A 143,493-nucleotide genomic window follows, 5' to 3' on the forward strand; every position below is an offset into this window, starting at 1 on the left:
CATGTTTTCAACAAAGTGAAAGGAAGACTCATAAAAACTTTGCTTGGTGTTGACCAAAACATCTCCTTTTTTCAGCATCTAATCCTAGTTATTTTCACCATGAACACGTTTAAAAACGAAAAATTCCCAAGGGTTTCCTTAAAAAGAAATGAAATGATAGGAAAACAAAACGAAAGGAAAATGAAAAATGTCACCCCCTCCTAGTACTTGACTCGGCCAAACGTATTTGCCAAATCTAATCTATAATCCTTGTTTCCTGAAAGTGTATTTCTTTGAGTTTATAAATAATCCACCAGATTAAAATAATATTAATGCATCCAGTGGTAGTATTTAAATATATTCTTACCGTAGTTTCTTTTCAAGTTTCACGCCACAGTAAAGATCTTCACGATTTTGACAAATATTGAGGCACAGGCTTCTCAGGTCAATGGGAACTTTTCATCAGAAGCTGTGGGTTTTGCTGTGGCCCGGACATACTCGTCCCCTGGGGATGTCCTGGGTGCAGTTAACCCCAGCGCTGCAGTATCTTTCCAGATAGGTACTGAAGAGCAGCCCCCGCATCAGTACAGAGTTTCTGAGATGACAGGGAGGTATCCCCTAACCCTGCTGATGCCAGCTAAGATCTTAGCATGGAAGGATCTTTGAGGCACTTGGAGGTATTTCATTTGACCTGCAGCCATTGCAATAAATTTTAATTAGAGTCCCAGGCAGTTTAAAGGTACAGTCATGGATGTGTGTATCCATACTCATGCAAAATCCATCTCTGAGGTGCAGTGTTTCCATCACATGCCATAAATCCATCCGCAGGACACATTTCAGTCCTGTATCAAAACTTCATGTGATAATAACGATAACAGAATGTTTCTCCGAGGCCCCTCTTGTAATGAATTTTCTAGTAGCATAGAGAGGAACTGGAAAGCATTAGCCAACAGCATCCTAGATACGTAAGTCAAAGCTGTCACATCTGATCTGCTTTTGCTGAATCTAGAGCAGCCTTGCTTTGGGTAACCTGTGGCTTTTCAGGAGGATGAGCAAGCGTGTGTATATACGTATACACACATACATATATATTATAATATCTTTGTAATTGGTTTTGTTGCTTTTTGGAAAACTGTGAAGTCAGGTTTGGGAAAATATATGTTCATTCCAGTTTCCTCACTGATACCAGGTATGACTCTAAGGTTCTGGCATTTCGGTGTTAACAGCCCTCCCCACAGCAGAGCACAGCCCAGATACAATGAAGGTATTCATCATGACGCCAGAAATCCCCACAGACCAGAAGCACACCAGAGCTGCAGTTGCCCTGTATGCCATCACGTCTTTAGAGCTGTCAGGTCTGCGACTCCCAGGAGTGTTAGTGCTTTGAGGAAAACAAAAGCCATGATATAGGAGGGCAAAACTGCTTCTTGTACTCTTTAATTTATACTCTCAGCACGGGGTGTGCAGGATGTCAGTATGAAGCCGTATTACCTGTAAGTCTTTATTCTGCAGTGGCTGGAAGTTTCTAAAGAAGTCCTCCACCTTTTAGGGCTGGGGAAGTGGGAGCACAGTTGAGTCAAAGACCAGCTCTTGGCACTGAGGTCTGCGTGGTGTGTGAAGGATGTCTGGGTGGCTGTACATGCTCGGCTCATGAAAAGGCAGCGGGAGGGCTGGGATCTGTCCGAGCAGCCAGGGGTTCCCGAGTGCCTTTCTTCACACAAACCGAGCAGCTCCCCGCTGCCGATGGCGATGGGACAAAACCCAGCTCCACACAAAACAAACACCACAGCGGAAGCTGTGATTTTACAGAATACCTCCCGCTGCCAAGATCTCGCAGGAGATTGCTCGCCGTTTACTCAGTAGACAGAGCTTGTCTTTGCCCGCTTGGTCTTCTGCCAGGCACGCTCAGGCACTGGCTGCTGCCCGTTGCTCCGACATGCTGACTGTCTTCCGAGACGTAACAAGAACCCAGCTTGCATGGGGCCGGCTCCTTCCTCCCTAATTTGCCTTCTGCTTTGATCCAGAAAACACTGAGCAGGCAGGACCTCTCGTGTTCTCCTCTTGTCTGTATTGGTATTGGAAGGGCTGGGCAGTAAGGGCCCATGCACAGGCCACGCGAATGACATTGTCTTCAGGCCGCAACTGCAAGGTGGTCCCCATTTCTCTCCCCATTGAGGTGGCTTTTCCATCACACCAGCAATCCTCTGTCTCTTGTTCTCTCTTGTTCTTTTGACAAAGAACAGAGAGATGAAGGGTTGAAACTGTTTTGCCCTGTGCTTACCTGCATCCGAGGGAACTGGACATAAGGGGCCGCTGTGGAAAGCATACACGTGGCACATGCATGGTTTGAGACCTTTTAAGAGAGAGGCCATTTGAAACGGGGATTTCCTTCCCTCTGATTCTTTCCTGAGGAGTCTAGGACTCAAGTGTTTCTTTGGGGCCTAGGCGGATGCAAGACATACACAGAGACCTGGAAATCTGCCTGGAAAACCACAGAGATGCAGGGAGAAACAGCATGGGCTTCATGCTGCAAGAGCACTCTTCCCTCTGAGCTTGCTCCTTCCTTCCTGGCAGCACCACAGCCTCCGGCAGGTATGGGTCACAGGCACTATATGTCAGCAGACAGCTGAGGCAGGCCCCAGAGCTTCAGTCAGCTCGTGCACGTTGCTGAATGCTGGGCACAACGAGCACTTAGAAGCACATCTTTGCCAGCATCCTCCAAGGAAAGGGGTACTGCTTTCCCCTGCTGGCAGAGAGGACTCGGTGTAAGGAGTGGCTTTGGCAGAAAGCAGGGATCCTTTGTGCAGTTCCTGTTCTCATGTTGACTTACAGCTGCTCTCAGTCCTGTCATCTTCTCAGAGATGGAAAGATGTGCTACATCATCAATCCTGTTGCCCTGAGATTTCATTTGGGAGATTCTTCAGGTAAATACAGCAGCAAATCTGCAAGTAATAGGTATTTGTAGATAGGTCATTCCTGAAACAGCAGGTACCTGGAAGCAACTGTTTTGACTAATGTCCTGTTGCATACCGTGAAGCAACAGGGAAGAAAGAATAACAGTCACGTTATCTGCTCAATCAGAAGTCGGCACAAACCTCTGATGAGGAGCTGGGAGCGTCACCAGGAACGTTCAAACAGGAGTTGAAGGCTGAAGAAAAATACCGTATAGCCAGCCCCATTGTAAAAGCTACACTTCAAGGATAAAAGCAGAAATGGCGGGGGAATTTCTCACTTGGTCTTTTCTGCTGTCTGCTGAGGTCAGAGCAGGAGATTTCCAGAGCAGAGGGCAGACGTGACTCAAGCATATGTGAAACTTCACCAGGAAATTGTCTCAAGTCCCACAGTAATCACATCAGAGCACTTCCCCCACAGCGCTGGGCCCAGCTCAGACACTCGCACGCTCTCTGTGCGCATAGGAGGAGCACTCGTCTTTAGACGGCCCAGTCAGTGATTTGTACGGATGATGCAACCAGCCTAGGAGTGCAGATCTAGAGCATGGCTTTGGATAAACGGCATTTTTTTGAAGTTGTCATTTGTCTGACATAGCTGGTCCAAGTCCAGCTGCTTCTGTGGACTTGCAAAGCAGACAATATACAAGTGCAAATTGTGACGCTTCTTGTCGTTGGGATAGCCCTTCAAGGCCACCGACTCAGCCGTAGCCAGAAAAACGTAGCACGGCTGGCAGGACCGCTCGGTAGCAGCCGTCATTCAGGGAGCAGTAATGCAGAGTCCCCGAGGCTGCACAGAAGCAAGAAGCAAGGCCACACGCGCAGTGGCACAGCCACATCTTTGAGCCCACTCGGTTGGCCGGCACAGGCAGGACAACCTGCAGAAATGGGACCTCGCTGCCACAACAGCACAGTGGTGGCATGTGGCCGTAGCTGACGTAAGCTGGCTTCGGCAGCGCACGGCACAGGAGGGTCAGGCTGAGGGGTGGCACATGGTAGCATCAGTGGTATGTCATTCTTCAGCATCCCGGCTTTATTTTAAAAGCAAGCCAAACAAACAGATGTCTATACTGTATCCAGCTACAGCGGTTGTGGTGGAAACACCACCAACGCAACACACAGGTGACCAGGGCAAAGCATGAGCTGCCAAGATCTGGGAACAACAGTCCTGAGGGGCCTCGTTTACCCCATTCCTCTTTGGACGTGCACTCACACGTGTGGGAACTAGGCAGCCACATGGGCTGGAAATCCCAGAGAAAAGATGCCTCTAGGTCTGGTCTTGGATTAAGAATAAGGTGTTGAAAGTATTGTTGGGAACAAAGGTATAATCTCCCTGCTGAAAGCTTCTAGCCTCTGGATGAAAAGTACTTGTTATTCTTCTGGTACAACAGAGCGCAAAAATGGGGGAGAGAAGCAGCAGTTGCTCTCAGTCCATAGCGGTTGCAGGAGGAAGGCAGACCTGCTCAGGCTGCCCAAAAGGTGGCAAAACTCCCAGCGATTCAAGCCCCTCAGACCTCAGTCCAAGCCCCATTAGTTCTGGCACGGCAGCCGGTCCTGTGGCCTGCAGCTACGCAAATGTTTAGAAATACTTTGAAAAGCAGGTAGACGTAGAGTGGGCCCTGCCAGGAAGAAGAGTGAGTAATCAGCTACCTGCAGCTGAGGTTGCTCAGAGTGGAAGCTTTGTATCAGTTGCCCAACCATCACCCCCTTCCTTCCCATTGAAGTGCATAGCGTGCAAGATAAAATCAGCTCCAGACAGCTTATGACAAAAAGTTGAGTGTAGGTGTCTGAGAGATTTTGAAAAAATAATAGAGAAAGTTTGTTCTTATCCAAGCGGATTTCCTGGAGTGATGAGTGAGTCTGGCATGTTTCTACTCTACCTTTGGCATGTGCCTGTACCTCTGGGCGGGCTGACACAGCCTCATCCATTTCTGCCGTGAAGGGAGCAGTAGGTTACCCTTACAAGTGTTCTGTTAGAGCCTACTCTGTCCTCGCCTCTGCTGCACCAGCCACAGCACCAGCCCCTGTGCGCGTTCGCTGCGCACCCTCTGGGGCGGCTACGCTGCAGGGAGTAGGGGAGAACTAAACTGCATGGAGAGCATCTTGCTGCTGTCGCCTTGGGGTGCCATACCTGCCGTCTTTGCTTGCTGCTCTGGGCCAAACCCGACTGCTTCCTACCACAGGCAAGTCCGGTAAATCAGTCCCTTGGCAGCCTCCCATATTCCTGTACTCACTCGTGGCCGTGACAGGACAGAGAAGCCCTTTGCTCATTCACCAGGCATCCTAACAGATGCTCTCTTCTCTAGCCACCTGGGAGAATGTTTTTCCCACCAACAGATGTTTGGAAAAACAGCTCCCCCGAAAAGAAACCGAAAAACAACCCTCCCAACAAATAAATTACTTCCTGCATTTAAACCTTTCAGGCAGTCCATTCTGGTTCCTAGTGTTTGTGTGAGCAGAGAGAGACATTGACACATTTTGCACTGAAAAATGTGGACGAGTTAGCACTGGTTTTATTTCCATATTTTTTTTGGCCATTTTTTTGCTTTAAAACAGCTCAGAAACCTTGAACAAGGTATCTCAAACACTTTCACCTGCCACTCACACCCTGTGTGATCTCAAGCATGCTGGTATTTCCGGTCAGATAAAGCTTTTCATTCAACCTGGGTGATTTTTTACTAACTACTTCATTTACTGAGACGTAAGTAAACAAGCAGCCCTGTAGTCACCTTGCAGTGAACTCAGGAGCAGCAGTTTAACAAAAATGAGCCAGTGAGAGGGGAGGGGAGATGATGGGAGGGCAGCACAACCCCTGAGCTCGTCCTCAGCCTGGGAGCTAGCTGCACCTGCCTTCTCGCTAGCATTTCCCGGGAGCCCCACAGTCAGAGATGTTGGCTCCATATCCACATACAGCACAACATGCATCACCGAAGTTTGCAAAAGCCCAGGAAAGGAACTTGTGTAGAGGTTGAGGCAAATCAAGCTGCTCATCTACAGAGGTCGCACAGTGGATCAGAGGCAAAACAGGTCTTTTAACTCGGTCCAGCACTCTCCTTCTTAGACAGTTGCTTCTCCATTGAGGAGTGCGAAAGACAGGCCTTCGGGTTTCCATATGTCACCACAATGCTGAATGTGAGTCTGGAAGGTTAAACCCAAGTCGACACGGCGCTGGCTTCAGCCTGACAGCTGGAGCATAAACAGGTTTCTTTCTGTTCTGCCTAAGGAGCAGGGACAAGGGGACCGACCACCTCGAAACCGCCAGGCTTGTCCATCTTTACTGGGGAATTCCACAGAAGAGCCTTGTTTGCTGCTTAACAAGTGCACAACAGAAACCCCAGGATTTCAGAGGATACAGGCCTTCCTGCAGGTGCAGGCTCCCCACGTGTGTCCCCAGAGCCGGCACAGCTCTTGCCGCAGAGCCCGATCCCAGCTACGGGAAGCCCAGCCCACGCCGCTGTGCGGGACGGCCCCACTGGCTGCTCTGTCTCAGGAGGGCAACGCGCTCTCTGCAGCTAAAGCCCAAGCCCAAGTTCCATTACAAGCTCTCGTTTCAGATAAACTTCCGTCCTCAAACTGTGCTGGCTGCTAAAACTATTTTAGGTTGAGAATTACTAGACTTTAGGTAGCAGGAGAGGAAGTTACATCATAGCTGTTTGCCCTACGGCTCTGTTTAAAACCCAGAGCAACCGTCTAGCTAACGTGGCAACCCTTCCACTCGTGTAACCTCCGTGGGATGCCACGCTTGGATTTCCAGCCGGCAGCTCAGGGCTGCTCTGGCTGGGTTTCCGTGCCGTGCGTGTGAACACCGTGACCTCTGGTGGCCACGCTGGAGCTCGGCAAGCAGCAGGACGCCTGGTAGCAAAGCGTTCCCCAGGATCACTGTGGTAGGCCCAGATGGCTAGCGAGACATGCCTAAGGATAAACAAGGTCTAACTAATTACCTCGGCAGCTTTCTCCCTCCCAGCCACACACACACCCTGCCGAGCCACCAGGAGAGGAATGCAGCCTGCAGCAAATCCGCTGTCCCTTGCATCATCATTTTTGGGGCCGAAAACATGTGCATGAGAGTCAGGGGTCCCCCAGGAGAGCAGGTGGAGACACCGCTTGCAACTTTGTGCTGTCATCACCTAACTTGCTTGTGTCGTGGGAGATGACATGAAGACAACATTTGGCTGTACTTTGGTCTCAGTTTAGACTGAATCTCATTGTGAGTATTCAGCAGCAAGAATCTGTCACCAAATGAGGTGCAGGAAGGCTTTTACTGATAGCTTAAACTAGTACATGCCTCAGGATTCCCCTAGTCAGTGGGGAAGCCCCATTTCTCCTTTGCCTTAGGACCGTATGTATATCTGGGAGCTAAGCTCTTTACCCAGTGAAATGTCCACATCCCTGACAGATTTACTGGCGTAAGTACACACCACAGAGGGAGCCTGTAGAGTTAGAGTTGTGAGCATGCGGCAACCTGGCCTTTCCTCCACCGAGGCGGCAGAGATCCTACCATTTCACACCTGTTTCGTGTCTTAAGTTGCAAATAGCAGCTATGCAGACGCTTCGTTCCACTCTGCACTTTATTCTGAAAGAGGAGGTATGAATAGAGGGGACAGGCTAAAACTTGGGGTAAATCAGATAATACAGCATGAATAAGAAAGGTCTTTCAGGTAACATCCCTGGAAATATGTTAAGATACAGGCAACAAATCTGTCTGCAGGAGGAGGAGCAGGTGATTGGGAGTTCAAGGAGCAAATTTAGAATCATGCAAGTGCCAGCAAAGCTTCTCCTTAGACTTGTGTGCTTCCGCAAGTTGGCTCCTGCTCTGTTGGAAAGCGGGGGCCAGCACAACTGAGAAGTGCATAGGTACCGGCTCTGTTTTTGGCCCCAACTTGGCCCAGAGGGAGAGCCAAGAAGCTGAAGAGCAAGCTGGTTTTGTATTGTGGATGCAGAACTTGCCTTCCTCGGGCTTACCACATGGCTCCTTGGTGTAAGACAGGGTGTTCAGAAATCCCTGCCCTGCCAAGAGCCTTGGCTGCACCAGACAACTCAGCAGCCATCAAGAAAGCTCCGGGAACCCCTCATTGGTGGTGAAACTTAGATGAGAGCCTTCTCGCTCTCAGGATGTGGGGCGTAGTCCTCCCGCGCTGACTGTATTAGATGCGGGCAGAGCACATCTCCATACTGCCCTGTTGATTTTCTTGGTGACACTTCCAGGCACAGCCAGGGACTGGCATAAAAGTCAGACGGTTCTTCCCTTGCCTAAATGGAGACGCAGCAATAGAAGAGTCAGAAATGGTTCATTCCTGTAGTTTGGGTCTGATTTTGTGACCTGCGTGCTTGGTGTCAGCCTTGTGAGCTGGGAAGCACCTCTCTCACCCAGTCGGTCACGTAGCCTCAACACCCCGGGTCAGTACGGAGATATGGATCTGGCTGCAACGGCTGTGTCTGCTGACGTGGCTGGGGGGGTCTCAGCTGTCCTGCACCTCAGGTCTCACTGACGATGGGGGCTAATTAATTTTCCTTGGTGCTGAGCTCATCTGTCGCTTGCTGTCACCGGGGTTGGTCTGAGGCCCCTCTGTAACAGTAACCCCAGAGCACATGCTTTCTCAAGGATCTTCCTGTGTGTAAACGCACCAGACTGAAGAGCAATGGCTCTTCTTGACTGGCACTAGTATCTCCCTCCAATCAAGCAGGCTGTCTGCCCTATGATTTATTATACTGCTTCTAGTGAAACACGTGCTGCCTGCAAGCAACCGTTAACGACCACTGACTGTCTCCTCTTTGCCCAGCAGTGAATTTTTCAGCTTCAAGGTGCAACACTACGCACCAATGGTATTTTCAGGCTTGGCCTGACCTTCACATCAGCCTCAGGATCCGAGTCCATTGCATCACCGTTTGCTCCCAGTAGGATGTCCTTTATGAAGAACAGTGTCATAAGGTTATTGGTTTCTTATATAAGTGGTAGAAAGTGATCACAGGCTTGTCCAGACCCATTTCTTGTTTCTGAAATGTCATTGCAAATAAACGTCATGTTCTGCGCCTGCTTCATGGAGCAAAGGAGTCAGATATATATGGAAAAACCTACAGGCTTCACAACAGGGCTATAAAATCAGCAGAGAGCAGTTTGTAAGTGCCACAATTACCTATTTAGTGACATAGATTCACCACTTGCCTCCACAGAGAGAGCCTGTGGTTTTTCAAAAATCAGTTTAGTGGGATTGGCATGCCAGGTGAGCTAAAACATGTGGCCTGGTGGGGACTTGAGCTGTAGATGTCACTTCCCAACACCCATTTCTGCAAAGGGTCAGTGGCGAGACTGTTTCATACAGACTGCAAATGCACACACACAACAGTGCCATGCAGGTAGAAGATGTGATTTAGAAATGTGCCAAGTGGTGCAACAGAGAGAAATAAGTAGTATGACAGAGTCCCACCCTAAATAGCAATTGAGAGGGACAGTGAGCAAATAAAAAGTGTCTTTCACTTCTCTTTTCACAATGGAGTTGTGCTAGAGAAGAAAAGTGCACAACTCGGCCAACCCCGGGGACTTCTGTCTTGTTTGATGGCAATTGTCATTTGCAACTGCTGTCCCTTTGCTCATGAATGCACGAGGGTGGGGTAACCCAGTCAGCAATTTATTTAAAGCAGAGATGCTGTTTGGCAAACACTTGGGCACTCAGAAGGAACAGGAGAAAAGGTCCTGGTTCTCCTCCAGTGTCTCTTGGGGGCTGAAGGAGGAACCACCCTGTGGGACAATGGCAAACCTTGCTCAAGGGATGGATCAGTTCAATGAGCAAGGTGGCCAGGGGAGTGCAAAATGGTTAAAAATCCTCTTGATGGAAGGGAGAACGATGCTGCAGGTGGTATGGGGGCACCAGACCTACCCCGCAAGGTGTCAGGTTTGCCAGCATCAAGTCCCACTCCCACCACTGAACACGGACCGCACTGACAACTGGCAGAAGGGCTTTAGTGAGCAGCTGTGTTTCACAGACACCCACACCCATCTTACCTGAACACTGCACAGGCTGGGGAATCTCTTAAGCCTGTATGCGCTGCTGAACACTTTGTTTTGATTTTATTTTCTAGGAAGAACTTCAAACAAATGAAGAGGGTTTGGCAATTTTTGAGCTCGCAGAAGACCAGCGGCAGGCAGAGGCTGTGTAACACAGGTAAGGCTGCTTTTGCTTCCCTGAAGTCCGTACTTTGCAAACAACTGATCCAGAAAATGGTGTAGCAGCCGTCTTAAAGAAATTACGAAGACTTCCCATGTTCAGACCAGGCAGCGCTGGGCCTTTACTGAAAACTCTTGCACTGAAAAGGGTGTATATGAAGAGATCCACACTGCCTGGTCTGGCCCTGGCACATAACCACCAGCTCTGGACTCCAAGTGGGTTATGGTATTCTACTGTTAGCATACAGTAATCAGAATTACTTGCTTCTGCTCTTCACTCCTGGTATCTGTTTGGCCTGTTTATCTGTATCAATGTCAGTATGTGCAACAAGCAACCTAGAAATCTATGATGTTATTTACCTTCTCACTATCACCAGTTGCTTGCTTTGATTATAAAGAAACTATGTGGAAAGGATCCAAACGCTGTGCCGAGTGAGGAAAAACACCCTGCATTCATGATGGGACAACAAAAGATTCCAAAAAATTAAGAATAAATCTGATTTTTCATGACACAGTCAAGAACGCACAGTCAAGTGAATACGTTCGGGGCAAAGGCCACCCATTTGACAATAATACTGTTATAATCCAGACCCGTCTACTACCAGCAGGAAGATATACTACTAGGATGGTGCAATAAAATAATCAACAAAACAGGTTTTCTAATTGGGAAAAGCACTTTGAACACGCTTCTTTAAAACCTGTTTGTAACCGGTTTGTCTGTCTCCTGAACTTCCTACCCATGTAGTTATCTCTTCCTTCATTTTTTGCGACTTCAAACATTTTGAAGTTGCATCCAAAAGGAAAAACTTCCCAAGCATAACACTGCAGAGAACGGCAAGAAAAAAATGCTGTGGCATACCACCTTTTGGGAGTGGCACCAATGTCCAGGTAAGGTTGCTAGATTAACGGCTCCTCCTCGAGATCCGGCCAGACCATCCATCACGTGCCTTGTGCTTTCACATACTGAGTCTGTGTTAATGCTTATTTTTCAGGTGATTCCATCTCGTCAGCGTAAGGAAAAGGTTCGTTTATTTTCCCCTATTTTCCTTTCTCTGTTCCCCTTCCCTTTACTCTAGAGAGGCATGCTTGCCTCCTAGGGCATGATCGTATACTGAAGAACCACTTACATAAATATCTGTTTATTTCTGCCCACAGCATTTTTACAGACCTCGCAGAAGGGCACTCAGAAGACAATAAAGTAAAAACATCTGGGGCAATGTAACAGGTGCGTAGAATAGACAAAGAGACTGCAAGGTCATAGATCACCTAGCAGGACATGGGGAGGGAAGAGCAGATTTCCCCGCTGGGCCAGCGCTACAGGCCACATCAGCTTTCCAGGCTCTCCATACATGACAAAGCCATGAGGCTTCGCGACACCACTCCTTCTCCATTGCCACCTTTGTTTGCTACTGAAAGATCCAACACTTCCAAATAAAAGCGCTGCTTCACAGGACAGCTGACAGTGATGGGGGAAGAGGTTCAAGCAAATAGAAATAAGTAGGTCTGTCTTGTCTAAATAGGGTAGGACAAACTGTCACCAATTCCTTGGGGGCGGTACTGCTGACAGCAGCAAATGGCAATGCCAACGCTCGCAGGACATCTGGGTACTGAAGCTGTCACCTCTAACAGGGTTCATAAAAAATGGCATTTTTAAGACTGACTTTCCCAAGACATACAGAAAGGAGCTCCCATTTCTTCAGGTGATAACACTAGTGCCTGAATCAGTGCAAACATACACTCCTTAAAAAGTGAGCATGCCCTTCCTTTCCATGGGTACAGTTACATGTCTAGCAAGCCCAGCTGTAGCCCTGGTTACATCAAAAGACCTCTCACTGACTTCTAGGAACCGCCACATTAGGTTCTGGGTTGGAGTAAAAAAATCTCACTGCGATTCTTACCAACACCATTTATGTCAGAGATATTGAAACTAGCAGGACAGCTCCAGCCCCAGTCTGATTACCAACTTATTTAATTGTATGTTTCAATCAGACTGCCATAAAATCTAGTGGGAATAGTTAAAAGGCCTTGAATCTGGTCAGGTGAGACAGCATAGGGTAGCAAGCAACTACAACAGTAAATGAGACCAGAACTACCTAAAGCTTAAATGCACTGAAAGGAAAAACTGAAAGGTACACATAGCTTCCAACACTCACAAGTAGTTTAGGTTAAGGCTTGCAGAAGACACTGTGATGACAAAATGCAATTAGGCAAGTCTAACCTAACATGCGTGTTAGAGGACCCCACAACTAAAATGTTCTACATCATTTTATAAAACCCCTACCATAAAGTCCAGATTTAAATTAATTTTTTTTCTTTTAACAAATTACAGGCACCATGCTTAAAGACCCCCATTGCATTGTGCCTGAAGGAGAACCCTAGTCACAGAGTCTTCAAGGGATAAAAAATACCAGCCTATATCCATGCACACAGAGGGAGCAGGGTACTTAAATTTTTCAGCTATTTGTAAAAAAAATCCCATCTTGTGACTGTAATATCTGTAAGGATTGTAGCATACCCCTTCAACTTTGTACCAGCTCCCAACACTGAAAGCTTGGGCATTACGTTACGCTAATTATGATTAGTTCCCCTACTAACTTTAAAAGTCACATATCACTCAATCACGTTTGACACAAGAGGTCCAGCACCCCCTTAACAAAGCAAATAACCTTCACTTCCTCTCTTAGCACTGAAAACTTAAAAAAAACCCAAAAACCCATTTAACTGTCACTGCTGCTATTGTACCACCTTCCACTTGAACAATGGCCACAAGTTATCATCTTTATTCTGTTTCTTATGAAGAAGAGGATATAGTCATACTAGGAAGAGAAACTTGTCCAAGTGACTAAAGGGGGCTAAAGTCATGCCATGCGTTTTTGACAAGGGTTTGCAAGCAGGAAAGCTGTCGATTCTTTCAGCACTTGTTCACATCACTGAAGAAGCAGAAAGAGCACTTCAGGCCTTCCATGCTGGTTTTTCTAGTTGTTGTAGTTTAGGCATCTCCTGCCTTAGGGAAAAAAAAAGAGCAAGTACTGCCTCAGAATCAAAGTGCCCTTATCACTAAATGTATGTGTCACACTTGCTACATCTGTAAACATGGCAAAGACATCTCCAATAGCTTTCTGGGGCCTGCAAGCTTCTGCCCTCATTCTTAGATTTTGCATAGAAAAAGAGAAGGTAGGCAGGTAACACCTGTGAGCTGCTTGGTCCCAGCTCTTTATTGATGTGCGATGTTCAGCAGAAAGCATATCACATAGAAGGTAAGAACCAGCCGTTGTTGTATAGAAGTAAGCTCACACACAGCAACTTTCAGCTCCTACTCTAACCTTGCTTCTCATCCTTGGCTCTTTTCCCTCCCAATTCCAAAAATCTGCTCAAGGATGGTGTGCGGGACTGGAGATTATTTAAACTACTCCTTCCAAACATTTCATGTTAAGCAGCCACTTAATGTACGAGAACACTTCCAAGAAGTCTTTCTTTAATAAAAGTAAAAAAGTCTTAAGGCAGTTAAGCGGCTACCTAAGTCTATATTGTTGGAAAATGCAAAAACTGAACCAGCACCCCCATACGCTCGTTTAAGAGCCCCAGCACTTGGTATATTAATTGCATCTGCCACCCTAGACTGGTTTTAGACAATTTTACATGCGTATTAGAATACATTTTATTAAAACAGGACAAGAAAATTAAATGAATGAGTACTAAATGGACATACCTATTTTTATTACCAAAAAATGAAATTAAATCATGTACTGTATTCAGTTTTTTCTTTTAAAATTTTATCTTTTATTCACTCATCAAGAACCAATAAGTTATATAAATCATAATAGTTCTCATTTCCTTACTGAAGTAGTCAACAAGATTTTTACTTATTTTTATGCTGACTGGGTAGCACATTAGATCTTTAGAAAGAGTGTATTGGTCTTTGTTTTTCCCTAGAGATTCTTCTTAAAAACGCTACCTTTCTAGCACAGGTTTCTGCGAAACCTCTTCCATATTATTCGCATAGCGTTGCCGTTCCCCCCGGGAGGTTCTGAATGCAGCCGTATCAGGTGTCAAGGCACTCGACGCTGTGCAGGTCCATTCACACCTCGAGAACCAGCCCACGAGGCTGGCAGCGTGGCCACCATAGACTGCCACCACCCCCACCCTTCCAACTCACCCCTGCTCTTTGAATGAAGCCACGAATTACACTAAAGCTCCATGTTGAAGGCAGGGGCAATGACTCCATTTGACAGATGTTAAACCAAATACTTTTGTATTTAATTATGTTAAGAGTTCAAGAAGGTTAAAACCATAGACAAATGCACAGAACTTCTGTCCATGACAATGAACTGAGGCAGCAACATTGTCATCCCCATGCTTTAAACAGAGTCTAAAGCAACTTCTAAACAAGCACAATTTGGGATACTCATGTAGAACTTAAACAGTGATTTTTGTTTGCTTTACCTAGTGTGAAGGGTTTTCAAACACTTCAGTAACTTTTAACTAGTCCCACAGTTGACATTTTCCCATCTGCTTCTCGTAAGCAGATGTTTTGCTCTGTATACCAATAATACTTTTTCTTTCCCAATGCAATCTAGTTTTCATGGTAACACGCAAAAGCATTCTAGTCTTGCTCTTCTTCATCCCCATCCTCCTCTTCATCCCCTTGATCTCCAGATTCAATATCATCTTCATCTTCAACCTGAAATGAAGAAAGGTCTGTTGTGAGCAGTTATCATCCCTTACTCTAATCCAACCTTTTGAAGGCAAGACAAACACTGAGGGAATGAAAGTAAGCTTTAAGGTAACCTAAAATTACCATGCTGTATCAATTAGCACTGAATAAAGGCAATTGTCATCTTGTAATGTCACACAGTTTAAGTTCTACGCTAAGGATGGCTGACTAGTGGGAACAACAGCCTCCATTCAGCACCATCAGTTCTGCCCCACACATTCAAATAAGCAACTTCATACACACTTCAGTTCCCCATACAGCTGCATCAACTAAAACCTGCATTCTTCCCCAGATAGGCTGAGGAGGAAAACATGTCCGTCCAGTGCTTTGCAATGCCACAAGTGAAGCTGCTAATGTCTTCCGGGGTACTTCCTCCCTATTGAGTCATTTAAAAGTCAGACTCAAAACATTCCTCAGCTACACTTAGAGACTATACACTTGCTACAAATACTTGTCAAAACAAATAATGCCTTTGCACACCGCACTCTTTAAAACCCTATTCCTGCAGGTGAAGCTAAACCAGATGACTTAACTACCTAAACGTAATCCTTCCTTTAAGGACTGCATAAAAGACAAAACAGTTGTCTCCCAGCAGGAAACCCAGGCTCGCGCCCCCGTGTTCAGCCACAGTAACTGCAGCACAACAGCTTGTTGTCCACCTTCCAGTCACACATCCAGCTGCGAGTCACAAGGATTCTTCCAAGAAACCACCCAGAAGACAAGGCTCCCAGAAACTGCCCTGACATTTCACAGTGCTGCTTAAGAAGCAGACTAAAGCCTTCCAGTTATCACTTGTCTTATCTGTGGAACAATCCCTTAGGATTGTAACGAGGCCATCACCTGCTTTGTAGTTGGCAGCCAGGATAAACCATAGCAAGGCCGGGCACGTGGTCAGGTATCATTCCAGACACATACATGACACTTTCTTTTCCTCACAGGTGTTCGTTTGGCAGGTACCCCTCAACATACCCAAGCTGAAGACTTCTTTCAAGAGGCAGCCATCATATTTTATTGGTGGCTGCCAATATAAGTTGAGAAATCAACCGTGGTAGATTTAACAGCCCTCCATTTATAGGAAGATGCCTCACCAGACTTAGTGGATCAAGTATTGCCATACCCAGACTGCTCAGACCTTCCTTGGACCTGAGAACTCATTTAACCCATTGTTTTGCTTACCGGTACACCAAGATCCTTCAATTTGATCTTCAGTGCAGATAGCTTCTGATCCTGGTCAGCCAAAAGCACTAGAAGATCATCCTGTTCTTTCTTTGATTCTGCAACTTCTTGCTGAAGTTTATTTTTCTCATCTTGCAAGATAGCAACTGTACTACTAGATGAATCCAAGTGCTGTTTTAATGATTCTTTCTCCTCAGAAAGGGCTTTGACTTCACTCTGGCAACAGGAAAAATCCCCCACCAAGTTAGACCGTAAGCATAGGAACAGCTGAAGCCTTGTTTCCTACAAACACATTCCATACATTACCTGTAACAGCTCCAACCCCATGAAGTGCCCTGTGGCCTTGCTCCCACGCACTTCCTTACCCAAACTCCCCTTACTACCCACCAGGAATAAGGTAGGTAGATGTCTTAACAGTGACTATCTTCCTCCCAGCCCAATTGGACTGTCCATGTCACAGTAAAGCTATTTCGTAGACTGTCCTTACAAAATCTTTTAAAGCAGACAAGGCCTACGTTTCCCAAGTGAAAAATGGAAGAGATAGACCCAGCTTCCCCTACATAGCCTGAAACACTTCAGATGCTGAGGAAACAAACCACTTCCACCCAAAGCCTTTCCTATTGTAAAAGTCACCCTAACTGATGGCTGAGTATCAAGTGCCTTCGTTTGGTGTTCACCCACTACCAACCTTCAGTTCTTTTATTTCTTGCTCAAGGCGTCCCTCCAATTCAGAGTTGTTTGCTGCTCTTGCACTGCTGTCTCCTAACACAGGATCTGCAGTTGTATTCTGTGGACAAGAAATTCAGTATCAGAGCACCGACTGTCTCGCATATAAAGACAACAAGCTATGACATTATACAATCAGCTGTCGAATTTAAAGGCATATTTTCTTCTTACAGCATATCCAAGGTGTGGTAGTTACATACATCCTGCACTGCAAGGCATGAGGAAATAGATCTGTGATTCCTGGGGTCTCAATAAATACATAAGGCACATGCACACAGAAAGGAGAACACAAGGTGCAACCCTTATTTCATAGAAGTTGCACTCTAAATAGAGACTGTTAGGTTTTTTTTGTCTAGGCAGACCCTATTACAGACCACTAGCCTTCATTCAGATGCTTCTTAAGTGCCAAAGATATGGTTTTTTTTGATTAGGCTAAGTATCTGAATCTTTGTATGTGACTACTAAAAACAGCAATAGTTTAGTTGCAGCCAGCCCTACCCAAAGTTACTATTTTCAAAACACAGCAACTGTCTTACAGCTGAAACTGCAACACGGCACACATTCAAGACAATTTCTTCTCCAGTTGTACTACATTTAAGACAAAGCTCTAGGAAAGGTAGGCAGTCTGTAGGGTGGCAACGAGGTTGTCTCGACAACTGGTGGCAGCACGGAACACTTAAATGCGCCTCTGCCTTATGGCCACACAGGGCCAACACACATGCAATGGCACTTTGTATCAGAGCAGCTAAGACTTTGACAGCAGAAGTGTTAAAAAAAAAAGCCTTCCTCTCTCAAATGATCTGTACATTGAATTTAACACTTGATATTCTGCCCAGCGTAAGCAGGAAAGCAAATCTTCAAGATTTAGTTGCCAAAGAGAAAATAAGGGACTTGTTCACTGGTACCATTACTTGTAGCTTTTGATTCTCCATCTGAAGCTTAGAGATTTCTGCAGACTGTAGTTGTATCTGACTCCTGAGCACTTCTAATTCCTTTGGGAAACAGAGACAAGACATATTTATAAGTTAATTTGATAAAACAAGGTAGTTATTCACATTAAATTCTTCGTAAGTTAAACGCTACCAGACTAACTGCTTCATACTAGCATACATGAGAGGAAAAGTGCATCTCTGTCTCAATGAGCACAGCAACCATCTCTCAAGATGACAAAACTAGTTCAGCAACATGCACCATTTCCCACCCTGCTCTTACAAACTCTTTTCTCTGGAATGCCCAACCAAGGCACCTGTCTGAGCCACAGTCATGTTTATGAAGGTGTTTCACACCACTAGCACTCCCATTTGCATCCTCTATACATTACCATTCTTGGTGCAGAAACCTATCATGACTTAACCAATCTAGGCATTATTAGTTGTCTCATCAGAGCAACTCTGCTAGGTATTTTTTGAGCACGAGCTACCTTACTTTACTCAATCTGCACATACTTAAACACTTACTCTATGCTACACATCTAATACCTGGAAGCTGTCCTATCAACATTTGAAGGTATGTTTTGCAATGAATAAACAGATAGATTTTGCAAGTCTGAAGAGTCAGCTGCAGTGTCTTCTGCCGGCTCAATCTTGCTTAGCGAAAACAAGTGATTCATTTTTGGATGCATAATCCTGATGCTCCAAGATTACTACCATCATCACATGAAGGTACACCATTAAAAACATCAACATGCTCAGGAATCCATGCTCCTCCCTTAAGTTTGGCAAAGCCCCCTTCCCATCCCAAGCTACCACTGTTCACTGCAGCTTTGCTCAAATACCACAACTTCACCTTTTGTAGTTCATTATTGTGCTCCAAGCCACCAGATTTGCTGGTCTGTGAAGATTGCTCTGTTGTTCCTATTTCCAACTGTGAAGACTTCTGTAATAGCAACAGGAAAATCAGCCATAGAACCAGACAGACTAAATATAGTCATGCTATCCGAACACAAAGCAAACTGTGTGCTTGCATGATTGAAGTTCCCACTAGAGAAGGTGCAAACAGGCTAAGAAATGGCACATCATGAAGCTCTCCAGTTACACAAGAGCAGCTGGATGGTCTCCTCTAAGGTGGATGCAAAAGCATCTTTCACTAATTAAAATGCAGAAGACATGCACAAAATAAAAGCAGCATGCATCACCCTGCATTTTGACAAGCAGGCCACCATAAATATCTTAGGCATCACCACCACTAAGCTCCTAGGAGACACCTACCTTTTTTTCCCCACCCAAAACATGCTAAAAACCACTGATTCTACATTACAAGAAGTCAGTTGCACAAATTACTCTTGGGAACCCCATGAAACAGAAAAAGCTCTGCTCAAGCCACCTCCCACCATGTTTCCTATTACTAGCATGCAATCAGTTATGATTGCTTGCTTGCCATTATGAGGACTTCACAGCTTAAGGCAGACTACATTTGAAAACAGGAATTGGAAGCTGCATCAAGTTCTGTTGAGACAGTTAGAGCGCTTACCAGTTTTTCAATCACAGAATCCTTTTCCCTTAACTGCCCTTGCAGCAGTTCATGCTTGTTTTTCCATTCTTCCAACTCCTCTTTCAATTTGCTCACTTCTTCCGTCTGAATGCCATTCATCTGAAATGTATCACTGTGGGAATTGTGATGCTGAGTGTCCTTTCCTAAAGGACAGAGTTTATAACTAAGGTCACAAACACCAACGTCATTTTGAAGTTAGCTTCAAACAGATCAGTTAAAGTACTATTGCCCATCCTTCTCCCACTCTGCAGGGCAATACAAGCCATTCTAAATTGAGAACCAAAGCAAAGTATTTTAAGAACTCTCCATCAAAAAGCTAAATAAAGAGCTCTAACTTGCCATACCTTCAAGTATATATTTGTAGTTGCACCTGCATGCTGCTCTAGTCATTCAGTTCATCCAAGTTAAGTTCACAGACAAATCGTTCTGAAGGACAATTGTTTCCTACTATATTTTTAATCCTAAATAACCCTGAAGGCAGAATTACTTTTTGAAATCATGTCATACCCAGCTTATCAGGCATCCTGACCTCGGAATAACTTGAATATACTGTCCTGATGTAAGCATTCAGTTAGCAATCTCTCTAGTGGCAGTAACAGGCCCCATCTTGCACATCTGCCATACGGCAGTTCTTCCCTAAATAGTTTCTTCCTTCACAGACCCAAACTTCAGCACATACCATGGCCCATCCTTTCATGTTCTAACTATGAACAGGCAACAACTCTTTCGGACTAACTTCAGAAAAGAAAGGTGTAGAAAGCCTCTACCAGCAGCTCTCTAGTAGCCAACAGTTCATACTGCAAGCTTCAGCTCTAACCCCTCAGCAGGCACACCTGCAGGAAAGCAGCTAGGGTGGCAAGGAAGGGCTTTGCTTCTCATCATAGGCAACCAAAGTGATACCAGATCAGGTCAGACGCTATTGCTAATCCCAATATTTCTATGTGTCCATGTAAGTAAACTGTCTGGTCTACAGCGGCCTTCTTCAGGTGCTTGTTTTCCCCATGAACAGACCTACATGGCAGATAGGCCCTAGCTCAAGTTGTCAAACAGATCTTGCAGAAAACACCAATGTTATTTCAAGAGACCCAAGAGTTAAGCACAAAGCAAGAACAAATTATACCTCATTCACATTTTCAAGATGTCCTCTTGGTTCTCACTGTGCTTTATTCTGTAAGTTTGAAGGCACTTAAAGCAAAACCTAGTATTTTTAGTAAGGGAGCAAATCTGATGCTTAAAGCAAATTGTTTGCAATGCTCAATACCAACTTGAAAAAAAGTGTATTTTATCTCTATGGGAAGTTTTCATAAGCTGCAGAACGTAAAACAGCATGCCTGAAGTGATATAAGGTTGTCTGCTTGAGTTTTTCCATAGCTTGCCACAGATCACAAAAGATGTCTGCACTAGCAAGATTTTTTTTATTATTCTTTCTAAAGCCTACCTAGTTGTACTTTCAGGAGATTATATTGGTCCTTATGCTGTTGGATCTGTGACACTTGCTGCGTAACTGTCACTTGGAGCTGTTCATTTTGAGACGTTAAAGTGTTAATTCGTTGTTTCAATTCTTCAAGCTCCTGGTCCTGTGGCAGGAGAAGAAAAAAAACACTTAGGAGTAATAACACTTTGAATACAATATTGTCAGGAAGGCAAATAAAGACAAAAAAAACCCCTAACTCCATCATTACATGTTACTGGTTTGTGATACTGTCAATGCTACCTGTGACAGGTTAGCAGAAAAGCCTCACACAAACCTAAATAGCTATTCCTACAAAAAAAGCCCGGGGAAGACAGAAGAGGCCTGTCACACCAGACCAATGCCTTCTGAATCTTTTGGAGACCTCCAGCATCCCCACACCAGGGACAGCAGAAGAGAGAAAAAGGAAATATATGGAAGCTGATGACGCTAGTTTTTCTCCATCACACTGAAGCCTGCATGCATTTGGTCCACTTCAATAGTCTTTAAAGAAGTCGTGGTAATTACAGTCATCACATGTTCAATAAAGCCTCACTGGCAGTTCCGAAGTGCCCCTTAATTCCACATGTACCACTATACTCTGTGTCCATTCCAGATCCCTAAACTAAAAACACCTGCTTCAGTTCCCCAGTAGCAATTTAAGTTAATTAGCTTTGCTCCTCTACTCAGTCTAAGCTGTGGCAACAAGTGAACTACCATCAGAAAAAAATTTGAGAGTCCAGCCACAGCAGGTATACCGAAACTTCACTGACAAACTTCATTTCTTCATTCAGCCACATTTCATCTGTCATCTTTTCAAAGGTAAGAGCACAGAACTAAGAATTACATCCCTTTGCAAAGGGCTGCAAGTTCTCTAGTTACTCATTTGAAAAGAAACACTTGAACACAGGAAAGAGCAGATGTACCCCAAGAAAAAAACTAAACTTCATCAGCATTCTAAACACTGACATTTCAGTTGAACCAGAACTTGGCTTAAGTGTTTTTAGAGGTGTTTCTGCATTGCTAGATTCCTTATTACTTCTTTTGGAACATCGGGTATTGAGCTGCACTGCAGTGCCTCCGAAAGCCAGAACAAACACCTTCTGGAGACAGATGTACAGCATAACTCCCTCTTACCTGCTCTCTAATGACTTTTTTGTAGTGAGTCACAATGTTGTCATGCTGTTCCAATGTCTTCTTGACCTCCTCCTCCTTTTTATCTTCCTCACTAGACTTGTAAATAGCTTTACTTATGACACCTGTCAAAAACAGTTTCTGTCAACTTAAACCCAGTTCCCATATCTTTTTTGCCCTCACAACAGTCTCACAGCCTCACCTACTTTAAGTTAATGGCATTTAGCAATTCAATGTGCACTTTAGAAAAAACAATTGTCACAAACAGGTTTAAGAAAATAGGAAATGGCAAATTTTTTATAGCAAGGTTTGCACACTTACTGCTTTACACACTTTCAGAACAGCAAGTGGGTATTTTGAGTCCTTCCTATCCGAAAAGGTGTGTTTTACTTGCACTATGGCTCCGCTACAAGTATTGCCCAAGTGGTTGTGCAGATAAGTGAAGGACTTAGAACTACAAGGGCAACATGCAGATTGAGTGTGATTGGGCAAAACAAACCATCTTTACCATAGCTGCTTCAAGGTTTTTTCCTTCTCTAGACTGGTTTAAGTTGGGCAATATTAATTAACAGGACCTTAGATGTTAAGGATGATGACAACTTGTCTCTTTTGTGATTAACAGAAAATACTGAATAAAGTTCCTATCATTTTCTAAGGAGCCAGGAAATTCAGCATTCATAATTTTTCTCAGTGAATCAGTTCAAAGCAGCAAATACCTAGAGTACGTACTTCTATGAATCAACCTTCTATGACTATCGTACGTGCTCAGTACTTCAGTCTCTATGCGAGCACAGGCAAATACACCTCTTGGCCACGCTGTGGCAACTCGCAGCATATTTTAAGAATCATTTCACCTAAGAATAACCAGTTATCCAGTTAGTACAAGCCCTGATTAAGGGCTTCTACGGGGAGTATTTTTACTAAATACTTGAACTCCGAGCATAGGTATATGATTACTTACAGCTATCATTGTAACATGTTTTTCAGAGCACTCCATTTTAGTAGTATCATCACACTACTTTTAAGAGGGTTACATTCGGCACATTTGATAGTTCAGTCATCAGTTTTTCACAAAAACTACAGAAATAAGCATAACATCTCACCTTCCAATTCCTTTACAAGCTTAGTAAATTCATGATCAAACATCATGTGGTCTGGGCTAGAAAAACTAGGTTGTGGTTTCTGAGCAGCTCTAGAATAAAGTTCATGTTTACTAATGAAGCCAAGCTTCTCAATGAAGTTCTCCCTGCCAATCCTCTTCTCAATCAGCTGTTTCAGCTTCTCTCTAAAGGGAAAAGACAAATCAATAGCAGAGCAACACTGGAAAAGAGATGAACCCATCCTTCCCTGAAGGTCATTTTTGCAGTTACAACTCTTGATTATCTGTGTCAGGCCTTAACCGCACTAGATGCTTCGCATTCAAGATACAATTTTTCAGTTGCCACTGACATCTGTTCTCAGCCTAGAAATACACAAGTTAGGAGGCCCTATGCAAAACAACTATCTGCTTTGCCTCGCAAGAGGTGGGTCAGTTACTTTGCATCCCGTAAGGAATATGCATAGAAAACATTCAACCAAATATTCTCGACCACACCGCGTCAGTTAAAAGCCTCGTAAACCACCATCTGCCAGTCACAGAACCTTTCCCTACAGTCCTCTTATTTCTGCATCATACTTACTTCCTATAGTTTTCAAGGGAATTGTCATTGTAGTAGATGGAAATGCCAAGCAAGAGTGCACACAGGCCTTGGACGAGCTGCTCCTCTTCTCCAAGGTTTTCAGCTATCTGCCCTGTGAGCTAGAGCTCTTGTTAAGGGTATTTGAGGTATTTCATAAGCACATGTAACATACTTCTCCCTGTAAATTCCAGTTAACATTATTTTCACATGTAAAACCAAGCTTCATTATGAAGCAGGCAAAATAGCTGATGAAACCCTCGCAAAGCTAGCTCCTGTTTTGAAGGACCTGGGTAGTCAGTGGTTTCCCTGAAATTTCTTTTCTCAGTAACTGTCTGCTTAACCAAAGAGATTTATTTGTTCCAAAACAGACTGTCGGTTTACATAAGGTGTCAGTTTAGCCATATGTACTTTAGTCAGATTGTTTTCCTGAAAAGCAAGCACAGAAATAAGCTTCAAGTAGGAAGCATTCTTCCCACCTCTTTGGTATAAGCGTAAGTCACACTAAAAATATCAATGGGCTTGTCGCAATAAAAAAAATACACTTTGCTGGCAGAATGACATAGCTTTCTACTGTACTTTAATTTACATGCACACCTTATAGACAGGTCAGCATACACAGAGCACTGTCAACAAAAGGCTGGTTGTATCTCTTGCCCCAGTGCATTTTCTTTTATGTCATGCACTATCTCTGCAAACTGATCTAGATAAACTTTTAACTTGAACATGAATAATCCAAGTAATTTCTAGACAAGTGGTTCTACTCTGCAAGCAGGTCAAGGATACAAAAGGTACATTGGCTGGATTGTGAAGGAAGTGGGTGACAGCAATCGAGCAGTTGCTTAGCCAAGTGCAAAGCAACATCAGTAGTCCAACCCTGGTCTGTACTTTGCTGCCCTGAAAGAATAAAACCCCCCATCATTATCATTCCACAGCAAAGGACTAAAACACCAGAAAAAGCTGTACTGACTCAGAACTCACCTGCTTTTACCTCATCATTTTAAAAACAAGTCATGTCTTTCAAAATACCCATTAGTTAGTTATACTGAACAAAGCTTTAGTGCTTTGATGAAACAAGCATTAAACCATTCATATTTAACTGTTTTCAGAGCAAAACAAACACAGATGTGAAATAGGACTCAATGCAAATTAGCATCAATGTAAGATCATAACAAATTAGTTCTGCATTTAAAATTAATACTAGGGTAAAACAAAGGAACATACACACAACCCTTGTAAAGAAGGAACAATGTGTAAATGAAGTCAGGTAAGGATTCCCTATAGGAAGAAATGCATCACTAAGACTTCCCCTGCTGACTAAAAATTGCCATGTGTTCCTAGTATTATTTTCTAAGCAAAGAAGGATAATACTGGAGCGGCTTTTGGGTCAGACAACATGTACATTAAGCCAGCAAGAGGAATGCTAACTGCAGTATTTGGTTTTGTTAACTAGGAAAAATTCATTTTCATCTGCAAATTGACTGTCTTCTCAATTCTGTCCCCCTTGTCTTTGCTGCAGATATCGTGGGCACACCAGTGTTGCGACAAGCATACCTCTATTCCAGTAATCAACATTCAGAAGGCAACCAAGAAAAATGTTCCCTGCATGGACAACTAAGCTTCACACAAGCACCTAATAAAGTGGGTAAAGTAACTGGAAGATAAAGTTGAGCCTCAAAGGCAAGGTGAGGTATATAGAGCTGCTCGGATATCTTCAAAACGGGGCAAGAAAATACACTGGAACAAGTGGTCACAGGGATCAAGACAGCGGCAAGAGAAGTATTCACCACCAACAAAGAAAGTCTGTGCCTGCGAGTTATCTGCGCCTGAGACACTGAACTTGCATCCTTGTCTCTGATAATCCCTATGCTTTAGAGCTGAAGGCAGTGTTGTTTTTACCTTAAGCTAAGCATTTAAAAAAAAAAGCAGCCCCCCCGCCCCCCAAGGTCTTTGAATACACCAGTTTACCCATCAAAACAGCCAGTGAGCAGCAGCCTGGCAAGAAGCTCTTCTGTAGCAGGCTCCCAGCTACCCAACTGCCACTGCAGACCACAAGACAGGCAGGAACTAAGTCTAGCAACTCTGAAAGAAAATACCAAGCTCTGAAGAGACTGCCTTCAAGGACTTCCTTCTGAGGTGCTGTGATTTGCTCCAGTATATCACCATCACTAAGATAAAAACATCTTCTTAAAGGAGAACACAGCTTACAGATACCAAGACTGTGGCACCCATCCCTAATGCTGCACACGTGGGAAAGGAAGCGTCTGGCCCTTTTTCATCATTATCTATGTCACCACTTCCAGAGACCCAGTGAGTACTACATGTCCTACTAGCAATCATTCTTTAGTCTTTGCTGTAGGTTGGTCTGTAGCTTTTTTGTCACCCTGTCGTGCTGTTGTATTAACACACATATCTTCCTTGCTGCTACCCTTCTAGCTGAATGCCACAACTGGTTTCCACTGACCTAGGTCTCGCTGCCAGTTGCCTAGTCCCCACCAAACTCTGTTGTCCCCTTGCCCTCTCCTTGACTCCGGACTGGCTCATCTACCTTTCTCCATCACCATTGTGCATTTCCCCTACCTACCTTGTACTTGGTACTTAATGACTTCCATGCAGCACAACACTTGCAAATTTATGCTCATGAGGTGACATTTATTTCCAAAACAGTCTGATGACAATACATGTTTAAGAGATACTCACTAGCATATAGCAGGTTTACCCACAGAGGCAAGACAGGATGCCCAAAAAGCTGTCTCACCACTTTTCATTACCCACTTGGTAAGACTAAGAACTGCGTTCACACTCCAGTCAAGTGAAGCATGAATTAAGACACAAGGTGACAAATCGTAGGTCTTAAAACATCATACAGAAAATCATCTATGACCCTCCCTATGCTCACCCTTAGTCTCTAGGAACAGGCCACTTGGCTTGACCAACTCCACCAAGCTCCGATTTCTACAAATGCCTGACTTTCCTACACTTAACCAGTTTAATTGCTGACAGTCTACATTTAATCCCCCAGTAACCACCCATGCAAGAATGCTTTAACCCTTCTGGGATAGACAAAAGTTCCTTGGAGCAACCAAAATCAGTCCAAGTTAACAGTTCAGACTCAATAATTACTGACAAAACTGCTATGGCACCCATTATGTGCACAAAGACATCAGTCATGCCAAGTTACTCCTTGTCAAAAGATCAAGTCAGTTGTCCCCTAGCTGAACAAAAAAAAAGTTTGCTTCAAATAGAACAAGCAAGCAACACTGGAAACCCTTTTCCCCTCACTTATATTTACAAATACTGGCTCTTACTGTCCCAACACTATTAGCCAGTTCATACACACTGGGAATAACAGCTCTAACTGGCAGCCTTGCCCTACAAGCACATTGGCACACCTCATGCTTCTTAAAAGAACACTGATAGAAGCGTCACTTATCTTGTTCAAAACCCAGTTACTTTTGCTTGTGCGGCCCGGCATTTACAGCACACCTTATCTGCTGGAAGCAGTGGCAAACCACGCTTATTCTCAAGTGCTGCATGCTATTCTGAGGCCAAATCAAGATGTTCTGCCTAAGGGTTTCCACACAGTCCTGAACAGCCTCTCCAACAAAAAAACCCCACACCGCTATTTTCTAGACACACCATGATAACACCTACTGGAAGAGATGACAGCTCTCCATGGCTGCTGTTCCACAATTCAGGGCTGGTAACTATACAACCCCACCCCTCAGGACAACTGCGATCAATGTGGTAAATAAAGCAGACGATTCCACAGCAATGATATTTCAGAATTGTTTTTCTGCCGCTGATAACCAAGTTAGCAGTGCTTTAAGTAACAGAGCCTTAAAGTCAAACAACTCACATCAGGGGTCATATGCTAGTAATGAGATCCCTGCTTTTCACAACCAGTAGCTCCAAGGTTAAAACTTCTGCTAGAACGTAGAAAGTACCAAGCGGCCAGAAGGCAAATTAAACACAGTTTTTCTTTTAGCAGTCAGGAAATCAGCAGTATGTTCCCACTTTACATTGTACCAGCTGTTTGCTACAGGGCAGTCCGAGAAAACAGCATTTCTAACAGTCTTCACTTTTCTTACAAGAAAGCACATCTGTTAGGTGAGCAGATGGCAAATGAGTCCGCCCCACTGGAAAGAAAGCACCCATGCTACCCAAGATCTTTATCCCATAGTTTTGTGGAGCACCCCCAGAGAATCCCCTGGAGACACAGAAAGAGCTTATTATGCTAGGAAAATCCCAAACCCAACTGCATCACAAAGCTGTAAGTGGAAACACATCAAAAAGCAGTTAAAGAAAACCTCCCCAGCAAAACCCAAGACAAAAGGAAAAGGCCTGCTTTCGGCAAGGAAGTGCCAAAGCTGTGCCAAAACATACATACCCGTCTGTCGATCTTATCGCCCTGCAAGTTACACACATATTACTTGAGAACCTTCAAGTGGAACACATTTCAGAAACATCTCCCCAAAGTTTGAATCCCTTGTATCATTTAAGGCTAAAGAGCCACAAGCAGTTCTATTGACTCAAATTTACCTTAGACAAAAATGCCAGGAAAAGGATAAAAAAAAAAAAGAGAACCATCCATTTTCAGGTAAAGCAGGTAAAAAAAGTCACATGAACATACTTAAAATTCCAGCATTCTGCCATTATTCTCAATTGCAGGAAAGTCTAATTGCTGCCAGAGCTAACTAGCTCCTTATTACTACAGCCATTTGGAAAAATATACGTGTAACTTTTGAAGCAAACGTCACAAGGAAGTGTGGGCTAGGAGGTAAAGTTCACTCATCATTTGCAGAGCCAGATGTTAACACATTGAGCATATTCTAAAAAACTTTTAGCTTTGAATAGCAAAAGGAAAAATAATAAATACACAAGAGCCTGGTATTTCCAAGACATTTCAAGGTAGCAGTTACAGGTTAAATAGTAACTAGGCACTGCTTCAGCAACAAAACATGACTGGGGATCCTGCCCATTTGCCTTGTCTTTTAAACTAAGTTTAAGGTCTAGATGCTTTAGGACTCTTTGCCTACTGAGAGTAGGCAACATCAAGCAGCAATTGCTGAGAAAAAGCAAGATTTGCTGCTTTTCTCCTCCCCCTGAAGCGTAGAGTGCTTTCAGCAAAGCTTAAAAACCATCTGCAAGAGAGAGATAATGCTCCTTCTCATTAAGTTAGCACTTAAGTCTTCCTGCGATGCACCTGCACAAGAGCAGCATTCTTACTGGATAGCCAGAGTTTTAACCCAAAGCAGGGGGCAGTCGGTGCCATACCTGCGAGAGGATGTTGGTGCACTGTTGCAGCAGCGACACTGGTGGGTTGCCGATGCTCGTCGCTAGCTGAACTCTCAGGAGCTGTTCTTTCAGAGTGGCATTTTCCTGTAATGCGTGGGCCAGAGCCACAGCGGCACACCAGTTTGAGAGAGAGTCCGTGGAAAAGAGGCCCCCACAGAGCAGCTGACCAGCTGACACAGAGTTACCTGTAGCTACCAGAATGGCCAAGACGTACAAGTGAGACTAAAACAAGCCACAAAACTGGCAAAATATTAAGTCGTCAAAATACAGTTAACACCCGGAAAAGGGAAACTAGTGACATTTCAGAGAAATCGGAAGCCTAATCATCTTGCTTGTATCAGACACGTAGTGGCAGGTAAATGATTTTGCAAAAGACATCAGCTGATGCATTAAACATTTGTGCTAACGCACAACTCACTGCAGACTTCAGCTTTGCATACCGTCAATAGTAGATGGCAGAAGCGTTGAAACGATTTCTCCTTGTCCTTTTTGGTTTTTGTATAAGAAGCACTGGAAGCAATAGAGAACAGCACAACGTAGCACAAAAGGCTGCCTTTCGTTTACCATGGACATGAGGAGTACTACAATTGCAGGCCTGTTAGAAAAGGAAAAAGAAAAACCGTTACGACAAAGTTGTGAATGAAGACAGCCAGATACACAATGTGGAGTGTATTCTCCAGGTAAAGAAAGATACTTTTGCCTACTCCATCTATTACCATTTCAAACATGGGAGTAAAACCTTTCATTTTAATACGAAAGTTATTCAGTTAGTTAAAACACAAAACAGTAGATTCATTATACACAACTGCAATGAGCTAGCATTCCTCTGCAATATTTTTGTTTCACATTGAGTCCCCTGCTGCTCCCTGCTAGCTTCAATAATACTGGAGAAGATGCCTCGTAAGGCTGCTAACAACTTGTAATACAGAACGCTTTTTCTACCCTCACCCTCAATACTCAAATGTTAAGATTAAGATCTCATTAAGCTAACACTTGCTGTTCCCCAGTCTGAGTAAATATCAATTGCCTATTTTCCTAGCCTCTAAATCTTTTTGTAGGCTGTCCTCTGGCTGACAGTGGCAGCTTGTCCCAATCTAGGAATTTCTCAGCTATTGCTCATACACTTTTCAGGTACCATAAATAAAATCAGTTCTAGGCCTAATCTCTGTGGAAACACACCCAACACCTTCACGCTGTATCTAATAGACCCAATGTGAACTTGAAGCTCTTCCTCTGTATCATAATTACAAACTCTGAATTTAAACAATCCTTTGGATTAGACTGCCATTGCCCATACCAATACATCATTACCTAACACAGTTAAACACTTTTCTTCCTCTACCTTGGTGGATTGGAAGGTGCATTTACAGAGGCAAAGTAGTCTTGATTCATCTGGCATCCTCGAATGACTTCTGATACAGTATTAATGGTCTAGAGAAAAGGCAGAGAAAAAAAATTAAATGGATAATTAAATGTGAGCCATAATTTCCTACCTAGGTTGCTCAAAATTATTTAAGATAACCATGACAGCTCTGTATCAAAAAAACACACACCAAGTCTCAGCACAGAGATTTATTCAGTAAAACCATTTCAAATAAAGCAAACAACTAACAGCTGTGAAGCATATTGAGCAAAAGTTAAGGGACAGAAAGCTCAGACAGCTCTATCGGACCCAGTTACCTCCAACTTCATTTTCTATGTCAGATGAGTTTTGCTATGGCAGCCAGTTAAAATAGACATGTTAAAAGAAGTTGAAAAGTGAACCTTTTAAGAGATAAAAAAACTGGAACGGAGGCCACGCCAAAGAAACCAGTCTACGCTTAAAGCACATCATTTTATCTAGGGAAAAAACACCTCCTCCTACACTGCTGACAGGCCTTTCTAAGAAGCTAGTAATCCCTCATGATTGGAAACTTGCTGAGTCAGAATACTTGTAGACTCTCTCAAAAGAAAAAAAACAACAAAAAACCCACCCCCAAAACAGGGAAAAACATGAATCAATTCAGCCGCTCTGGGATACGCTGAAATCCAACACGAAAAAAAAAAGCAAATCTGAATACTTTCTGGCTGCAGAATATAGTGTAGAAGTCTACCTTACATATATGCTGCCCACACAGGAACCTCACATCTCTGACATCTGAAATAATTTCTTAGCAAATACTATAATTCCAGGTTGTCTCTGCAGCAATGGTTATCCCTGTAGACACCTGCTTTCACCCATTTAGTTGCCCTCATTCCTACATCTATTAGCTTCCTCTTACTTCTGTCAGGATATCAGCAGGAACTCCAGTTGCCATCAGGATTGTGCAGAGCTGCTGTAACAACCCACAGTGAAACATTGCCTTCTGACAACTGCTGGTAGCACCAGGAGGATTTGTGGGAGACACGAGTACCCGCACAAGCTAGAAAAAAAGAAGAAACTTTTCTATGTAAAGAGAGCCCGAGACCTTCTCAAATGCAAAACAAAAGGAATTCACCCATTTGAAGCTTAGCCATGAAAAAGAATTGCTCCTAAAAATGGAGATAAAAGGGAATAATTAAACAGCATGTTCATCACATTACTACATAAGGCCATTTGATTTTGAGTTAGGTGAAACCCTCTACAATCTTGAAATATCTGACTCCATTGCAAATTTTCCAACTGATGAGAACTCAAGCTGTGACTATTCTATTATTTGCCTTGCCATTTGTCAGAACTACATTTCATAAAGTGAGAAACTACCTTTATCACTATTGTTCAGATTCCACACAAAGTGCCACTGAACAGGAAAACCTTACTACGTTTTTTTGGAGGGTTGAGCAGAAGGGAAGATGCCCAACAACTGATAATTATGAATCCATAGTGAAGGCAGCTATTGGAACTTGGTTAATGCACCACAGCCATACATGAATTCATACAGGAGGATCTTTATATAGAACATCCCTAATAACAGATTTGGCCCAAATCATTGTTGCATCTTAAGTGACACGAAATGAAGTTACATGATATGCCAGCCATTACAAAGTCACAATTTGGCAACAGTATTTGTGCTCAAAGCAGTATGTCTAGTAAAGGTTGGTAGCCAACTCTGACCTAAAGACGACACAGGGATTTCACAGTTAACTGTTACATTACACTTACTCTTCATTGCAAGACTGCTGAAAAAGCGTTGACATCTGTACTTAGGAGTTAGATGAAGTGTTTTACCTGCAGCATTAGATGAAGATTAGTTACTTTCTGTGCAGACCACCCACAATTGTCGTCTCCAACTTCAAACCAAGGCTTCATACGCTGAATATATGAACCTTCTTTGAAGAAATTCTGATTGGAATTATTATTCTTCAACAAGTTTTGTAATAAGAGGAGACAGTCTTCCACTACTATTCCTGGTGAGACAAAAACCCAAAAGATTAATCAAAAGACGACACACAGAAAACTAACTAGCTTCTCCATGCACTAGATATGTTCTAGATGGAACAGAGCTAACACTTCTGAACTCTTCTTTCTTAACAAACATTAGATTTGGATCCAGAACTGTGAACCTCATGCATGAAAACAATAATCAAAGATCACTCTAAATTAAGGTCATCGATGTTGATCCAGCATATTTCCAAAGAAACCATAATTGTGTTCATTCCACAAGCCTGAAACAAAAACATTACTTCCAAAGAATATACAGTCTGTATGAGTTAATTGGGTAGGAATGGGAAGAACTTCAAACAAAGCCTCACAACCACTTTCTATCTTGACATATACCTACTTCAGAGTCAGGCTACACTACTGTCTCTTGGTATTGTAAGCACTAAAATGAAGTTCCTCTTGAACTGCATCACAATGCAAACGCAGCAATTCTTACTCGATTACATATTCATTCTCCTTAATTGCTGGCTACATCTTCAGCTCGTTTCAAAGGTACTTTGGGGGTTATTTGGGTGGAGAAGCAATTCTTTGAAATAGCCCTTACAATGAGCCAATTCAAACTTAACTCCTTAGAGTTGCAGCAGCTTCCCCCCCCAGGTTTTACTTGTACTGAAAAAGTACTATAGATGCTAATCAACTATGTACTCTGTGAAGAGAAAATGAGACAACACGAATAAAGGCATCCTGCTTCTAGTACTGCTGCGATGCCTCCAAATCTGGACTCGACAGAAAGGATAGACTTACTCCTTACACTTGTGAAAACACACAGGCAGTGCCAGACTTGGGAGTGGGAGAACAAAGAGAAACCAGCTGTCACACTCCCCCCTTCCCACTCCTGCTGCAGAGCCACAGCTGGTAATCCAGCCCTTGGCAAGGCTGCAGACAGGAGGAATGGACATGTAGGAGGGGGGAGGCAGAGAACTCTTTGCACTTAGGAATTTACATACCAAGTCTCCTAAAATTATTAACCGCCTAAAAATAGCAGCTTTGAATCAAAGGTTTGCTTAATCCTTCCATGCCAACATACCTGGAATAATTCAGATGGGAGAGAAGCATTAACTGCTCCTGCAGCCCACAGAAAGGTCATGGAACAGCAACCTGTCTTATTACTGAAATAGATCCTGTAGCAAATTACAACTGATGGTAAGCTCATCATGTGTTGCTAATTTAAAAAAAAAAAAAAAGAAAGAACCTACATGCTGCATCATTTTTGCTCTTTTTTTTTTTTATCTTTTTTTCCCCCACAACAGGTAAATGATTTGGCAAGAAGCTAACCAGAAAACTGAAGTTAACTAGTGAGGCTGAAGAAACTCAGCAAGCTGTTACTTCCAGCCACTCCAAGCATCCAAAGATCTTGCAGGAGGAATGCAGACACTTAATTCCGTAAGTGACAAATGCAGCATACACATATCTGACACTGCCATTTTAAGTATATGCATTCACAGACCTAAGCCAAACAGGAACACAGAAACTCATGTACACATGCTCAGAGAAATTAACTGATATTTTAACTAAGGATCTCAAGACAAGTTTTCAAAAGAGGCTGAAACCCCGCCCACTCGCTCAGTCTTTTTTTGCTTGCTTTGTTACAACCAGGGAGTATCTCTTGATCCTTCTACCCACTGACCTAGCTTCCATGTACATACTAACATCAGACCGTAAACAGTCACCTAAGAGCTTGTGCAGAAGCACAAGATTATGAGTAAGTCTTAGACTTAACTGTACCTCCATCACTGTTTCCTTCTTCCGTGATGATATCCAGAAGTCTCTCAAAGGCATTTTCAAAGGCAACAATCTTTTGTATGGCTGCATTACTTTTTGTCAATTGCTGTAACAACAAGACTCCCTTGACAGGCAGAGGAGAGAAGAAATTAAACTTAGTTTTACTAGAACTACATTGCTTTTCACAAGTCACAGCTCTTGGAAGGATGCTGCATCAGCACCATAATCCTTGGCCAGAATCACAGGACAGAACTACATGCCCTGCAACTCAGCACATCTAACAAAACCCACCATAAACACCACGCAATAGTTCCCTCATGCCTCACTGCACTTCAAAATAGAAGCACAGTACCGTTAAAAAAAATGCTAAGCGGCTACACAGAATAAAGAGGGAACTTGTAAAGCACCTCATCTCTTCTGTAGTAAGTAATTAGAGCATTTTGGCATCTGATGAGTAAAGAGGAAGAGTGGAAGCGAACCTGACCGAAGGCCAAGAGAAAGAACAGCAATTCAATTGACAGTTACTATTTATTAAGAGGATGAGCTGCCTTTGTTCTATACTTACATCATTTCGTATAACCTCCCTAGAGTCTGCTAGTAAATCCATGAGTCTGGAAACACCTGCAAGAAAAACATTAAAGAGCATAACAAAAGGTGGAGCTTTTTCATGCTGGAGGCCTTTAAAACACCTTGATGCACGCTCCTACAGCCCTCTGCACTCATGTTTGCTGAGCTTCAAGCTTATCAGCAATAACTCAGCCACTTACCCATAGGGCTGACAAGAATTATCTGCTGCACTTGAGGTCCTTGCTGCTTTAAAAGAGATGTAAGTAGTTTCACTCCAGGCCAACGAACATGGAAATCAAATTCCTGCAAAGATGGAGAGGATTACATTAAGTAATAAATTCCTCAGTATTCAACTTTCTCTCCAGACACCAGTTATGAACAGACACCAAACGGATAAGGGATTTCATGTCCTGTCCATTTCTTTCTTCATCCATCTTATTACAGCAGGTGGCCAGCAAGGCAAAATCTATCCTATTCCATGCTTCTTTCTGTTTTATTATCAGCAATGTGAACTCCCAGCAGCTTCCTTTCTTCCCTCTCCTCTGGGGCAGCTGTCCTAGCTATTTCTTCTTTCTAAAAACCAGTCAGTCCCATCCTCCAAAGGTCAGCCTATATATTACCCAGAAATCCAAAAGGCAAAGAAAAGCAAGGCCTTCTGTATCTTCTTCCTGTTCGCAAACAGTAACAGCATCTTCTCTGTTAAAATTGGGTCTTGTCAGCAAGAGAAAGCTCAAGAACTAACGAGTCCAAGGACAGACTTGACTAACCACAACAACCCTTTGGGCCCCCTGGGTCAGCTCAAACTCATTCACCAGCTGACACCTGGACCCACATCTCAACTGAGTTGCCTTCCAGAGTTTTCTGTACTCTAATCCTGCTGGTTTTAAAGCACCACCTTGAAGTAAGCCAGTAGGCCACTAATTTGGCCAAGCAGTCTTATTTTAACCCTGTTCCTAGTTACAAGTGAACACTGAGTGTGCGTCGTCCTTCCCTCAGCACGCTGCCTATCCCAGGCACTGGCCAAGATAAACATCTCCACTCTACTTGCTGCATAAGAGAGGAGGTAGCTAATCCACTTCCTAACCATCTCACCAAGCAAGCTAGATAGTTTATAAAACTTTTTCTAAAACTGACTCTTGTACAGGACAAACCTTGAACAGCATGATATTGCTAGCAAAAAGGATGCTGAACTAAGGCATCTGCAGAGAAAAAAAACATAACTTAGACATTGCAAGCTTACAGCTCTGTGCAATGCTATGTACATTTTTATCAAATGACACTTCTGTGGGCAATTGCACACCAAGCTAGCTTCAACAGTCACACAGCTCCACCTATAGGTTTCACCTATCTTTAGGACAAGTGCTTGCTGTTTTGAACTTGCAGATCTCAGATTAGGATCAATAACATCAACAGAACTCTGCTGCAGAGTAAGACCCTAGTCTAACATGTAACAGATAGATCAATCAAGTATATGCTGGATTTTCATCAAATACCCAATGCATTTATGCATCTCAGGATTGTATTTATAAACCAACCTTTCACACTCACTAGGTAGTTCTATAGGACTGTCAGGCACAAACAAGAGTTTCAGAAAGATAATTTTACTAACTCACTAACCATAGTCTACAACACTGTGCTCCTGATTTGCACTTCCATCTACTGAGGCCGAAACTCCACACTCAGGGATTAAGCGTCAGATATACTAACAAATTTTTCATGCTGCTGAAAGCACGACTTAAGTTCCATAAGGGAAGAGTAGAAAATCATCTTTTTACTGATTATGGACTACAAAGAAAAAGAAAAAAAAAAAAAGAGATTCATGTTGCTCTTCTTCTCTCAAGCACAATCATATTCTTGGTTTGAAAACACGAATAAAGAGGCTGTCCTTGAGGATAAAACCATTGGAAAATGAGTTAAACGCATCATGCTGATGGACAGCAGTCACCCTTTCTAGTTGAACTACATCTCAACAGACATTACTATCTCATTATCATTTAATTATCATCTGGAAAATCATCATTGCACAAGTGACTGGAGTTGCTGTTCATAGAGCAACACTGTTTACTGTTTCTAATCAAATATCTAAAACCCTTTCAATGCTGCTCTGCTTTAAAAGCTGCACTAACAGCATTCATCCAGTTCATAGTATTCACTCACCTCCAACCCCACATTCACTATGTCTAAGAACACCTCACATGTGACATAGGCCGCACTACAAAGACAAAAGCATAGCTTTACCCATTAAGATACCCTCCCTGCGCAGCACTACATATGCCTCAGTATTCCAAGTATGATACTGCTACTCACCTCCACAAGAGTCAACAAGAGTGTGACATTTTCTTGCTGTTTTATGAAAATCTCTGTGAACTGACTTCCCAAATCATCAACTTGTTTTGGCAAGTTTTCTTCTGTAATAGTAAAAAACCAATTTATTACAACACATGATTGGAAGAACTTCAGGTAGTTGTGATGTTTATTGTTACTAAAATAGGGCCATGGGTGACAAGAAGTTTTAGAGTCACTACTATACTGTTAATTATTAACAAAAAACCACTGACACAAGCTTTGCACAAAATACAAAAGCTATTATTCTAAACAGAACTTTTCTAAAGAGGTATTTTGTTTTAAAAACAGTAGGGAACCAAAAAAATCTACAAAAACTCATTTCAGCATTAAAAGAAAAAAAACCTATTTCAATGTACCATATCCAACAAGATTCACAGTTCTCACCCGCACAGTTGCCTGTTACAGATATAACGAAGCACACACTTAAGTCAGCAGAGAATTCAGAGAGAAGAGAACCCTCCCAGCAGAGGAGGAGCAGAAAGCCTCAAAGTGGCTATGTTCACATGCAGCTGAACTGATCCAGTAGAGCAGTTGCTTATAAGGACCATTCACTAATGTGCAAAAGCAAAGCACATTTCATACCAACAGGCGTGAAGCAAGCAATGGGGAATATAAACTATCTAAAGCTAAGTGATTCAGACACCTCATTTATTTATTTTGGTTTAGCAATAGAAAACACCTAAACATCAGGAGAGTAAGTTTGAAACACGAGCATCATAACCTCTCAGTCCCGGAATCTGAATTGATTTTGCAAGGGAAATCAAGTGCCATTCTGTTATTTACTCTTCACCTGTGTAGAATTGGGGTAGCATATGAATTTCGTCTTAGACAATTATTTCATGCATCATCATTGCACAAAACACAAATGCAGAAGTATCCCACAAAACAGAAAACATGCAAACTGCATCTCGGCACTGCTGCTATTTTTATAGGCCGAGTGACAATTTACAAAGCTATTTTACAAAACAATCATATGTAGGTGCTACTCGTTGGCATAGTTAAGCAATTTCAGTTGTCAAATTGAGGAAGCACAATTCTAATTCAAAGGGAGTTTTTTATTATACTTTCATTTTGGACACGAAGAGAAAACATTTCATTCAAGTCCAGTATGATTTCTGAGACCTCAGCTTTTCAACTGCTTAGCAGTAGTTCAAATCCAATCCCACTCAATCGGAGCAGGAATTCAGTTGCACATGACAGCAGCGGCCACCCCATATGACAAGAGGCTCACCGAGTTAAAAAAATAGGTTGGTTCTCTGCTTGGTTGTGTTTACACAAGGCTTCTCACAACAGCACAGAAAGCCAGTGAGCACAAATTAACTGTTAGGGGTGCAATACATGGGACACATCCACTCATAGCAGCTCCAGCCAAACACCCTTCTCCCTATAAAACTTCTTCTCCCCACACATCCCCTAAAACTTGCTGCTTTTCTGCTTTCTCCCTCCATAACCTCCAAGCCCCTCCCATCCCACAGAGCATGCTGCCACCTGCCCAGGCTCTACTCTGTTTTACACAGTTCAGACAGTCCAACACTTCATTGAAGAGGCGCAGCAAATGAACCGCTGCTCGTCATCTTCATCAGGCTGCCCTACAAATCACGCAGATGTACGTTCAACACTGCGACATCGTCCCTGATGTGCTACCTGATGAAACCACAGGCACAGGAACAGCTTGAAGCGTAAAAGACAAAAAACCCGTGGTAAAACCACAGAATTTCTGACCAAATCCAAAAGCCTGATTTGGTTAAGTGAAGGCAAAACAAGTATTTTACCTCCTGCTGAAACTGCAGGATCTATAGCCTTATGAAGGAGTCACTAACAAACCATTAACTAAGCAGCTATAAAAAGGGCCAAACACCAGACAATCGTCAAACTTCCTAACTTGTTAGGGGTATGGCAAAAGAGAGAAATCAGAGGACTCTACCATAAAAATTTGGTGCCAAGAAAACAATTTTATTGCAACCAAACCAATTCAAACTGTTGGCTATAGTGAATTGCTACAAGGTATCAGTTTATAAGATCTAATTTTTAAGGATTTCCAATACAGGAAAGAGGTTTTTGTTCGGCCTTTCAGACATCAGGGAGTAGCTGACCATTTCTCTAATGCCGTATAGCAGTATTTCTCCCGAAATACTTATCGGTACGTAGCTTACAAGTGGGAGAGAGAAGCAGCACCAGTCTGCCGTAAATTTTTCACTGCAGAAACTAGGAAATACTAACAAAAGATGACAAAAGGGAGGACGGACTGCATGCAAAAGTAACTCTAGCCCAGGCTTGTAGCATCTAGCAGAATACAAGTCGGATAGTGAGCTCTCTGAAGCCGAGGAGCTTATCAAGTCTGGGTCACTCCTGGTCTATATAAATGAAAATAAACCAGGTAAGCCAACTCCACAGAATTTCAGTTGCTGCACTTGCTACTGCAGAATAAGGGGCAACTCAGCTAAGAATCATACACAGATTGTGTGCACTGTAGCTTGCTGCAAACCAAGGAAAGCCCATAGACCTAAACTTATCTTTTAAATAGATGCTTAAGTCAAAATATTTCACTTTGAATTTTCAACAGGTTATGAGCAAACATCTTGTGCTTTACTGAAACTCAGCTACAAATAGCATGTGTTTGAACTACGGATTCCTCCTAATTCCAACTCTTCTCCTTGCGCAACTTCTGGATGCTTCAGCAAAACCCGAGCAGTATACACAACTTAGAAAGCTTCTTGTAAGTTTACTGTAGTTTTTATTTATTCCAAAAGCATGACTCCAGTTCAGGATGTTTTGGATTCTTCTATAAAAGGGACAAATAAAAGTTGTCTCCCTCCCAACTCTGGCTTTTTCTTATCAGTATTTCTTCTACTAAAATTTTTTTTTTAAAGGGAGAGAGGAGCCAGACAGAAAGAAACAAGCTAAGTGAAACTGCATCTTCTGCTTGTGTGGATACACCACCTATCTTGGAATCAGACTTCTACCCATAATCGCTCTTTAAATCCACACATTCACAGGGCTCAAATAAAGAGAATGACTTCCATCTATTAAGATTAGCTCCTAGCGATTCACTAACAAGCAGCACTGCAAACTAGAATTTAATCTTAAAATAAACAGATGAAGTGCTTTTTGATAAAACCAGTTTAAAAAACAGAGAACATGCATAGTGTTAGTGGTAACTTACAGGAGAAGTGAACACTGTATTTGAACATGCATTGCTTAAAAGAGACACTGTGAAGGATCCTTACGCGCAGCGCATGCATTTGTGTCAAACTTCAGGGCTTCCTGAAAACAGAAATTCTGTTCACAAACTTTTGCCCATTAAAATCCTACCAGTTCTGAAGCTGCAGGCTTTCATGACATCCTAAACAAGAATTGATCATTATTACAATCTTTGGAGATCTGCTGGCATTCATCATGCCCAAATCACATGAGAAAAAATTGGGAAGACAGTTCAGCTCCAAAGAACATGTATAAAGCAGAATGCAAAAAGTTTCACTAAGCTCCGGTGCAAGTCTTTACAGTGTCCTTTTTAAACAGCAGCAAGTGTTACGGGTGTAAGTAGCAACTAGTCCTAAAACAAAGTGCCATATTTATATAAGTAAAGGTTCTTTTACCTTCAGAATCATCTGTCAATGCAGATAAAAGAAAAAGAAACAAGAGAAAGGTTTACAAGTTGAATAGATTTCCAAACAGCACAACCAATAGCAGCATAAGCTCAGGTTTTCAAAGCAGCCATCCTAGCTTTCTACGGCAGCAATTACTCCTTCAAGTAGTTCTTATGGAAGTGGCCAAACTAAACAACACTGTACTCTTAGAACACTGGTGATGGCACATACGTAACTCAATTTGTCAATTCTTCGCTCTTCATAGGAGACAGCTAAGAACATTCTTGTCAAGTCCATAATCAAGGCTACTACCATGAACATGGATTCACCAGCACTATATAACTCTGATCTTGTTCAAAACCTCTTTCATCAAGATCAGGCAACTGGATGAACAGGGAAAAGAAGGGCAAGTAAGCAAAGCCACAATTTGAGAGATGGTTAAGAATAACATATCACAGGATTTCCGCTTGCAACTCACTTGCATCTATGCAAGACGAGACAGTTCGTTGCAGAAGACACTGTGAAAGGACATACTGCACAACATAATGCCAACATACCAAAACATAACTGGCAAAATTTACTCATATTGGAGAAATCTCACCTACTTTCCATAAGGTTATTTATCACTTAAAGAGACTTTGAAGTAGTATCTTGGGGTAAATACTGCAGACAAGAGACTTAAACTCTAACGGCAGTATCACCTCATATTTTGCCCATTCAAAGGAGCCTTCACACTCCACTACATGTAATGGAAACTAAAGAATGAGATACAAATACTGTCAGGACTAGAAAGACTCTTGAGGTCCATGGCAAATGCAGGACATAATGAACCCACAGATATTCAGCCACCTTAAATGTAGCCTTCCGCTCACACTGTATTCATGCTTGCCCAAGGCCTCTGTTTTTTTATTTTTGGACAAGCTGATATGATGGATTTTCATGTTCATTCAACCAAAAGCAGAATGGATAACCTACAAGCCTTTTTATTGGTTGTCGATGTTTTTCTCTTAAAGCCTTGGAAAGCAAGTCTACAGCCATTTGGCTTGGATTACTAGTTTAAACAGGGATCAGGCCAGGACCCGATTGGCAAATACAAGCAGAAATGGTTTCCCAAGTAACACCTGCAACAAGGCACAAGTGAAATGTCAGAAATATCAGCTGAATCCCCCAGTGGGCTCTACTACACAACCTGCTTCAGTTTAACAGCTAAGTGACCTTTCTGGCAGAGCAACCTACTTGGCAGTCACCTGCAGGACTGTAACTAGTGCCTGGTCTCCATTCTCCCCAGTGATGGTGGTGAGAGCAAGGGCACACAGGCTCAGCACCTGACAGGCATCGCTCTCTGATTGAGGCCTCCTCCCAAGCTAGCACTCACACAGCCCTCAACCAGATCCCATCCCCATTCTCTAGGTACACCCTTTGTGCTAAAAACAGGGAAACTGAGGTTGTTCTGCCTTCTACACCATTCACCGAAGAGCCTGAAATGGTTATGCTCCACAACTGTTTTACTTGTCAGAAGCATCTGGCTCTAATTCAGTCTGCGCAGTCATGGCTCCTATTCATGTACTTTGCTTTAAGAACATTATTCTAGCCCAAGCCTAACTTGGGTTACTGCTGTCATCTTCTTCAGTGTACTGATGTTTCTGTGAAGTATGGGATTGTTTTTAAGAGCTGCGACCATTTTACTGGCCTTTGAGACCAGTTTTGATAGCCTATCAACAAAGGCCTTTGAAAATAAAATAAAGGCAGGAGGGGCAGGGAGTTTCACAACCTTGCTGTATAGTACCTACTTCTACATCTAACTATGTTGGGAAGGACAGTCTCTTTGTAAAGGCCACAGCAGGGTTTTTCCACACTTACATAGAGCCACCTTATCATAGGTACCTGAGATTTTCATCTCTCAATATCCTTGTTAAATCATCAGATAGTAGTGTCCCATTTGACAGTAACAGCCAGAACTGTCCTTTCCCAATACCAAACGATGACTCTATTCTTTATTTACAAACTAGAAAAAACAACAAATTATCCCATTACAACCTGGCTGCATACAACTAGATTTTTACCATTGTTGTAACACCTACACAATAATAAAGCAAATCTCCACATTAGTACATCACAGAGTATTGCAGTTTGTAATTTGAACAAAACCACCAAGGAGAGCACCCCCACAGTTAATACTACTATTACTACCAAGCACTTACCTTGCTCCTCCTCTTCTAGGTCATTCGATATTACATTGTAGAGTGTGTCCAAGGCATAGCCAATTATTTCAGAATCTGAACTGCAAATGAAAGAACCACTTTTCTTTAATGACTTATTCCCAGCTACTCTCACAACATAGCTTCTCTGCACAAGCATTTCCCTTTGCAGCATTAGATCAAGTGAGAAGGACTGATGTTGACAGACATTTCGTAATACCATGTAACCATGAGCTGTCCAGTCCCCAAATGGAGTCTAACTCCTTTTCCCAGTTGCATTCCCTCAGGTGGCCACATCCAGAAAGTCTCGTGACACAAGATGACCACAGAAAGCTTCACTGTAAGCATCTCTTCCATTTCTTGAGTCACTCCTTCCAACCTGCTTCTCAAGCATACCAGGAGAAATCTCTGGGAAGGATTTGGACACCCTCCCAGAAAGTCACCCAAAGAAGCTGCAGACAAGCTTCGGTACCATCCCAGGAAAGACCCTTCCCGCTATCCCATCAGCAAGAACCAGGGGCCAAAAGCTTGCGCTCCACATGAACGCAATGACAACAGCTACAGATTCTCCCAAACAGGCCAGCCTCCATGTCACCAACTAGGACTACACCCAGTTATTAAGGGCTTTTGATCTCCAAGCATCCCCAGGAAGCTGCTGGGCAGCCAATCTAACCCCAAAGCATTAGTTCACCTGCTTACACCAAGACTCTTCTCTTAAAAAGCTGTGCTTTATAACAGACCTATTTCTTCTGTGTTACAAATGCTAAACAATCCATAAACCCTATGCTACAAAAAAGACCCAGTGCAAGAGTTATTTGGGGGAACGTAGCCATTTTTGTTACTTGCTTTGTTGTTTATAAACCACAAAAGTATGAAAGCACAGCTGGTCAAAAAACAAAGGAAAATAAAACATAACATCACAAAGGAAGGCATCTCAGAGTGCAGGAGAACACACCTCACAGCTATTTTTATGTCTTGCCCAAGCATCAGGAGAGCATGCTGTCAAAACAAGACCCCTCATTCAACCTTTTCACTATACACTTTCAATGGTGTCCAAGACATACAAAGTAAGGCCTCCACACCAAAGATTAATTTGCATTTTAAGGAACTACTAGGCCAGTTCAGAGCAGAGGGCTAAAAAACCCAACCTAACTAGCAATCTTAAAAGCCACACCTTAATTGAGGCCAGCTATCTCTGCTACACCACTAAGGACAACAGACCTACAGCAGTTGTTGCAACCAGGAAAAGCAGAGATGCTTCAAGGTGATCCACTAGCTTTCGGAAGACAGATGGAGCAATCTGTACCTACATTTCTTGTATCACTACAGCAAGGGCTTGAGCAGGCTGTCAAAGTGACACCTCACCTCCCTTTTTATGACACACTAAATCAAAGGTAGAAATAGTCAGGTGTCAGTGTAGTTTGTTCTTTCACATGGGTTTTGAACTGAATCCTAGTCCTGCTGATGTCCTCCCAGGACACATGCATTTTTCCTCAGTATGTCACTCAACTCATACCACCTGCTTTTAAGCTGGGCTGTCGTGGAAACAAAAGAGAAGAAAATTATCTCCTCCTCTGCCAAACTGCTAGTCAAGGCACATAAAGGAAGCTTTTAGTCCATGTAAATGTTCTCATCCAGCAGGTATGCTCAGATTTCCAGCCTGCTTATGTTTTCCCTTTACTGTAATTTTAGTTCTTCAACACAACACTACAAAGCCTATGGTTTCCTTTTCATTTAACTGAGACAATTCAACATGTGAAAAACATATAGAAATTATTTCCTGGAGACTTAAAAAAACCAAACAAGCTGCAGCTTTGCTTTTCCTTTCCCTTGTTAATGAAATCACAGCAGCTACAAAAGAATAAGGAAATTTGATGTAGATGTGGTAAAACCATGTCTTCTTTCTCTTGTCTAAAGAGGAACACATCACAAAATGAGGAGCAGCATCCTATCTTTGCTTTCACTGCCTTGCTACCATCTGCTGTTTGCCACATACAACATTTTATTGATTGTTCTGTTCAGACTGAAGCTGTGCAGCTTTTGCTCTGTAGTGAAAAATCAGTAAAGAAATAGACTTCCAGTCTGTCACGCATCCATAAAAGAAGCGGCCTTTATGCAATGCAACAATCCCGCACAAGCCACCTTCAGCATCTTCCCTCGGCTAGTTGTGCTTTTATGTGGCACTCGACCAAGATGTCAGTGCAGCACTCCATGAGTTCACAAACAATAGCAGAGAAGAATCATATGAAAGTGAAGGCACCCAGGTATTGTCCTGCCCAGGTAGGTGCCTGAAAAAACCTTTTTTACCTATTCTTCTAAAATTATGGCATTGCGCTGTCAGAATGGAGACAAGCATCATCTATACTGTCAAGAAAAGCATGGAAAAGCAGGGTGTTTCCATCATGTCATCAACCACAGCATGCCTGGAAAGGAAGGCGTTTTGTTCCCCCTAAAAACTCAAGTCATGGATAAGCTATCAAAGGGATAATGGCATTTATACAACCTCTTCCAAAAGTTTTAATGAGAAGCATATTACAACTCAAAAATAAGAGAACTCTTTCTCATAGGTTCATGTTAGGTTTCAAACTATTCTAATTGTCACACTGAAATTAAAAAATCTTGTTACATAAGTAGAACCAAAGCAGTTAAAGATCAAGTTGAGTTCTCACTCTGGGTGCCTTCTCACACACCAACAGTTGAGCGGTAGCAGCCTGTTCTGAAGTCAATGCCAAATTTTTTTCCAGAATAATCCCTCGTGGGATGTGGCAACATCTAGACAGCAAGTCAAGCCAAGTCCTCTATTAGATTACAGTTCCTAATTCATATTACAAAATAAACATATGGCATAAAAACACTGGTGTGTGTAAGAGTCTGCAACATTTAAAAGCTGACTCAGGAGTGTTAGCAGGCTCCAGGAAGGCTGATGCGCACAGCTGAAAAACTAGTGAAAGAAGTCAGTTTTCTATAGAACCGGTTTTAAGTACTCAGGCAGGAGATAGAGCTTAAGGCAATCTACGAGTAAACTGTATAACAAGTGGAACAACATGTTCATTTCAGAAACAGAAGCAGTGCATTTCTGTTCCAGGATAAAGGCTGTAAATAATTTGAAGCAACAGTATAAGATCTGAGGACAAAAACGAGAACAAAACAAGAAGCACGCAGCATTTCAGCGCAGCCATGCAAACCAGGCCTCTTCCCTACTAGAGTTAGGAGATGAAGCTACAAATGATTCTCAGCTCATACTAACAACTTCAGAATTAAGGAAATACTGGCATGCCTTATAACACAAAGAGTTAAAGAAAAGCACAATTCACTGCAAGGAATGCAAATGATTAACACAGCAACAAGGCTGCAAATGGAAGGAAGGAAAGAACTAGTACTGCTACTACAGACCTCATACCATACTTGTGCTTATCACTTCACATTCCATAAGAAGGAACAATTGATCCACCAAAATCAGGAGAGACACCAGAGATAGAAGATACATACTTTTTTACTCAAGAGTACATGAATAGTAGTTAACATAATTCTCAGAAAAGAGCTGTCCTATTGTACTTGGCTGAAGTCTTAAAGCCAAGTGACTTGTCCATTAGATACTGATTTCACAATGAGGTTATTTGCATTAGGAAATAGTCCTCTCTTACCAGCAAAGTTGCTTCCATTTTGTGCATTCCACCACGACAAATGCTGCTGAAGATCGAACAGTTGTGCATCTTGAACTGTTCCATTAATTTTTGGTAAATACGTAACAGGAAGGCGTGTTTGCACTTGTCACTGTTCTCACATTACAGTACTCTGTACACCAGCTATCCATTGCACACATGCATCCTGGCTCTGCAAATTCAGAGACCCATGCCTGCTGCTGGCTCCTCCCCTGTAATTCTTTCCACCCAAACACCCCATTCCTGAAAGAAAGGCTGGAGAGCAGATTAAGCCTCACCTGATACAGTCCAACCAACCCCTGCTTCTAGTCAGCTGGGAACTAAGACAGGAATCCCATGGAATACATTCACATTCTGAAGCATGCAAAACACAGCAACTACAGGCATACATCCCAGACAACAGGCAGATAGGTGTGCAACATCTCCAGTCAGTAAGATAACCACTATCAGCAGCTTCAGGGCCAAAAAGCTTCACCTCAGGAGCTCAGCCACCCATCTTCAGGCCAACCTAATAATCACTAAAGCAGCATACTTCCCTAAAGCTAAGCTACAGAGGAAAACAAAAGTCACCATTTTGACTTCACCATACTGTTTTCCTCATCCTTTCACATTTCTAATCAAATTAGACCTTCTGTAATCTTAAACTTCACAGCCACACAGTCCGTGTACAGGACCAGCACACGAGTCACTCACATGAATACAGTGACATGTGAGAAAACAAATTAAGTCAATCATTGACTTCTCTTTTCTCTGAAGTTGCATTGTTGCTGCTGCTACTTAAAAATAATCTTAAGCAGCTGCAACACAAAAAAAATAGGGGAAGAGCAAATGAGCATTTTCCACTTCTACAGAAAGCTTCAGGGCACCTCAGGAGGACACTGCGAAGGTCCAAAGATCACACCTACGGGCACACACTGAAACAGCGATGACAGCACAACAGCACTGTCCTCTGTCACACCACCATCCTCTCAGTTTGATATGCCAGTCACACTGGGCACCGGGAACAGCTGAGCCTGCGACTCATTTATCAACCAATTATTCAGATGAGCTAGCTTTGCTTTGTATTCCTACAAGTGAAAAAGTCCCCAAAGCCTCACCTCTGCAATCACAGACACCAAACAGTGCACTCACACCACCTGTAACACATACCTGAACTTATGAGACACAGGTGCTACAACTAGACCTCTCTCAAATGAACCACAGCATACAACATGTTGGCCAGCTGATGTGCTGCTCCAGCATAAAACACACAGTAGGTAATCTGCCTATCAGCATTTTCTCAGCTGAAAACCCCAAATCCACAACTACATATTTGCTGGTTTTTGAACTCAAAAACTTGTCACACAAGACATGTGCACAGAGCCCCAGCACACAAAAACTCCAAACGGACAACTGGGGCCCAAAAAGCACAGAAAAGCTCTCAAGTTCCAGCCCTGAAGGGTTCAGGTTAGCACCTGAAAGGCAAAGAGACCAGCAGAGCCCCGCCTCCCTTCTCAAAGTTCAAATCTGGCCTCATGAGCAGATAAGTGGATGAAAGCAGGCTCCTTGACCTAATTTTTTGAAGGGCTTCCCCTTCACATCAGTGACACTTACTCCCATAACCTTCCCTTTTACTGTCTGCATCCTGCAAGTTGCATGCAGGCCAGACATTCATTTTTAACTACCCAGCCAACAGAATGGCAATAATGCCTCCTTCTAGACACTGAACTGCTGCTTTCCCCATTCTCCTTTGGCTTGGCTTTAGAAAATCTTTCCCACATACACACATGCAAGCAGTCCATATATGCCCTTATGACTGCGGGGTTTTTTTACGTTTACCAGCTTTATGTTCAAATCCAGACTGAAAGGCTGTCACAACACCTAAGCACCAGAACTGTGCAGTATTTGAAGCTTAAATCAGAGCACTGCAAACAGGTTCCAAGTTACAACAGGTGGGTACTATCAAGTACAGCAACACCATCAGTTGCAGAAACAGATGGATAAGAAAGGTATTTTAAATGCTAGACTGCAGAAATATTACTTTCTAGTCCACATAAAGTATTTAGACTAGTGTCATCTGTCTTAACAGCAGCTGTGGAGTCCATCCCTCCTATTTACTTCAACCCTTCAATAGAAAAGCCTGCATTATTCCCCATGACAGAATTATTCCAATTCATTTGATGACACACACCTGAGAAAACACACATTTGCTGACTTCATTCATTTCCTCTTAATTGTGTCTAGTTCACATTTTGCCCAATAACAGGTTGATTTATTTCCAATAGAACATTTAATTAACATTATGAGTTAGGATTTACCTTTCCACAGTAGTGGAAACTGACCACTGAGAAGCATTAAGATGCACTTTGGTTGCCACCTTTACTCTTGAACTGGTCTTTCTGTCCCTCAGCCAAGTTCCTGGAATTCTGTTCTTTTCACCTCTGAATACGCTCTGATTAAGTTTGCCATCACAAAAAACCACTGTGGCGGAAAAGCTCTTAGAAACCCAGCTCCCCTCCTAGCTTCACTGGAACAGAGAACTGACCCTGCACATGTGCATTTCAGCAGCAGGGAAGGGCCGGGTTATCAGCTGGAAGTGGCTGCCCAAAGTCAGCAACACACTTACCGGTCTGTCTGAAGAACATGGATGAGATGTTCCATAGCCTGTATGCCTACCTCCAGGCGGTATTTCTGTTTGGAGACACACGGAACAGTAGTTAACGGCCTAACCCAAAGTTCAAGCAAAACGTTTTAAGCAATACGTCGCAAAACTATTAAAAACCCACGCAGCTCCCGAGGAAGCTAGGTGCTTACCTTAGACAGTGATTTAAGAGCACGTACAGCATCCCTCCGGTCATCCAACAACGTGGAGGAAGCTACTCGGTCACACAGCTTCTGAATCTGGAAACGCACAGGACACGCGCATTAAAAAAAGCAACGTGCCACGGCCGCGCAACCCATCCCGAAGCGCTCCGCGAAACACACCCTCATTCCAGCCCCTGCACGGGAGCGCTCCCACCTCTCCCCGCGCAACGAGGCACCGCACCGACCCCGCCAAACCCCAGCCTGCGGCCGCGCACCGCGGAAGGCGCACCGAGTCCCGGAGCCGCCCCGGCAAACAGCCGGCCGGCCATCGGCAGCCCGGGGCCGGCGGAGAGGAGCCGTCGTCCGACCCCCGGCGACACCCCACCGCCGGCCCCGCACGCTACCCTGCGGGAGAGCGACCCGGGCGGCGCCACGCCATCCGCCCAGCTCCCGCCGCGGCCCCGCCACCCCAGCCCAGCCCAGCCGGCGGCAGCGGTTAGGCCCGGCCGGGCCGCGGCGCAGCCCCGCTCACCGTCTCGGCGCCGGAGGGCTGCGGCCCGGCGCTGGGGCCGCCCATGACGCCCCGCAAGAAGTTCATGGCGGCTGGGCTCGGCGCGGACAGCGGAGCTCGCCCCCGCGCCCCCGCCGCCGCTCTACCGCGTCCGCCGCCCCCGGGACGGAAACGTCCACCGCGCCTGCGCCGCGACGTGGCACCGACGTGGCCGGGGCGGGAGGGGCGGGAGTCCCGCGGCCGCGCCCAGCGGGGGGCGGGGCCGGCGGCCACCGCCTCGTCACGGCGGGGGCGGGGCCTGGCCGCGCCGGCGCGGGTAACGCGGGCCGGCAGCGCGGCGGGACGCGGCTGGGCGATACTCCCCCTCCCTCACCGCCTGCATTTTTCACGGTTTTCACCCGGGAAAAAAAAAAAAAAAAACACCAAGAAGCGAGAAAAGCGCTGGACACCACGTCAGTTAGCAGAAGGTCTTGTTGCTCAGAAGGAAAAACCGACCCGCGGGGGCTGCGGGCATTAACCGGCCTGAAAACTCAACCCGGGACACCGCAGTAACCCAGTTCCTCCCCGGCGTTCCCGGGGTCTGTCCGTCCGTCCGGGAGAACCCCGAGGCAAAGCCTTCGGCCTGCGATTCAGAAACCGTGGTTGTACGTAGCGGGAAAGGAAAACACGATGCCAACTCCTAACTAGAAGAAGAAAATGACTGTGTTGCATTTCTGTACTGGAACCAGCCTGCTGAGAAACAGAACCGTGGCCGGATACCACTGGCAGTTCGGTCTAAGAGAAGAGCACTAGGTAGTTAATTTTCTTTCAGATGCTGAACTTCCCCTCATTGGATGCTACTGCAGCACTTTCCGTATTCCTGCTGAGGAACAGCAGCCAAGAACCAGGGCTCCAAACCCTTCAGGCACTGCATCTGCACATCACCCTGACACAGCACTCCCGAGGGTTACCAATAGGACTTTTGGCTTGGCAGCATTTGGGTTTTTCTGTGTATCAAGTTACAGCAAATTTTATAGCAACGATATTGAATTAACACAGAAGGAAACCGATCGTCTTACTTGGGACTAAAACTACTTCATTTCATTCCAGGGAAGGAACCTCTCTCGCATCGCAATTTAAATTAAGAGCTTTGGGGAGTTTATTTTCCCCATCAACTGAAGTTCGAAATCAACATTTTAAAAAACGTAATTGAAACTAAACATTTATTCTTTCCATATTCTAAAACGAATAGCTTCCCCATCTAAAGACAGACACCAAAAACCAATGCATTTGTCTAAAAAGGTGAGATGCCACAGCACTCATTACAAAACAGGCTTTTGCCAAGCAGTTTTGTTGATGTATAACTGCATTTCCACTAACATAAAAAAAGCCCGTAGGCTTTGGGGTGCAGCAAACCCCTCAGCCTAGTAAAAAGAAGATGCAGAGCAATCACCCCTCGTTTCTGCAATACTTGACACAGACCTGCCATTCACCTCTCGCCTGCCCTGCATTATCCCGCTTGGAGGTAAACACCTTTTCTAAGCAACTGCCTTTTCCCCAGCGTCATCTTCCATAGTGGGTGAGAAAACCCAAACTTCCTCTGAAACTGCCTAAACCTCTGGGCTGGCCACGGTTTTCCTTTTCCACCGCCCCCGTTGTTTCCCCGCACAGACACCACCTGGCATGAGGAGCGGAGGATTTCTGCCTTGCCAGGCAGCAAAGAAACCTTCCCCAAGTTTTACTCGCCAAGTAACCAGGTGCGTTGCAGCAGACACGCACCAAGCACCAGAACTCGCCAGAAACCCTCGCATTGGGCATAAGGAGATTCCGGCCCTCACCAAGAAAAAAACCCCAGCCAAACCCAGGTTCTCCTGCAAAACACGAGAGCTCTTTATTTCAAATTTTTCCATCCTTACATATACAAACTCAGGGAAAGACAGCGATTTGCTTCCGAGGAGGACGTTTGTCGTGTCCCAACGCCTCAGCCAGTTCTTTGCAAGTCAAGGCGACAAGCCAGAGCCCTCCGGGACGGGGAGCCTGCAGGCATAGCACATGCCAGGCACCGGGACGTCATTATTCGGTATTTGACCTACGCTCATGGATTATTTCTGATCTCGGCCTAGCTCTAACAATATTTCTGTTGCAGAGAGGAGCTCCGAACTCTTGCGAGGGGTGGAAAAGCTCATTTTAAACCAAGCAGAAGCCGAGCTAGAGAGGCGCCGGCCTCTTACCGGCTGGCGGCGGGGTGAGAACCGCCCACTCGGACCCGCCTTGCGCGTTGCTGAAAGCGGAACGAGACTCCGGTAAAGCAGGACCGCGGAGCCCCACCGGCGTCGGGAAACGGCCGCTCGCCCGCAGCGTCCCCGGGCGGAAAAGCGGCGGGGATGGGCGGGGAGCGCCCAAGAGGAAGCTCCGCCCCCGCCCCGCCCCTCGCCGGCAGAGCGCAGGCAATACGGGCGGCGCAGGCGCGCCCGCCCCCTCCCCGCCCCCTCGCCTCCCCGCGCGGCCCCGCCCGCCCCTTTCCTCCGCGCAGGCGCGCACGCACGCACGCACAGGCACGCGCGCACGCGAGCCCCGGCCGCCCCTCCCTCCCTCTCTCCCTCCCTCCCCCGCCCGGCCGTGACATCGCCGCCGCCGCCCCGCTCGCCTCCGTCCTGCACCCCGCTGCGGGACACCTTCGCCGCGCCCGAACGCCGAGCAGGTCCGGGGGGGGTGGGGGGGGGTGTGTGGGGGGGCGGGGATTGCCCCGGCTCCGCGCACCGAGATTTTTTCCTTAGGTGAGCGATGATGGGGGCGGGGGGGGGGAGATCGGGGGTAGGCCCCGCCGCGGTGGCTGTGGGGAGGTTGGCCGTTTAACGGCCGCGGCGCGCGCGCGCCGGGCTGTGAGGCGGCGGAGGGGGGGGAGGGTAGCGGCAGCGCGCCAAACGGCAGCGCCCCCGGGGCCCGGCTTTGCCCTTCGCTGCCCGCCTCGCACTCGGCCGGGCCCGGGTGTTGGTTCCAGGCCCGGCTCCTCGCCCGGTGTGGCGAGGGGGCGTCCGGGCCGGGGAACGGAGTTGGGGAGGGGGGAGCGGAGGGCGGGAGGTGGCTTTTGTTCGCCGTCACCTTGGCGGCGTGTGGCCTGCCGGCGATCGCTCTTCCGCCTCGCCCCGGGCGGCGGGGGGAGAAGCGGCCCCTCGCCCGCCGCCTGCGGGCGTACCGCCCCGGGCCCTGCGTGACTGGGTGCTGCGGCGTTCGGCCCCGCGCTCGCCTTCCCGGCTCGCCTGACGCGTTGCCTTCCAGGCGCCTCCAGAGGTGTCTGGGCTTCGGCGTGTGCGGGATGGCGGTTCCGCGGCCCCGTCTGTACTGCGGGAGCAAGCTTAGCTTCCCACCCTCGGCTCCGCGAGCCCTCCTTTTTTCCCTTACGAATCGGTTCTGCGATGGCATCGCCGGCTGCAAGATCTCTCCCGGTTCTGCAGACCTGGCCTTTCTCTGCTTCCTCTTTCCCCAATCACAACGCGAGCTTCTCGGTTTTTCACACGTAATATGGCTGAAGTTGTTGCGAGCGCCTTTTATTCTGCAGATCTGGATGCCTTCGGTAGAATTTCTCCGAGCTTCTCTCGTTTGTCTTCTGAGCTGGGCTCGGTGTGTTCTCCAGCTTTTGCTCCCCTTAACCTCGGAGGGCTAAAGTAGAGGTCATTGCAGTTCCGGTGTTGGTGTGCAGGAGCATCCCCACGGCAAAGCTTTTTAAATCCCTCGGTTAGTTGGCTGACCCTGGATCTTGAGCTTGGTGCCAAGCACCACTGCACGAAAGAGCTAACACAGTAGCGAGTGAGGGAATACAAGATTATTGCTTGATTTCAACCATAATGACTTCGTCAGTCATGTAGGTTTTTTTTATTGTGGCCTTCCATGTTGGTTTGGCAGTTCCCGAGCTCTCTATCTTCTAGGCATTTCAAGTTCAGCGTGCAAGTGTTCTGCTTTACTACAGAAAGAAGCGTAAAGATACCCATGGTATTTTTCAACTGTTGAGAAATAGGGTAAGTTTTATTTTGGTCCTTGCTCGGTTTTTGTGCAGGTAGACTACTTGTACGCAACCTGTGTGTTTAAAGCCAACACGCTATCCTTTGGTCTGTCACGGGTTGGTGGAGCGTGAGGGGAAAGATACCCTCTCTTAGTAGGCATTCATCTTCTGTGTAAAGCACTCTCTGCTGTATCAGGTATTTCAGGGTGGTGGTTTTTTTGTTTCTTTTTTTTTTTTTTTTTCATTTCTCTTATGGACGCTTTTAATTAGGGAGTAGTAGCAGAATGAAGATCAGTGACCAGCTTAATAGAAATGGCCGCTCTGCAGCATAGGTTATGCCGACCTACTCCGTGCTATGTGGCAGACTTCACATGAAGTAATGTGGAGCACGAACTGCAATGTATACCTAAGTTCCTGAAGGTACTATAGCTGTATTACCGAGGCGGTGCGAGTGGGTATAGGCTTTGTCAACTTGCATTCTGAGCCAAGAGGGTGTTGTTACTGACAAACCGGTATTGCCTTAGCTTCTGGAGTTAATTTATCATTAACGACACATTCTGTGTTCATCGTGATTGTAAGTATGCCTACAGGGCCATACCTGCCCTAGGAAACCTTTTCTATTCTTAAGGATTCCTTCTTCTTGTGGACTCTGGTAGCTTGGGTGCAAAAGACATGATCTTGGTTTACCATTTGAAATGTCCTTGCAATGTTCTAGTTGGCAGATGTGGACTCGTCCTGTGGAATTATGATCGGTATCATATGATTTTTTCATTAGCAGGGTAAAGTCTTCTCCGTGATAGGTAGCTTACACTGAAGAGAAAACAGAATGAGCTGACCATCCAGTCTACTTATCCACCAGTATCCTTATGAATAAAATGTTTTCCTTTATGGAACTGAGATTTCAAATTATACATCTACTGTCACACTTAAAGAATATTTTACAGTGCTGAAAATAGGCTGAGGAAACACAGCATCTGAATGCACAGTGGCGAATTTGAGTCTTCCTTCTTGCTGTAGCAGTTGTGACACTGGATGTCATTTCTTTTGAGAGTATTTGACAAATGAAGAACTGCGTTGCAACTCAAGGAACATGTGAAAAGATTAATATGTCAGACTAATAGGTATATCTGATGAGATAACAGAAGAAAGGCACTGAACCTGGCATTGGATGATGACACATGCAGCGAGAGAGATGCAGTGGCTTCCCCAGAAAGGGTGGTGCCATTGGCTACGGTTGCTGTTGTTATTGCTATTGAGGGGGGTGTTACCTCTTTTGGATAGTGCAACTTAACTGCCCAGAAGATGGTGCCCTGTAGTAGTCATGTGCCTAAAATACAGGGTGCTATTAAGCTCCTCTCAAAAAAAAAAAACCAAACAAAAAAACCAAAACAAATCCCCCACCAACTGCCCCCCCCCCCCCCAAAAAAACAAAACCACCACACAAAACAGCCCTGCAGGCCAGCTTGATTTGAAAGAACTACATGCTGTGTGTAGGGGCTCAGCCAGTTCAGATTGTAGCGGATTAGGTAAAGGAGATCATAAAGTAAAGGGATTCTGGTAGATTATACAGGTTTGCTGGCCCTTACTGCAGAGGGAGGATGATCTGAGCGCTTACCTCGCAGGGCATGAAAGAGGGAAGGTGGTTTCAGTACTGAACTGGGTCGTTTGGGACTTTTGATTGCTCTTTCAGTAGTTTTTCGTTTCAGTTGATGCTTATTTTACTTTACCATGGAGTAACCACGAGCCTTTGCAGGGCTGTATTACAGACGCCCTGGCTTGTGCCAGCTGGAGTGTCAGTGGCCAGTTTTTTTAGCTTTATTCAAGGTGTGGCTGCTCACACAATGCGTTGCAGTAGTGGGATCTGAGAGTCACGCTTATGGTTTGTGGTAGCAGGCACACTCTTTCAGGCATTATCTGCTTGTCTGCAGTAGGAAATGCAGTTTAAAAGTGGTAATCTGGATTTAGGAGAAACCCGTCCAAGAATGTGAAAGCTGCTGTCCCCTTCCCTTCTGTTTTCCCTCAGCTCCTGTGGTGTGGGAAGCAGCATGATGTCCCTCGTGGCTTTGTTTTGTCTGCTTGCTTTGTGGGGAGCATCTTTCTGATTTGCAAGAACGTTTTGCCCAATTTTATTTTCAGTTTAAGTGGTATGTTCAAATCTGATCAGCGACTTGGACACAAGTTACACAGACTTGTGGATTTAAGAACAAGCCACGCTGTTGCAGATTTCTGTAAAACTATAGCTCGATGTCTGTGTGCCTTTAGTCGTGGACGAATTCTTCTGTGGAAGAACTGTTCAGGGGATGAAATTTGCTTGTCAATAAAACAAAATATTTTACTTGCTCATAGTTTTTTAATAAAACAAGTGGTGAGGCCTGCATCTCCCTCCCACAGCTTAGAAGTTTGTCTTAGTGGAGGTTACCTTCACGTTGAGACAATGCTTTGGTGAGCTCCTGTCACAACTCAGATCAGGTTTTTGTTGCGTTTTTTTTTTTTTTTTGAAGTAGAATTGGTGAAGCATCCAGGCAGCGTCACTGTCGTTGGTCTGTCTTGAAACAGGACGGAGGTGGCCTTGAACTACCTCTTTTGGCACGACCAAAGACTTCGTGCCAAAGTGTATTCGCCGGATACCTCAATTTGGGCATATCCGCCACCATTCTGTAGCTCGGTCATCGCCTCAGGTAACTTAATGCCTTGCCACAGGTAACTAGTCACATGTCTTTTTTCTACAGGGTAAGAGTAATAATAATGAGACGGCTTACCTATATTTTAGAAAACAAAGGCTTTTCTAGTGTAAGAGCTGCTTATTGAGCAAGATGCATGCCACCGAACGTTTTGACTACTAAGTGCATAGTGGCCCTCAGTACTTCTTCCGAAACAAATTGCTGCTGCCCTTCTGTGAGAACGGATGGGTGATAGTTTGGGTGGCTTTTTTTGTTATGCAGATGAAGAAGTGACAAACACATTTTATAAATAAAATTTTACGTATAAAGATGATTACAGGCTGAATTAATCTGCACATTGTTAATGCAGTGTGGACTTGAGAAATTATCATAGTAGTTGGTTCCCAAGAACTTCAGTACAGTTGCCCTAACGTGAGCTACATCTCATCCTTTTAGCCCTTCACAGTTTCATCTCCTTGCAAAGGCTAACTTCTTCCTTTATTTGTCACGTCTGGTGTTTCTTATCCCAGGCCATGGAAAGGCGGTTTTTGCAGAGCTGAGGAAAGTCTGTAATAACCCCGTACCTGAATCTAACAGAATGTCGCTGGGAAGTTGTCGCAAAGTTAAATGAATGTTACTATTCATTTCAGCACTACTCTGCAGTTGCACTTGGTGTTGCTCTTTGAGGAAAATATCCTTTCTGCTTTTGTTAATTTGCTTATCTTTGCATGCAAATAACAAATAGTTCCTTTCTGTGCTAACTCTCCCATTGTTTTTCTTTTCTTCAAAGAAGTGACCATGGAAATAACTCAAGATAGGAATTCGGTTGTTTGAGGTCACGGTGACAAGCTTATCCAGGCCCGCTTGTATGCATAAGTTGTTGTTAGGAACTTGAGTCATGCCAGTTGAAGCTGCAACAAGAAGTATTGCATTGGTGCGTGTGCATGTTCTTCCAGTTCTGGAGTCCGGTCCCTCGGGTGGGTGGCTCCAGGTCCCTTACCTCTGAGCTTTGTCTGGAAAAAAATGTTTCATTTTGTCCTCCAGCTTACGAGTCTGTTACGAAATATATCGCGTGGCTGCCAGTTTTCTGTGGTTCAAGAATGCACTGCAAATCCAGCGTGCCTTCCTGGTAGCACAGGAAACGGAAGTACTGAATAGGGTAGAAATTAAATCTTGGCGCTAAATCGTTATGTCAGCTTGACGTAGGGAGGATTACCTGTGTGTAGGGGTCGGCGTTCGGAAGATCTCGCGTTGTCACGGAAAGTTAGAGGGTTAGTCGCAGCCTTGTGATGTACCTGTAACCCCACCTCCCCTTGTTAGTATAAAAGGAATTAACTGCGCAATAAAAGGGGGAAGTTGGCGCTCACACTGTGTGTGTTATCTGTCTCTTTCCCTGGTCCGGGCCGACCAGTGATCTAAGCGTGGCACCTTGATATGTAGCGAATGCTACACCTGTGGATGCCCAGCAGTTGCATGGGTGTTCGCGTTATGCTGTCTTTGTAGCTTACGGCTTTTATCAGTGTGTGTGATGGAGGGGGGGGTCTTTAACAGTACGGTTGCACCGTAAAGAAACTAGCAGATAAACTTATTTGATTTCTGGTGTTTGCCATCTCAGTTTCAGTATTTAGTTTCTGGCTAGTATATACGTGACTGCCTCGAGCAGTAACTTCTCATTAAGACGCTTTCCCAATGGCCGCTCAGGCTGATCTAAGAATGTGGCTCGTTTTATTCAAGGGAGAAGAACGCTCAGATTCTTCTTCCTTAGCTGTTATTCCTTGGCTCTTGAGTACATGCCAATGAAAACTGGAAAAGTAGCTTTTACGGAGTATATGTATCTATGAGGCTTCCATTAGTGCCTGGTAAAACATGGAGATATCGTTCTTTGTAAGCTTGGACTATTTAAATTCTTGATGCCAATGCCTTGGGTTTTGGCTTAAATTTCACTGGTGCCTTTACCTCCAAACCCCTCAGGCCTGCTAAGACTTGGGTCCTTGACTTTAAGGAGGTGCTATACTAATTGGGACACATGAAGATTTTAATCTTTTTAAAACTTGGTTTCATGGCACCCATGTTGATAGCAAGAAGTAGCTGCATTTTTATTTTACTGCCTTTTAATGACTTGGAAATCTGAACAGTTCACTGAGCCTCTGCTACCACTGTAGAGATCTCTGAAGAGATAATGAAAGGAAATAATACTGAGACAGGTGAAGAATTGTACTGAGACATCCTGTAAAATACTGTGATTCTGTGATATAAATCAATACTGCTGTCACTTGATATATGGACAGAGGTGGATGGTACTCATCTCTCTGAGCATGTAAACCAACTTCCGTTTCAAGTCGTTAGGGAAGAATTGGCTGCGTGCAGTCATGGCGTACTTGCCTTTCTCAGATTTTCTGAAAGGTTTCGCAGCCTTTCCTGAAATAGCACAGCTTCCAGTGACGAAAGTATCTAGTGTGATACAGATCTGATGTAGTGTAATGACTTGTCACAGATTATTATGTTTTGTACCCAGAGGCATCTTCAGTTTTCCTTGTGGTATGCCAGCAATTTGTTAACATGTGTACTTTGTTTATTGCTGTATTCATAAGAATGTGTGGTGGCTGTGATCTGGTTTTTAATAGCTACTTTGGAAAAAAAAAAAAAACTGTGATGAAGCTCCGTCCTTGTGTATTCTCCCAAGTGCTCATGGTGAAGATCATATCACCAATTTTGTGTTCATCATCTGCTTGTGAGGCAGGGGAGCAAAAAAAAATAGTCTCACCTGTAGAAACTGAGCTCCTTGTTCTTTTAAGGTTGGTTTCTAAGTAAAATTCCCACACGTGTGCCGTTGCTGTAGTATGATTCATGTTAGGAAGACTCCCAAGTTGCTCAGATTTTGTTTCTTTGGAGGTTCCCACTTTGAACATGCACAGGGCTCAAGCCTTTGATGTCCCTTAGTATTGTTAACATTTGGTTTTGAGTCTGCTTGTCAAAATGACTTCCCCTAGGGCTTCCCATCAGTCACAGCTAACAGTGTGTTTCAGCGTCTCGGAACGTCATAATAAAAATCCTGGATAATCCTAAAATAAGTTTTCTGACGTCTTATATCCAAGTTCAAAACTTGTATTTCGGGCTTTGGCTGCTGCCTTGCCCACAAGTTTTTAAAGACCGTTGCTTCAAGCGAGTTTCCTGGTTAACTGTATTTGGGAACAGTTCTTGGTATTGTCTTGTGGCTTGGGTTGCTGGGTTGGGATTATTTTGACAGTCCATTAAGTGTGAACTATTTGAGCTAAGTACTTGGGCTTTTTTTCTTCGGAGTTCGTTTTTGATGCAGGATCTGACACGTGTGTGGCACTGTTCCTGTGTACTTTCTACCTTTATTACAGGCCCTTCTTGAGCTGAGGTTAATCTCTCAATTTCACCTCATGGTCTTTATGTCCTGTCCAGCTGTAATTGCGAATAGCCCTTCGCATTGGCTCCTGGCTTGGATTAACGGGTTGAGGTTATGTTGGTAAGAAAACAAATGTCTTATTCTAGGATTATCTCCCAAGTTGGCAACTTGGGGTTTTGAGTTGGTTGTCTTTGCCTGCTGCCTTGCCTACACATTCGTTTTTTGAGAGAGTAAGTAGATCAAGCTTTCTTTAGGGAACTGGAGGGAATCTCGTGATTGCAGATGCTGGTATTCATGAGCAAGTTCAGCCTTCCTGACATGAGCTGGAAAAAGCAACGTCGGGTGCTGGCAAGCCATCAGAAAGACTTCCAGAGTGCTGAAGATAATTTTATGATGCAGATGATCTGTCAGATGGTATGGATGGGTAGGAGCATGGCAAGTAAAACTTAAGAACCATTCGAGGCAGGGGGGCAGTGGGGGAATTGTAGGTTGGCCGCCTTCTCCTTGATCCCTGGGAAGGCTTGTAAAGCCAGTCCTCCTGGGAGCTGTGTTCAGATCCATGAAGGACAAGAAGGTGTTTGGAACAGCCGGCGTGGATTTACCAAGGGCAGGTTACGACTGACCAACTAGCTTGCCTTCGGCGATGACACGAATGGGTCAGTGGGTGAGCAAATTGCAATAGATGTGGTTTACCTTGATTTCAGTAAGGCATTGGTTTTCTGTACTATTCTTGGAGACAAACTGGACAGATAGCATATGAGGTGGGTGGGAAACTGTCTGGACAGCCAGCATCAGAAGGTTGTGGTGAGCAATTCTAAGTCCAACTGGTAGCTGGCTGCTTGCAAAGTTTCTCTAGGGGCAGTGCTGGGGCTGATGGTGTTTAACACCTTTCCCCTGACCTGGCTGATGGGCTAAAGTGTTCTGCAGCAAGTTTCTGGAGGGATAGGCTGGAGAAATGGGCTGACAGGAACATCACAGAGTTCAATAAAGGCAAATTACCAAGTTATGCATGTGCATGGAAAAACTGCATGCAGAAGTAAAGGCTGGGAAGCACCTGGATACCAAGCAGCTTTGCACAAACGGACCTTAGCGTCCTCGCAGAAAAGTTGAACTTGAGTCAGCAGCGTACCTTTGCAGTGATGAAGGGCGGTTGTGTTCTGGGCTGCATAAGCAGGAGTGTAATGAGCAGAAGTGATGCTTCCTTTCCATTTGGACTCTTGTGACACCCAGACCCAGAGTATTGCTCCCAGTTTTAACCCCTCAGTACAGGAAAGAAACCAACATGCTGGAATGGGTCTGGTGTAGGGTCACCAGGATCGTTAGAGGATTGGAGTGCCCAGAGAGAGGAGACTTTGAGAAGGCTGGGCTTGTTCAGCCTGGAGAACAGAGGACCCAAGTCAGGGGATGGACTGTTGCTGCTACCTTCGACTGCCAGGTGGGAGGGTGTGGATCCATATTTCTCCAAGATGCGCCACATTGAATTGAGAGCTCACAGGCACAAATTGCAAATGGGAGTTCTGTTTACATGTTAGCGAATAACCTTATTCAGAACTTGTTTTAATGAGCAATGTGTTAGAAACTGGTCATAGTTTGTGCTCAGGTTTGAACCAGGTGACCCCCAGAAGTCCTTTCCAACCTAAATTATTCTATAACAAGCGTCAAATGCAGTTAGGTTGGACAAGTAGTACCTAAGGCTTTGGTCATCTGTGAGGCGTAAAAGTTTCCCTTCCCAGCCTTCAGGGAATGCGAATCCAGCCACGTAATTACTTCAGAATATTGGTGCTACCGTCTTTGTGTTACAGGTGTGACAGTAGCCTTTTGAAGCGGATGTGCTTTGAGATAAAGGAATGTTACCGGCTGACTTAAGAAAGTGTATACCTGTTTGTTTTGCAGTGCTGTTTAACTTGGATTTTTAATTGTTCGTCAGTTTATTGCCAAAGGGTTAAATAAATGGGGCTACACGTTTTTAACAGGGTTTTTGGTTGGTTGGTTGGGGTTTTTTGTTGTTTTGGTTTTTAAAGCACCTGTTCTGTAAGGGACTTTGTTTCTACACATGAATTGACTGAAATCTTTTTATTTACTCAAAGGAGGTGGGGGAGGGTGTCCTGAATTAGTGGATTAGTTCTGTGTGAATTAAGTTCCTGTTCACATAATTGTTTCAATTCTAATATCATTGTGCTTATCCCCTTTATGGGGAAGTTGTGATATATAGGGCTGTCTTCAAACTAACGTGAATATTTTTAATTACAGCATTTGACACTGTGTACCAAAGAAATGGTGATGGAGAAGCCAAGTCCCCTGCTCGTAGGGCGGGAGTTCGTGAGACAGTACTACACTCTGCTAAATAAAGCTCCTGACTTCTTGCACAGGTAACGCTTTCACACACAAAGTGACTAATGTTTTTGAACAAAAGTGTGTCCTGTTTATAATAAATCAGATAAACATTAATTTCTGAGTACAGGAGGAAATGGACCTGGCTAACTTTTGGGCTCTTGGAAAACTATTTCATCTTACTGAAGACTCCTTAGGCACTAGAATCAAGTCTGATCGTATGGATGTATGGCATGTTATCATGGTATTTCCTGTGCGGAAAATGAGCTGCTTCTCAGCTGATAAAATGGCAATGTGTACGTATTCCGGAAATACTTTTCTAAAAAGATAGAAAAGAAAAGGAAATAAAATGGCAGAGGAAGCACTTGCATTTAGCACTCAAGACAAGCGTGCTAATTATTTCAGGTTACTATATTTTGCATTGCCTCTGAGAAGTTTTTATCCAGATTATGATTGGAGATTTAAGTATAAATGTCATAGCCTGGACAAGGTAGGTGGGAAATACAGTAGTTTTTTTTTTTTTACTTGTGTCCACTATTTAAGTGGTACTCTGACTGTGTTTCTTCCCTTTTTTTGTATTTTCTTCCTTCTTTTTCTGGTTTTGATTGGCTACATAGAGCTTGTTGCTTAAGATTTTGCATTTCCACATTTGGACTTAGCGCAGCATGGACTTGTAATAAATAAAGGTGAATGTAGCTTCGCCAGACTATAAAAAGAAAAAAAGCAGTCACTGCTTGGGTTGGTCTTGTCTCAGAACTTGACATAATGTTGACGCTGAAAAATTGGACTGTTTGAGCACATGTTAGAGCTCTTAGGTGGCTTACTTAAGAATTCGGTCTTTTGAATAATGCCTCTTTTCAACTATAGCTTTGAAGTAGGGAAAATGAATGGTATTTTTACTTAAATTACTGAACTGTGGTGGAGCCATGTTGTTTTCTGTGTTTAAATCTTTTTTTAAGGTGTCTGAGCAGTGTATTCCAGGCTTTCCTAGTCTATCTTTAGTAATCTAACAGAAATTGAAAGCAGGAGTTCTAGCAATTGCAGAATTTTTCCTCACCCTCAAAACTTCAACAAATGAGTCAGATCAACAATTGGACGAGTATGTCCATGTAACATATCGATACCTGATATAGAGACAGTGCTCTCTGACCCCAGAACTGTGTTCTTTATGTGCGTATCACACCCGGGTGTTTTCCTCAGGAGGCCTGGGAAAGGACCTCTTGATTTGGACATAGCTTTGGAGGCACCTCTTAGGCAAGTCTGTCAGCAGTTAGCATCTTGTCAATATCTATAACTATTGATTGCCCGTAAAGGTCAGGCAGTTGAAATTCTTTTAAGAGACTTAGAAAGGGTGTGACTGTACCAGTTTTTCAAGGCAACAGTTACGTTGTGAGCAAATGATGCAGTGGAAATCCTGATATCGGGACAGCAGGGTCATTTTTGATTGACAGAAGAGCTCAAGTTAGTAAGACAAGTTTCTTGTCCAGTGTGCTGTCATTTTGCTCGGAAACCCAGAAATTGTTTGCATAAACAAAGAGACAGATATAAGGGATGATTAGGCCACGCTTCACAGCTTAATACCAAAGGCAGAGGGAGAACTGTATCGGTTCTACAGTGACATTGCCTTTTCCTTCTGCAACATTTATTTTCAATGGCAGTTAAACTGTATATGGGGGTAAATCACCCATGCCTCAAACTCAGTGTTGAAAATAGTCTTTGATTTTGCTCATAAGAGCGTTTACCTGTAATGATAGTGACTGTACCTTTGGCAGGATTTGGGGGGGCGGGTATGGAGTGTGTGTTTAAGCGAGAATACTGTCGGTATGTTTTTCTTCCCTAACTGCTTCAGTCAAGGAAGAGCAGCCAGCTGTTCCAGGTTTGCCATCCCTACTGCTTTCCCTTAGTATGGCAACATTACTTCATTGCATCAATATTAACACATGCTATGGGAGCATTATGGAGCTGGTGTTCCTGGGACATATGGGGTGTAGACTGATGTTTCCAGATTGGGGTGATATGAAATTGGCAGAAGTGAACGTCTGAGGAAAAATGGTGTCTGCGGAGACATTTAGCCTGTTGAAGACAACTTTGGTGCTTTATAGGAGGTACTAGATATTATTCCCACACCTTTAAATCTCAAGCCTTACTCGAAGAACTCTGAAATGCAGCTTTCCAAATTATGCTCTATGCGTGGTATGTTGAGTGGGAATGGGGAATTTTCCGTAGAGTTAACCTTCTTGCAGGAACTGTGTTTTCATCAAAGGTTCTAGTCCAAAAACTTCAGAGAATTTTTCTTCGTCTATGAAGTGGACGGGCTGTCGATGACCGGTTGGTTAACTGTCTCCTGGAATGGCCCTGCTGAGGCCAGGGGAGCTGGGTAGATGCTCGCGAGGCAAGCTCGCCTGGTGCAGGTGATACTCTGTGCTCATGAATATTCTCTGTCCACTTGAAAGGTGGCACATGCATCACTAACAATAGCATCTGTGAAATTTCTCTTAAATACCTCTGCACAGAAGTGCCCTGGAGGTTTTGATATGGTTTGGTTGAATCATAGCTGATTCTTGAGCTGCTTGTGTGAAATGTCTTCTAGCCAGTTTTAATCTCTGCCACTGCTGTCCGTTTTTTTGGGCTGCAGAGGTAGCTGCTTTTTTCTAGTCAGGCTCAGATACGGAGGACATTTGCCTCTCTGTTCTTTGGCCCCACCTTGTTTATGAGTGATATTCTTCTAAGAGGACGTCTTCCCTCTTTCTCTTGCTGTTAGTCTGAACAATAGCTGGCTCACTGCCACAGAAGGATTTTGGTTTTCAGGGCTTCCTGATGCTCAGTGTGCTCCTTCTCGCAGTGATAAGGGAGTTGGGACAGCAAGTGTTAAAGTTATTTGTTTATCCTACTAAAAGTTTGAGAAGAGCACCAAGTATCCTATCGCTAGTCATTATCCAAAGCTTATCCAGAGGTTACGGGTACGCAGAGATCAGTTTCCCTCTAAATGGATGTTACTCGGTGTAGTTTGCATGCCTGTTGTACTTTAGGTGAATTTATATAGCTTTACTGGCCCCGTAACTGAAAATCTGTAGTTACGTGTAACTGGAGACTTAACGTTTACTCCTTTCCTGATCTGCAGTTCCCACTTGTTAGGTTTTCTGCCTACCAAAGAGTTCGAACAGTACCTTAAAGGCAAGCTCAAACTCTTGGTCCCCCTGTGAAAGCACTTAGTAAGATATGCTGACTCTCAAGAGGGCTTACTTTGGAATTTAGAGAGTGAAAAGATGTTTTCCTATCTGCTTGTGCACTGCTTCAGCAGGACTTCTGTTTTTCCTTGCTGTTAGGAAGTGGTGGACCACGCTCAAAAACATGGTTATGCAGTTGGTAGCAAAGAACACAATCTAATATTTCCCAGACTTTTTTCTGGACATAGTCAAGGGAGTTAAAATCTTGGGCTGGTGTTTTCGGGAAAGTAGAACTGGAAAGAGTTTCTAGGTTTAGTAGGATAAACCAAGAAATGGCAACTGTGGAAGTTCTAGTGTTTAATTCTGAATCTTAACACTGACCCTCTGCATTGGCTTGTTTAACCAGAGGGAAATGTTCTGTACCCCTGCTAATCTGTGTGACAGCGAGTTTACAGAAGTACTTAATGAGAATTTTATTTCATATATACAGTACAAGAGTGGATAATAATGGTATCTTGTAGAGGTAGGACAAATGTTAGCATTCATACCCCATGGAAGGTGTGATATGATGGTTTTGTCTGTTCTATTAATTTAAACATATGGAAAATATTAAGCATTTGTCACATGCTTTGTAAGCTGGCAGTAAATATCCAAAACAAAACTTAGAATATTTTACGCTCAAAATTTGGAAGTGAAATGGAAGTACAAAAAGATGTCTGAAATGTAAGAAAAATATTGGAAGCCAGTGTACGTATATTACACATAGAAAATATGGGCTTTTGAAATCCAGTCCGGAAGCTAGGCCAAGAAAGGGTCTCAGGGTTTGTTTTTCCTGGAGTGGTGCAGTGGTTTGTGCTGCTTGCAAGACCAAAACCACAACTGCTACTTGTTGGGTAGCATAAATATGGAATATTAGTTTTGTGTCGAGTTATACAGTGGAGGCTGCTATAAGTGGTGATACAATTATTGTACACAGTGATGCAATTAATGCAAATAAAATACTGTTCACTGTCTAACTGTAAGAAGCATAGAGAGAGTGCTGTTTTTGGGCTACATCTAGTACTGAATTTATACCCCGGTGTGGCAGCAGTAAGGTGCAGTTTTGTTTGGCCTTCTTTCATTTGCTGGTGTTTTACACTTGATTTCAGACAGCATTTATTCTGGGGGCTTTGTGTTCAGCTGTGGTGTTTGAGAGTAATGTGGTGTTTTCTAATAATTTTGGAGTTTTGTAATGAGCTCTTTGGCCATTGCTTCCGAGAAAGCTGAAGTGCGAAATAACAGCCACATAGAGCAGAGAGACGGGATAGATGGGGAGGTGGGTTGGCTGGTCAGACAAGTCTAAATCTGAGGCAGAACCCCTCACTGCTGCCCAAAGCTTTGAAGAGAACGGGGATTCAGAGGAGAGGCAGGTGGGTTGTTCCTCCCTAGACTAACGCCTTGGCTGGGTAGTGTGGCTTTAACATCGGCAGATGATTTTGACGTTGGGGAACCGTCAAGACAAAATGGCCACCTTGCTTAAAGGAAGCAAGTGAAAGGTTGAGGTTGATTTAGGAGCTTGCTACATATCTTAGGCAAACTGGAATACCGACTATGACAACAATAATGTTTGTTCCTGTATTCTTGGAGCCTCGCAAGTGGAAAATATGTCTTGAATTGCTGTTTGTGCTGAAATTCCTGATGCATTTAGCTCCACAACTTATGGCTAAAATATTTGTTGGATTTGGTTCTTATGCTTTCACTGCTATGACCTTTACATCTCTTTACTTGCAGGTTTTATGGCAGGAATTCTTCTTATGTCCATGGAGGACTGGATGCCAGTGGGAAACCGCAGGAAGCAGTGTATGGTCAAGCTGTGCGTATCCAAATCAGTCCTGTAGTCCTCATTAATGTTCAGAACTTAGTTGTATAAATCAGTCTTTTTTGTTTGCCAATTACTTTGATTTTCTTATCTGGTAAATAAAGTATTGTGATACTGCCTCCTGTTCAGAGACAGATAGGAATTTGTTGGATTGAATTTTTTTGTTTGATTGTTGCTGCTTTTATTGTGGGTTGTGTTTGGTTCATCAGCTTTGCATCTGGACTGCAGAAAATATATTTAGGATGGGAAACAAAATCAAGAGGACCTGTTAGACTTGTGCTATTGTTGTATCATATTTCAGTAAGAAGTGGTTCCTTAGGAAGGGGACTTTGGTCATTGCCAGTTGCATGGAATTGTGTATGTTACCAAATTCCTCTGTGAGTGGAGTTTCCAGAATAATGTCTGTCACCTCGGGGCATGTTCATGTGGTAGCCACATCTTTGAGCAATGTGGCTTCTAGCCCAGGGCAGGTTTGGTTTCTTCTCCTTTCACTGGCGGAACCTGATTTGGTGGCACAGAAGTCTTGGCGACAGTGCAAATGTTACCCCTTCCTGTGATGTTCGGGTACTTTGTGGATGCATAAAGGGTTGGGTTTTTTTGTTTTGGGGGGTGGTGCTGTGGTTTTTTCCAAAACACAAGGTAAATCCTGTCCCTCTCACAAGCCCTTCAAACAAGTGAATTCTTAAAATAGGTTATATGTTGTAATACAGCTGGAAGAATTGGATAGCAAGTTGTACGCTATTTGACCACCCTGAGAAGTAATTGAATCCTGGTGGAAACTTCAGAATAAAAGTTAGATGAGCTCAGGCAGACTGTCTTCAGTGAAAGACACTTCTTGGTTCCTGTATTTACCTTTTGAGCTTCTGTGGGGTGGTTTTTTTTGTTAGTTCAGACTCAGGTATTTAAAAGGTGTAAAGCTCTGTGCAAAACTAAGTGTAGGTAAAATGTAACTTTCTGTTTCTAGGAGATACACAAGAAAGTGATGTCATTACAGTTCAGCGAATGCCACACCAAGATTCGTCATGTGGATGCTCATGCTACTCTGAGTGATGGGGTGGTTGTGCAAGTAATGGGAGAGCTGTCAAACAACGGGCAACCAATGAGGAAGTTCATGCAGACTTTTGTGCTTGCTCCAGAAGTAAGTATGTGTAAGATTGTCTTTTAACTTCAAATAAGGATGATGGAAACCTGACCTGTAGCTACAGTTTGTCATACTGGGGCAAAAGATATGATCTGGCTTTCAGAGCTTGGCGCAGGGGCTATCACTATATGTGTCACAGTATGGGAGTGCAGAGAAATGAGTATATTGGACCCATCCTGCGCTGTTTTATTTTCTTAGACTTGAAGTATTGGAGCAGTGATACAAAGGAAATTGGAGCTTGCATTTGGGAGCTGCCATTGGCACAAATAAATAAAAAGCATAATGTTCAGCTCTGCAGACCAAGTCTCTAGTGTAGTTCTGTCCTTTCTTCAAGTTTGCTGGCAAATGTGAGTATGGGTTGATGCTGTGCAAGTTACTGCTGAAAATTAGCTCTTAGTGAGAGCAGAGCTGTGTCAGGGTAAAGGATGTCCTGTGTTCTTTCTACCTCTTTCCCCCACTTCATCACAAACTATTGTGTGGTTAGCAATTAATGCTTTAGAGTCTCGTTAAATTTCTTCCCTGTTTCTCTATGCAATGCTATAAGCATACAGTCACCCCGCGAAAGTTCATTCTGGTTTTTTATTGTAAAGTTTTTGTAATAGGGATGACTCAAATTCCCCAATGAAACTGAAGGACTTAATCTCTAGTTAGAACCTGTGATTGCTGTGACTTGGCAAAATTGTTTTTCTTCTGGTTGAAACGTCCTTTTTCAGTTGGGCGGAAGTTACTGTTCAAATTTTGCTTAGAGAAGAGGTACTGCTTGGAAAATGGCTTTAGTGAAATAGTCTAGTCCTATTCCAAGCTGTTGGCATGTACCCAAAGCTTATATCTCTAATCCATCCTTCTTGTTGGCTACTAATATACCATGTATGCAAAAAAATGCATGTTGCTCTTTTACAGGGTTCTGTTCCAAACAAGTTCTATGTGCATAATGATATCTTCAGATATGAAGATGAAGTATTTGGGGATTCAGAAGGAGAACTTGATGAAGGTGAGAAGAAATGTACGGGTAGAGTTTGCCTTTTTCTTGTTCCTCTAGCATGTATTATGGAGAGCTTTCCGAAGTGTCTAGAGGACATGGAAAGACACGAACTGTACTGCATTCTCATGGAGCGTAGTAATTTGGGAGGGGGCTGTGGCGGGGAGTTATGTTGCTGGAACTATCTGCTGGTCCAAAACGTTCTGTAAAATGAAGGTCCCGTAGTAGTACCTTATTCCTTGAAGGGCTGGACTGGCTCGTGGTAGATGAGGCTTGGCAGAGAATAGAAATCATGAGCAATAGTACTTTTGCTGGCACTATTTCATCAGGTAGACTTGATTTCTCTGATCAGTTGAACTTTACCTAGAAGTGATTTGAAGAAGAAAATCTAATTGGCTTTTCAAATATGACATGTAATTCACTTTCACGTCATCATCACATTCAGTAACTCATCTCTATTCAGGGGCTGAACTTGACCTGGGTGGTTTTTTTCCCCCTCTGTTCGCTGAGGCAAAGCAAATCAGACTACAACCAGAATGCATGTACATGGGTTCACTGGAGAATTTCTGGAATTTTTTCATCTCGGTTCTGCGGAACAAAGCATCTTAGGCAATCATCCTTGTATTTGAGGTTCATCTTTTTAGTTTTAGGTACTGGGATTTATGAGCTAGTAGTGCAATCTTTCTCCTTTACTGCCACTGTGTGAAAAGCATCTGCTGCTTTAAAAGACCCTCAAACCCTCTTCCCAGAAATTTCTAGCAGCAATATGTCTCTAGTTTCTCCTTTTTGTGAAAATGGTAAGAAACAAAGCCTCTTGAACAAGTGGAAAGGTCTTCTATCTTATCTTGCAGCTGAGTTTGCCTTATTTTGTTGATGAAGCTTTATTTTGATTACTACTAGTTTAATGTGCTTTTATTTTAAGTCTGGCTTGTGTACGCTTGCAGAGATGTTTAAGGAAGTCTTTCTTTTTGTGACAGAGTCTGAGGAAGAGGTGGAAGAGGAGCAGGAGGAAAGACAACCATCCCCTGAACCTGTGCAAGAGAATGCAAGCAGTACTTACTATGAAAATCATCCTGTAACGTAAGAAGTCCATTCTATTATATGAAGTTGCTTTTTTAGTGAAAATGACAGAATTGCTTTGGCTTCAGATTCTGGATGTGATTTAACAGGTAGTTTAGGAAACTACACTTGATAGGGATCTGTGTTATGTTAAGGTTATATCATTTTGAAACATTGCTTCTTGAATGGAGAGAGGAAGTGGGGGATGTTGTTATGTTTGTTAGTTGTTTTCTCTTCTGGTTTCAAATATGAGGTGAAAAGGTAGCAACTATGTTTCTGTACACACTTAATGGAGTCTTTGTTATGTAAATTTATAACAGTGAGTTGATATGATGTAATTTATGTGAACAGATGAGTTAACAAAGGGGTGGTTAATGATATGTTACTCCTCAAATTTGGGTAGCACTTGAAGCTGAGAGGAAGGTCTGCTTTTTGAGAAGTTGCTGTACAGCTCTATTGGAAGAATAGATCTCTATCCTGAGTGTCTTAACATCTAAGCAAGATGAGAGAAAAAAGTTTATTCGTGTTTTGTAAGAAAAATACATTTTAATTAAAAAAAAACCAACACACACCGACACACACACCCCAACACAAAGAAACAAACAACGCCAAAACCCTTTGCTTTTTTGAAACATAGGAATGCTTTTTAAAGGGTCAGAACTGACTTCATGGTTTTCTTGTTAAAAAAAACCCCACATATATGTCATCACTAGATGATGTCTGTTAAGTGCATCAGTGAAGACGCTAAACGCTGGTCACATAGTGCTTTTCATGAGAAATCTTACGTAAGAGGGGAGTCTGCTGGAATTCTGGTGGTGACTTGCTCAAGATATTGCAGGAAGTTTTTGATGCCTGAAAGCATTAAGTCAGGTCTTGGTTTTGGGTTACTGTGCCAATTGGAAAGAAGTTGCAAAGGCAACATTCACCAGATAGTCACTTAGGCATATGCTAACCTGTGGCAGGAGCTGCATAGGCAGAAGTATTTGCTATCAGTAAGCTTTTGAGATGGCTGAAGAGAGAAGTGAAGAACCTCAGGGCCCTTACATTTGGAACACACAGAGTAGAGAAGAAGTTGCCTGCGATTTTCAGTAAACAAGACTCACAGCTCCTTTCATAAGGACTTGTATGGGATTTTTGTAAATAAGCTGCGGGTTTCATTCCAAAATTGGCTTCATTTATGTGTATAGCTTAGTCTTCCATTGGTCTCTCACTGTGCTTCTATTCTGTTAGGAGCAGCAGTTCTTGAGTTTAGCACCTATGCCTTAAAAGGTTTATATGTCTGTGCGATTTTCACATTCTCTGCAGAGAATTGTAAAACATGTCTTTGCTTCAGCAGGAGTAAAATCTGGCTTTGTAGACAACTACAGGGGTATAGTTTAACTTCTCACAGTACTGGATATATAGGTACCATATGGTAGCAACTGGAAACAGAATGATCTTTTTAACACCAGCCTTTACCATAGCATAGCTTATAAAAAGTCATAAAATACAAAGCAATTGATAAGCTGCATAAAATGCATTTGATTATTGTAGCAATGGGATAGAGGAGGCGCTAGAAGAATCGTCTCATGAACCTGAGCCGGAACTGGAATCTGAAACAAAAACCGAGGAGCTGAAAGCAGAAGTAGAAGAAAAGACCCTTGAGGAGCTGGAAGAGAAGTCTCCATCTCCACCTCCTGTAGAACCTGTTTCACTACCACAAGAACCACCAAAGGTTAGTTAAAAGTCATATCTGTGCTTCTAGGTGCAGATGGTAAACCAGAGGATTTGGTTTTGGACTTAGCCCTTTTGAGTGGCCAGACTGGTACCTGTTTTCAGTGTCATGCTGTATGAACAGCTAGACTTGAACCTTGAACTTGTAAAAATGCAAAGTTTCACTAAAAAAGGAAATAATGTTATTTTTAAGCGCTGCTCAAGTCACCTATCATAAAATTAGTGCTCTGCTTGTAAAGTGTGCGTGTGTGTGGTTTTATGCATGTGTAAACCTTTTTAAATGTAGAGTTAACATATGCTAAGAAAACATTTCAGGCTACCACCAACAAAAATCTCATACAATGGGAACCACTGCTCTTCCTTGAAAAAACCATAATGCCTTGACACTTGCAAAATTGCTGGCCGTATAGGTTCAAAATCACTATGGGGGCATTGACTGTCTCCTTTAGAGGCAGGATGCCTAATCTTAAAAAACCACCGGGCATACCGTGCGTCATCTGGTGTGGTTACACTGAGGTAGTTTGAAAGAGATGGGAGGAACTGGTGAAAGCTGGAGAGAGGTCATTTTCTAGCTCCAGCGTGTCTCCCGTTTGGGTTTTTTCCAATCCTTTTTCTCTTTTCCATTTTTACTTCAAACTTCTGGCATCCTCTTTCTTTCTTTGTGCGAAGACACTTAACACTACAGGGTTTTCAGTCCTAGGTTTGGTTACATCATGGAAAGCAGTGATCGGGGGATGCTGAGGGAACTTGCCTCACTCAAGTAGCGGTAGTGGGCACGGTACACACTTGCACCACACCGTTGGAGGCCACAGATGGCTAGAACTGCAAATCCTTCTGTATCTTCGTTGTAATGCTTGCACAACAGTTATTTAATAGTCAGATATGAACCAAAAGTGTATTTTCAGCAGACGAGTTTCCCTGTAGGAATGTCAGTGGTTTGCCATGATTAGTAGCCTAGGTTTGTTGCATTTCCTGCAGGCTTTCTCTTGGGCTTCAGTGACCAGTAAAAACCTGCCTCCTAGTGGTACTGTTTCTTCCTCTGGAATTCCACCCCATGTTAAAGCACCAGTCTCACAGGTAACCCATCTGTGAACACCTTGGATTGTCTCATTACTTCTGCAAACTGCTTCAGTTTTTAAATTAACAGATCAATTTGTTTGACTTAAATTGCACAAATTAATTTTGTCTTAAATGTTAATGCACTCACCTTCTTGTCGCAAGCGAAGGCACGTACACGTAACAGGTGGAACTTTGGGTGATGGTGATGTTAAAATCTGTTCGTATGGAAAGAGGAAATCACTACTGAAATTTTTTTGACCTTTCTTAATGGGGTATGGTTTGGTTTACAAGGGAAAATAAAAAACAAAACAAAACAAAAAAAACAACTCCCCACAAAATGGTAGTTTTCTAAAGTGTGTTTGAAAGGTGTATTTCATTGGCGGAAGTGCCCCAGCAGTAAAAAGGGATAGCACCGTTTCTGAGAAGGTGCAAGATTGCCTTCTAAGGCTAATGTCTACAGAAGTGCACTGGATTTCATTATCCATTTATAATGAATTTGTCACAGAACCCTGTACCAACTTATGACTGTGGGAGGAATGGAAGGATTCACATTTCCTTGCCAGGACAATGCTGTCTTCCCATTCCTAGGTTGACTGGGTGAGGAGGGGAAAGAAAGTTTGACCGGGTGATAGCTCGTGTCCTGCACCTGCCAAGCTGGTGTGACACGGTCTGAGACTCTCAACTCAGCTGCCTTCATCTATATAAAGATCCTCAAAATAGAAAATGTGTGCTTTAACCTCTTCTGCTGACGCTGTGTACCAAAGCACTGTATGTTGTGGTAGCTCATGTCCAACCTTTTTGAAAGACTGCAATTTTCAGTAGGGTGGCTGGGTTATTGCAGCTGTTGCTTTTGCACTGATTTCTTCTCCATTTTTTACTGACAGAGAGGAACCTGTCTAGGATTGCCCTTCAGCCAAATGCATGTTAAAAAAGAAAAACAAACAAACAAAAACAGCAACAAAAAAAAACCCTCACAAAACCAGCACCTTGTATGGTGTTGCTTTTGGTCTGAGAGGGCTGTCATAGAAATCAGGTAGTGGCTATGTAACGGGAAGCCTGTCTTCATCAGCTTTAACAGGGCTTTTGAGCATTTAGATGTTATTTGAGCCATAAAAACTGTGGTTTTTCTAGTACAGCATAAATATTCGTTTTGCAAAACCAAAATTGGTTTTGGTTTATTTGCAGTAGAGAGAGCGGATTTTTGTAATATGACTGCAAAAATGAGTTAAAATTATCCATACAAGAGAGCCGAATATAGGTTATAGATGTCCCCTTGAACTCTCTCGTGTTGCCTCTGCAGCTTGTCATGCTTTCTGCTTTTTAGATTACTTTTGCTGGGACTTCATGTTTAAGTAATTCTGTGTGGAAGTTTCTGAACAATACTGAAGTGGCAAGAATTTCAACTCTCAGCTTTTCTGGAGACAGAACTAGTCAGTTCTTAGCTCCTTTTCTTGCATGCTTTTCAGACATGGTATACAGAAAGGTGGTAGAAAAGGCACCTGAACAGTTTGTACAATGGGTTACAGATCAGTAGCAGCTCTTTCCTGTTCTCTTGGATCCACTGATGCCAGATACCGTGCATGTAAACGGGGACAGTAGGTTGCACTAGTGGGTGGGTAGCTCCTTTGGGAAGCTGTTCTAGCCAGCATCAGCGATGTTACAAAGCAGCTGTTAACTGTCCTTCTCATTCCTTTCTGTGCGTCACTCCAGTTTTTCCCCATCTTTTATCAAGTTAAAAATACAGCTTCTGTAGTATGAACTCAGAACCCCTCCAAGGACTGTACATGTACTGTTTTGGGTATACACCAGTTCAGCTCCTGTTTACTTACAGCTGTGGAGTTAAACAAGTCAGCATTTCTCGCTCTTTTTCTTCTTGTGGGCAATTAGAAATCAACCTGCCTACACTGATAAATTGGGCCTTCTCTTTATAGCATTTTCAGATATTCTGACCTCCCATTTGTGTTAATGCATCAGCTGTCGTAGGCGTGCCGGAGGGGCGGAGGCAGGCAGGGTGCTCCCTGACTCTTGTCTTCTGGCTCAGAAGTGGCGAGTTCAGGGAGAGGTCTGTTTATAGACTCTGCATTCTCTCACCACCTTCAATCTGTTCGGACTCTGGATAGACTCTTCTGTAATCTATAGCGCCTTCGTGGAAGTGATTGGTGAGTGCCTTTACTAAGTTGTGTGGTCCACATTTGCCTCAGAGACAGTGTGATAGCTATCTGAGGTATGCATCTAACCTAGCTGCTGGAATTCTGGTGAGACGACGAGGGTTTTTTTTTCTTTTGTTTCATGTGAAGTGTGGTTTCTCGTTTGTTTGCTTGGCTAGTTGGTTCTTTGGATGTGTGCATTTTGATTATGGCAGTCATCGCACTCTAGAGAAATTTTTAAGCCTTTTAAGATTTAAAAAATAGAATTGTACCAGCCTTTGGAGCCACCTCTTCTCTTGCACCTTCTGTCCCATCCTTCTCTGTTTCAGGGGGTATTCAGTTCCAAAGTTGGTGAATAAAGGCTGGCTTGTGGCTGGTTTTGCTGTCATTTGCCAGTAGCATTGCTGTGGCAGAAGGAGGTCCCTTTCCCTCCCCATGTGAGCCCCTGAAAAGAAGGGACAATGTCACCTTTTCCTTAATTGTTCTCAAAGCTCCATTAGGCTGAGGTTTGTGGCACACTCGGCTCCTGGGCTGAGTGCTCCTTTAGTCGTTGTGTGTTGAAATCCGTATTCTGTGCCTTTCAGTCCACTTTGGGTGCTCTCTGTGAAATGAGAGTTGCAGTTAGCTGCTGCTTGGGTTGTAATGGCAGCCCCTAGTAGGCACTGAGGCGGTCTTACTCAGTGAAAAGGGATGGTACTGATTAGAAAGCAACTAATGAGATTAGCTGTTTGTTGTTTGTGTGATAGATGAGAAGTTCAGTGAAATGCAAAGCAAGCAGGGGTAAGGTAACTGTTCTTTGGGATTTAACAGAAGGACTTAAGTGATTTAGCAAGTCTTTGCTATGGTTGATGGAAGAACTCGAGTGTTTAAGCCTGATAGCCATTAAGTATCTAAGATATGGGGGTCTGCATCTATTGAGTTTTGCTTTCGAGGTACAATTTAAAATGCAGTAAAAGATTTGTGAGTACAAGATGGCAGGGGAGCTCCAGTGACCCATGAGGAGGTATAATGAAAAGACATTTAACAGGAAGGCTGATTTTTCTAGCTTATTCTTGGAATTGAAAAAATGATCCTAGAAATGTTGGAAGGACAAGGTAATGCCTAGCTGGGTAGAGCACGAGTGATCGGGGGGCTGAAACATTTATTTGGTGCGTAATACCTGCATGTGTCATGTAAAATACAGTCTTCTTACCCCTCTGAGGTGCTCTCTGGCTGGAACTGTCAGCTATCTTGAGACCTTAAAGGAAAATAAGGGAGATGTTTAACATAAACTACTTCTCTGCAGCAGTGTGGTCTTATAGCCGTTGTCCTTGTGTTTAATCTTCCTTGGAGCTTAGTGTTCCTCTTTATGCTCCTAAGGATAATTTTGTTTTTCTAAGATAAGAACTCAGCACAGCCGCAGCTGCTGAACTGTTGTACAGAAAATGGAATTTAAAAAATGTTGGAAATCGCTTCAGTAACCAACAGGCCGCGTAGAAATATTTTTAATTGTTCTGTCTCTTTTTCTCAAATTATCCTTGAAAGCATTTTTTGCTTGCAAAACATGGAATAGGTGTTCTAGTTCCTGAGAATACAAAGGGTGTACTTTGAGCATCACAGTCGTGACAACAGGAAAGTTGCAGAATATCCTCAGCAGGTAGTCTGTAGAAATTGTCATTTCAGGCGGCTTTACCGTATGGGAAATACTTATTGCACTTCTGAGGGCTTTTGTTTTGTTCTCCTCGTTCTTTTTGGTACTTTCCTTATAGTTGCTCTGCGCTCAAGGAAAAGAATCCCTCAGGGACTCGGACGGAAAATGTGATTTGCCCATCTGTTCCTGTTCATCTCGGACTGCCTCTAAATCCGTGAAGTTTGAGCTTGGCCTGAGGGAGCTTTATTTCATCTATATGGGGTTTTTAGTCAGGTTGAGGGATTCCTGAATAACGGAGCGTTGGGGTCTCAATGCCTGGTCAAACATGGAAAATTCACCTTAGCCATGTTTTGGGGAGACGCTCCGATTGAGAGATGTTTGCTTTGCACCTTTTAGCAGAGGTAACTGAACACTGCAGTCCTGGATTGGTACAGAGGAATTTATAGAGGTGAAAAAAATGTATTCCCAAACACATTGACATGGTTGTATATCTTCTGGAGTTCGTTTTGTGCATGCCACTTACCTGTGTCTTTTGTTTGTGGGGTTTTTTTTGTTTTGGTGAGTTTTGGGGGTTTGAGTATTTTTACTGAGCAGGTGTTTAATAATGCATGTTCTCCTCCTGTTTTAGCCAAGAGTTGAAACTAAACCTGAAGCTCAGTCTCAACCTCCTCGTGTACGTGAACAGCGTCCCAGGGAAAGACCGGGTTTTCCACCCCGAGGACCTCGACCAGGTAATGTGGATCAGCGTGCGTGTCTGCTTGGGACTAGTTAACGAGAGGTGCCTCCGCAGTGGGTCTTGTCTGTACCTGTATTATATTGGGCTGGTAATGAACTGTCTGATCCTACTGCCTTCAGCTAGAAACGGGGGAATATAATTTGGAGGCCAAGCTGGTGATGAGTTGTTGCAAAGATCAGGCATTATTTCCAAGCTTCTGTGTTGTTGAAATGTTTTTTAATAGGCCACTCACTTATATGCTTGAGGACTTTTCCTGTGGCTTGATGCAGTTCTGAAAAGCTGCTATGGAAATCTGATGGGATTCCCCCCCACACCCCCATGTCCTTGAATTTTGCTGAACCTTGGAAGTGAGAGCTCTTAAGTGCCTGTGGCTGCTTTGTTTTGGAAGAAAACCTTCCCACTGTGTCAACCTCAGTCAGTTAATAATCTTATACATGTTTTTCCATTCCACCTTGTGTAATTGTCTAAAATACTGTTTTCAGTTTAGCTGCCTCATGTTTGTCTTAGTGGATGAGCAGCCAGCTCTCTGCATTTTCTTACTCCTGCAGAGTATCTAAAACTGTAGGATGGTCTGGCTAGAAAACGTGCACGTTACTTGGCAGTCGTCAGAAGTGGCGTTGAGAGGTGAAAGCCTTCTGAGTTGCATTCATCAGTCCAGCCTGGTCGCTTGGCAAACTTCTGTGCAGCAGTGGGCAAAACCTATCTAGTCAAAGGCCCAGAGTTACGGGATGTTGATCAGTTCATCGTCTTCCCTAAGTGTGAAAATAAGTCACGAGTTCTAAGGGGAGGGGTGGTATTTGCGGTGATCCTTAAGTGGTAGTGTAAAGCTGGCAGGAGCTGGCAGAGCGCTGCCTGCAGAAATGGTTAAGTCTCAGTGGCTGTCAGCACCACCACCAACTCTAGCTAAAATTGGTTCTAAGGAAGGTTTTCAGTGCATACCAAATAGTGGTATGGATTGGGATTAAAAGTGCTTTTGGCTTTGATCGGTGCAAGTATATTTTCACCCGGGGTCAACGCTGAAACTGAAAGGATTTAAGGCACTGAGAAAGAACTGTGACGTCTGTTACAGGTTAACATTTCTTGGTTTTTTTAACATGTCATCTGCAGCAGGGAGCAAAAGCTGCAACTTGTGGCTAAATCAAGCTGCGAATCTGCATTTCTACTACTCTTGGATGTAATAGAAGTCATGCAGAAAATGTGTAACAAAGCCCGAGTCTTTTAATTTCTGATCTTAGGCTGGGGCGTAGCAGAGGCAGGGCAGAAAAAGCTGAAATCTCAGTGGACCAAATGGTAGAACTTCAGCCCTATGGTCTTATTTTCAAAGGAAGTCAGCAAACTGTTTTATCTGTTGAAGGAAACCTTTCCAACGAGCTAGCAAGGTTGCTGTAAATGGGCTTGTAGGGGAAGCAGAGGAGAGAAAGGGGTACATACCTACAGAGTAATACCTCAGGTACAAAAGGGCTAACAGTGCGCTACTGTCATGCTGCATGGCAGGTAATGATTTAGTAAGGGTGATACTGGGACAGATTTTATCTTGCACGCTGCTAAGCGTACTGATACTTTGGCTGAGCTGGAGAGAACATAAGGAACTCTCACTTGTGTCTGGGGCAAAATGGTGGAAGAAGAAAGTCAGAAGAGGTGATGGCAAACATTGTTTTTAATATGAGTGCCAAAGTAAGGATACTGTTACTGTGCTACGGAATTGATGAAGAGCTGACTTAAATCCAAATCTTTTTAAAAGTACGATTTAATGGGTAGTGAGCTCCTCTTCAGTATGATGATTTAAGATATAACAAGAACCTCTTGAACAAATTTCCCCAGTATGCTAGATGTTTTAGTTAACATGGATTTTTTTAACCTAACCAGGGAAACCACACGAAAAGAAAAAAAATACTTTGTGGTATTATTACAAAATTGTCAGGACTATGTAAAGAGGGAGATAGTATCCTCCCTGCTGTGTCACCTATGGTAAACATAAGAGCAGAAGGTATAGAAATTTTTGAGTGAACGTGCTTGGTGCTGTTTGTAGATGTGTTCATCGGAATCTACACACATCTTCTAACCTCAGTGGCTCTGCCTTCTTCTTTCCGTTGATGACAGGGAGGGGGGACATGGAACAGAATGAGTCGGATAATCGTCGAATAATTCGCTATCCAGACAGCCACCAGCTCTTTGTTGGGAACTTGCCGCATGATATCGATGAGAGTGAACTGAAAGAGTTCTTCATGAGTAAGTAGCAATTTCAGCTGCAGAGACTAAGAAGAAAAATGACGTTGAAAAGTTACAAAACCTTCACTTAAGGCCACACAGGGGAACTTTTACATGATGTGACACTACAGGTGTTGTCTGGAACAAGCCGAGGGGTGGTAGAGCTGGCAGTGTGTTTTTTGATTAACATTGCTTTTCCCTTGTGTTTTCCCAGGCTTCGGAAATGTGGTAGAACTTCGTATAAATACTAAAGGAGTGGGAGGAAAACTGCCTAACTTTGGTTTTGTGGTATTTGACGATTCTGAGCCGGTCCAGCGAATTTTAGTTGCAAAAGTAAGTATCGACGCTTACTTTTAGAGATCCTTTTAAGCTGAAAATCGAGTACGTAACCTTTTCAAGGGCATCGCGTAGGTCTCTGAATTCTGCGTCCTGGGGTGAGAAAAAGGAGTGAGGTTATTTGTGGTTGTGACTTGAGGAATTGGAGAGGAGAAAGCAGTGGTTTTCATTTCTAGTATGTGGGAGTGAGACCTGGCAGAGCAGTTCTTCAGGAACTTTAGCCCTGAAGTGAAAAGGCGAAAGCCGGCAGTGAAGAGGCCAAAGACAACCCTGCCCTTACTTGAGAAAGACATTTTAATTCCTTGCATGCCAAATGAACTTAGAAGTGCTCTTCCATTTACTGTAGACCTCTAGGGCTAAGGTTGTGTGCTGCAGGGAACCGTTAACAGTTAATTTTTGTCTTCCGCTTGTAAGCGAAGGTAGGCTGAGGCATGCAGTGAATGCAGTGTTTTCGTATGCCTTGTGTAAATGGACTTTGTGAAATGGTGACTAACGTGTGCCTTGAACACTTTTCCCTATAAGCCTATTATGTTCCGGGGTGAGGTGCGCTTGAACGTAGAAGAGAAAAAAACAAGAGCCGCTCGTGAAAGAGAGACCCGAGGTGGAGGCGATGATCGTAGGGATATTCGTCGCAATGATAGAGGCCCTGGGGGTCCCCGTGGAATAGTGGGTGGTGGCATGATGCGAGACCGTGATGGAAGAGGACCCCCTCCGAGAGGTGGCATGGCACAGAAACTTGGCTCTGGACGAGGAACCGGGCAAATGGAAGGCCGTTTCACGGGACAGCGTCGCTGAAATCTCCACTCTGGGCAGACAGTCTTGGCAGTGGTACATTATCCATCGTGTTTGCATTCTTGTTAATTTTTTTTGGCTTTGGAATGTGACACAGCCCTTCTGATAATTTCTTTGATGTGAAAGCATCCTTTGGTTTCCAGTTTAAATTGAGGTGGACGTTCTTTCCCCAGTTTCACAACAGGAGTCACACTGTTAATTTATAAATGTAGACTTGGAGAATTGAGGACTGGAAAAAAAAAAAAAAAAAGAAAAAAAAAGACCGGTTAACTATCTGCAACAAAAGTGAACTAAAGGACATGCCCAATAGAATTCAGGTCCTTTCAGTCAAAAACCCTCTGCTGCACATTTTGTGTAAGTGTTACTGTTTCTGCCTATTACTGTTGGAAACACAAATAGTGCAATTTGTGCAATTGGAGAAGCTTGCCTTTTTTTTTTCCTTCTTAGAACACTCGGCTCCAAACAAACTCGTGTTTACGCGCTCATCAAAATGCACTAATGGGTACTCTGAACTCATTTATATTGACACCTGCAGGAGGCATCGGAGGAAAAAACTTTCATCCTCTTATTCAGACAGAATAGCTTGTGAAACGATGCGGGCATCTGATCTGCTTGCTGTGACCAACATATGTACACACACAAACCTTAATAAGACTACAAGTTTATTCCAGAAGAAATCCATTTAGCTGTAAACTAAACAGAACCCAGAGTTTCAAAGTCGTAGCCCTGAGTACGCAACAAGTTTGATAGCTCATGTCAGGTTTTCTATCTGCCCCTCTTCAGTACAGGGATGGCTGCTCAACACACTCCTCCTTCCCCTTTCCCCTTCGATAAGCATTGTACAGTGAAATTTGTCTTGACTGTATTTGAGTTCTCTGGTAATGTAATAAGCATGATGGTGCCTTCTATGAATACATCATTCCAGTCTTGCTGGTGATTTTGTACAGTATAGTGTATGAATTACTGTGCTGCAAAGCCAATCGGCTGCAAAGCATTTAAAGGAAGTCATTGAAAAATTGTATTAAAAAAAATTGCAGTATCTTTCAATCAGTAAACGTTGCTAAAATTATCATCCACCTTGCTCTTCAATTAACAAGTTCGCCTGTTTTTTTGCAGAGGGGGGGAAGGGAGGAAGAAGGCATCCAAGTAGTCTCCAGGTTGTCTTTTCTCTTTTAACAATGTGAAAGCTAAAGAAAACGGAGTTGAAATCTCTTGGATGTGAATTTCGGAAGTCAGTCAAGAACGGTGAATGCTTTTGGCCAGCTTGTAATCGGTAGAACTGAGCATCCTTTGTGAGGGTGAGCTTATCAAACGAGGATACTGCAATTTTCCAAGAACAAAACAGCAGCTCTTAAGTAATTGCATTTTCCAGTTGCACTTTTTAAAAAACTCTTACTCATTTTGCACATAACTCTCAGCTGAAGTTGACACTTACGTGGCTCCGGACTGAAAGATAGAAAGGAGACATCCTCTTCTTCAGTTTGACTGGTGGGTTTTTTCCAGTGGAGAGGTCTGTTTCTGGATGACGTTCTGGAGCGCATTCCCATAAACTGCAGCTGCAGCAGACAGTACGGTTCGGCTCGATGCCGGGGCGTGCAGCAAGCACCCGGCTCTGAGGCGTCAGGAGTAAAAGTGTGGGGGGGGGGTGTTTGCGTGTGCGTCTGTGCAAAAGTGTGACCACTTAAAGCTGCTTCTAAGCATGGAAGACCTCCAGTAAAATACTGGCAATTTCAAGCAAAAGCAGATAGGGCATCATAGCAATCTGTCTCTGGATTATGCAATCATTTGCTGTTTTCGAGTAAGTTGGAAGATTTTGCACATATTTTTCTGATACGTTAGGCAAAGTGAAGTGGCATCTGTCTGTTTTCTCCCAGACTCGAGGTCTTCTGTGTTCGATGGTAAGTCTTGCACTATTTTCATACATTTTTTTCTGGGGCACATTTCTACCAGTTTCCATTTTCATATTTCAGTTTTTTGTTGAAGGTCTTGCATTTTCAGCTGTTACCTGGAAATCTGTAGTACTTGAACTGCTGGCCACACAACACCACTACTTTAGGCTTGAAGCCTTCGGACAAATTGCTGTCATGGGTTAGCAGTTTGCCACCAGTGTGTTTTGTGTAGCCTTTTTTTTTTTTTTCTTTTTTTTTTTTTCCTTTTGTAGTACTGTGGTGTTTTGCTGCCACCTAATTCAGTTATATGGCAGATGGCACTGGGAATAATCTCAACAACAAAAAACGGAGTATTAAAAAGAGCTACTGAGCCATTCTGCTTTCTGGCTTGCTTCTTGTTTAATTGACATGAACAACCATTGGAGCGTCATCCAGAGAAGTTTACATGGTGATAGCTCACCTGCTGTACTGTGGACTCTTACGTGTTCTCGACCCTCTCGATAGTAAATGTACCTCTTAGAGCAAAGGAAGGGATTCACTGACCATTACTGTTAGTTGCTGATTTGTGGATGGTGGGAGTATTTTGTCATTACGGCTCTATTTCAACAAACTTGGCTGACCATCTTGGCTTTAGTAGGTATACAAGACAGTGGATTACCATCTTTATTGCTGTAACGTGTCAAGCATTATATGCTAGTAGATTCTAGTTTAATTGTTGCAGGTGGAAAGTATTTTTACTTTTAAGTTTCCATTCTGAATGTGTTTTGACTAAACATACCAATAAACTACTGATGTCTGCAGCATTTATCCATGTCCCTAATTCTCTTGAATGCAGGTCGCTGTAGAGCACTGTTTCATCCCTTGCTGTACAGAAAATGCTTTCTTAAGAACATTGTTGCTGGCTTGTCAGATGGCGGTGGGAAGCCGTAGTAGCGCAGCGTCACATAGTTTGGTTGAAGTGTTTGACTCGAGTGGAGTCCATGAGCTCTGGTTTGCCTTGGCTGTATAAACTCCTTTCCTGGGACGCTGGCTGGAGAAGACACAAGGGCCGGAAGCCCTGCCAGTGCCCCTGAGAAACTGTGCCTGGGCCCCTCGTGGCTTCTGAGGGGTCCTGGCTTGGGTGGCTCCGGCTCCAGAGCTGAACGGCAAGGAAATTGGACGTGCTGTGTTCGTGTCACAGGTGGCCGGCCAAGCGTCGCCCTCGGCGCAGGTCTGTCCCCTCGATCTGGCGGCTCCTCTCGCCTTGGGCCGTGCACGGTCCAGAGAGGATGTGAGCACCTCTCGGACGTGTCCCAGATGGGATTCCTGCGCGCCCCACCAGGCGGTGGGGGCTGCGGCGTCCGGCTTTGGGGGTAAACCTTGAACATGAGCTGAGTTGTCTTAAAAACACAAATCTGGAGTTGCTTGCTCTCAACTTTAGCGTTGCTTGCTCTTGATGCTGTGGAACTGATTGTCTTACTGCAAGATAATCCCTGTTTTTTCCTTTCTTGTGTTTGGTGGCATTGCCAGTGCTGGCATTTACCCAAAAAGGTTGGTGGAAGAGTTATTCTTGCACTGCTTGTAGATAAATTGTGTCTGAGTCACAGAATCTGTGTGGAGCTGTTGTGCTCTGGGTGAAGTTCGTGGGAGCTGCTGTCTGCTGCATCTTGAAGTCCTCTGCCGAGCGTGTGTCTTGGCTGGAGTATTTTCTGCTAAATGGCAGTTGGGAAGTCTCTGGAAAGTTGTGTGAGTTGAAATACTGGAATGAAAAAATGAGATCCTGTAGAAGAGCCCGAAGCCCAAGTCACGAAAACCTCCTCTGAGGAGCAGCCTCCACAGCTAGGAGATCTGCTGGCACCAAAGATGCCCAAAGAAACACAGTCCCCTGCTGAGGGCCTGGAGCATTCGGATCTTCGTACTGCTTTGTGAGGTAAACTGTGGCAGCCTGCAAACCCCTGCTTACCTGGGGCTGGGGAGGAGGTGGCAGAGAGAATGGTACCTGCAACCAAACAAGGTGGGCCAGGACAGAGTTTCACTTGTGCCGTGAAGTCTTAAGTCTTTAAAATAGTTCAAGAGCACATTTGATCAGCACCTGAGCTGATGTTCAGGCTTTGTGAATGACTCTGCATAATGATTAGCCTGTACTTTTTTTTTTCTTCTTCTTCTTCTTTTTATATGGTTGAAATGGAGCAAGGTAAAAGTCGGTCCATACGCATACCAGAGTGATGGCTGGGGGGCTTTTAGTGGAGATAAAAAAGTGAGGAAATGCCAGGGGGCAGATGAAGGATGTCAGCGAGCAACAACACGTTCAGTTCCCTTGGTGGTAACCACGTGCAGACACAGCATGCTCTGAAGTGCCATTATAATTATTTGTGGACATCATTTTAGAAAGGCCTTTGCAGTCACCACGATAGCTGGAGTTTTGCATTTCATGTGGAGAAATACAGCTTGGAAAAGTGGATTTATTGGACAAGGTGGAAGAAGATAGCAGGCTGCCTGATAATCCTTGGGAAAGCTCCTCTTGGTGTCTGTGGTTAAAGTTTGGTTTCTTGCAAGGGGAAGAAAACCAGCTTGGGCCCTCTGTGTAACCTTTCACTCCTGTTCTGACTGTTGTCTCCTGGGCTTGAGCTGAAGTGAGACATCTCGGTGATGGTGCTTCTGATGCCATCTCTGCAACACTTGCTGTTCCCGCTGACAGGTGGGAACAGTGGGAAGTGCAGCGTGCCTGCGGGCATGTATTTTTGCATGTGTAGGAATTTAAATTGAGAACAGCTTTTGCAGGTGCTGACGCGATGCTCTCCTAGGCGGCATTATTGCAATGCTATTTTAATGGCAGACCCTCCCATAACCTTGAAATCCTTGACTCCCCTGAGAGGTAAGGTACAGGCATTAAACTCAGAGTTGGTAAAACAAGGCATCACGAACCGGTGGGTTTCATGGCCCCACAGGGACCTTAATAGCCCTGTTGCGCCTCGCAGCATTTGCAGCAAGTGAGTCCCGAAATTGCTACTGAAATGCGTCGGACAACGTGTTGTTGCCGTGTTTGTCCTGACAGACATGCGAACTTGCAGGAGCTGTTGTGTCAGCTCTCGGCCGCTGTGACCTGCCAGCAGCAGGTAGGGAGCATGTGCGCTCTGCCAGGAGCGCAGGGGAGGGAGAGGGAGGTGAGGGGTGTCAGGGGGTCCGTTTGGGATACGGAGTAGGTGATTATGTGGATGATCAGGATCAGGTCCCCTCTCTGGCTCTGCTTGGCAAAGAGAAGAAACAAGGGCCGGTCTGGGGGAGCCCGGCTGCAGCTCTGCCGTAGCCGCTCCTGCAGCATCGCAGGGTGGGAGCCGTACCGCTGCCCTGGGCTGAACCCCTCGGCGGGAGCAGCAAGAGCTGCTGGCCTTTCCCTGTGACGCAAGGAGCAGGTTGGTTTTTCCCCGACGTGTCGGCCGCTCCTGATCTGCGCCCTGCACTCCGGACGGGCGCAGCACCCTGCTGGGGGCGGGGGGCTAAGGCCATGAGTCCTCAGGCCTGATGTGAAGATCTCCAACCTCCAGAGCATGGCCTAAGAGATGGAGTAAAAAATGGTATTTTCGGTGTTGGGAGAAGAAAAATGGTGCAGGGGGAAGGAGGCCAGAGGAAGGATGGGGTCTGCACAGCAGCCTCAGGCCCCCTACGCTGCAGCAGTGCTCTGCATCCACGGCGCTCCTCCCGTGCAAAGCAGAAATGAAGAAAAAACTCGGAACGTAAAACACGTCTAGGCTCAGGTTGATGCTCCCCTGTGCTCAGCTGCGACGCAGAAATTGGCGCCTTCAGCCGAGGGGCGGCTGCAGGGGGGGAAGACGGGGGACGGTACGGGCACGGCACGCTGCAGCGCCGCCCGGAGCCAGCAGGGGCCGCCAGCGCGCCGCGCCATCCCCTGCGCCGCCACGGGGGCGGAGCGCGGAGGGCGCCGCTCTCCGCTACCGGGGAGGCCGGGAGCGGAACCGGGGGTCCCGGGGGCGGCAGCCGCGTGCGCGCAGGAGCTCGGCGAGGCCCCTTTTGAACTCGGCCCGGCGGGACCGGGCGTGCGGAGCGGCCCTGGGCACCCGCGGCCCCGCCCGCCTGTCTCGGCTCCGCGGCCCCGAGCGCGGAGAGGAAGCCGGCGGCCGTCCGCGGGCCGCCCGCCCGGCGCCTCTGCGGGGGATAAAGACGCGTCACCCGGTAGAGGAGGGGAGCAGGCGGTGACCCGGAGCCGCGCCTGCGACCACGGGAGCGGTGTTACCAACCCTGGCGCCGTTTGCTCAGACCCGGCCCGCGAGAAACCGTGCGCCGGGGGCTGCCGGCCGGAGCTGCCGTGAGGATAGGGCTCCTCCCAGTCACAGCCACCCGGCTGCACCTGCAAAATCGGGAAAACCTGGGGAAAAGCTGCGCTATTGTCCGTGCCTCCAAATGAGCGTCAGGCAGGGCTGAGCCTCGTTACCGGGAGGCCCTGCCCGGGCAGCCCTGCCCGGCGCGGCTCAGCTCCTGCCCCGGGCTCGCCAGACGCCGGCAGAGCCGCTGCGGGGGAACCGGGAGAGCCACAGCTGCAGGTCAGGTTGGGAAGGGGCTGATGGGGACCGAGGGGCGCGGGCGGGGGGACGGGGGAAGAAAAGGGGGCAAAGCCTCTACTGCGGCCCCGGGCGCAGCCTGCCCAGGAGGAGCCTCCCGAGGGGACACTGGGGCTTTGCTGGCCCAGAACGCTGCAGCCAGCAGGAGGGCAGGCTGGGCCCCTGTTGCATGCCCTGCACAGAGCAGAGGACGACAGCGTTCACATGCAGCCCTTAAACCTTTTAAAAGTAGTGTTTGCATTCACTAATGGGTTTTGTTGCCTGCAGGGAGCTAACGTGGGAGGCGTACAGGAGTCCCGGCTGCCGGTAGGAGCCTCTGCGCAGCCCAGGCTGGGGATGGCCGGGAGAACGGAGCAGGGATGTCCCAGCTGGGCTCCTTGCTCGCGCAGACCTGCCGTGACTCGGGGAGGGGCATTCGTACCAGGCTCCCCCGGGCATCAGGGTAAAGCGACAGGTAAGTCGCCTCTTGCTTGGCTGTGGTGTGGGCTGGGAGCTCCCGCTTGAGCGAGAGCTTCCGAGCTTCATCCTCCCAGCTGCAATGCTGGCGGCTGCTTCTTCATGACAGGTTTTTTTTTCAGTGCAGGCAACACGGCAGGGGAGCAGCTGACTGGCAGGAAGGTTCAGCCTGGGCCAGGGTGAGGAGCACGGCCCTGCCACGGGAGGATGAGCCTGGGCCAGGAGCATGGCCCTGATGCTGGGGGACGCCGATATGGGAGGAAATGTCTGGTGAGCGTGCTGAAGCGGGCGGCCAGCTGTGCCGTGCTCTGGGGGCATTGGGCAGGGTCAGGCATGTGGCAAGACCCCAAACACCCGTGAGCTGAGGAAGCCATGTCTGGCTGTGGTTGAGGAGGAAAATATGCTACGCTTCTGGCTTCTGGTGCTGATGCCAGTCCTGTCCTGGGACAGTTGGGGGCTGGCACCGCTCCTGGGCTGCGGTGGGGTCAGGGTCGGGCGCCTCGCATTTCCGTTGTGCCCAGCAGTTGCTTTGGATGAAAACGTTTTTGCTTGTGGCTTCCGGTAGTGCTGTGTGTCCTGCTGCAGGGCGGTTTGGGGCTGTGCCAGCAGCACTCCTGGGTAGGGGCCCTGGCTGCAGTGGGGCCAGGCCAGGGACTGGGGCTGCACCCCACAGTTCTGGGACCAGTTGCTGTGGGGGGAGCTGAGGGAAGCTTCTGTGCCAGCGCCATCCCAGGGCGGTTTTTCCCCACGCCATCAGCAACTGCCCAGCCTGCACCCAGCAAGCGCTGGTGCTCTCAGCCACAGCTGCGCTGAGGACAGCCCTGTCCTGCTCCCCCATGGGGCTCCGGGTTGTACTGGGCCATTCCTGAAACTCACTTGGCTTGGTTCACCTTTATTTGATGTTTACTGTATTTGATGTTTAGCACTTTCGTTGCTTCAGCTTTAGTTGATGTTTAGTGCTGGGCTTGGCAAGGATATTTAGCAGGATGCGAAGCGCAGCCTGTGGCTCCCCCAGTCCTGCTCCTGGGCAGGGGCAGGGGCAGGATGGCGGCCGGGGGGGGCGAGTGCTGTGCCAGGCTGGGCCGTGGATGGGAACAGCCTGTCCACAGTCCCAGTATTGCTCAGTGTCGTTTTGTGCCTGAAATGCTCCTTGCTGAGCAGAGGGGTTGCAGCAAGGTGTGTGTTCTCACCTTCTCTTCTGGGGAGGAATGAGGTTTTTTGGGTTGAGCCCTGAGCTCTCCCGTTGTCATTTCTCTGTCCCCGTTGCCTGTGTGCGGTGCTGGGCAGCTTCTGCTGAAAGTGAGGGGCAGGCAGACAGTCATCTCCTGTGGGTTATGTGGGGCAGTGTGGGGCTGTGCTATGTACCCCGGGAGCTCTGACCAACTGGTTTCGCTGCCCTTTTGCAGGTATAGACAAGATGCTGATGCTGCCTTGCCCACCACCCTGTCCCAGGAGACCTGGGGGGACCCCCACCTCACTTCTGCCCTCAGCACTGGGATTGGGTGAGACCCTCCATGCAGCGAGAGGCACATGGCAAAGATTTAATCCCTGAGGGAAGAGGACGGGCTCCCTGCTTGCAGAAAGATGACTTGCCTCACTGCTGCTTGGAGCTCATTGTTGAGGACAGCGCTGTCTGCGCCTGCCTCGGAGTACAGATCCACCTGATGGACACCCTGGCTTGTTACAGCTCCAGCCACAAGATGTTCCTGCTAATAGTTGCTCCTTCCTGTAAAGAGCTGCAGGTAAGCTTAGCTTTCCTTAACAGAGGCTATGGAGAGCAGACGCTCTCCTGTTCAACCGTGCTGGGAGTGCAGCCCTGGCTGACAGACATGACAGCTTGTTACAGGTCCAGCCAAACAGCAGCTCCGGATAAGAGATGTTCCTGCTTCTTACAACTCCTGCTGACAGACTCTCCAGCATGTTACAGCTCAGGGTATTTGAAGCCACAAGTAATTTCAATTCCTGCTGCTTCTTTCAGCCTGAGGTAATTTGAGGTGCAGCTTGTTGACGCTCCAGCTGGTTTCGGCTCCAGCTCTGGCTGATGGATGCTCCAACTGCGAAAGTGATGAGGCTTCTTGTTATCAACTTTGACTTAATAAATGGTCCCTCTTGTTATAAGCCAATTAAAGCTCCAGCTAATTGCAGTAATCACGGCTGTTGGCAAGGTCGTAAATCAATCACTGTCACAACTTGTATATGAATATGAACTGTCATACTTGTACATTTTCTAAATATGGATTAATAAGTTAATGACTATTCCAGTGGTTGTACATACCTTGAATAAAGAGTTGGAAACCGACAGTGAAAAGCACCTTTTCGCCCAGAGACTATCTCAGACGTTTAATTCGGCCTGGTGCATGCCGGCCTCCCAAGCTTTGGGGACCAACGCGACCAGACCCCCACCTCCGGTGGGGGTCCACGCACCCTGCCCACCCCCACCCCCCATATCCCACCTGGACCCCCCCAACCCCCTCCCCCCACCATCTCCCCACTGCCCCCACCCCACCCCCCTGAAGCCTCTGTTTTGGGGGCTGAAAACAGCTAACTGAGCGTCTCTTTCCAAGTCCCAAAAACACACCACTTGGGTGGTTTGGAGTTTGGTTTCTTCCCCCCATCCCAGATATGCAGGACTTAGCCTGCATTTTCAAATGAAGAAAACGCATGACTTAGTCTTTTTCTGAGCTTCTGAAAGGCAGTGCTCACCCTCTGCATTTGAGTCCCCACAAACACAGCACTTAGTATCCATTTTCCAAGCTGAAAAACAAAGAACTTAAGGTTTTTTTTCTGAGCTGTGAAAACTCAGGACTTAACCAGCATTTTCAAGTGCTGAAAATGCATGACTTAGTCTTTTTTTGAGGTTCAGAAACATAGGGCTCTTTCTTTGAGACCCACCCCCAGAGCTTGTTTTCAAGGCCCAAAACTGCAGCACTTGGTCTCTGTTTTCCAAAGGTGAAAACGCAAGACTTGCTATCCATTTTTTGTCCCAAAAGCACAGGACTCAGTCTCCCTTTTCAGCTGCTGAAAATGCATGACTTCTTCCTTTTCTAACCTCCAAAACCAACCCACTCAGAATCTTTCCAAGCCCCCAAAACACAGCACTTCATCTTGGAAGTTGAAACCCAACACTCAAATTCTGTTTTCTGACCCCCTGTGTGATGTGATGTCTGGGGGGGGGGGGGGGGGGGGGGGGAAATGCAGCCCACCCACAGCCCAAGGGCCCCAGATGCAGTTTTGGGGAGTGCTTGGGAACTGGGGTGGAGGCACCCTGCCTGCAGGGAGGGTACACTCCGGTGTCTCTGGAGGGCAGCAACAGCGTGTTGTAGGGAAACACTTTATTCAGCTTTATTTCACCACCACCACCGCCCCACAGCCTCAGCCCCCCACAGGGAGCCTTGCCCGGGCACCCCACAAGCACAGCCCAGCTGGGCAACGAAGGCTACAACCCCCTTCCAGGTGAATATTCCCCCAGGGGGAACGCCGTCGTCCGTCCGTCCGTCCACCCCCGCTCCAAGAGCCCCCGCCGGCCGCAGCCGGGGCCCTTCCCCGCCCCTGCGGGCACCGGGACCCGCCCGCCGCCGCTGGAGCCCCCCCCCCGGCCACCGCCGCCCGGCCCCAGCGAGGAGCAGCCGGGGACGGCACGGGGCTGCCCCTGCCCCCGCTCCCTCCCGGCCGGACACGGGCTCGGCCCCAAACCCCCCCACAACGACCCCGGGACAGCTGCCTGCCCCAGCAGAGCAGAGCCCGGACCCGCCCGCGGCGGCTCCAGCCCCGGCCATGTAACGCGCCCGTCCCCGCGGCCCCTCACCTGCTCCGGTGGGGCTGCCGCCGCCGCCGCTGCCTCCCGGCCCGCAGCGAAGCAGAGCACAAGACAACGTGCAGCCGCCGCCGCCGCGGCTCTTTTGAGGCCGCGCAGGCGCCCCCGCCCCGGCACCGCCCCGGTGACGGCACCGCCCCCGCGTAGGCACCGCCCCCGCCCCGGCACCGGCTCCGCCCCCGGGGAGCCCCCCCCCCCCCCCCCCAACCCCTCTCCCAGAGAAGGGTCCCGCCGGCCGTTCGCGGGGCGCAGCCGCCCGCCGGGCCCGGAGAGGTCTCGGGGGGCTGTCACCCACGCCGGGAGACACCCGGCCGTGCCGGGAGCCTGGGGGGCGGTCCTGGGGCTGCCCCGGCCCCCGCAGCCGCTGCCCCGCGGCCCCGCCGCCGATGTCTCCGCGGAAACCCGCGGGGGCGGGGGGGGACGACAAAGCGCAAGAAGTGGTCAACGACGTGTTTAGAGGACGATGCCTGTCGGGTAGAGCCGAGGCAGCCGAGCGGCCTGGGGGTGTTCACGCACCTGTGCTTAATCCCACGCAGGGAGAAGCCGGGTCCCTCTGAAACGGCACGGCCCAGCCCTGACGCCCGCAGGGCCACCAGAAAACGGCCCTTCCCGCCCGTTTTGGAGCCCCCCCCATTCACTGGCCACACCAGCAAACCCAGCCTCGGCGCCAGAAGCTCCAGGGCTGGAGAGCTACGGGCTGTCCCCGGCAGCGCTGTGACAAGAGCGGTGCGAGGCAGCGTGGGTCCCGCTCCTCCCTGGGGAGTGGAGTGTCGGCAGGGCACAAGCCTTGGAGAAAACCACACAAGGGGGGGGTCTCGCCGAGCCACCACACGGTGCTTGGACCACGGCTGCAGGCGTCCCACACCTGGCCCACGCGTGAGCAAGACCGGCACTCTCACCTTGCAAGGCCAAGAACTGCCCGGGCAAAGTCTCCCCGTCGCAGCCCAGGGGTGAGGGAGCTTGACCACAGCACGGCTGGGGACACAGGGACGGTCCTCAGCCCCTGAAGTCCTGAAACGGGGATCCCCTAGAGACCTGCACTGCAGAAACTGCAACAGAAACCAAAGCAATCATCAAGCTCACACTAACAAAACAAGGAATACAACCAAACAGACAAACCCAAACCAAAATAAACAAAGGCTAGAGGAAAAAACCAAATCTCCCCGGGCAGGCACAGACCAAACAAACAAGTCAGGTTTTGGCCCCCGTGGAGATGCCCCCTTCCCAGCGCTGCAGGCTGCAGCAGGTACCCCAGCTCCACAGGCAGCCCGTGGCTGTCTCCGTGTTGAGGGCAGCACGGCAGGGCCACTTGTGAGGGGCATTCTGCAGTGGGCAGCGGGCACCGGGATGGGGGGGGAGGCAGGGCACCTGGGACTGAGGAAACATGGGAGGCAAGGCCCCAGCAGGCAGCGGTTACGAACTGGGCACCACCTTCCTCCCAGAGGGTCAAAGTTTCTCCATGAAAAAAAAGGAAGTAAAAACCAACCGAAGCAATCTGTTCCCCCAGGAGATGAGGAGGCTGAAGTGCTGCCTCAATGCCACGAGCAAACACAACCTGGTCCTGGGCAGTGACGCCCAGCCCAGGTGCCCATCCCATTTGCTCCACCTGCAGGGATACCCGTCACTTGTGTGTCCTTCCGTGGGGCTGAGTGGGGAAAAGGCATCTCCCTCCTCAGGGTGGCACTGATGGGCTGCAGGAGGATGGGGAGCCACTCAAAGAGTGACAGCCTCCAGGGTCTGCCACATGGACACCACCTCCGAGGTGGCATGGGTGATCCGCAGAGAAATTAAATGAAAACTGCTGGTGAAACCACAGCCTTTTCCCACCAGCCCACGCCTGCCTGTGGGGCTTTTGCTGTCTGCCGTTCAGCCTTCTGCAACAGCCGTGCAGACTGGGAGCCGCAAACTGCCTCAGCTTCCCCGCTGCCAGCACTGCGCAGGGCTGACACAGCACCCCGGGGGCTTCATGGGCATTCGCAACGTGCCCCTGACTTCCTCAGGATGACGAGTTAGAAAGGCAGACAAGGAGCTGCAGAAATGTATATGCCAGAAACACACCGAGCAGCTGCAGAGTAGCCTCAGATCAGCACAGTCGGTCCGAGGTCTGTCCGTGCCTTAGTTCTTTAAGTTTTCCATTAAAACCTTTAGAATGAAGTGTTTCTTGATGGCTCCGTCATGTCACTGCAGGGGAGCAGAAGTTCACTCGTCAGCCTGTGGGTTCTTGTACCCGTGATGCTGTCGACACAGCCAAGCGCTCTCCCTGCCCCAAAGGGGCTGTCGGGGGCCAGGCTCTGGACAACGAACACTAGATCTGACCATGCTCAGACTTTCTCTCCCCAGAGGAGAAGGACCAGCATGTCCGCCAACTCCTTCTCACCCGCCAGAGAGCAGGTCCTTGCCTGCCCACAGGGGCTGGGGCAGGACACGCACCTGTCCAGGGGCAGCCACGTCTGCAGAAGGCTGTTGCTGATGGCCACAGGGAGAGCAAAGATGAGCACAGACACCACCATGACAAGGAAGTGTCAGAGGGCGTCATGCTGCGTGATCAGCATCTGGACATAAACTGTGCTGAGGATTTCTGGCACTTGACTGAAAAGACAAAAAGAGCTGTTCTGTTCATCCTTTCCCCGCCCAGACACAATTGTGCAGACAATGAGCAATGCCGGTTCCCCTGACAATTTCTGCAGATGCAGCCCTAAACATCACCCCAGCGGTTTGCAGTGAACCCCTTGTGCACACAGAGAGCACGCCCGCCTTTCCTAGGTGCGAGGTACTCACCCTCCCTTCCAGACAAAGCCAGCTCTCTGAGGACACTGTTCTTTCCTCCAGGCTCCTCCTTTCCCCCACGCCCACCCCCTTCCCAACAGGAGAGGACCTTCCCCTGAGACTTCGAAGCCAGAAGCTGTGTCTGGGATCAGGACAGCCAATGGGGTCACGGTCCTGTGGGAGCACTCAGCTTCTCCTGATGGGGCTGGCCCCCAGACAGTGACACAGGCACCATTTGGTCTCTCTCTTCACTGTGGGCGATGGCCACAGAGGGGACACAGGATCACTGGGAAGAGCTGGGCTCAGAGAAGACAAAGGAGAGTCAAGAACAGCTATACAATGTCGTAACATGCACCAAATACAGAGTAAAACACTGGAAGTTTGTGGAACGGGGGACCAACAAAGAGCAAGCAAATAAGGAGATTCTGTTAGAAAATTTGTAAAAAAACTCAGCAGTGCCAGGAGTGAGGAGGATGAAACCCCCAGTGTCAACATAGTATTCCTCCTTGGGAAGGACTCAGGGTGCCAACAACTTGCTGCAGCCCCCCCACCTTCTTGTTGCAGAAGACGGTGCTGTTCCCCTTAGGGCCCAGGGGCAAGGAGGGCTGAGCACCCACCCGGGACACAGGGAGCAACTGGGAAGTTTGGGTGTGTCAGCTGTAACTGCCTCAGTCATGGGAATGAGCTGGGTTTGGCCTGGGACCATCAGTGTCACCAGACTAAGAAGTCCGGGATGTGGCTGCCTGCACTCGGATCGGACAAAGCCCTTGGCTGTCCACACCACGTGTGCTTCCTTAGTCCATACCAGCCGCCCACGGTGCACTGCAGCAGCTGAGATGGGAAGCTCAGAGCCAGAGGGAAAAAGTGTCTATTTTGCCTCTGTGAATAATTCTTGCCCCTGCATTTCTTCAGGAAGGTCACCAGCCAATCGCCAGCTGCCTGAGCACACGTGGATCTGATGGATCCCATCCAGCGCAGCAGAAATGAAGTCAGCGTGGGCTGTGCTGGGGGGATATATCTGCATCTCCACAGTGTGGAGAAAAATCAGAAACAGGAGCGACCACATCACAATTCTGTCTCTTCAAAAGAGAAAGGAAACTCAGACTTGGTGATTAGTGGGACAACCAATTAGTCCTGGAGGGTGCCACTGCTTTAATGTCCAGCTGTGCATATAGGGCTTTTGGTATTCTGTGTAGCTGAGAGATCTGGATGTGCCTCCCCAGCTCAGCCCCAGGAGCCCCTGGAAGCAGGGCCACAGCAGCAAGGACCTGCCACATCCCTGACATGGGGCCAATTAGCGTAACGAGGGCTGTGCCTTGGCTGACACATCAGCCTCCTCACCGCTCACCACTGGACAACAGGCAGTTGAAACCTGCCCTTTTGCTGACAGCTGCAGCTGTGAAGAAGCTTGGGCTGATGGATGTAGTGCTTAGGGATATTAAGAGCTTGTTGACAAGAACCTGCTGTTGATGCAAAATAACTTGCATATTAAATTGGACAGAGTGACCTGAAACCAGGGTGATTTTACTGTCTTGCCAAGGCGATGTGTTGCACTCAGTCACAGGAAATCTCTGTTTCTCTGAACATCCTCTGAGACAGGAGGCCCCTGCAATCTCTGACCCTGCTACTGCCAAGCTTGAAGCTTTCCCTGACACCCACATATGACGAGCCACCATCTAACTTCGCTGCAATGTTGTGTGACGTCCCAAAGCAGAGGAACAGCTCTAAATTGTTCACTCAATTTCCCATTTCTCTTGTGGATCTCAGTGGATGAGCTTCCACTGTGTAAAGTTCACAAAACAAGGGCCTGTAGGAAACCACCAGGGAAAGAAAAAAATTCTAGCAGAAAGCTAGCACAGTCTCAGAGGCTGAAGAAAGCTCTCTGAGCACCAGAAACCACAGGCCGGGAGGGAGCTGACAGGGCCCAGAGGCTGTGCACGGTGCCTGACATCCGTCTCTCGCAGCCCCGTGGAGTTGCACAGCAGGGACAGGCCCCGGCAGCGTTTCAGTGCCAAGACAAACGCTGGGGATCAGGGACATCTGGGGCACATGGCAGCTTTGTGGATCTCTGATGCCAACATGTGATTGTTCAGGGACTGCCTGCTGTCCAAAGGAGCTTTATTTGCAGACCATTTGACAAACAGGTCTCGGGTACTGTAAGAAGACAGAACAGCCACAGGATCGTAGCATAGTTGAGGTCGGAAGAGACAGTGGGAGATCTTTAGTCCAACCTCCTGCTCAGGCCAGGGTCAGCTATAGGATCCGAAAAACCTCCAAGGATGGGGATGCCTCAGCCTCCCTGGGCAACCTGTTCCAGTGCCTGACTGTCCTCCTGATAAAACACTTTCCCCTTACATGCAGTCAGATGCAAGAGCTTGGCTGGCAGGAGCAGAAACTCACTGTTGTGTCATTCATGAGCAGCGCAGAGACACCCTGCAGCAGGGGTTGGTATGGATGCCTGGGGAGATCACTTATTGGGCTCCTGGATTTTATGAGCTGCCCCTTCACCCCCTCACTGCCAAGTACTTCTGTAAGCTGTGCAGCTGATAGGCTGTGAGTGTCCCTGACGTACCCAGGGCCAAGCTTTCAAGCTGGGAATCAGTTGAAGAAAGGGAGGGTCAAGCACTACAAGCTGGGCTGCCTTTCTCTCGCTGCCTTTTCCCTGCAGCCTCACTCAGTGTATCTATCTCCACCATGAGGTTGGGAACACGCTGGTACTGGCGTGTAAGCAAGGAAACTTGCTGCTGTGCAGCAAAGGCCATAAGCCAGCACTCGCCAAGACAACCAAGAGGGCTCTCTCTTTCTGTCTTCTCCTTCGCTCGTTCCTACCCAGCATGAGCAACAAAAGCATTCGTGTGTCCTCGCAGAAAACCGGATCAGGGAGCTGACTTGTCTTACAAAGGACCCAGCTCGTTCGCCTTTGCCGACCTAGCTCTGTGCAGACTATTTCCCCAGGGTGTCATCACGCGGCTGTACTATCGCTGATGCTGGGGCAAGATGAGGAACAGAGGGCTAGAGAAGGGATATCTGGCTGCCTCAAGCAACTCAAACGCTGCACGTTTAGCACTAGTGGATCCAGGTAATAGCATTTGTAGTAGATGTGCTATGATCTCCTTGAAACTTCTCTTCGCCATTCGAGTATTTCTGAAAACTTGCTATCTCAGCTTCACATCCCTGGGAAGCATTTGGACCCAAAGCAGGAATGATCTCAGGTACTTCTGCATTGCACATCTCATTGCCCTGCAGAGCAGAGGGGACAAGAAAAAGAAGCAATGCTGATCTCCTCATTTCCACGCAGACCAAGGTCTCATTGGGGCCAAAGTTACACTTGCCTGAAGCCCAATTTCAAGTTCTTGCTGTTTGCTCTGCTTTCTACCTGCCCCCACTGCGCTTCTGTGGGACCAGCAAAGGGCTGTTTGAATGTAGTGGCTGGGCACCAAAGCTAGAACAGGGAGGTGCTCTGCCAACAGCTGTACAGTGCTCCGCAGGGCAGCACCGGTGGGAAAAAGCTCCTGGCAGTGTGCTTTCCAGGAGAGTCTTTCATTCCCGGTTCTAGCTCCCCCAGATCAAACCCACGCAGAGGAGCGGAGTGAACAGGAGCACAGAAATGGAGGAACACATATTTGCTGGGTTGTTAAATTGAGCAACTAAGTCAACATTCCTGACAGGCTGAGCTCATGCCCTGTCTGGGATTTGCTTCCCCACCCCTGGGCATCATCTCTCTGGTTTTCTGTTTCAATTGTCTGAATGCTAGCAGGAGAAAACGAAATGATACATATGGATTTCTCGCTCTTTTTTCCCCCAAGTACAGCTGTCTGTCAGCAAGTGTCTGTTTTTCCTCCTGATTGTTTGCTGACATTGCTTTACAGCAAAGCCCCGGCGAGAGGAACTGCAGTTCCCAGCGTATGGGACAGACGGGTTGGTGAGAGGAGGAGGAAGGAAACCCCTTCTCTCCTGCAGGCCAATGATTAATTGTGAGTGAATGAAATGTAACTCTGGTACCAACTCCGCCTCCTACTTCTTGTCACAGGTTCATCTGAGAGGCTTGCCAGGTAAATATCTGCTACTTTTATGAGCATCAAAATTATGTTCAGTGTCCTCATTCTAGCCCATTGATCCCTATACGTGACTTACCACCCCTCCCAGACTGCTGAAGAGCTGAAAAGAGCCGTCTGGCAGGGCATGATGTAACTTGTCAGCCAGATCTGTGTCAGCTCCTCCGAGCTTTGAAAAAACGGTGCCTGTAACTGAGAGCTACTTGACTGACATGTTCCAGGTCTTTATTCTAGTACGTGTAGCGCGGCAGGACTTAGCTGCTGGCTGGCAGCGTGGCTGTCTCGCGCACACCGCAGCTGGAGAGGTCCCAAGCACCCCATCTCCCCAGCCCAACCGGTGAGCGTGGGGGCCGTTTCCAGAGCCCGTGCTTTGCTGCTGAAGGACGGGGGTCCTTCACTCGGACCGCCTCGTTTCTTGCTCCCTTCCCTCTGCCTACACACGCGGTGCCGACACCTGAGCTGTGCTGGGAAAGGGCTGTTGCAGGAACAGAAGAAACGGGCGGCCGCGGGCAGGAGGGACAGAGGGACCGCTTGTTCGCTCAGGCTGCAGCTCCCGGACGGACAGACAGACAGGCTCGGTACCCCCTCTAGCGTCCACCTGCCCAAACTGCCTGCCACTTCCGAACCACAGCGGCGACCGCGCCTTCCCGAAATCCTGAGGGACTCTCACGAGCAAGCACGGCGCCTGAAAAACTGCCCTGCTTCTGTTAAAGGGTCGGCTTCGGGGGAAAAAAATCACACCGGGAACACCCGCCCTTTCTGCCGCAAGTAACAGTTTCTGGGCGCTCTTACCACCTTTCCCCCTGTACTGTGCAAATTAACCCTTTCTTGGTTGGGTTTTCCTGTTACTAAAACAAATTTTCTTGCCACTTCATCTTTGTGATGTTAAGTTTTGTCGATTAAGGTCAGGTTGTCACATATTAGATAGCAACAACCTCCCCTTCTCCAAATTCTTTGCAACCTTTGCAACGTCTGTGAGGAAAGTTGACTTAGTTGCTCAATTTAACAACCCAGCAAATACGCGTTCTCCCATTTCTGTGCTCCTGTCCGCTCCACTCCTCTCCAATGTCTGCAGAGAGAGACCTCAGATGAAACAGGCATGAAGATTAAACGTCTGTGCCTTTACACAAAGAAATGGTCTCTGCATCAGGACCACAGCTTAGACAAAGGAGGGAAAAGCTGTGCTGCTGTCTGCGCTGCCTCTGTGACTAAGCAGAGGATTTAGATACTCAGAGCTGTCAAACAGTAATGAAAGTCTCACTGCATGTGCTAGAAATCTTTCAGTGCTAAATGCCTATCAATTCAGCCCACTTGTCATGTTTCTTCTAATGAAGAATTAGCATTAGTGTCAAAGCTTGTTAATGCGATATAAAAATTACTCTGTGAATATATATATGTTACAAGCTCAATTTTGGTATGTTGCTGTACTGAATAACGTAGGAGGGAACAGTGACTTTCAGTTATCCTTATGCTACTGTTAAACACAATCATTGCAGTGTCTTGGTTGGCCTACATACCTAGGAGAACTCTGGAGGGAAAGACAGGGAATATTTAAAATAATGAAATCTTGGCATCGCAATTATTATTTCTAAGTATGAATTTCTTACTGATACCTTTTGTTGAGGTAATTACTCTGGATAGTATTTTTGACCTCAGGCAGTAATTTACACGCATCAGCTTCCTCGTGAGCACGTATCAGCATGCTCCTAAAAGGAGTATGTTAGCTTTTGTTAAACACGCTGTGAAGGGCGGGAAGTGGTGCTCAAGCAGTAGTATTATAGCATGACTCTCTGCCAAGCTGTGCTCGTGACATGCCAAACACAGGCATGGAAACTTGCAGCTTTAGCTTTCAAGCACCTTCAGATCTGATCCCAAGTTAACGCTGACTTTTCTTCTCTTTAAATCTGTACCCATACCTAGCAGTAACAGCGGCACTTGATCAGCCAGAAAAACAGCCAGAAGGACAGACTTTTTGGAAAGAGCCAACGGCTCCGTGCCCCGCACTCCAACAGACCCGCGGCACCAGCAACCCCACAGCCCCGCCGGGGAGCAGGGTGCTGCAGGGGGCACTCGCAGCCTGGGCAGGGCACCCAGATGCACCTTTCTGCTCACGCCACCGCTCTGCCAGCCCTTCTCCCTGGGGTCCCAGTCAGGCACAAACAGACGCTGGCAGGATCGGGTGCTCGGAGAGCAAAGGGCAGCTGCAGTTCCCACTGAGGCTGCCCGGACCTGTAGCTGCTCACTATTTCTTTAAAACATCCAGCCTGTGACAACCTGTGCAGGCTGCCCAGAACTCAGATACAGCCAAAAGTAGATAGCACACTTGTTTCTGCAGTGGATCCTGGCGCTACCCATATCAGCTCACATGCTTTTTGCCACAAACCTTTCCACTGATAATCACCTGTATGATGATTTTTGTCTAGCAAGGCGACTCACTCTACTTCCCTCTCTATATACGAAATGTTTGAACTTGACTCAATGGTGTAGAAACTTTTTTCTTATAACCTGGATATTCAGCGTTAGATCCACATGGCCCCAAACTGTGTCCACCGCATCAAATTGCTTTTCCTTTTTACCTCCAGCACCCAACTGTGCTTGCTTTCAGATAACCATTCACTCTCCCCTGCAGATCACTGACCTATGGGGACATCAGCTAGGATGAAACCATTCTCCATTACCATCAATTGATCTCTTTTAGTTCTTTGAAATTTTGTATGCCACCTACATGCACAGTCTTCATTTAGGCTAAATAAGACCCTACAAGGTTTATTTCAGTTTTCACAGCACTGACCTTCTACAGTGATCTTTTCCCTCTATGTCAAGACCAAACCAAAATAGTTTTCCTTCAGTCTAAAAGAGGAAATAGTAGTCTGAGTCAAACCGTAAAAAAGGGAGGTGAGTGCCATCTTCCCGTATTTAGAACACAATGAGGATTTAAAAAAAATACAAAGCCTGTAAAAACCAAATACCTCCTGACCCCCAGGGGGGCAGTTTGGTACCACCCGCCCTGATGCATGTGATAATACAAATATTTTCTTACTAAAGTACATTATAAGAACCACTATGTCGTCATACTTCAATCAGAAAGGCCCAAGGGTGGGTTAAGTGGCTCGGGAAATGATTAACTTGGCTATGTTGATTGAGGTTGTTTTGGTAATTCATTTTTGCATCAGCTTCCACAAAAATAAAAAAGCCTTTCCTATAGCCAGGCAGAAATTTGAAGTCAGGGGAACTGGGGCCATGCAGCCTTATACGCTTGTACAGAATGGCCTTCCATGTCCATTAATCTTCTTTTCGCTTGTGCGCCTGTGTGTGAAATGCTGGCTAAAAGGACTGCTTGTACTTGTAAAAAACCCACCTGTTTTTTTAGTGGCTATTTTACTCATTTTAAGCACTTCTGCTACCCACACTGCATGGCAGAATGGGTGAAAGCCTAAAAGTGTACGAACATCTCACAAAGAAAGATGCACAAGTACAGTTAAATGAAACAGTGCCTGAGCAGGAAGAACTTTTGCCACAAGATACAAAGACTTATCTTTGGAAATAGGCCTTATGTGACAAAATTTGACATTTGAGCAGCTTCAAAATATAGCAAGAGTATAGAACCAGAGGACTTTTTTTTTCTTATTGCTAGCAGATAGTCAAATAAATGCTAAAAAAATAGACTATAAGGTCACATTATGGCTTTCTCAAAATAAATGTGGCAGTACTTTTACTCCATGGGCTCCACCACCTATTAAGACCCCTGTACTTTTCCAAGTCTAAAAGCAGAGTAGCGCAAATTACCATTTTTAAATGCCTGAGGGGAAAGCTGTCTTTACACTGCACCTTCCCTTGCCAAACAATGCAGTGATGCTATTCACAAATGAAAATTCAAGTTTGGATTTGGGGACTTGGAGCTAACATGGATCATCAGTATGATGCGTCTTAGGACCTTGTCAGCATCTAATGGTGAGGCTGCTTCTTCACTAGCATTGGCAGTTCCAGCAGGATACTGCAGTCAGCTTCCCTTAGCTTTTTTGGCAGGAGGACTTTTCTGAAGTCCGTATCTGGAGAGGTAAGAGGGACCCTCAAAGCTTTCCCACAGAAATGAGTGGGGTGGGGCACTGGTAGCCATTGCCTTTCCTGAACAAGTGATGATGTATTAGTACTAAACCCACAGTTTCTACTTGCTCTGCTGGAATTAATTCAAATATTTGCCTCACACATAAAATTGCATCTTTGATAATACCAATATTTACACTATATTCACAGGCACGGAATGGGAAAGTTCTCCTTGTGATACAAAAAAATATAGATCTGTTAATCTTGTTCTTCACAATAATTTAGATCTCACTGAACCCAAAAAATGAAGATGAATTCTACATTTTATAATGACTCATACGAGGATGAAAAAACTGCAAAGCTTGAAATTCAACTACTAAAGCAGCAGTAACGACGCACAGCTATAGAAATCCACATACAGGGCATTCTTCTGCTAACCTTCAGAAGAGATAGAATTTGGAGGCTGGTTTGTGGTAGACCAGATCTAACTTTGGAGCAGGGGAAGAGAGAGTACAATGCAGGGACAATGCCCTTGTTCCTTCTTTCCCCTTCGAAAGATTCTTCACAATGCTGATGAGAAGTGTGTTACAGATGACAGTACACTCACCACAGTTCTGTGCTTTAGGAGCAAACCTCAACTGAAATGAAGCACACAATGTGATTGAGACTGGTTTGTGAGATTTTTATTGAGATTATTATTTCTGCAGACCGTCTTGCGACATGTGGAATTTAGAGGTGAGCTGATAAAGGCAGCAACACTGTTCTGTCATCACTGTCAGCTTTTGAAGGTTTCAAAACCCTTAGTATTAAGTCCTTAAAATCTCTAACATTACTTAGGAAGATGGTCCACACCGCACCAATTTGTTTAAGAAAGCCCTTAATCAGACTGCAGACTGAAACAATTGCTCTAGAGCATGGTTTGCCCTAGCTGAGTACTCCTGAGTACTCAATATGCCTTCGCAGAACCGAGTAAGTCTCTTCTCCGTCGCTGAGAAAAGACAGGGCGCCTGGTCTTAAATCCTGCAGCAAATGTTGTTTTCCCTGTTCTCTCAAGGACAGCCTGGATCATGGCACAGTTCTAACACAATAGTGTCAACAGATACAGCATACAGACCAGATAGTGACCAAACCTCTGGCTAGATGACTGCATTTGTGCTGGGCACCACCATGGCTCATGGAACACACTGCTCAAAGCACGCTCTCTGTCCAAAAAATGCCTGTAATTACAAAACCTTCACTGGGAAAAACTCTTCCCTTCAGAAGGACTCGAGTGTTATCGCTGGCTGTCATGGTTACAGCTAAGTCACTACCTGCATTCTCTCAACTGGCGCTAACCTGAAGCATTCAAGAAACAGCAAGATCAGGGAGCTCTCATGGTCGGTCACTCCAAAACAACTTTTGTCAGGTGTCCCATGCCATTCCGTTGCTGTGTCCTACACCTCACGCCTTTTCGTGTTCACATTAGATGTTAACTGTGCAGGATGGTGCAGGTTTCTAGTCTTGGCTCACTGACTGGTGTAATCAGTGACAGTGACTCAGCTCTTGAGGAATACCAAGTATGCACAGAGGCTGCAGACCCATTTCAGAGACGGATGAAGTACCCTTTGGGATCTTCCAAGTCCCCTTCCCCCTTCAAGAATTCGGCATCACTGCATTTAATCCATGTGCTGTACTGTCACACCAGTATTTATTTGGAAATTCTACATACATATGTATCTATATCCATACACAGCTTTTATGTTACGTACATATATTCTCCAATGGAACTCTCCATCATAACCCCAGGTTTTGTTAAGGAAGTTGGCTCTGCTACAATAACGAAGCTAAATTCAGGTGACCTAGGGCAAACCCTTCTGCACATACTTGTTTTCATTTCTGTAGTTTAAATGAGAATCTTTTCAAGGTAATCTAAAATATCCCTGGACCTGAATTCCTTAGAAAAGAAACTGCAGTTGGGTATCTTAATGACCTTAAGAAACAAAGCCTTAATTTAAACTTAAAAGCATCAGCTACAATTAAAGCACTGCTTCGTTCTGATAGGATCTGTTTAAAGCACTGCCAGTCAAATCATAACAGGAGCCATCAACCTTCCATTTCTAACAAGCAATTAACTCTAGCAAGCTTTCTAAAAAAAGTAGTCCTTCAGTAAATTAGGAAAAAAAACCAGAAGAAAACTTCCAATAGGTAAGTCTGACCAGTTTTATTTCTTCAGACCACCATCTTTCACTGTTGCGTTGTGAACTCATTGAAATAATAAAAATCATCTTCTGTCCAACCCCTGCCCCCCAAAAGCAAGAACTTAGCAGTTGATTTTGAAAAGAGAATCAAATATTTATGCCTCCACACATCAGCATTTAAGTCCAAAATCCAAGAAGCCTGTGAACGCAGGCTAACAATAGCAGAGACTGATTTTTAGAAAAACAGGTGTTTTTCCTACTATCAGACAGAAATTCCCCACAAGCTTTACTATCTTGTGGTTCAGGTTGCTTTTTCTCTCAGGCAGTCTCACACTCTGAGGTCCACGCGGCCCCCTGCCGACAATCTGTAGTGGAGGTAACCGAAGGTAAACTCCAAATGAACACAATACTATTACATTTCTCTTGTTTACTGTCATTTACTCCTCAAAGCTCTTAAATGTTTAAGTAAGTGTAAAATTGCAACACGCTAACTGCTTTCTCATTAAGCATCAGAATAAACAGATGCTTATTTTAACCCGTTTCTTCAGGCAGTTGCTGATAGTTATCTTGCCACAGGCTGTGGCCTGGGTAAACCCTGCTTAAAAATGATCAGAAGCTGATTCTGCCAAATATGAAGACTGTTGCTGCCTGCAAGGTAAAAGCATGTTTCAAAGTACTACCAGCCCTTTAGCAGCTGTACAGCATTAAGAAAATGTGGTGTAACTTTGGAGCAGTGGAAACAGTATAACTTCCTCCAATCCCAATTTTCTAGCTGTGTTTTGTCACCTAACCCCCCAATAAATCCACTAAAGTTCGAGTATGACGTTCTGTGTTTGATACCACTTTTGTGCTGGTAAGTGCCAGTCACAGATATCACCAGTCCTGGAGGAAGCAGTTAGAAGAATTAAAGACAAGTTTCAGGATTGTCCCGATATGTATTATTGTAGCGAAGAGAGGTGGCGATCCTTACAAAGAGACTTTGGCTGCAATTTGGAAAGTGAATGTAGAAGTGACAACAAACTGGCAAGCACACGACAATGTATTATTCTGGCCAGCATAAATCAAAGAACATGGAGGTTAAGTAAAATGAACTGCACTTCTGTCCCTGCAACAGAGAGCAGCTTCTCAGCGGTTAGCTGATGACTCAGGTGGTTTTCTTGCTTCTCACGTGTGGGCCAAGTTGCAAGACCAGTCCTCTCACAGCTGCAATTTCTGCACAGTCACTTCAACTTCAGCTTGGGTATTCTCCGGAAATAGTAATCCTTTCTGGGAGCTTCTTTGTTGTCTGTTTGATTTTATTGCATGGGTGTCTGTTTCTGATCTTGTGCCTCATTTCCGTTGCTGCTAATCTGATCATTATCTTGGGCAGTTAAGGATCTAGGCTAGAAAGAAGCTGTTCTCAATGGTCTGTTCTAGAAACCTCCTAAATCTAACCGGCTATCAACTGTGGCGGGAAAAGTCATGCTGGTCTTCCTCACCCCCCATCACAGCTGTAATAAAAAGTCATGAAGGCTTCCACACCTTTGCACTTTATCCCTGGACTAACATGATTTTCTATCTCTGCAGGAGGGTTTGGAGACAGAGTCATCTCCTATTTGCTGGTGATCTTATGACCTTCTACAAAATACTAGAGCAAGAGCAGGCAAGACATGTACCTGCTCTTTCATCTCCCAATTGCCAAATCCGGTCAGGATTTCATGAAAGCATTCAGCACAACTATTTAAATCTATACCCTGTCTGCAACCTTGCCACCGTGATGTGGGAATATATTTAAGAGAAAACTAAGTCCATGATGCCTTGTCTGAATTTCCCTGCCTGAGCTTTAATGCACTATCACCATGGACTCTTGGCAAGTGGCTGTAGCGGCCACGGAGAGAAATAGGCAGCTTTGCAGGCTGGCAGCAGGTGGTGTCACCTCACTAGAAGAAACATGCTGGCAATGGAACATAAGGCAATGCATCAAACTCAGAGAAACAGCCATCTGGTGAGCTCCACAATATTCCTAGATCCAGGCTCCGGTTTCTCTCCTAAGAGAGCTGCTACCAAGAACATGTGCCCGTCCTCGACCATAGCAAGGCAGTTACAAAGCTCATGCATGTCACATTTCAGATAAGGAGAGGGATCAGCACTGTTGTGACTCCTAAACTGTCATAAAAAGAAAGCAATTACTTGGAAACCAGGGCAGGAGAAGCTTATCTTGCTATTATCTCAACAAAAGACTGTTTAAGGAACTTCTGTCATCTGAAGCAAAACTTAATTTTAAAAGAAGAACTAGTTCAACTATTAAACTTACTTCTGTAACAGGAGGAACCAAACCCACAGCAGTCCAGCTCTGCCTTTTCTGCTTCCTTAACACTTCATTAGAATAACAGCTCGTTGCCCCAAGAAGCTTTGTCAGGAAGCCAGGGTGTGATTTTCTACTTCTACAGCTAGTCCACAGTGACCTGCAGAAGGCACTGCATTGCTCTGCATGAGTTTGTAACCAGTAACTTGCTTTGCTAGCACTAAGCTGCTGAGTTGCCAGTGTACAGCAAGTCACGCTGGGCTTTTCTGTACACTCACTTGGGAGCTATACCAGTGGCAGAGCCCTTGTGAAGCCTGCCTGGCCCTCTGAGGGCAGCCAGGCATCTCCCCAGCATCACTTCAGCAGTACAGTTTTTCCTGGTTCCCACAGTTTGGCAGCAGAGCGGGGTTACTCAGTCCGGCATTGCGCACGACCTGCTGCAAAACACGCCCCTGACATGTCCATGAGGTACTGCTGTCAGCTCCTCTAAGCACCTCTTGAACACAGTAGGAGAGTACAACAAGGCACTACCAGACGTACATCTCATCTAGTTTCAGACACATCAGAATACCAGGCAGTGATTACATGGGCAGGCCTGCCTGCAGGCACACAGCCTGGAAGACCCTCACCACATTCAATAAAAAACTCTCAGTGGGAACATGGAAAGACTTGCTGGTGCAGGTATCCGTTTTTAAATACTTCACTGCTCTGGGGCCAGAAAATTGTAATAGAGGGAAGACACATTCATGGCCATACTTGAATGCGCAGGGATTAATCCCCACGCTCCTATTTTAGCATGTGCCTTGCTCGGTGTGGCGGCCTTTGAATTATATCATGGAAACATTGCAGGTGCTTTTTAATAAAAGACATCTCCACTAAGTTCCCTATAGACCAGCTTTGTAAAACAATTACTCTTCCTTATACGAAGGGCTGCTGTATTTAACTCAGCACAAGATTTAAGAAAACAAAACAAACCACTTCAAAAATCAGTGACAGGTTTCTCTTCGTGGGTCTGGCTTCCACCTTGACAAAAATCTTCCCATGCAAGGAATAGATTGAAAGAAACGACTGACCAGAAATTGGCTGAAGTCTCTAGAGAGCAGGTGGGGAAAATGGATTAACACTCTGCCTGCATTTTCCTGCTGCAACTTAAGGGTTGTACTTCAGCAGAAATATCCTCCTTATGACTCGAGTTGAGTGTGATTTGTATTTCTCCCTACACGCACTCCCTGTTGGGGCAACAGCTTTGGCTATTAGTAATGTCAATTAACTTCAACTTGCAGAACTGAAGACAAGATAATGATGCTCAGAAAAGAAAAAGGAAGAGGAGATTTGCACTAAGCTGCACAGAAAACAGAAGTTTCAGACTACTTGAAAAATCTTCCACTCCTGCTTCTTTATCCCCTATCCCCCCACATGTTCATTAGCAGGTTTAGCAGTTTTTCCAGCAACGGCAATACAGGTAGCTATACTTGCTTATTTTCTACAGCAAACTCCACTTTCAACCACTTGCAAAGCAATGGCGAGGAAGCAGTTAACTGAATTCTCAGGGCAACGGGACACAGCTCCCAGCTTCATTCCTAATTTGACCTAGTAGGTGTCACAGCATTTGAGAACTGTGTCAACATGAGCAGAGCTACTAGGGAACAACCTAGAGCAATAACAAATTTCTGTAGGGAGCTTACAGGTGCAAAAATCACACTAGCTGGCAAACTTCTGGGCCAAAGGAGTTTTCCTTTACAATTATATTTGATACTCTTCCACTAAATAAACCCCACAGCTTCCCACTCCCATCCCCCTTCAACACTTGACTCCTGACAGACTCCATGACCTTTCATAGTAAATCACCCCAACTTGCATCCTGCTTAGTGAATACACCAGATTGCAGGAAACTTTAGTCTATAAGGTAAAGTGAGTCTCAATTCCCCCTTTCCCACACCATGAATACTTGGCAACAACAAAGCTTGATGTCATTATTGGGTGGGTGTCAGCAACTTGTTTAAGCAAGGCATTTGATAAGATGTAGAGCTTCCTGCAAAGTCGCTACTGTTTGGAGTAGTGCGTTCCTTTCTCACAAGACGGGAATCTGGTAAATTTATCATCAAGAAAGCCAGGTAATTATTCTGCCCAGTAAATACTTTTGCTCCTTGTAGGCCAACATCTGGATTGAGTTACCACTTAAGCCAAACCACTTCACAGGTTCTGCCTAGAAAAACATCAAGGAGTTACAGATGGATGTGTTTTACAATCCTCAACTATTGTGTGAGCTTCAGAATTTGTGCAAATCATTTCCTCTAAATATCATAGACAATATTCACATAGATAATAGTGGTCATATTTCACAAATTTTCCTTCAGTAAGTCATCTGTTGTTTATACCTCCTCTTAAAGAAAATATAGCCTATCAGTAAAGGGAACAATCCTTCAGCACACACCTCATTTCTCCGATTCTCACCATGTTTCTCAACCAGATGACTCACCAAGCCCATTTACACTGCTCTCAAATGAAATAAACCAAGGGACTAACTGAAAAAAATTTTATTGCACCAAATAGAACTGTAAATTAAAAAGCTTTCAACATATAAATAATGGGATAGCAAAGCTCTCTGAAGCGATTATAGGCTCCTGTTGGATAGACCAGCCAACAAAATATGATGACAATTTACAAAGCAATGAAATCCTCACTTACAGCTGCACTTCAGCTTAGAGTATGTTTTTAAGCACAGTGGTACCTTACACTTTGTAGCAAGCAGGTATCTGGTTCCCAGATGCTTTATTGAAGCCCTTTTGTTGTTACTCACTGCCAGTGATGGACGACAAGTTGAATCTTAGCATGCTTATACAAAGGAGCAGCAAAAGCAGGCTACTTAAAAGAAGGCAAGCCAGGACCTCTGGCTAACTATCAACAGGCAGGGCTGTGCCCTCAGCAACATGGGGCACAGTCCCACACTACTTGAATAAAACAGGCACAACAGGTCTAATGAGGGCAACCACAGCAATCCACAACCTAAACTTTAAGAGACCACCCCACATGAATAAGACAACACTAAAACACATTCAAAGTAGCAGCACAGCAAAACACAAACTAAAAAAAAAAAAACAAACCAAGACCAAAATACAGAAACAGCAGAGCACCAAGAAAGAAACAAGTTCCTGAGCCTGAGCTTAAATAAGGCTGCTGGGCCAAGGGCCAGAGGGTATGTGGTGGAGGCAGCAGGTGTAGTTGGTCAGGGCAACTAGGGCCAGCTGGTGCTCTCAGTGCTCAGACAGCTTTCATGTCAGTTGTCTAGTGCAAATTCTTCTTATACTTATGTATAGGAATGGAAATATGGAGGTGTAAGTTTGAACCAAGCCACCTGACCTGTATGAATACCTCCTGTATCTGCAGTCGCTGTGATCCAAACAGTATGTTGTAGACTGCTGACATGCCATTCTCTACGTTGCTTGTGGAAAGGCAGCCCCAAAATGCAGCAGATATGCTGCCCTAGCCGTATAACTCAGCCATACTTCAGGAAAGAAACAACAGGGCTACTAACTGGACTGTAGTCCAGAAGAATGGCGTAAGATTTGCCTCTGTGGGAATTACTGATATTCTTTAATGCCTGTCAAGTTTCCACTGTGTGAAAGTAACCCTTGATTTTGCAGAAAGAAAGATGAAAATGTCTTTAGGTACCCTTAGATCTTCATTAAGCTGCTACATTTAGCAAGAGGTTTTTCCAAAGCACCTCAGAGGATTGGGACATTCAATTTCTCTTGGTTTAATTGAGTAGTCAAATCCCCAGCCACCTTTGAAAATTCTGTCTTCAAAGATTTGTTCATGCATAGGTGACTCTCAGCTACAAAAATGGTAACACTTTGTCAATTTATGAAAAGAAGTGACTCTATTCAAAACTCAGGGGCAATCTCCTGGGGTGGGAGAGGAAGCACGACCTTGTGTAAGGGAAAAGGTCTATGTAAAGACTAGCAAAAGCTACAAGTGTCAGAGCACGGCAACTATGGATTTCTGTTTGAAGTCCGCAAATGTAACGCATTTCCATAAAACTCAGATCTCGTTCACGAACATCCTCTTCTGGCGCACAGATTCTGTCACAAAAACAGAGCAAAACCATTTGTGGAGCTTGTCTTTTATCTTCTTGTTTTATATATGCAAAGGGTGGTTTTGCTTTTGCATCAGAGAAAGGAAGGTTTACCTAATATCCCAAAGCAAGAATGGGATAACAACATCAACAATTGAATAAACCAGACACACCATGTTCTGTTCCAAGATTTACAGGTGCTTTGAAAGGAACATGTGTCGTTTTTCTGCCGTCTTAAAAGCAGAGCGAAAGTGATGGGGGTTGAGATTCCTCTGTAGATGAGACAAAGTACCACAAAGTTTGTCCAGATGAAAGGCGAATGAATGGAGATTTGAACCATTTGACTTTTCATGTGGTGAGATCTCTCCCCTCAGAAGCAGCTGGCATAGCATGGACGGGTGTCCTTTTAACTCCTAGGTTTATCTGCCTATAACACACATCATGACCTCAAGCTTAACACATTCTGACTTATTAATAGGGAACATGAATGTCTCCTTGAGCACAGGAAAACCTTCCAGGGAGCTCAAGAAAATGCCTGCAGGGCCCCCCCAAGGCAGAGTCAGGGGCTGTGCACTGGGTCACTGAGCTGGCTGGGGGCATCTCTCTTTTTGGTTCAGCAGTTTATAGCACGTTGACAAGCAGCAGCTGTAACCAAGGTTGCTCTTGCTATGGAAAGTCATCTCTTTTAAACACAAGCTGGGCACACTCAGGTAATTCTGGTCCTTGGTGAAAATTAGGACTTACAGACTTCCTCAAGGCCTTGCTGAGATCCAGAAGCTAATAGCTATCCGAAGGTTAAGGGCACTGTACCAGCGCCAATGGATGGATCAACACACCAGTTCTGTACTTTCTGGTCTTCCTGGCTCCCAGAAATCCCCCTTCAGCTCTGTTTTTACATGAAGGAAGTTTGCTGTGACTCATATAATGTTCTTTCGTTTCCTTTTTTTAAAAGGAAAATTCTTACTGTCAGTATTTAAGCAGTTTGACAGCTCCCTGCTTTGCTCGGGCGGGCTGACAACTTCGCAACAAAGCATTTTATTCACTGGAAAATGCAGCTAAATGGAACGAAAACTTTCTGCGGGACGGTGTCTGCAACAGAAGGAAGAAGAATTTGTTCTTCACTGGAAGAAAATGTTTTGATCTCGTATTTGCAAACGCTTCTGCACTTTGTTTCATCACAAATGAGAAGGTATTAACAAAGTAGAACCCGGACAGGATATTTCAGTGTTAGCAAAACACAGTGTTTTAGTGGTCCCCAAAGTGCTTTTTACCTCCCGCCTTAAGCCAGTCTCGAAAGAAGCCAGTTGTGTACTAACTGGTCTGCTAACTTGACTGCCTATCCTTGCACAGTGTGAATACCCTTTCCTCATTATCTCTGTGCTCTCGTCCAAGAGATAGACAAAAGTAAAGACATGCATGCAGTCACTTGGCTGCACGCTTAATTACTCTAAATGAGACACAAGTCCCTGGATCTGCACGTATCACTTCCTCTTCTCCAAAACTGATTTTTATGTGCAAACAAGAAAACAAAAAAATGCAGGGAGCTCAAATGCAATACAGCCTCATCCACCAATTTAGTGTGTCTTGCTTGGGGCTGTGGAGTCTGGCTAGGTCTCTTCTGGTTGCATTTTGTGCCATTTTGTGGCTAATTTCTCCTGGGTAGTGCTTCTCTCTTCCAATGCCAAATCACTGCTCCCGGGCTTTGTAAAAAAGCTCTGTTTTCTAGGGGATGTGAATTTTCCAGTGTTGGCAGATATTTTAGCCTTCCTAAACGCTCGGAAGATGCTAGCTATGTAGCACACGGGAAGAATTTTATTGCAGTGGATCCTGTTCTGCCGGTGCAGAGTCACTTGTCAAGGACAATAGCTGTTGGCAGAGCATTAATATGACAGAATTGGGCGTGCTGCCAAGGAAAGCAAACTCTTTTGTGGTTTATGCAATGTTTCACTGGCCCGTCAGTTTGAGATCACCATTGATGGCAAACTGAAAGCTGCCTTTCACCATTAGTAGGAAAAAAAAAGACTACTCAGCAAAATGGATAACAGACTTTACTGACCCCCCGCAGCAACAAAAGCAGGTTGGGTAGATCATGCATGCACGCGTGCACGTGTGTTTGGGTTTGCGTGTGTCTTATAACAACTGCCCTCTATGTTGGAGGCGTGCTGCACATTAGGTGAAAAAGGTTTACCCTCTACAAAATGGAGGTTGGAGTGAGGTCCTCTTTACGTTGGCTTCTCAGAAAACTTGGAGATGATGCTGACTGCATGAAACAAAGAGTCTTTCAACTTCAGAGTTGTTGACTACAGGGCCATCTTTGTACTTGGAAATTCTGCCTGTTTGTTGTTCCAGGGATCACGGGATTATCTAAATTGGCTTTAAGAAGCTGACTTGCTTTTGCACAAGAGATCTCCTGGCATTTAACAAACTAAATGGACAGTTGCAACTGAGGTCCATGAAGTTTCAATTATTTCTTGAGATGTCTGAGTTAGGAAGAACAGTGCTTATTGATTCTCATCCTGTCATTCATTCACAGGAAGTACCCATGAATGCTTGGAGAAAGGCTGTGTCTGAAAGGCTAAATGTCTGTAATGATTTTAATTCACAGAAGGAAGGAGCTGTGTGGCTGGGACCATGCCAAGGTGTTAGTGATATCTGTGACTTATCTGATCTGACATCAGAACCTGATATACAAGGATTATCTCTTATCTGTAGACACTTGCCACTTCTAACCTTTCCTTCTTTCTCACACTCTTGGTCTCCTAACCCTTAAAAATTAGTCTGCTTCCTCTCTACTTAAACATGCACTAAAATAAGGTGAGACAAATGAATGGTACTTTATTTCTAAATGGGAATGTCCACACTTGGTCATTGTGATCCAATTAATCCCTTTTATCTCAGCACCTTCACATCAGAAGACTCTTTCTGAGTGTCCTGGGGAAACCAATCTGCTGGTGAAGTGTCAGCTGAGGCTTTCGAGACCGCCACTGTACAGCATGCCCCCGTATAGTAACCTGACAGCCAAACAGAGACTGGAAATGATGCTGCGTGACGTAGGCAATCTCATCATTGGACAAGCTGCTTCCTAATACATAGAAGAGTGTACGCCACCAAAGGATTATGACCGTGCCCCATCTACTTCTAGAAACCACCTGAAATGACACATCCAGACTGTGCACATGAAATTAAAGTGTGTGTGCTTGGGGCTTGTTTGCCAGGACGCTGGTTCCTCGCTCCAACCGGTTGTACAGTGGTAGTGCAAGCTGCTGTAAGCTGCAGCCCTTTCTTTGGGGAAAGGTGCAGCAGTCCATATGCTGCAGAACATGACCTTTAGGTCGCTGAATCAGCAGAAAGCTGGTTTTCTTTCACCTCTCTCTAGCTGCCTGGAGTTTCATAGGAAAACGTTTTTAAGACAGCACTGAAGCATTTCCTCCTTGTCCGGAGCTTCCTGTTTTGCCTACGTGGTCTGTCTCCATGATTCACACCGTCCCCTCCCCTCCCTTCCCTGTCTGGAATGGCTCTTGCTTTTTGCACCTCTAGTGTTAATGTGCTCAGCACGTGAAGAGAATTGCTACCCCTCCTCTGCCACCCAAAAAATAACCCTCTCAAACACCGAATTCTCTGTACATTTGAATATCAAGCTGGTGTTAAAGGATGAAAATAAAAATCTTCTGTAGCTTCCAGTAGATTTTATAATTGCATTGCCAATCCATTTTTGCCAGATATTTGATTTGATAAGAGAAATGTGTCATTATAAAGAGGACTTGCTGGGACTAGCAGGTGTTTGTGTCTATTGCGTGCAGGTGTACAGAGACACTTTGAGTTCAGAAAGCATGAAACATCCTTCACCCTTGCTTAAGGCATTGTTCTTAAATGGGTGACTTTGCTTTTAGAATAATAAAGTTTACACCCCACTGGATCATGCATAACATGCTAACCTGTGCGATCAGGTGACTGCCACCGGCTCTACCATGTGAGGTTGTGCAGATCACTGCGTTTAGCCATGTCCTGTCCAGAAAGCATATCGAGACCTCAGAAGGGAAGAATATGTTGTAGTTACAAAGTGACTCCGCTGCTCTGATTGACTGTGGCTCAAGACCGGTGGCTACCTATGGAATGGAGCCCCAAGTCTGGGGAGGAATTGCTTAACTTTGGCTAGAGCTGCCTGTTCTTTAGCCCAAGCACCCTACCAAAGACTTTGTAACATGTATAAAATAGCACGTGGGACATCAGACAAGCTGGTATGATGGGATGAAAGAAATCTGTTTTGTGCTACAAGCCAAGAGCTTCAGGAACAAGAGAAGCTTGGACTACCAGTTATAGGTGTGTAGCACTAGGGGGGCTCAGTCATGTGATTCAGTTCACATCTGTTCCACATTATTTAAAAAATGCTTTTCACCAGAGATGGAGTCTGTGAGGAACAGATTATGGAAATGGCACTATGTGGTTTTAGCGTCCAAATGGGATGCGTAAGGGTTTCTGCTCCTTTTCACCTAGCATGCCAAAGCAGCAGCCGATATTACTTGTAACTCCCAGTATGATTGCGTGAGTGCCTCTTTAAATGCCTGTCTCTCCAGAGCAAGCATCGGTCAGGACCCTGGATCTGACCTCTGAACAATATAAGGGGGCAAAGGAAGCTGAGCAGCTTTCTTGCTCTTTACTTTGTTTGTGGCGAGTCTGCTCATGGGACATAATGTCTATTTGTGACTTCATTCTCTTCTCCAGCAACGTATTTGTGTAACTTCTTGTTGTATATAGGTGTAGGCTTCTGCAATGCCTTTGGATTGTGCATCGGAGCGCTGATGCCTACTGCAGCTGGTTCTGAACCAGTATGTTCACTGACCTGTATTTTGGTTATATTTGTAACTGAAAATTGCTCCATTGAAAGCTTAAATTGTGTAAGAAAGTGTACCTCAGTACCAAAATCCTAAGGATCCTGTGTTCATTTTAGGGGCAAATCCAATTAGGGCTGCTGGTTTCATTACTGCTGGTAGTTGATGCCTGCAATCCGTTCGGCAGAGCTTGCAAGAGGCATCTGTGTTTATTCCTGAAGTGGAGAGATCTTGCTTAACTGACATGTGCTAAGTGCTTGGGAACTGCTGGACCTGGCGCTGAAGCAGCTGAAAGCTGTTTGTGTATAGTGTTCTGTTTTTCATGAAAGGATGAGGAAGGTGGCCCTCAGCAGAGGTAATAAAGTGATGAATAGAAAACCCTAGAGAACATGTGTACTAACACAGATGTTGGCTCGGGCTTTACCGCGGCCCTCAATTAGACAGTCACTCTGTTGGGGGGAGCACTGCACCAAGAGATTAGTGAGGTGACACCCAAGCCATGGGGTGACTTGTGCCTCACAGCAGGGTGGCTGTTATGCTGATAAGCGATTATAGCACGCTGTTCCCTCCGGCGCTCCAGGCAGGGCTTGTGCTGTAACTTATGTCTGGCAGAGGGACAGCTAGACTGCACTTAACACAAGGTAGAGATTTCCCTGAAGGACTTAGGTAAGTAGGCAGCAACTGACTTGTACTTCAAAGTAACAATGCTTCAGGGACAAAGCTAAGGAGCTCAGAGACGCAATTGGGGAGCTAGTCACACCTTTGATGTATCCTTATCTTATCAGGATATGCAGATATAAGGCCTCCACAGAGGCTGGCCAAGGGGCAAGTTGTTGGTTGTGTAAAGACTGAGTAGATGGGCCTTGGTTCCTTAAGGTGAGCAAGTCCTGGAGGCCTTTAATCTTAGAGCATTAAAAAAGTAAAATGACGTTGCAAACTATGAACTGTAACTCTCCCCCGTAAAGCAGTAGATGTAAGTAAATGGTGCAAAGGCCTGGGCTAGGTTACATGCAGCATGTTGCACCCTTGGGGCTATTTCAAGTCCTCCCAGCTTCTGGGGTTCAGGTTACCATCTCCAAACTCAGGTGGCTGCTCTTTGTAAACAAGATCCTGATCCAGTTGCTTCCGTTATTACAGAAGAGCCAGCTCTGTGGCTGCCTGCCAGCCAAGAGCCTGGATTATAGTATGCTGGAATCGAGCAAACCACTCTTTAATTTTCAGTACAGGGTAGCTTGCCTTTAGGCTTCATGAGGCACTTGAATCTGTTTGCTTGTTTCAACCCTCCAGAGGAGAAGTGGTTAACGGGGGGATAACCACTGGAAGGCTTGAAGGCTTTACTCTTTTATTTTTCTCTTTCTCCTCCCCTACCCCCCCCCCCACCCTGGCATGTTATCTGCTTAGCAGCTGAACTAAGGAGGTTCTGTCTACCTTTGTGGCTTTGTGATGTTGCCACCCTTAATCTACAGGTTTAATCTACAATCTTACAGGCTATATCTGTGCCACCCCTGGGGATGGCTGTTTTTGTGGGAGACAAAAAGGACCTGGGAGCAGCCTCACTGGTAGACATGTGTTACAGTGTCTTCTTTAAGTATGGTAAGGTTGTGGTGATTTCTTTCCATGATGTCAGGGAGAGAACATTTCCTCTGAGAAAACAGGTCTTCTGTTCTTTGGCTTGTGAAATCCTCTGCAGTGCTTCTGATACGCAAGTGTCACTAGGCATGCTGTGCACCAATGACTGGCATCTGCTTGGATGCACTGGGCATGCACAAAGAAGGTCTGTTGCAAAGCTGAGCCTCTGTGTGTGTACAGCAGTTTGTGGAGGTCAAGCAGCCTGCCCAGCACTAATGCTCTGACCAAAGAGTCTGGAAATCCTGTGTGAAGCGTAGTGGGAAGTGACAGGGACCACTGGCTCTCGGCCTCCTCTGCACTAGAGTCTCTTTACAGAAGCAAATTTTTGTCCATCTTTTCATTTTTACTTGCTATAGGCTCTGGATGAGCAGAATCTTCAGTAGCCAAGCTCAGTAGGCACTGCTTTCTACGAGAAAGGAAATTACAGTTTTTCAGAGACTGTTGTCTCATTATGTTTGTTACAGGTCCGTAGTTTCTTCATCTATAGAAGATCAATATTCTAATGTCACACTTGTACGATAATATCAACAGCAACTTTGGGAGTGACAGTCAACCAAGAAAGGGACATATCCTACTAGTTCTCTCTGATATGATTTTTTTAAGGAATAGTGGTGGGATCTTTTCTTTATGATCAATGAAAAGTAATGTATTGTTGAAATTAATTTTACTCTACTTACATGCTCAAGCCAAATTCTCAAGTAGAGAAATACATAAAGTTGTCCTATTTTTTTCCTTCAAAAAGGGGAAACCCCACAAAAAGATGCCTCATCTAGGTTAAGACATTTCCCAGGAAGAGACGTGGCATACATCTGAAGCTACCTTCTGAGCAGGTGACTCTGAGCATAGGGATCGGCATTGTGTGCTTTACTGCCACAGAGGCATAGCCATCTGTCAGAAATGTAATTCTCACAAATATCATTCAGGGCTTGGCAGCCTGATATAGGAGGTGCTATCACTTGCCCTCAGACCTCCTACTTGAGCAAAAAAAAGGATGATTGAGCAGAGCACTTCTGAAAAGAGAATGTCCTGGTTATCTTCGTTCTTTCAGATCAGCTTAATTTTTCAAGTGCTCTCCAAAGATAGCCCAAGTGACTCTTGAAACAATTGTGTGATCGACTCTTGAGCATACGGTGCTTTCTCTAGCTGCCTTGACCTTTGACAGCTGAACTGGATGAACAGCTATCAGTTCTCCTGGGTGTTGTTTTCTTGGCTAATCACTAAGCCCAAGCAGCCAATGTTATATGTGGAGTCGAGAGCAGAGCTTGATACCTGCTGCAGTGCAAGGGACAGAATCCCTGCCTCAGAGCCTCTAATTTTAAGGTCTCTAATTTCTGTCAGCTCAGGCTATCAAAGAGCTTCAGTACTTTACTTTTCTCCCTTTCAATTTTAAGGGAAAAGGCCTTCCCTTCCAGTGTGCTGAAGCGGTGAGCCCAGTACAGGCTGAATTAGTGGCATGGCACTCAAGTGGTTAACACTCTTGTTTTCCCATCTGCATAGGAAAATGACTGTTCCTCTAAAGCTATTGCTCTGTGCAATAGGCTGCTGTCCTTCCTGACTCTCTGCATCCGGCAGTAACTTCCTCCCTTCAGATAAAGTGAAGTTTATCTATAGAATTCTTAGTACTGGAGGAACAAGAGAGAGGGGCGGTCATGGGATCCGCTGGTATGAGTTAGCCTCGCAAAACTGAAGCTGAGCATGCCTTCCCTAACCAATGCCCACGAGAACAATTTCCCCTCCTGAAGGGGAAATTGATATTTGGGTCACCCAGCTCAGAGTTCTCGCACACAAGGTTGTCATGCAAAAAAGTTTAAAGAAGCACGTTAAATGCAATGCAGTAGAAATGTTAAGACTGCCATCTCAGACTTGGTTTGTATACTGATGGTGCAGTTAACAAATGAAGAAATTTGTGGCTCATGTTCTGCTTGTTACACTTGGATTTTGTGACACGTTTCGTAGTCCTTAAAATGTACTGCTTTAACAACATATATAAGCACAAATTATACGTACAAGAACTGTGCACTTAGCTTCTAGTTTTACTGTTTCTGGATGATGGTACGAGTTCAGCTTTAAATTATGCTCTGAAAGACTTCCCTGTGTCTTTGTGGCTATTTGGAGGCATTTCAGCACTAGGTAAAGAACACTGGCTTTTAATTACAGATGGGAAAAAGCTGAAGAGGAAAACGGTTTCAGAATGCTATGTTACATAAGTAAGAATATTTAGAAAATGGATTTTAGAGTCACTTTGCTCTGGTAATGGCATGGGCCACCTGAAACCTCAGGACTCTGGATCTCTCTTTGGTGACTGGAACCAATCGCCAATAGCTGGAACCAATTGCCAATCCTGTGTGCTTAGGTTTCCACCTCCCATACAGACAGAAATTATTGTCTCTAGTGATGTTCCATGTCCTCACGTTTTTCCCAATACTTTTGTTTTCGCTGCAATCAGAGGGCCCAAGCCCCATGGTGGGCAATGGGAAGTGGTGCGTTGCTTAGTGCACTTTGGATCACACTTGTGGTTTACCTGGATTAACTCTGTCCTCACTGCAGTCCCATTCTCTGTGAACGCTGACGGGAACTGAAGGTTCAATTCAGAGTCCTCAAAGGAGAACGCACTGTGGTTCATAGGAAACGTGTCCAGATGGCGAAGAGGTTCTGAAACCACCTTCTTGACAGAACAGCGAAGCTAACAAGCATCTGTTTGGATGGACTTTGTAGGATACTGATGTCTTTAGGAACAAGACTTTAGGCCTCAGTAAGTCAGGAATTTCAGTTTTGTTCTGTATTCCTAGGACCATTGTGTTCTTTTTGCAGATCTAGAACAGATCTTATGTCAGTTAACACCAATCTGATTCTGCCACATCTCTGTGAAGACTATCAGCTCCTTGAGACAGGTGTTTCTTCTGCTGTGATGGAGCCTTAACGTCCTTCTAAAGCAGTAACTTGTCTTAAAAAAGGTAATGTAACTTACTTGGTTGAAAGAGAGCGTAAATCAAACATTTAGCGGCACTCTGGTATTACTTTTCTATGTCTCTCTAACAGAAAATGAGTGGCTTTGTTCTGATGATAGAGTGCCCTCATACTCATTTTCTGAGACTGGTATTAAGAGTTGTACATGACATTTGGTGTTGTACAGTGGATGATCGGTACCTGCTGCACCAGGTGCTATATGAGGCAAAAAAAAGTAATTAGGTAGTAAGTAGTTCTGAGGTTCCTGTGGCTGTGCTCCAACGCTATCAAATGTCTGTTGTTCTCTAGTGTCTGACAAGCTGAGAGCACTTTAGTGGGGACTGTGAAAGGGTCTCTCTCTTCACTGCTCCTAATAATAACAAAAGCGCAGGACCTTAATATCTTTGATACACCTGCCAATTGTGAGTTCACCTTTCAAGCCATGCTTCATAAGGATCTTACCTCTGCTGGCAGTTGAGGTAGGGACTTCAGTTAGCTCAGTGTCAATTCAAAGCGGGAAGGAAGCCAGCGGGCAGTTTGTACTTGTTCTTTTCGTCCCTGGGTAAGCTGGATTCGTAAGTTACTGAAGAGGGAGGGGGAGGAGGTAAGAAAGGAAAACAGCTCTAACCAGCTGGAACTAGATCTCTCCTAGCTAGACAGTTACAATTTGTCAAACAGAAACAATGCCTAACTGTTTGCCTTGCGAGTAAACATGACCGGAACAAAGCCTCAGCTGTATGCGTGTGTGCTTGTGAACCTCCTTGCACTTACTTTACTGGCTGTCCACGTGCTGGTCAGTGTGTGGCTTGTATCTTTAATCAAAGACAAAAGGAGAGGGACGGGCAGGCAGCGACAGGCAAACATAACCCTTCCACGCACTGGGAGACCTGCAGTTTGTCTATGCCAGGCCTATGGTATGCTTCTGGTGTGTCTGAAAGATTTCTGTATGTAGTACCACATGTGAGTAAAAGCGGAGTCGGCAAGTAAGTTCAGATGAATTAGGACCAGCTACAATTACCTCAGGGAGCTCTAAAAACAAAACAGCCATCCTAGTGAGCCTTACGAGCATAGTTAATTTGGTTACTAACATGGTCATTATGACTGCATGGTGACAAAGAGTTAGATTAGCAGCTCGGTGCTACCCATGTACCTTTATTCTACATGCGCTGCAGCACTGTTCAGCTGCCCACTGTATCACCTAGCAGGCGGGGGGTTACTTTGCTGCCCGAGTAGTCTGAAATTACCCTTCGGTTTTGTACAACGGAACATCTCAACCATTTATCTTCAGCTAGTAAGGCACAGAGCCGGGGTTGCTGTTAGAGAATCCACTCCTTTCCTTCATCCCTCTTGGCTCACAACACAGCTACTCTGTTCTGATTGTGAAAGCTGGGAACAGTGAGGTTGATGCTTTATTTTCCAATGTCTTTTTTAACTGTGGAGTCTCAAAACAGTAAGAATATGTAACTTGTTTGTCACTGCTCCTAGTGATGGGAGGGAAGAATGAGGGGAATGTGTCCCGTGGTGCCAGAGTGATTTGGAAACAGAACAGTGAAGTTCTGGTGAAATGAAATCAATTAGTCTAATTAGCCTGTCCACTTAATTACAATTATTTTCGTTGTGTTGGTTTGCCCAGGCTAAATGACATGAGGGGGGAAGAGTGGATGTGTGTCTGGAAGCATCTGGAAAACTATGACATTAGAGCGGGAAAAGAGGTGGTCGGGGAGCGGTGAAGTGTAGGACAGGGAGCAGGAATGCTGGAATGAGAAAAAGAAGTATTGGGAGTGATGGAGTTTGGGCTCTCGGTTTACTTTACTTGCAGGCAGTGAAGGATTTCTCATCCAGGGAAAGACAACTCTATGCTTCAATCTGGATACAGCGCTGGTAATAACATGTAAAGGAATTGCCCTCCCCATAGGTGCGGAAGGGAACAGGCTGGGTGATTAAGTCCCTGCAAATGGACCATTAAAATCCTTGCTCATTTTCTGTCTGCTTTCCAAGATCCTGGAGGGAGCTGAAGCACCATGTCCTCTAGTTATGCCTTAGCTACACTATTCTCTTAGAGCCTTTAAGTGCCAAGGTCTCTGCTACAACAGTGGTCTCCTCCTCAGCTGCCACCTTTCAGTTTGTTCTGACCACGTAAGATGATGCCAAATGGCAGCATGTACTGATCCTTGGCTCACGGTACTTGGCAAACCAACCCTGGAACTGATTAGCCTTTAACTTCACTTATCTGCTTAACAGCACAGCTTTCTGAAGTAAGAGATCGGCACTGGCGCCAGCAGACTGGGAAGGTGACACTGTATTGGCTCGTGCTGAGTCTATATCCAAAAGGTTTCCTTCAGGGGTATAAGGAAAGCACTTCATGAAGGCTGAAGAATGAATGGCATATTTTCTGATGTGCATGGGACTAAGCTTGCCAATATCCAAAGGCAAGTGAGGTTTTTGAAGCCCTATATGATGAAACAAAAGCCTGGGAGCATTTAAATAGCCAAGGGTATGCTTTAATGGGTTATAAAAAGTTCCCAGCCCAAATGAGGCTAACATCTCTTACGTGCACTAATCAGGTACCCAAGCTGAATATCTTAGACTTCAGGAGATGCAGCCACAGCGCTCATGCAGCAAGCGACTAGTCTTTGATCCAACTGGCACAGCTCCTTCACAATGTACGTCACTAATTTCCCCTTAGATCAGCCCTATCCTTTAAGGCACTTGCATCCCTTTTCCAGCCTGTGTGTTGCAAGTCTGCAGTTGTGCGGGTTGGGGATTTTGCTCGGTTGATCATCGTAGAGAAAGCAAAAAGCTATTGAAAACTTCCAAATTAAAAGAGGTAATTGTCTCAGAACTGAGAAACAGGGCCTTGCCAGGCTCCTGTCATTGAGGGTAGCAAGAGCAGGACAGGGGAGGAGGGGGACATGGCGAGAGAGCACAATGGCAGTTAGTGGCGAGTCCGCACGCGGAGCAAGACTGTCTCCTGGCAACGTGTGGCACTCGGTGGACAGAGCGAAAGGAGACTGAATGAGGCGCCAGGGTCCATTTCAAGTATTTTGGAGAAATTTGCTGTTCACTTATTGCAGACCTGCCAAGTTTATTAATAACACATCCTTCTGATGTAATCCTCGCTGCTACAGAAGCGCTGACAAGAAGTGTATGTAGGGCACAGATCTGCCCGCGGAAGAGTTGGGCAGCGCTTTTGCTTGGCCCTCTTCTGGACCTGTTCCTTGGCTGTGACATTTTGTTGCCAAGCTCTTGGTTGCCATGCCAACTTTTCAGCATTAAATCATAATCTAAGCACAGCAGGAGGCCAAAAGCCTTTTCAGGTCTAGCTCCTGTTCTTTCCCCGTTGATCATATAACTGGTTGTGTGAGCAGGATTGGCTGGACGCTTCAATGGCTTGTCAGCAACAGCCCAAATGAAAACTTACCAGCAGGGAAATGACAGTCCCCTTTGAAAATGGGTACAGAAGTTAATGGGAGTTATGCCTGGAAGATTTCTGGCTTCCCAGCTCTGCCACCTGTCTGAAATCAAGACCTCTCTGTCACTCAGCTTGCAGTGGTCCCCTGACGCGAGCTGCTGTAGAGTGCCAGGGGAGCACTGTTGCTCAAAGCCAGTTCGGGTGCTGGTGAGCTGGGAAAGGCTTCCTTTTTCCACGTTTGCTGTGTTCATTAATGTGCATTTAGCATTAAGCTACTCATAGATCCCCTCACATTAAGACTGTTTCTGGACTATTAAAGACATGCGTCAGATCATCGGGATCGAGGTCTTAAAACAAGAAATACTCTGTTGATAATGATGTGTATTAGATCATTTAAAAAGTTGAAATACATTGTGTGCACAGTTCATGTGTATTTTCCTTCCATAATGGGTCAACAAAGAGGCACATAGTAATGCTGAAATGGCTCAAAATGAACAATCTGCTCTGGGAATGAAAGAACTAAAAGGATGGTTAGAAAACCTGTGAGCTCTGTTTTAGCCAGACAGGATTTCACGTTATTCCTATCGTATGAAGGTAGCTGAACATATATCTTAAAGTAACTCTGAGCTTCTAAGAGTAGGCTGCTTAATAAAAGAGGGGTAAACAGGTGAGCGGAATCAGAGCAATTCTGATGAAAAAGCACTTGGTTAAAAGTAAGGCTGTGTTTTGCAGAGAAGAGATGGGATCTGAGTTCTCCCTCCCAAGTACTTTTTTAAACTGTTTTGCAGCAGAAGGCTTTTTGTTTGTTCCTTTAGTGAAACTGAATACCCGTAGCTTGGAAATTATCAGGTGCATCAAAACACAGGTCAAAAAATAGAAAAGGATTTTTAGACAAACTTTGTCAGGAGAAACAATTTGACTGGTCTTGTCTAAGCCTTAGGATTTCCATCTGGGGTGTCAAGCATCAGTGGGGAGCACTGCATAAAAAGTCTGTATTTTTTAAATACTTCAAATCTCACCCTTAATTTTGGTGGAGTTTTTTTGGCATTTCAAAAATGAATGGAAGATTTCTCTTTGCCTCCCTCCGGTATCGCAACATTGGTGTGAAGAGCATCCTAACAACACAATTACGTTAGGTTTTTAATTTCACTGCGGAGGTTCCTGTTAGTCAAATATGACTTGGGCTGTTCTTTACCTGCAGTGTGTGGGGGGAAGCAGAGCATCTCTGCTTGCTGTTTTCCTGTTTACTGTGACGTTGTTCAGTAATGATCAACATGATCTCCATGTCAATCCGCTCCTGATTTTACCCCATTTTCCACTTAAATTATTTTGCTAAAACTGTATTTGGAGCTAAACACATTGTTGGGTAATGCCTGTGTAAGAAAGAGCTACAGCTGTCCTGGCATTCAAGAGACTTTCTTCTCAGTTGCAAAGGAGACGAGCTCTTGGGTGGCTGAGGAAGCCTGCTAATGCTGTTGAAACAAACAGAAGAAGTTGATGCTGTGTCCAAGTCTGTGAATGACTGAGGAAAAACTGTATCCTATAGGTCAGGGCTCCTGAGTAAGTTTTTGTGTGATTACTGAGTTTTTGTCTTGTTTGACATTCAGAGAGCACGTGCATGTGTTGCGGTCTGGTTGATGGTATTTGTTTCCAGCTTATGGACTATGTGCCATACACCTGAGCTTCCACTACACCTTATGCTGTCATTTCAACCTGCTCAGAGAGGGGCCACAAAGCACTCGGGCTGCTTTGTGGTCCTTTTGTGCTACAGTAAAGCCAAATTACTTTCACTGGCCTGCTCTGGCATGGTGGAAAGCAATGGAGAATCTGGCCCTTGTGCTGCAGAGAATAACGATCTTTTCTTTTGCTCTCTTGTCTGAAATGTCATATTAGATGTAAATAGAAAATGGGAGAAAGAAAAGGACTGATGAATATGTAGGACAGAAGGGTTAAGCGAGTGCATGTCAGATGCTACCATGTAGGGGTCGGCGTTCGGAAGATCTCGCGTTGTCACGGAAAGTTAGAGGGTTAGTCGCAGCCTTGTGATGTACCTGTAACCCCACCTCCCCTTGTTAGTATAAAAGGAATTAACTGCGCAATAAAAGGCGGAAGTTGGCGCTCACACTGTGTGTGTTATCTGTCTCTTTCCCTGGTCCGGGCCGACCAGTGATCTAAGCGTGGCACCTTGATATGTAGCGAATGCTACACTACCACTCTGATCCAGATAAACTTTCATGCCTCTCTGCAGTGGTAAAAATGACCATACAAAGAACAAGATACATGAGCAGGGGACAAACCTGTTAAATACAGATAGTCATGGAAGCCTAATATTTAAGGTCAAATGCAAACTGATAACTTTTGGACCTGGCCTGCTGCCTTGGGTCAATGAATTCACGTCATGTTTACAATGAATACTGTACTTAACTTGCTCTCGCTCTCCAATTCTGTTCGAGAATATGCTAGCAACTGCTGCATTGAAATACTGAACTGTACTGCAGGCATCAAGCGAAAGGGAGCCTAACACTGCATCTTTTCTAAATGGTACCTTTCATTTAAAGTATTGGTAAATGAAAGGGCTCTGTCCTTAAAAAGGAAATAATCAAGAGTCATGCAAAATGGAACGTCCTCTAAAGGACATAATTCCCACACTAGTAGATGACGCTGGGAGAGTTTTTTAAAAACAAATACTGTGGCAGTTTACAGGAGCTCTGGTTGTGAACCAAGACCCGTCGTACAGGCTGCTATACCAACACAGAATAAAGAGAGTGCTTTGAGTGTCCAAATTCTGTTTGGTTTTGAAGCTAAAAATACCTATCCAAAGGTTCCAAAGATGCTCCCACTTAAAAACACATGTTCCTAAAGAAAGTACTAATTATGTGGTGGATGTTAACTGTAAAGGCACATGTTGGGAAGCTCTGATTTCATGCTCCCTAGATAAGTATAGCTCAGTAGCTTAGACGTGGTTTGTTCCTTTCAAAAACAGAAACAATCTAGGGAAGCATAAGCAGTAAAAGGATTTGGTAGTTTGATCATAATTGCAAGTGAAAGCTTGCATGCTAGTTGTACATATATTTTTGTCTCCCTCAGCTCTCATCTATGATGTACAAAGCCTCTCAAGCAAAATTGTCACTTCTGTTTGACTCTCTATTCCACCTGTACTTTTATACTGTTAATCTTGGCATATTTCAACAAATATTGAATTATTAATATATTGGATGTACTTTAATGAAGTACATAGAGTTTTTTGTTACAGGATTTAAGGGAGACTTTGACTTCAAATGCTTTAAGCCATAATTGCCAGCCCTCGCATATCATTGTGTTGCCCTCCCGTGCTTGGTTCTTTTCTTATAGACTAACCTTCTGTGTTAATACACTGATAGGAAAATCATAGTCACCGTGTTAAAAAGAACAAGGCAAGAAGGTTCAGAAATGTGGCTGATGCTTACCTTCAGGTCTCAGAAATCAGAAGAGTACTAGAGGGGAAAAAAACCTGAATTTTTGTTAATGTTGTTTGACCGATGTCTTCAATGACTGCATTTTGAAAGGTTGATACTGGCAGTACATGAATGCAAGCCCCTGGAAGAGACCGCTTGGAGTTTTGCCACAGCTTTTGGCATAGCAGAGTCGGGTCTTGGCGATGGCTGACTCTTCAGGACAAGGTTTCCTACTTGACTTTGTTAATTACTCTTCAGCTGTTGTGCAAGATAATATGGTACTGAAAATATAGTGAGAAATCAAAGGAAATACCTGTAACACGGCACGGAGTAACCACTGTCTGGAGTGGTGCATATACGTCATATATCACAGTTTATCTGCACTCTTCTTCATTTTCACAGCATCCAGGAGACGGTTTGTGCAGCCTCTAAAGCCAGAGAGCGGTCTGGGTTACTCAACCCTGATTTGCTTCAGGGGACCATTTATAGGCAATGTGCTAGGCAAATATGCAGTAACCAGTTGTGATTCTGTAGAGCTCCAGGTCTAAAGCAGCACAAGGGAAATGCTCAATAACTCAGTTTCACGACTGGGCAGAGGCACGGCTGGCAGTGTGAGGGTCTCCTCACTTGCAGACCAGTGTCCTGTCTCCTAGTCGGCGTTAATTCTTTGAGTCTGGGTTCCCATGAGCTTAAACAGAAATGCCTCAATAAAGAGGTAGAGACTGTGGAGGGGGAGGTGCGGGGGTTTTCTTGCTGTATAAAAAGAAATGTCACCAAGCAAAAATTCCATCAGAGGAAAAAACGAAGTGAGAAGGAGATTGCCTTTATGCAGCAGCTCTGTTGTTCTGTTTTGCAGAGATGTTGGCATGATTACAGAAGTGTAAGGAGGATCAAAGAGGCAGTCTTGCAGATGACAGCAGCTCTTGCCAAATCCTGCTTCTTTTATAGCCTTTGCTTCAGGGAACTCTGACAGCAGTGCTATAGCTCTCTACTTATCAGGTGGTCGGTTAAAGGAAAACTTGTCTTGCAGGCTTCACACTGTAAACGCGAGAGCTTTCTTTGCCTGTGGAGTGTGGTTTCTGCCTTAAAGGTTCTACACTTTTATATACCTGATTACAGGGACAACTTAGATGAATTTTCCTGGAGGACTAGGGCTCCTGGACATGGGACCTTCAGGAGAAACAGGATGACAAACAAGAGGCTACAGGAGGCAGAACTATCCTGTGGAACCGGGCTATTTGAATGGTTGGTCACTGGTAATCCATCACTACAGCTAGCTTCAAGACAACCTCCCAAATCTCGTGGGGGCAGAGCCAGGCAGAACTGCCACAAGCTTTAGCTAGAATAAGTTATCGTAACCCTCGGTGTGTAAATCGAAGCGTGAACAGCGTCAGTAAGGAATCATGACTAACCTGGATGTCAGTATCTTGGTGGGCGGCGGCGATGACTGCTGGTTAGGCACCCATCCTGAAATGAGTGGAAGGCCTTGATCAAACAGGCCCAAGGAGTTAGCTGCAGTGCTATACCTTGCATCACTAAGAGGTGGTCCATTACCAGTCAGAGGAAAGTGGTTTTTGCTGCAGCATCATCTGTGATGAAACAGTTGAGCTACATGGAGATGGGATGATTTTTGTTTTGTCAGGCAACATGGCTGAAAAAGGACTGTCTCTATCTGGGTACAAAGTACTCTCTGCACATTAAGCTCCAGAAAGCTTTTTTAGAAAGCAGCTGTTGGAAATGTGCACTCATTTTCTTCACATGTGCTTCCCACTGCCTTTGTAGCAGCTGTCTGTAAGGCTGTTAGCAGGCACCAGACACAGCCTGACCACAGAATGCTAAAGAGGGGCAACTTCCAGAGCAGGAACAGAAACATTGAAAACCACCAACAGATTCTCAATGATACTCACTTAGCAAAAAGGAAGCTATCCTTGGGCAAGGCTCTGTACCCTGGCTCTGTCAGCCAAGCCAGGAAACAAGTCTGTTTTTCAGCCCTTGCAAAATGCTGTGTGGCACTTGACCTGATTCATTCAGGTGGGAGTGGGAGGACAGCAAGTAGGCCTGGTGGTGTCGCTGGTCTAGGTTCTAGCTGAGCTACGTGATGTGGAGTAGGTTGCATCCCTATTATGTAAACTAGTATCAGTGGACAGATAATATTTTAACTGTAAGGCACGCAAGGCTTTATTCCAGTCCGGCACAGAAGGAGTAAATTGCAAAAACAAGCAAGCTGCCCAGGACTGTATGGGATATGTAACCTGTCAGACCCTCAGAAGTTAGCTGCTGCTTGCAGGATAGGTGGGGTGGTGATGAGGTAGTTAAATCCTCACTGAAGGAGCGAGGGAGCATTGGGAAAAGGGACTGCCTGGAGAATGCAAAATAACCTAAAACTAATATGCTTGCTCTTGAGCTAGGGGAAAAGGAGGAGGGAGGGAGAGGGTGGACTAAGCCGGGAAAAGGGGGAGTATGGGGCTGGTCAAGATCTGCATTCTAAAAACGTACTTGCGCCCTCGCTTTCATTTGTAGAAGAAAGCAGGAATTGAAGCTGCTCACCATTCTCAGTGTTTCCTCTAGACTACAAGATAAGTCTCAAAGGGATCTCACAAGCTCATCCTGTTTCTTCTCCTACCCCAGAGCAGGATTAACTACACCTGTTTGTCTAACCTGTTATGAAAACCTCCCTGTGCTGGAAACATCACCGTCTCCCCAGGCAACTCATTCAATACTTAATTATCCTTGCAGCTACAAAATCTGTCCATGATGTTTAACCTAAATTTCATATGATATAATTTAGGTACCCCTTTATCTGCCCTGATTAAAGGGAACATGGCTGCACAGACTATCCCCTTCCCATTTGCTATTTTTGTAAATAATCGGCTATGTACTGACTCTGTCTTCTCTTTTCTGGGCTAAACCACTCCTCCCACTTAATATTTACTCACAGGTTGTGTGGTTTCCAGATTTCTGATGGTTTTCACTGACATCCTCTGGAATTGATCCTGTTTGTCCACACCTCATTTTGAAGCGCAGTATGCTACTTGGACACAGCACTCCTGTGGATATGGAATAGAAGGGAAGGGTTACTTCACACCTCTTGCATCCTCTATTCTTGTTTAACATAGCCCTACTTAGTGCTTGCTCCTTGTCAAAACCACACAATACAGCTGACTCGGGTCCACTCTGAGATCTGCTGTAACGCCTTGAGCCCTTCCTGCAGAATGGTGGAGTGACTGGTCGCTTCCCTTCCCCTGCTCCAGTGCAGTGAGCACTTTACTCTTGTCTGAACCTAACTGCACTCCTGTTTTTCAAGTCACACTTAAATCTAGTTCTATTCTTCTGTGGTACGTGCAGGCCTCCTGGCTCAGCGTCAGGTTTTAGAAGCGTGATCTCTTTTTCTATTTTTTTTTAATTTTTTCATTAAAAGTGTCACCCAGATTTTCTGTGGAAATATTTAACAGCACTGGGGTAGGAAAATACCCCTCTGGAAACCTGCAAAATATATTTTTCCATCCGGACAGGGGATTATTAATAACTAGTTTTGTAGCAGTTTTTGCAGTTCCACTAAAATGTTTTCCCACATACTGTTTCTTTTGCTTGTTTAGAATGTGAGACAGCCAGGTCCCAGGCCGGAAAGGGAATGCTGCCCTGTCCTCACTTATCTGTAGCCTCTCTATGGAGTTCCCAGGATATGATTCATAGCAGCTGCTGCTTTCCAGGCAGCACTGTGCTGACTGACCCTCACATGCCTATAGACTTCGCCCCATCAGGATTTTCCCTAGGTGCAAAAGCAGGAAAAGAGTTGTTTGGGGAGTCGTGGCTCTCAGCTATTCATATGCCAACTAAACCCGATGGCAATTTTGGGGGGCTACGAAAAGGTACTTCTTGGGCCACAGGGCACACACCCTGACAAATAATTGGAAATGCTGTTGTGCAATAGAAGTGTGAGGGCTTCTTTAAAGGTGGATTTGTTATAATGCAGTATACCAGGCCAGCCTGCTCTTCCTTCCCTAGAGATGTGAGTTAGTACAGATGTTGTAGCACTTCTTGCTGGACCGTGATACTAGTATTATTATTTCTCCTAAGCTTAAAACAAAACCACTGTGTGACTGCCTAAACTAAACGAGAAGATGTCACTTTGCAGCGTTTCTCAGCAGCTGGATCTGAGACCAGCTTCGTTCTGTGGTTGCTGGGTAACGGGTTTAGCATTTCGTAGAATCCTTGGAGTTTTCCTCAGCCAGTGTCTCAGACTTCTCTAGAAATGAGTTTCTCTCTCCCAGCAGTCTGTCAATGGGGAAGAAGACCTTATGTGCCTGGTGAAGTGGAGCCCCATGCCAGTCCCCTTTGTCGCTGGAGTGGCTCTGGATAGGAAAAGGGAACACGTTGCTTCTATAAGAAATCCACGGCCTTGTACAGATCATTTACCACAGAAAGCTGTATTGCCAAGGCCAGAGCCTGTCTATCTAGTGTGCCTGTGTGGGGAAGGAGTTAGGTTTTTTACCCTCTACCCACACCCATGGAGCAGTAGGGAGGGATTTTATGCTTGTTTTATCTTGCGTAGTAGGAGCAACAGTCACACCTGCATCTACAAACCGACCGGTACTAGGCTCATGGCTGGGAGGCTCCCCTCCTCTGGGGCTTCCCAAGGCTTTGATCGTGGATGTTTAGGGTTGGGTGGGGGGAAAGGTGTAACAAAACTAATCTGTAGTGATGGGCATGTTCCTCAGCTACATGTTCATCTGCTGCTTCTGGCTCAAGGGGTGTGTGTTGTCCTGGGTTTCCCTTCCCTCCCTTCCCTTAATAGTGATGCAGACATGTGGTATAGGACTGGATTGCGGTCACTTGCCAGGTCTTGCCATACTTTGTTGGTGTGACAGGCAGCTATATCCTGTGTGGGACCCGAGGACTCTCTCCAGGTCCGGGAGGGTTAAAAGGTGGTTAGAGGTTTGACTGACTAGTTTTCTTAGAGGGAAATATTTTTTAAAAATCCTCTCGTAGGCATCACATAGATGTCCTTCAGCTTTATTTCAGGAACACCTTTCATGTGCTTTTTCAGAGAAGCAGTGCTAGGCTTTCCAGAAGACTTTGCCCTAGCTTTATTTATCAAGCTTAGGGAATTTAACACCAGAACTTTCCCTTTGTGTGCTTCACAGTACTAGGAACCCTTGTGTATTGGGTCTGGCTGAGATGGAGTTAATGCTCCCCACAGCAGCCCTCATAGCACTGTGCCCCGCATCAATAGCTAGAAAGTTGTTGATAGCACACCAGTGTTTTGGCTACTGCTGAGCAGTGCTGGCACAGCATCAAGGCTGTCTCCCCAACATTTTTGCCCTCCCCTCAATGGCAGGCTGGGGCAGGGCAAGATCTTGGGAGGGGACACAATCAGGACAGCTGACCTAAACTAACCAAACAGATATTCCATACCATATGACGTCAGCTCAGATATAAAAGCTAAGTAAAGGGAGACAGAGGGGGGGGGCATTTTGTCTTCCGGAGCAACCACTACGCGTACTGAAGCCCTGCTTCCCGAGAAGCGGCTAGACATCGCCTGCTGATGGGAAGTAGAGAATAACATCGTTTGTTTTTTTTCTTTGCTTTCGCACGCGTGACCTTTGCTATCACTGTATTAAACTGTCCTTATCTTGACCCACGAGCCTTTTGTTATATTTTCTTCCCCCCCAGCTGAGGAGGGGGAGTGATAGAGCGGCTTTGGTGGGCACCTGGCATCCAACCAGGGTCAACCCACCACACCTTGTTAAGCCTAACACCGAATGCATGGTAGGTTGGCCCTTGTGCCGATAAAGGTGAATGGGAGAGGTGTGTGAGGCGAGCAGCGCTAAATCTGAATGTGCATTAAAAAAGCAGCACAACTGAGACTTGACTCTGCTGAGGGGGATGCTTTTGACCTCCCTCTGTAACACACTGGGGAGGAAACATCCGCTCAGGAGCTCTGGAGCTCAGAGGGCAGGGTGTATCCTCCCACTTGCCCCTGCCTTCCCTCCTCTATCTAAAAGTGTACGCTTGTGCAGTCAAGTGAACTCTGAGATGAGCCATAAAGAAGGGAAGATAGCTCTGAGGTCCTGGCCTTTTGCACCCCACCCAGTTCTTGCTCTGCTTGCTTTTGTTCATTTCCAACTCCAGTGAGTAAGGCTATGGTTGACCTTAAACTTCCTCAGAATTAGGGCTGTGGTTTAGAAATTGCTTTAGGATCTTCTAAAGTACAGAACCCGAAATCCAGATAAAACCGATATTTCTACAGCAACACGTTACTTTCAGTGCCGTAAGGAAGCAATGATTTGTTACGCCTCTGTTTTGTCTTTTTTTTATGTGACGCTCTTGGAACTTTCTACCTGTAAGCTTACAATAATCTTGATGGTTGTCTGCACATACCCAAGTTAATGTAGGAGGCAGGCTACTAGATGATTTCCATGTCCAAGATAAAAGTTATCTGCTTCCCAGGGAGTGATCCTTTAATTGGAAGGCAGTCAGCTATATTACCTAGAGTGACTGATACTGCCTTCTCTTTCTGGCAGTAGATGATCTCATGCAGCTTTCACTTCAATTTCTGGAGGATTTTTTGCTTTACAGATGAAAAAATATCCTTTCTTATGTCAGTTAAAGAATGTGAAGCTACTGAGAGGTGTGGCAGGTCGGTATTACTGACTCTATCACTGTAAACCACAATCCAATGATGTGAGCTGTTCCTTGTTTGAAATAGCAGCTCTGGAAATCTTATAATTAAGGGAGAGTTTTCTGGGGAATCTTAAATAGGTCTCTTTCATGATGGTGAAGAGAAGCTGAAAAAGTGAATCCTAGAAGCACAAAATCCATTAAGCTAAGAAATACTCCTGCTTGAAAAAAGAAAAAACCACTATGATTTGGGTGAGAGCTGGGACTCCCTGGCTTAACAATGACTTGAATACGTGGTCTGCCTGCTTAAAGCACATTTGAGTCATTGATGTGAGGATGTGGGCATCTCAGAATGGGAGAAATAGGCTAACGGTGTAATTCTAAATCCTCTCGTACGATCTGCCGTTTGCCCTCGGATCAGTCCATCAGTGTGCAGTCCAGCCAAGAGAGCACACCTTACTCTTTACATTCAAGGGTTATGGCCTTGAGAACAGTCAGAGATCTGAAAAAAACTTTTTGCCAAGAGTCACTTCCAGTAGGTAGCCGTGAGGATGTCAAAATCTGTGCTTAAAGTGGAGAGATAACAAACTAGTTAAGAGAGTCAGTAGCATCAAGGCTAAAAGGGTAAAAGGTTTCTTGATTTTTATTTTTTTTTAATGAAAAGAGGTAGCTCCTGAAGTATTTGCTTAAGCCTTGCTTAAGAAGTCACCAGAGCATAGTGAATTTAACCATCTGTTCGTTGTAACATTTCTGCTCTGCTACAGCCATCAATGCAGAAAGTGTTGTCCATCCCTTAGGAACACTTGAGCATCCTAAATTACTTGGCTGAGGCTGGCCTCAGGGCTGAGTTACAGTGGCTCTTCTCTCTCCCACAGTTGCTTCCAGCTGTCCGCTGAAGAGAAGGATTTCAATGCCATTTCCAAGCTGACGGGCAGCTGGGGTGGCCAAAGAATGTCTCTGACAAAACAAGCCCAAGACCCTATCATGTTCATTTTCTAATTCACAGTGGGAGTTTTGCACTGTGGTTTATTGAACAGTTTCTCAAAAAGCCTATTTTTAGTCAGGCACTTATGTTAGAAGATTTTGAAATACAGTCCTAGTCCTAAAAGAGAGTGTTTAAAAAAAAGGGGGGGGAGGACGGACGCCACGTGGAATCAAAGTGTTGAGCAGTTCCCTGTGTATCTCCCTGAAGCAAACTCCAGCAGCTGACAAGCAGAAAGTTTTGGGTGTTTAACTGTCAATGTTGAAATGTGGAAGCTAACATTTCAGCTAGGTTTTCTTGCACACATCCTGAAGAGAGAGAGGGGGAAAAAAAAAAATCTTTCTGAATTAATTAGCATCTCTCACAGGTGAGATGACAGTGGAATAAAATTCTGCATGCTGTGAATAACAGTACTGCAACCCATTCCTTGACAATGTGAAATGAAAAAAGTCTCACTCATGTTACTATGCTTGCTCTTCAGCTCCAAGAGGAGTAGAGAAGTAGGAGACTCTCCTTTGATTAGTCACTGGCTCTGGACGCTCACAGAAAAGAAACAAAAATAAACAGATAACTTCATATACCGACTCGTTCTGCAGGGTGAAGCTTCCACTCAAAATTGCAAAGGGAACTTGTGAAATGATTTGGTATAGAAGCAGGTGTTAGACTGCAGCCTAAATAGTTTTTTAACGACTTATGCACATTACAACATGACATGAACAGCTGACGTGTTTCTGACTGGGACTGAACACTTTTGCCCCCCACATGCTGTAGTTCTAGGAGTTATTTCTGATAAAGTGGTTGCTCTAACTTAAAACTTGCTTCCAAAACAGTACGCCACGTGCAAACTGCTTTCAGATGTGAATCTGATTGTCCACTCCGGAGCTGATGTAAAATAAAGTTTCCCCATTGAAACAGTGTCTGTTTCATGTTAATGCTTTTATTTTCACCAGTGTGGACTTGATTACTGATGGAGGTGAAATGTATTAAGTGTTTATGGAGATGTTTCTTTCTGATAGATCACTAGCAACAGCCTCAGAGGAAATGAATCTGGCCCTAGTTCTTTCAGTGTCTTTAAGCTAAGGCAGGAAGCAAATATTTTTTTCTTGTGAAAGTTATAAAACAATTGTGAGTCCTCGCATGGGATCAAACACTGGAACTAGACCACCGTTTACAAAAGAGACTTTAATTGCATGTCATCAGTTTGTCTTTGCAGCGCTGCTCTAGCTGAACTTCAGTTTATCTTCTGTCCAAATGTAGAACATTCATGTGTCGTGCTTGGCTGCACATTTACATTTGCACGCGTTCTATAGCAATTAGCTGTCTCTCTTTTCTCTCTCCCTTCCCCCTTTCTTTTCTTTCAGTGTTTAAGCTTCTCGAGACAACTGCTTCCTGTCCAAAACTCACGGAGTAAACTTTTGCAAATCGCTCTATTAGAAACAGGTATCTAAAAATGCTGTGGGTCTGCTACCTTCCCAACTGTTGCAGCTCTGAGTGCGCAAAATGTCCGAATTAGCCGATCAGATGGAGCGTTGCTATTTTTCAACTGTTTTTGCTGTGTGTCAAGTCTTGACACTGAGCCAATCTGAATTGGCAGCAGATCTCTGGAACAAGCCATGGGGAAAGCAGCAAAACACAGTCATTTATCTTTGAAACAAAAGCAGTGAAGATGGAATGTCTGATTCTCTTCTCGTTTAGACTGGTGTAAAGCAGGCACAGCTCCTCTGAAATCGAGAATAGAACTGCAGGAGGAAAGAACTGAGCTGTTGTACTGTATGCTTTGGCAAAAGTGAAATGGCAATTTTGTATGATAGAGGAAGATCCACTACTTCACTGGGTGGGAGAGGGCAATGGTGAAAAACAAAAACTTAACATCCCTTAGAAAGTTTTTTTAGATCGATTTAGGTTTTTTAAGATGTATGCTTCCTATTCTGCTGGTGTAATTTCATGATCAGTGAGAGGTTCTCTGTATTTCTGATGGCGACACTGGCAGAGTTTGGTTAATGCTATTCAGTTCTCTTGACGGCAGGATTTCTTGTCTTAAAAAGTGACAGACTTCAATAATTTACAGAATGTTGTTTATACTTTCTGCGAAGGAGTTTGGATTGGCTTTTCACCCCTTCTACCCTAATAGCAATCCAGAGTAACTATTGACTTAGTGATATTTTGCTGGCTTGGTGCTGGTGTGAGATAAGACCTGGTGCTTAAAACTCTCCTGTGTTCAGAAGGGTGCTATTTTGAAACAATCTGATCGTGACTGCCAGTACGTACAATGCGGAAGTGAGAAAATGCTGAGGAGGTAAAATGAGCTGGTGAATGACACAGAACTCATCAGATCTTAAAGGGAAACTCCAAGGTTTCAAAAGAGCTGTTTTGAACAGCTGATGACTCAGAATAACACCTGTGATACACAAGTCATCTAATACAGGCTAATACAGGCACGGATCCTATATTCAATGCGTTATCAAGCGCAATTCCTTTCTGAAGTCAGGAAATGGGACGTGAGAGATATGCACCACTTTCATTTTACAAAGAGGCAGTCAGTGTCTTTGTGCAAGAAAGGGACTTTTTCCAGCATCACCCAGTGAATTAGCAGCAGAGACCAGGTAAACTTAGTCCTGCGTCTCAGTAATCTGAGTACAGCATACGCTGCTTGCGGATTTATAGCCTAAGTCTGAGCACATGATGTTGTGTGGTTTGCAGTATTAGTTTACTTCAGCTTTTGTGGTCACCTTGTTATGTAAGAAATGTAGCTTTTCTCTGGGTGGTGATATACATGTGTGTGTTTATATACACACCCAGGTAAACTGAGTACCAGAGGAAAGGAAAAACCTCAAAGGCCATTCAAGACAAATTAAAGCGTAACCAAATTTTTAGTTCAAATATGCCATGTATGTTACATTAAATATATCAAACATTAATGAACAGTCTTAAAGCAAGTCTTGACTTTTGGGGGCTTTAATGTCATTTTTCTGGCTAAAGCTAAGTGATACGGCTGATAGAACTCTGGTGATAATGCTGTATGTCATATCTAAAAAAAGAAGAACATAAAAATATTTCCTTTTTTTAATTTTTTGTGCCTTGTAGGCAACTGAGCCATGTTTATGACTTGTCCCTAGGTGCTGTGAACTGTGCTACAGCCTGGGCTGTATAACCGTATCATCATTTTCAGCAGGGTTGCTTTGTCAAGTAGACGGGAACCGATATGACACAAAGACCAACCACTAACAGGCAAACTATTCTTTCCAGTGGATAATTGTTTTGCTCATCTCCAGGATGAAGAAACTGTGATTTTTTTTTCCTCCTTTTAATTGCCTATTTTACAGAAAAGCAGCTACACCAACTACAAAACAAGCCCTGTGCTAAGTGATATACAAAGAAATTGAGAGCTTATGCCTGAAAAAACACTGCAAGGTGGGCACAGGGAGAAGCAGGGTTTTTAAAACACAAATTAAGCCAGGAAGGTAGCGGCAACACCATTTTTGTTATATCCTAGTTAAGTTTTCTTTAACTCCACAGTCAGGTGGGAGATGGCTTGTTCAAGAAGAGGCTCTGCTACAGGGGAAGAAAAGTGATGTAAGCTGAAGAGAAGCAAGTAAGATGAAAAAGGCAGAGGAAAAGACAGATGCGGATTATGTTGTGTATCACTATTAGGTTATTTACATTAGGGGATAAGAGAAATGGGTTAATCAAAAAAAATATTTTGAAGATGAATTTGTTCTTTCACAGCATTTCCAGTATAATTTTAAAGAAAATGTGGCTTGTCGACCAAATTAGGAGCTGTGTGGTTCCCTGGGAGAAAAACCTGGTCCTACCAAAGAAAAGAGGAGCTTTGCTTTGTCTTGCCTATGCGGCAGGCACGTGCATAAGCGTATTCTGGAGGTAGTTAAGCCGCCACAGCTTCTCACGTGGAGGTTCTTGGGTTAGGAATGGCTGTCAGCTATGTTCAGCAGCTCAGTTCACGGTGCAATTACCTGGATAGTTGAACTAGCCTAGGTAAAGGATGGTATTTCACAGTATGAGAATTAAGTCCAGAATGGGAAAGCCAGAGACAGCTATACCTTAAAATGGTACTGCCTTTGGCAATTTTTGTACTGTTAAGCTTAAGCCTTAGTGTAGAAATGCCTAATTGACCCTGTAAGCTTTAAGCACAGACTTAGCTGGGAGATCAGAGCTTGGTACTCTCTATTTATACTCTGTGCCTTGCGGTTCTGAGATTGGACAATACAAATGGTGAGAATTAAAAAAGGGATAAGAAAAAAGATCACGTGCTTTAGACCTTACATTTCAGACTAAGCAGATGTATATGAGTTGACGTATATTTACTTGAGTAAATTTCTACTGGTTTTGGCTTTTGGGGAGGGGAGGAGGGGATGCTGCTTGCCTGAGGAACTGTCTGTGGCTTTTTGCATTTTTCAGTATTGAACACATTTCTTATTTACAATATAAAAATAATAACTCAGCTGCACATTTTTCATTTTGACAAGTGAAGGCAAAAATAATTGTGCTTTGCATTACTAGGCCAAGATGGTAATACGCTTCTGTTGTCTGGGTTCATTTGTGGTTTAGGTTAAAGAAATTTCTTTGCACTGTGTTGGGTGGGTTGAAAAGCTATATTACGGACTTATCTCTGTTCCCATAACAGTGTCAGTAAAGGCTGAGAGTAATTTTGGCCATGTCTATACAGTGGTGTAAGACATAATGTTGGCATGTGCCATGACAACCTTCCATTTGAAAACAAGGTCAGTGACTGCTTCTGGCGTTGCTACAGGTAATTATCTATCTGAAAGTTGATAGCGGTATCAACAGACAAAAATTTTTATATGAAGTGCATTCAATATGAAGGTGTAATTTAACCAGCTATTTATTTGTTTTACTTGGTAATCCTTCCAGGGAAAAAAGCAAAAATTGTTTTCTCTTACTCTGCAATGTGACTAGAACATCATTTCCATGCCAGCAGGGCAAAAGAGTGGTATCACAGACAAGAGAAAATAGCGTATGTTTTCTTTAAGAAATATTTGGCATGCAAAACAGAAAAACCTCTGTTTGAAAATCTGGCAGCTCACCTTAAGTCATCTTAAAACACACGAGCAAGCACATCAGCGACTTCCTGTTGCTGGCAGTGCTGTTCAAGTGTACCCTAACAGTATGGAGAGATAATGCAAAGCCCATCTGGAAAGCATGCAACAGCCTCTTCAGAAGGCACTTTGCCTTGGAACAAATCACATCCTATTGCTCTCAAAAAGCAGAAGACTATGAGAGCAAATTGTCTTCGGAGATTCTGTTCCCGTGGCAAGAGATGGGAGATCATCTTCTCCTCCTAAAAACACACAATTTTTCTTTGCATTTGCGGATTTCATGGTGGTGAAGTAAATTGATGCATAAAATATTTTTTTTCAGCGTGGGCAGCCAGATCACAGACTTGTTATAATGTCTCATGTCACCGCAGGTTGTCTGCAGAAGCAGGAAGAGCGCCTGGGTCAACTCATTGTGAGTCCCGTGCACGGTTCACTACACTATGCACTTCTCTACCTTAAATTTCCTGTGTACTGCAAAGTGGGGTGAATACGTAAGTCTTGTCTCTGCAGCCTGTATTTTTCACGGAATAGAAGTCTAGTGATCGTGAGCATGAAAAGAGTATAGCCTGAAAAGAGCTTGCAAATAACAAGCTTTTTTCCAATGCAGTCCTGTCAGAGAACTTGTGATCAAGGGAGGAACTGAAAACAGCACTCCCTGAAGGGACACAAACACTGTGACATCTGAAAGATCGTTTCAGAAGCAGTTACCGCATTGTAGACCTGCAGAGCCGCATTCCCTACGTTTGACAGCTACTCTGTATTTATAGGCCTACAAAAGACTAACTTTTATTTGTAACTTCATTATCAGAATAAAATGTTTGTTTTAGGCGTGACTGCTGCTTCTTTGGTCCTTCTTGCTGAGACCAAATTCTGAGTTACTTTCAGTGAAGCAAGTAGTGGACATGATGAAGTGCTGAGCCTCAGTCAAGCTTCCTTTCTGAGATTTGTAGTGCTGCTGCAGTTCTGCAAGATAGTGTTCATGCTGATTTGAACCTTGTGGGATAATTGTAATTGGCCTGGGGAGTCTTTAACTGATGGCAAATAAAAAAAGGCACTGTGCTTGACTGACTCCCACTAACAGATGAAGTCCTTGTAGGATCCCTCTTAGCACCGCTGTCAGATCCGATACCGTGGCAAATTACTGTCCAAGTCCTGTGGCTTTGGCTTCTAAGGTGCACCTCAATTCACTTTTGCTGCCGCCATCTGCAGCATGAATCCCTCGGGAGAGAGGAGTTATGAAGAGTTAAAGGGGAAGTGCCGATTAAGACCAGAGAGGCAGAAGGGAGAGTCAAGATGAAGGGGTGGAAGCAGAAGGCAAAGTGCAAAATCTATGAGACCGCTAAGAAAGAAGAGTAACGTGCAAACAGCTGAAGAGGATGACAGAGAAAAGGGTTGGATAGAGTGTTATAACATTCAAGAAGGTACAGCTGAGAAAGAACAATAGAGGAGGAGGGAGTGATAATTGATGTTTTTTCCTCCTTGGAATGCTTCTGTGATGAGTTATCCTAAATATTCTCTTAAGGGAGAGGGGAAGGGAACAAGAGAAAGTGGCTTCCTTAGAAAGGTGGGAGGTTCATTTTGCTGTCCCCTTTATGCAGTTCTGACCTCCCATCTCTTCCCCACTCCCCATTATAAGTGTCCTAACTTTTATCAAACTGATTGCCCTACCCATTGAGAGATTTCACCCCTCCTCCTTAACGCTATAAGGCATTTCCCACTTCTAGGCAAAACAATCCTGTCTGTGCTTGTAATTGTGTCTGTGTTGTTACGGACAAGGGCCTTTTCATTCCAAGACTGAGTGAGCTATTTTGGCCAAGCACACTGAATGAAGCATTTATTGCTTTCCCTCTAATGCAGTTTCCTTTTACAGGACACTCCATTTTTAAAAAACTGAGATTAAATAGCCCAGGAAATGTTGGACCAAAATATTACAGAAGAGATTGCTTGTCATAGCGTATAAAATATTCCACGATGCTATCTCATAAGGGACACTGATACTCTTGCCAAGCCTGAGGTAGATGAGGTTCGAGAGAAATACACATTAAAACACACCACTTAAAATAAAACAAATACGTTTAGATGAAAAGGTGGCGTGGAAGGCATCCAGTTGTGGAAAGGAGTTTAGAGTGCAGAGAACGGTTTGGTTCATCTCTTTGGGAATAAACAACTTCTATGTGTGCATTTTTCTTAAAGCCTTTGAAATCAGGTTATTTGGGGAAGTATCTATTTAGAGAGATCTGTGTACGCTAAGTAAGCTCACTTATTAATAATTTTGTAATAACTTCACTGGGACTCGATCTTGTGGTGCAAAATACAGGACTTCCTCATGGTAAGTTTCTAAAGAAACAGTGGGGTAAGATAACTCAATGGAAATTACAGATTAAACTAGACGTTTGGTCTTCTGTCTCCTCTCGGCTTGCATTATGGCCAATTGGAGTACCTCATCTGTATAGGGCATGAGCCAGTTATCGGCTCTGTGCCTCTTTTATGTGCCCTGCTGAAAGCCTGCTGCGTTTCAGTGCTGTGGGGTCTTCGAGAGACAACTGTACCAGCGCGCTTTTGGGCACAGTGGGTAGACACAGGCTCGAGGGGAGTTAGTCTGAAACCTGCTATTGCACTACTGTCAACTTTTTTTGAGAAAACTGTGTTATGTGAAAATCGACATACATCAAGAATTTACATGCCAGCATGTTTTGTAACGTGTTTGCTCCCTCTCCACCCAACCTGAGTCTAGGGAGTCGTGTTCAGGCTTGCATCAGCATGCAGGGTGTCTCGGAAGTACAACTACAGTACTGCTTTTCCAGATGGAGTTCATTGGCAAGTCAGGCTGAAAGATGTGCCTCAAGAGTCAGAACTGGAAGTAGGATTTGTATGTTAATATCAAATTTGGATATAACCAGGTAGATACACTGCTGGTGCAAACATACATAGCTGTATTCTACAGCCTCATGATGGTCTATGGCACTGTATGGATTTAATTAGCTTCATTAGAGATAGGTGAGAAATGCCTGTAAAACCCATGCCAGTGGTATTTTGAAGTCTGCAGTAACAGCATGCCATCACTGGGACGGAAGAGACCTGCCGCAGGAAAGGTTCTCAGGTTTTTTCTCTGGCTGTCTTAAAACTGTTCTCCCAGGAGGAGGTCAACTGTATTTGTTGCTTGTATCAAAAAGCAGTATCAACCCTAAAGTAGGATCTAGGCCTCAGGCTCACATGGCAGCATGCTTTGGCTGGGAGGCAGCTCCTCTGTCTGCCTTCGTCGGTTCCAGCACCCTGAAATGCACAGGGACCGCTCTTCCCCATCTTCCCCTGAGCGCTGGTCTCCTCCAAGTACTGCAAAGCCAGACAGCAGCCGCATCGTCCCTCCGAGACAGTGCAGCGTGAGCACCCTTCCCCTCTTGTATCCTTGTTTTAACCCAGATTTTTAGTGCAAGTAACTTGGACTGTATTCTTAGAAGAACTGAGATTAAGTTGTGGAATTATTAGTTCTGATAACCCCATGATCTTCTTTACTTTGAACTGCAGAGTCCCTGTCTTCATACATTCATTTACAGAATTACTCCAGGAGCTATGTGCTTTCTCAGTATGAGAAATTATGCTTCTTCTTCAAAAGAGTTCACCAAACAAGGGCAAACGTTGCAAGACGGAAGTTGGAGGAGAGGGAAAACTGAACAGAGGATGTTGGACAAGTTAACAGCCAACGGGACTCTGCCTCTAAGACTGATTCGAATATGGAAAGTGTACAGATCTT

The 143,493-nt window shown here is 45.1% G+C and overlaps 2 protein-coding genes across 14 annotated transcripts; one reads left to right on the plus strand and one right to left on the minus strand.

The window, feature by feature from the left end:
* Positions 1–13,845: 13,845 nt before the first annotated feature.
* Positions 13,846–49,711, minus strand: USO1 (USO1 vesicle transport factor). 9 transcript variants are annotated; one of them, XM_075039521.1, is made up of 26 exons: positions 49,552–49,711; positions 49,029–49,115; positions 48,841–48,905; positions 42,577–42,656; positions 40,385–40,396; positions 36,750–36,850; positions 34,643–34,745; positions 34,441–34,496; positions 33,879–33,999; positions 31,941–32,119; positions 31,015–31,155; positions 30,096–30,184; positions 29,194–29,348; positions 28,733–28,938; positions 27,846–27,866; positions 24,242–24,352; positions 23,459–23,577; positions 22,883–23,064; positions 21,783–21,904; positions 20,634–20,772; positions 19,175–19,338; positions 18,491–18,580; positions 17,611–17,697; positions 16,668–16,766; positions 15,980–16,195; positions 13,846–14,770 (listed from the first exon to the last, which is right to left on the minus strand). In XM_075039521.1, the coding sequence occupies exons 1-26, from the start codon at positions 49,615–49,617 to the stop codon at positions 14,693–14,695; spliced, it is 2,889 nt and encodes a 962-aa protein (XP_074895622.1). In that variant the 5' UTR covers positions 49,618–49,711; the 3' UTR covers positions 13,846–14,692. The 9 variants fall into 9 exon arrangements, with proteins under 9 accessions (XP_074895622.1, XP_074895612.1, XP_074895637.1 ...); XM_075039511.1 differs by having other exon boundaries at positions 28,733–28,944; XM_075039536.1 differs by lacking the exon at positions 40,385–40,396.
* Positions 49,712–52,075: 2,364 nt separating this feature from the next.
* On the plus strand, positions 52,076–89,892 carry G3BP2 (G3BP stress granule assembly factor 2). Of its 5 annotated transcripts, none has more exons than XR_012652149.1 (15): positions 52,076–52,210; positions 61,793–61,911; positions 66,811–66,892; positions 67,863–68,036; positions 68,940–69,030; positions 69,996–70,098; positions 71,611–71,791; positions 72,769–72,867; positions 77,255–77,357; positions 79,463–79,591; positions 79,785–79,903; positions 87,411–87,597; positions 87,722–87,869; positions 89,006–89,341; positions 89,436–89,891. XR_012652149.1 is itself a non-coding variant. In XM_075039593.1 (12 exons), exons 2-12 carry the CDS (start codon positions 61,817–61,819, stop codon positions 80,699–80,701), a joined length of 1,449 nt encoding a protein of 482 aa, XP_074895694.1. In that variant the 5' UTR covers positions 52,076–52,210; positions 61,793–61,816; the 3' UTR covers positions 80,702–83,394. The 5 variants fall into 5 exon arrangements, 2 of the variants coding, with proteins under 2 accessions (XP_074895694.1, XP_074895713.1); XR_012652150.1 differs by having other exon boundaries at positions 89,578–89,890; XR_012652148.1 differs by having other exon boundaries at positions 89,006–89,892.
* The last annotated feature ends 53,601 nt before the right edge of the window (positions 89,893–143,493 follow it).

Source organism: Buteo buteo, chromosome 1, assembly GCF_964188355.1.
Source record: "Buteo buteo chromosome 1, bButBut1.hap1.1, whole genome shotgun sequence".
Taxonomy (NCBI): Eukaryota; Metazoa; Chordata; class Aves; order Accipitriformes; family Accipitridae; genus Buteo; species Buteo buteo.

Bases quoted from the DNA above. Each gene is read 5' to 3' on its own strand.
- USO1 (XM_075039511.1), bottom strand. From the start codon at position 49,617: ATGAACTTCTTGCGGGGCGTCATGGGCGGCCCCAGCGCCGGGCCGCAG. The intron at 29,349-30,095 runs GTAGAGGAAGAA...CTTTTCTAACAG, and splicing joins GCACCTTCCAATCCACCAAG to GCCTGCAATTGTAGTACTCC. The intron at 17,698-18,490 runs GTGAAGTTGTGG...TGTTTCCCAAAG, and splicing joins ACAATAATGAACTACAAAAG to GAATTAGAAGTGCTCAGGAG.
- G3BP2 (XM_075039593.1), top strand. From the start codon at position 61,817: ATGGTGATGGAGAAGCCAAGTCCCCTGCTCGTAGGGCGGGAGTTCGTG. The intron at 72,868-77,254 runs GTAACCCATCTG...CTCCTGTTTTAG, and splicing joins TTAAAGCACCAGTCTCACAG to CCAAGAGTTGAAACTAAACC. The intron at 77,358-79,462 runs GTAATGTGGATC...CGTTGATGACAG, and splicing joins ACCCCGAGGACCTCGACCAG to GGAGGGGGGACATGGAACAG.